This window comes from Arvicola amphibius, chromosome 10 (genome assembly GCF_903992535.2).
Source record: "Arvicola amphibius chromosome 10, mArvAmp1.2, whole genome shotgun sequence".
In the NCBI taxonomy this organism is placed as follows: domain Eukaryota; kingdom Metazoa; phylum Chordata; class Mammalia; order Rodentia; family Cricetidae; genus Arvicola; species Arvicola amphibius.
This window is the reverse complement of record NC_052056.1, coordinates 111,384,256-111,522,661: the sequence shown is the minus strand read 5'-3', so window position 1 is coordinate 111,522,661 and position 138,406 is coordinate 111,384,256. Positions and strand designations below refer to the sequence as shown.

General features: G+C 48.6%; 9 protein-coding genes across 24 annotated transcripts; 3 read left to right on the top strand and 6 right to left on the bottom strand.

The window, feature by feature from the left end:
- Window positions 1-20,865: 20,865 nt before the first annotated feature.
- Window positions 20,866-28,772, top strand: Fcer2 (Fc fragment of IgE receptor II). Its single transcript, XM_042055858.1, has 11 exons — window positions 20,866-21,085; window positions 21,545-21,673; window positions 21,900-21,953; window positions 22,881-22,943; window positions 23,106-23,168; window positions 23,344-23,406; window positions 23,515-23,577; window positions 23,687-23,776; window positions 27,069-27,220; window positions 27,345-27,451; window positions 27,842-28,772. Exons 1-11 carry the CDS (start codon window positions 20,866-20,868, stop codon window positions 28,041-28,043), a joined length of 1,206 nt encoding a protein of 401 aa, XP_041911792.1. The 3' UTR covers window positions 28,044-28,772.
- A 1,962-nt stretch (window positions 28,773-30,734) lies between these two features.
- Window positions 30,735-33,847, bottom strand: Trappc5 (trafficking protein particle complex subunit 5). The gene is made up of 2 exons (XM_038345533.2): window positions 33,713-33,847; window positions 30,735-31,349 (listed from the first exon to the last, which is right to left on the bottom strand). Exon 2 carries the CDS (start codon window positions 31,338-31,340, stop codon window positions 30,774-30,776), a length of 567 nt encoding a protein of 188 aa, XP_038201461.1. The 5' UTR covers window positions 31,341-31,349; window positions 33,713-33,847; the 3' UTR covers window positions 30,735-30,773.
- A 7,578-nt stretch (window positions 33,848-41,425) lies between these two features.
- Window positions 41,426-43,944, bottom strand: Mcemp1 (mast cell expressed membrane protein 1). Its single transcript, XM_038346804.1, has 6 exons — window positions 43,878-43,944; window positions 43,560-43,649; window positions 42,516-42,647; window positions 42,328-42,378; window positions 42,091-42,237; window positions 41,426-41,585 (listed from the first exon to the last, which is right to left on the bottom strand). The coding sequence occupies exons 1-6, from the start codon at window positions 43,930-43,932 to the stop codon at window positions 41,485-41,487; spliced, it is 576 nt and encodes a 191-aa protein (XP_038202732.1). The 5' UTR covers window positions 43,933-43,944; the 3' UTR covers window positions 41,426-41,484.
- A 6,039-nt stretch (window positions 43,945-49,983) lies between these two features.
- On the bottom strand, window positions 49,984-51,395 carry Retn (resistin). Its single transcript, XM_038346833.1, has 3 exons — window positions 51,266-51,395; window positions 50,387-50,464; window positions 49,984-50,120 (listed from the first exon to the last, which is right to left on the bottom strand). Exons 1-3 carry the CDS (start codon window positions 51,393-51,395, stop codon window positions 49,984-49,986), a joined length of 345 nt encoding a protein of 114 aa, XP_038202761.1.
- A 9,506-nt stretch (window positions 51,396-60,901) lies between these two features.
- On the bottom strand, window positions 60,902-71,258 carry Stxbp2 (syntaxin binding protein 2). Of its 4 annotated transcripts, none has more exons than XM_038345923.2 (19): window positions 71,181-71,258; window positions 70,081-70,130; window positions 69,768-69,849; window positions 68,806-68,882; window positions 68,155-68,233; window positions 67,958-68,061; window positions 67,441-67,589; window positions 66,484-66,568; window positions 66,274-66,404; window positions 66,082-66,189; window positions 65,776-65,833; window positions 65,585-65,650; window positions 65,424-65,504; window positions 64,782-64,920; window positions 63,785-63,894; window positions 62,390-62,485; window positions 61,823-61,908; window positions 61,592-61,749; window positions 60,902-61,047 (listed from the first exon to the last, which is right to left on the bottom strand). In XM_038345923.2, the coding sequence occupies exons 1-19, from the start codon at window positions 71,215-71,217 to the stop codon at window positions 60,962-60,964; spliced, it is 1,782 nt and encodes a 593-aa protein (XP_038201851.1). In that variant the 5' UTR covers window positions 71,218-71,258; the 3' UTR covers window positions 60,902-60,961. The 4 variants fall into 4 exon arrangements, with proteins under 4 accessions (XP_038201851.1, XP_038201852.1, XP_038201853.1 ...); XM_038345924.2 differs by having other exon boundaries at window positions 61,592-61,746; XM_038345925.1 differs by lacking the exon at window positions 60,902-61,047 and having other exon boundaries at window positions 61,606-61,746; window positions 62,390-62,555.
- Window positions 71,259-71,378: 120 nt separating this feature from the next.
- On the top strand, window positions 71,379-82,558 carry Pcp2 (Purkinje cell protein 2). 9 transcript variants are annotated; one of them, XM_038346292.1, is made up of 6 exons: window positions 71,811-74,172; window positions 78,147-78,279; window positions 79,758-79,894; window positions 80,817-80,931; window positions 81,102-81,226; window positions 82,371-82,558. In XM_038346292.1, exons 3-6 carry the CDS (start codon window positions 79,808-79,810, stop codon window positions 82,488-82,490), a joined length of 447 nt encoding a protein of 148 aa, XP_038202220.1. In that variant the 5' UTR covers window positions 71,811-74,172; window positions 78,147-78,279; window positions 79,758-79,807; the 3' UTR covers window positions 82,491-82,558. The 9 variants fall into 9 exon arrangements, with proteins under 9 accessions (XP_038202219.1, XP_038202224.1, XP_038202222.1 ...); XM_038346291.1 differs by lacking the exons at window positions 71,811-74,172; window positions 78,147-78,279 and adding an exon at window positions 71,379-71,762; XM_038346293.1 differs by lacking the exon at window positions 78,147-78,279.
- Window positions 82,555-84,411, bottom strand: LOC119825441 (protein PET100 homolog, mitochondrial). Of its 2 annotated transcripts, none has more exons than XM_038346298.2 (4): window positions 84,298-84,411; window positions 83,503-83,589; window positions 83,301-83,333; window positions 82,555-82,703 (listed from the first exon to the last, which is right to left on the bottom strand). In XM_038346298.2, exons 1-4 carry the CDS (start codon window positions 84,322-84,324, stop codon window positions 82,620-82,622), a joined length of 231 nt encoding a protein of 76 aa, XP_038202226.1. In that variant the 5' UTR covers window positions 84,325-84,411; the 3' UTR covers window positions 82,555-82,619. The 2 variants fall into 2 exon arrangements, with proteins under 2 accessions (XP_038202226.1, XP_038202227.1); XM_038346299.2 differs by lacking the exon at window positions 84,298-84,411 and adding an exon at window positions 83,938-84,291.
- A 117-nt stretch (window positions 84,412-84,528) lies between these two features.
- Window positions 84,529-95,443, top strand: Xab2 (XPA binding protein 2). Its single transcript, XM_038345577.2, has 19 exons — window positions 84,529-84,670; window positions 87,447-87,595; window positions 87,874-87,997; window positions 88,283-88,480; window positions 89,861-89,995; window positions 90,085-90,249; window positions 91,114-91,258; window positions 91,536-91,687; window positions 91,779-91,898; window positions 92,002-92,133; window positions 92,223-92,354; window positions 92,439-92,552; window positions 93,750-93,912; window positions 94,001-94,191; window positions 94,333-94,455; window positions 94,549-94,720; window positions 94,863-94,992; window positions 95,099-95,208; window positions 95,309-95,443. The coding sequence occupies exons 1-19, from the start codon at window positions 84,629-84,631 to the stop codon at window positions 95,368-95,370; spliced, it is 2,559 nt and encodes an 852-aa protein (XP_038201505.1). The 5' UTR covers window positions 84,529-84,628; the 3' UTR covers window positions 95,371-95,443.
- A 1,088-nt stretch (window positions 95,444-96,531) lies between these two features.
- Window positions 96,532-116,952, bottom strand: Camsap3 (calmodulin regulated spectrin associated protein family member 3). 4 transcript variants are annotated; one of them, XM_038345574.2, is made up of 18 exons: window positions 116,665-116,952; window positions 107,620-107,873; window positions 106,889-107,011; window positions 106,711-106,806; window positions 105,073-105,120; window positions 104,663-104,801; window positions 103,106-103,245; window positions 102,916-103,009; window positions 102,775-102,829; window positions 102,598-102,671; window positions 101,745-101,814; window positions 100,166-101,639; window positions 99,050-99,189; window positions 98,651-98,949; window positions 97,771-97,870; window positions 97,324-97,436; window positions 97,128-97,246; window positions 96,532-97,034 (listed from the first exon to the last, which is right to left on the bottom strand). In XM_038345574.2, the coding sequence occupies exons 1-18, from the start codon at window positions 116,810-116,812 to the stop codon at window positions 96,729-96,731; spliced, it is 3,792 nt and encodes a 1,263-aa protein (XP_038201502.1). In that variant the 5' UTR covers window positions 116,813-116,952; the 3' UTR covers window positions 96,532-96,728. The 4 variants fall into 4 exon arrangements, with proteins under 4 accessions (XP_038201502.1, XP_038201504.1, XP_038201503.1 ...); XM_038345576.2 differs by having other exon boundaries at window positions 100,166-101,588; XM_038345575.2 differs by lacking the exon at window positions 105,073-105,120.
- Window positions 116,953-138,406: the final 21,454 nt, after the last annotated feature.

Below are 138,406 nucleotides of genomic sequence, written 5' to 3'. Positions count from 1 at the left end.
TGGTAACATGTGTTTGATTGTATGTGTTTCCGTAGAATGCAATTCCTTCTGCGGTTTTGGTTTTCTTCTTTTTGCCTTTTTATTTCTACAAGACAGGGTCTTATCTAAGCCCTGGGATGGCCTCATACTAAGTAGTCCAGGCTGCCTTCAAACCCACAAATGTCCTGCCTGCCTCTGCCCATGCAGAGTAGGGGTTATGAGTGTGCACCACCATGCTGCACCCAGAGCCCCCTGGAAAGAGAGCAAAAGGTGTTAAGGACACTTAGTAGGTAACCTCTCTGCTTCTGTGAATAGAGCAGCCGTTAACGTGAATAAACATGTCTCTCTAGTAGGACACAAAGTCTTCCGGGTACATGTCCAGGAGTGGTTTCACCAGACCCTATGATAGCTTGTTCAGGTTTGTTTTCTGTTGTTGTGATTTAAAAAAAAAAAAAACTTAGCAAAAGTAACTTGAGAAAGAAAGAGTTCATTTGGCTTGCAGAATCAGTTGACCTTTAAGGGAAGTCGGGCAGGAACCCCAGCATGAGCAAAGGCCAACAGTGTGGAGGAACGTGCTTACTAGTTTGCTCGCAGGTTCATGCTCAGCTACCTATTTATACCTCCCAAGACCAGATGCCCAGCGGTGGCACCACCCAAGAAAATGCCACACAAACGTGCCCAAGGCCGACCTGATAGAGGCAATTCATCAACTGAGGTCCCCTCTTCCCAGGTGACTCTAGCTTGTCAAGTGTACAGAAGCTAACCAGCACAACGGGCCTCTTGTCTACCTGACACACAGACATAACACTGTTAAACCATAACCTTTTCTTTCTTGCTTGTTCCCAAGATCTCATGTCAATATCACAACATAAAAATTAATATAACTTTATAAAGGCCCACAGTATTTAAATTTTTTCCAACACTTTAAAAGTCCTAAGTCTCCTTTAAAACCCAAGGATTCTTGACTGTGGGACCCTGTAAAGTCCAAAATAGATTAATTACTGTCTTAGCCCAAGAGGGAAGAACCAGGTCACAGTTACACTATGATCAAAGAGGGTCAGTGACCAGTGTTTGGTAATTTTTTTTTTTTTTTTGGTTTTTCGAGACAGGGTTTCTCTGTGGCTTTGGAGCCTGTCCTGGAACTAGCTCTTGTAGACCAGGCTGGTCTCGAACTCACAGAGATCCGCCTGCCTCTGCCTCCCGAGTGCTGGGATTAAAGGCGTGCGCCACCGCCGCCCGGCTGGTAATTGTGATCATTTGGGCTCCATAGGACTTCGATTGCCTCACCTTACCAGTCCTACCGTCTGCAACCTCCACAGCTTGTCTTGTAGGCTCAGGCCAACTCTACTCCACACCTGCCACTGTCCTGGTGATGTATCCCACAGTTCTGACGTTTCCAATATGCTGGGGTTGCGCCTGGCCCAGTGGCCTTTCTGGCTCCTCACAGTGCCAAGCTCCAGCCATCTCCATGACTCCTCGTGACTGCTCTTCTACCACCAAAGCCAACATACATGAGCGATGCTTACACCTTACCAAGTTCAGCTGAGAGACAGCCCTGGCCCTGTGTGGACCACAGCTTCTGTGTGCTGACCCTGAAGAAATACTCCCCGAAGACTTCACCTCAGTGATGCTGATCTCTTATTCGTTACCCATGATTTTTCAGCCCTCGCTCACCAGCATCAAAGTAAAGCAAAGGTTTCATTTCAGTGTCTCTGGTCTCTTGTCACCAGTGGCTCCGCCCCAGCTAACCAGAAACCTCAGGCTCTTAATTCAAACTACCACACAGACAGCCCAGATAGTCTTCGAAGACTGGCAAATGTCCTAAGGCGTAAGTACCAGGCCTCCGTCGTCCACATTTTTCTCAGCAATCTTATCTTCCCGTCTCCAACAGTAAAGCCCTTTAAATTCTCAGCACGCAATGGCATTTCCAGCCCAAAGTTCAGAGTACTTCCACAATCTCCTCAGAATCACACCGTGGTCAGAGCCAATTGCAGCAAGATCCCACGTTCTGATGTCAATTTCAGTCCTTGTTTGATACCTATTGTTGTGATTTTAAAAATGCTTACCAAAAGCAACTTGGGGAGAGGATTGTTTGACTTACACATTCTGATCACGGTTGACCCGTGAGGGACTCTACTCAAGTAGGAGCCGAGGCAGGAACCGCGAAAGAATGCTGTTCCCTGGCTTGCTCTCAGGCCCAGGTTCAGCTGCCTTCCTTATACCCTTCAGGCCCACCTCCCTCTAAGGCTGGACCCTCCCACATCAATCAGCAGTCAAGAAAAATGCCACACAACGCATGCCCACAAGCCAGTCTAGAGGTAATTCGTCAACTGCGGTTCCCTCCTCCCAAGTGACTCTGGCTTGTGAGGCACTGACAAAATCTAAAGAGCACACAGATCTAATTTGAAGTTTTTCAGACACCCCCACATTGCTTTCCACAACAGCTGAACTAGATCACATTTTTTCCCCATCCTAGCAAGTGTTTGTTGTCAGAACTCTTCTTTTTGAGTTTCTTAATTACATTTATTTGTTTACTTATTTAGTAACAGGGAAGCACATGTCATAGTGCACTTGTGGAAGTCAGAGGAGAACTCGCACGAGTCACTTTTCTCCTTCAACCACGTAAGCCCTGTGGCCGGAATTCAGATCGTCATATTCAGCAGCTGAAGCTTTTGCCCGCAATGTCATTGGTAGTCTTTCTCACTTGGCTGAGATGTCAATTAACAGACGAATAGATACTGAAAATGTGATACATATACACAACAGAAATGTACTCAGCTGTAAGGAAATATAAAATCCTGAAGTTCGCAGAAAAATGGATGGTCCCGGGAAGTGTCGATAAGGTGAACCAGACTTAGACAAATACTGCATGCTCTGTCTAATGTGCAGGTCCCAGCTTGCAATGTTTATACGTATGCATATAAGCCAGGTTGAGTGAGGGTACAGGGCATGAAACAAGAATGGAAACCACGGGAGGGGGGAGGAGGTTTCCAGGAATGGGAGAGAGTAATAGGACACACGATACATAAACTAGAAAAAGAGCGGGCGGTAAGGTAGGGTACGAAGTGGGCAGTGAGACAGGAGACAAGAGAAGGGAGGAGAAGCAACAAAACCAGCTCTAGTGGGGGTGAAAACAATGGTTTTCCGGGAGCAGAAGGTGAAAACACCGCGATGAAGACAGAAACTTCGGGTGCCAGTTTTTTTAAAAAAAAAGGATGGCCTGGCGGGGGGCGGAGGGGAGATGGCTCAGCTGTTCAAGTCAGAGAATCTGAGTTTGGATCCTCAGAATCTCATGAGCACCTGGTGGGCCTAGGGGCCCGCCTGTAGCTGGGAAGGGAGTCGGAAGCCCCGCAACAAGCAGGCTGCTTGAGACCTGCAGTGTCAGGGAGATTTCCTAGGGTGCTGTTTTGTGTATTAATAAGTTTGGGTTACGTGATTCACAACTGGAAGAAATTTTGTTTGTGGGTTTCGTTCTTGGTAATTTTTTTAAACTGTCTTTATTTAACACATAAAATTTGTATTACAAGTGGTGGGGGGTGAAGATTACTAGAAATGAAGTGCTTAAGTGCTAAGGTTGCAAACGGAAACTTCTAGAAAAGTCGACTCCGTTTGCCAGCATTTCTGATTGAGAGCAGAGAGGCATTGGAGGGTGGGAAGGGAGAACAGGGTCAAGGATGTCCCTTAGGGAGAGCTGGGTCAGTTATCCCATCCCTGTACAGACAGCGACCCAACGGAAGTCCCCCGAGTACCACATGACCACCTTCTCTGGGGCTGAGTTAGTGAATCCTGGCGCCCTTGGAAGCCCAAAGGAGCTTCCTGCATGTGCCATCACACCGCTCTCCCAGAACAAGGCCTTGAGATAGGGCAGTACGACCTTCCTAGTCTCTTAGCTCCATCGTCCTGATTCCAGGAAATCCCCCTGCAGTCCAGTTTCTTCTTCCCGGGAAGGCTGAAGCACCTGGGGAAGCTCCCAGGGGGTTTCCAAGTGGGGGGCTGGCTACTCTCCTCAGGCTCTTGGTAGCCCCCTTCCCTTATGAGCCTCATCCCTCTGTCCCCCACAAAGCCCAGACTCTTGATACTTGGGAGCCCTGGCACAGAGGCCTTTCTTTGATAAATGGATTCACAGAAGCTGGAGAAAGCTGGGCATTGGGAACCTGTGCTGGCTGCTGACTCCGAGCTTGGACTCATGACTTTGCCTCTCTGGGGTTCTTTTCTCATATTTAACCAGTGAGTATAACAATAGTATTTACCTCCCCAGTGTGACCTAAAGGGTACCTACCCTCCTTCCTCCTCCCTGGAGCCTGTGAGTGCTAGCTTACCTGGCAGAAGACCTGTCAACATTCTCTGAGGATTAGTAGGCCCAGGACTTACTGGGAGAAGAGCTAATGAGGCCCTGCTCCATGGGCAGTCAGGGTTGCTCCACAGAGAGGAACCACTTTCTGTGGTGACATAGCCATTGGTAAGATGCCCACAGTCCTGGAAATAACCCTCATTAACGCTCCGGTGGGAACCCCAGTGAAAGTTACTGGGTCACCAGAAAAGGAGTGAAAGTAGATGGGGGGGGGGCTGTCTGGAAGAAGAAGGTGAAAGGGAGCAGGAGAGACGAGAGGGCCTCGGGATGGCTGTGATCAAAATACATACATACATGTATGGAAATGCAACATTATCATACAGAATTAATATCTACTCATCAAAGCCTTTTAAAGGCCTGGGGAAGTGGCTCAGTTGGTAAATGCTGTCCCAGAGTTCGCAAAGCTCTGGATTCTATCCCCAGCACCTCAGAAACCAAACATGACAGCCCACACCTCACACTAAGGAGATGGAAGCAGAAGGATTAGAAGTTTGAGGGCCAGCCTGGGCTGGGTGAGATCTCTCTTTCTTGTTGGGGGTGGGGGCAGTCATGACAGGGTTTCTCAGGAGCTATGTATGGAGCCAGTCCTGAAACTCCCTCTGTAGACCAGTTTGGCCTCGAACTCACAGAGATCCTCTGACTCTAGGGTACTAGGATTAAAGGCGTGCACCACCACTGCCAGGCTGGGTGAGATATTATCTTTTAAAAAACACTCTTAAGGGAAAACTCCATGGAACAAATTCATGAAGTACACATTTGTGTACATGTAAAATGCTTTGGATAATGTAACTTCTGTGCATCTGTCTGAATGGAATAAAAAGGAAAAAATGAGCTGAGCACCAGTCAGCCATACTCCATCTCTGCCCTGACAGTGGATACAATGTGACAGTTGCCTTAGGTTCCTGCTGCCAGGATTTCCCCACCACACATGTGCACGCATGCGTGTATGTATGTGTGTGTGTATGTGTGTGTGTGCTTACAACTGCCTGTAACTCATGTTTGTGTGTTTCTGTGTGTGTGCTCACAACTACCTGTACCTCCAGCTCCAGAGAACACAATGTCCTTCTCTGACCTCCAGAGTCACTAGCATGCACGCACACACAGAGTGTGTCTCAAGAGGTAAGTTAGGCTGAAGACAGGAATGCAGGAAGTCAGAGAAGCTTTAGGGTGATTGAAAACAAGGGGTGATGGGGAAGAGGGGCAAAATGAAGCCTACAAGCAGGGGTAAGAGTGGATTGGAACCAAAAACCCATCAACACCTTCTCCTCCAAAATAGTGCTACAGGCAGCCAGCCAAGAACACACACATTTGGGTAAGTGCTTGTCCTTGCTTGTGCATCTGTGGAGGTGATAGAATGTGTTCTGTCTGCATACCTCTGAGTTTTGTGCATGTGTTTGTGTGTGCATACACATAAAGCATGTGTGTTTATCTGTGTATGCGTTGTGTGCATGTGTCTGCCAGTACACTGCATCGGTTTGGCTGTGACAAACTACCATAGTTCTGTAATTGACCATGATTGTGCACAACTGTGTGCTTCTGCTGTGTTATGTGTGTGTGTGTGCTGTGTCTGTGTATACATGCTATGTGTGTATGTGGTTATACCTTGTGGAAGTACACTGTGTGTCTGTTATGTTGAATGAGTGTTGTGTAGACATCTGTGAATTGTGTCTGTATCTTCCTTAGTTATTGCTACAACAAGATACCTGACAAGAGCAACCTAAGGAGGGGAGGGTTCAAAGTGGCTCACAGTTTGGAGTACTGTCCTCATGGTGTGAAAGTTCCCACAGCAGGATTCCAAGCCAGTTGTCACACTGTATCCATTGTCAGAAAGTAGAGAGAGATGAACCCTGTTGTGCCACTCACTTTCTCCTTTTTCTTCAGAGTTCCAGCTTCTGAATGGTGGCACCCACACTTAGGACAGGCCTTCCTACCTCAGCTCTTAATCTAGAAAATGTCTCACAGACATGCCCAGAGCTTTGTTTCCATGATGATGTAAGCTGATAATAAAGGCAAGTATCGAAATCTGTTTATGTGCATGTATTTTTCCTGTGAGAAAAAAAAATACCCTTTTTGGCCGGGCAGTGGTGGCACATGCCTTTAATCCCAGCACTCGGGAGGCAGAGGCAGGTAAATCCCTATGAGTTCGAGGCAAGCCTGGTCTACAAGAGCTAGTTCCAGGACAGCTAGGACTGTTAAGCAGGGAAACCCTGTCTCAAAAAAAAATACCTTTTTTAGTGTGAGATGTGCTTAGCTTGGTTGGGTTGTGTTTCTGTGTATTTGCCTTTCTCTGTGTGTCTGTATATACGAGTTTTTTATCTCCAGGCTCCTGTGTGTAGATTTTTTATTGTGTGATGTCTGTGATTTGTGTTGTGTGGCCTCTGTCTTCATGTATATATCACATAAACAGGGCATGTGCCTCTCTTTGAGGTCTTATTGTGTTGTTTCAAATCTATAGTTGAATTAGATTATTTGTCTGTATCCTTGTATACATATAATGTGTCTATGGTGTGTCCTTCATGCTTTTATTGTGTGATGTCTGTGATTGTCAAATATGTCTGTGGTTTCTGCAAGTGTGTGTGTGTGTGTGTGTGTGTGTGTGTGTGTGTGTGTGTGTTTTGGAGACCCTACACTTCACGTTCCATGTTCCTTGCCCTGCTGGATCATAGCATCTCTCATGTGAGCCCCACACTAACTCTTCAGATTTTGTATTTTCCCCAGGGAACTGACTTCTCTAAGAGTTCATAAGTCTTTGGACCCTTTCTAGTTAAGCCAACTAGCACACGTGTGTAAATAGAGGAGCTCATTCATTCCTGGCTGCCCAGACCCAAAATAATCACACAGAAACTATATTAATTACAACACTGCTTGGCCAATCATTTAGGAATATTGCTAGCTAGCTCTTATATCTTAAATTAACCCATTTCTATTATTTTGTAATTTACCACAAGGCTTGTGGTTTACCGGTAAGGTTCTGGCTGGCAACTCATGTCTTTCACCTTCAGCAGCTACATGGCATCTCTCTGACTCTGCCTACTTTCTCCCAGCATTCAGTTTCGTTCTCCCACCTAGCTCTATTTTGCCCTTCCATAGTACATCTAGAAAACCTAACTAACATTACTTCAAGCTTGATTATTATAGATGACTGTCTATTAACATGTATTTCTTAATTATACATTACAGCTTTAAATGAGCTGGACAAACACAATACCGTAATCAAGAGCAGAAATATACATAAATCAAAATTGACCACAAATTTGTATCAATAAACCAAGATCCATACCAGTGCAAAGTATTCATCTCTATAGCATATCCCCCTTTTAATGTAAACAAACATTTACAAACAATATTTGGGAATTTGGGCATAGTTCTTTCCAAACTGCTTCCTGCTTTTTGTTGGGCAAAGTAATTTTTGGGGGTGTTCACAGTGACCTTTCAGGGGGGTTTAATCTATCAAACCATGTTAGTCTGGAAGGAATCCACAGGATCTCATCCTCTGTAGAAACAAAAGCAGAATCTCTTTCCCAAAGAAACATATCCTTAGACCAAAATTTTGAAGTCAAATATCTTTTAAATATATATGTCGGTTTATCTTAGCAGCCCATACAATAAAATGTCTCTCTGTACTTCTCATTCATAGTCAAAAATTCAAAGAAAACATGTTAATATACATAATCCAGACTCTCTGTGTATATTCCATGATTACATGGCTTACTTTTGTTAGTCTATTATCTTTTTTTACAAATTTAATTTTATTTTATTATCTTTACTCTTTTAATCTATGACTTTATCCTCTTTTATATTATAACTGTATCTATATTCTTTTTCCTCTCTCTCTCTCTCTCTCTCTCTCTCTCTCTCTCTCTCTCTCTCTCAAGCCTACATACATTTATCCATAACTGTGACCCATTTAGAGGTCTTTTTTCACCTGAATCTGTCTTTATTGTGTACCTGTAATCCTTTTCTGACCATGACCACTTCTTAAAATGCTACATGGCATGCTAGGACTAAGGCTGCTTTGTCTTTGGTTCTGCCCAGTACAACATGGCAAAAGTCTGTTCAGTTCCAGTTCTGTGACCCATGCTCACAGCCCCATTTTCAGGCACACAGCGGGTCTATGTTGCCATTAAGTAAGCTGTAGCACTCTGCTCACAAACCCTATTTAAGTACAGGACCTCCCGAAAGAGCCAGAGTTCATTCTTCCAGCACAAACCAGGAAGCCAGATCTTAAAGAAGCTGTGCCATTTTTTGCCACTAACACTGAGTCAGGAAGACCTCTCTTAAAGTAGCAGCAGTGCCCCTACTTGCCGCCAGCAAACAGAGTCCATCCAAAAAAGAAATGCAGCTACCAAAAGGCTGCATTTGGCTCCCATTTCTGTGGGTCTAAAAGACCTCTTTTTTGTTTTTGTTTAAACTTCTTTTAGGTCTTACATGGATCTATGTTCCACATTGGGCACCATACTTAATTATCTACAGGAAGAACTCCAGTGCTCTCCTCTCTGTGGAGACACAGGTATTAGGGGCACAGATAATGCTTGAACCACACCTGTAAGTTTGGAACAGACTACACAGCAAGTAGTTTTTGACGCAGAATATATGGTGTCAGTGGAGGTGGAAGATACCTCGCTTGTGGTGATCGGACATACCACGTCTCTTTGTTGGGGTTTCTAGTACTGTGATAAAACACCCTGATCAAAAGCAACCAAAAGGATTGATTTCAGTTTATAACTTCTGGGTCACACATCATCACTGAGGGAAGTCAGGACAGGACCTCAAGGCAGAACCTGGAGGCAGGAGCTGGAACAGAAGCTGTGAAGGAGGCTGCTTATTGGCTTGTTCCTCATGGCATGTTCAGACTGCTTTCTTATATAAGTCAGGACCCCCCTGCTTAGGGATGGTTCCACCCACAGTGCCTTCCCATATCAATCATTAATCAAGAAAATCCCTGACAAACTTGCCTGCAGGCTAGTCTTATGAAGGCATTTCCACAGTTGAGAATCCCTCTTCCACAATGACTCTAGGTTATGTCAAGTGGCATAAAGCCAGGCAGCATACCTTGGTCATGGAAATGGGAGATATCATGTTTGATGAGATTGGAAACTTCATATCCATGGAACTGAGAGGTTCCATGTTCATAGAGGTGGATGTCATGTTCATGGAAGTGGGAGATTCAATGTTAATGAACCCTTGAGGGGGTCCTATGGTGACACAAAACATTTAGGACAAGTCAGGATCCAGAGCATAATGAGTAAGGCCTCCCTTCTGTAATTCCAAACAGAAAAGGAGAACCAAAACTCCCTGATCTGGGGCGGATGTCTGTACAACTTCCTGTTTTTTCCCATACTGTTTGAGAGATTGAGTAAAATCAGAAAGGGAAGAGGTGAGGACTGTTATATGACTGGGTCCCCTTCCAAGGTTTTCTCTTCTCTGATATAAGTCTTCATAGGAACACAACTGATTATCTGATAAAGGACACTATGGAGTCAATGAACACAAGAGCGACCTTGGGTTAGGATACCTGGTCCCAAAGTGTTTGGAGAAGCTAAGACACTAAACTCCCTCTTGGTCCATCCTTGGTCAGGATTTCATCTTGTGTCGCCTCCCCACAAAGACCTATGAACTTATTCATAAGCTCCTTTTTCTTTCCTGGGTCGCCAACATTACAGTTGTGTCCCACCTGCACAGGAGTCCCTAGAATTGGACTTACAGGTGGTTATGAGCTACCATAGGGGTGCTAGAAACCAAACCTGGGTTCTCAAGAATAGCAAGCTTTCTTCAGTGCTGAGCTGTCTCTCCAGCCCTAGGGGACATGTTCTGGACAAGTCCTCTGGCTTCATTTCTGTTGCTGTAATAAAACACCTTGACAAGCCCTGAGAACTTCTCTGTGTGAGGATCCTGCCCACCACCACTCCTTTGTGCCAGATGCTGGTCCCAGAAATATTTTCTACTTAGGATCCCCAGTGACTTCACAGGACTGGGACTCAGATAAGAGATTCTCATGATGCTTCCTGCCCCCATTACACTGTGTCAACACTCACTCTTAGTCCTGATGCAGCCTGCTTATGGGAGCCCCACCCACCCAGCTCCATTCACTTGACACTCTACCTCTTGGTGCAGACCCAGGGTCCCCCTTTCATCCCTCTCTCTCCAGACTTATTCATTGTTCTACTGCAACCTACTTGCAAGAGCCTCTTCCTCGCTACTGCCCTGCCACACCCCAACCCTCTGGGAACTCTGCCACTGTAGTGATGAGGCGAGTGGGCCGTGTCCCACCACCTGGCTAGCTTTACCCAAAATAATTACACAGAAACTGTATTCATTTAAACACTGCCTGGCCCATTAGCTCTAGCCTCTTACTGTCTAACTCTCACATCTTGATTAACCCATTTCTATTAATGTGTATCTCCATTAGACTATGACTTACCAGCATGAGTCTAACCACTGTCCATCTTGGGTAGGAGAAGCATGGCGGCTACCTGACTCTGCTTTCCTTCTCCCAGCCTTCTGTTCAGTCTACTCCGCCTATCTAAGCTGTTGTCCTATCAAAAGGCCAAGGCAGTTTCTTTACTAACCAATGAGAATAACACATTGACAGATGGCCCTCCTACACCATGCCACTTGATATGGGCCCCAGTCATCCATAACCCCTCAAAGTCTTTTCTCCCAGCCAATCTCCATTCTTTTCTGCCACCCACCAACCTGAAGATACACTCTCCACCATGGACCTCACAGCCTCCATACTTGCTTAAGATTCAGAGATAGTAATAGCAAAGAAAGGAATATGCCCCTGACAATGACAAAATCCAGATATCAACACCAGAAACACCTCAATCATCATAACTTCAAATGCCTAGACACCAATGTAAAAAGACAAACATTAACAGGCTAAACAACAAGCCTCTACCAGAAGCCAACAGCCCTATTCCAGGAGCTCTTGAATAATGTAATCCAGATGAAAAATAAGATAAGAACTCCAAAACAGCAATAATAAATTTGTTCAAGGCTCTTAGAGCAGATATTAATACATACTTAATGAAAACACAAATAACAGTTGAATGAAGTAACAAAAAACAGTTAAAGACATGAAAGTAGGAATAAAATCACAAAATAAACCCAAGCTGAAAGAAAAGTGGAAAATTTAGGAATTCAAACCAAAACCTCAATGGAGTATAAGACATGCAAGAGAGAATATCAGGCTCTGAAGACAAGATAGAAGAAATAGCTACCTCAGTCAAAGAAAATGTTACATCTAAAAGAAAAGAAAATCCATGCATAAAGCATCCAGGAAATCTGGGACACTATAAAAAGATTAAATCTACAAATTATGTAGATAGAGGAAGAAAGGAAAGGAGGGAGGGAGGGAGGGAGGGAGGGAGGGAGGGAGGGAGGGAGTGAAGGAGGGGATAGAAGGAAGGAAGGAAGGAAGGAAGGAAGGAAGGAAGGAAGGAAGGAAGGAAGGAAGAAACTTCTACCTACCAATTCAGCTCTACAGAAGGTATTAAAAGGAAACCTTTACTTGGAAGAAGTTAACCATACCAAAAAAGACACAAGAAATAAATAGCCACCGAACAGTAAATCAAAAGGGGAGGTCACATCATAACAACAAAACAACAAGAATCAATAAGTACTGCTCATTAATAACTGTCAATATGTCAACATTATTGGTTTTAATTTCCCAATAAAAAGACAGAGACTGATGTGGGATGTCCTTCTGTATATGTGTTGCTCTTACTTGTTGATGAATAAAGCTGCTTTGGCCTATGGCAGGGCAGACTATAGCCAGGCTGGAAGAGATACAGAGAGAAAGTAAGCAGAGTCAAAGAGATGCCATGTAGCTGCTAAAGGAGACAGACGCCCAATCCTTACCAGCAAGCCACAGCCTTGTGCTGATACACATATTAATAGAAATGGGTTAATATGAGATGTAAGAGTTAGTTAATAAGAAGTCTGAGATAATAGGCTAAGCAGTGTTATAATTAATATAGTTTCTACGTGATTATTCAAGTCTGGGCAGCCAGGAAATGAACGAGCAGTCTCCACCTACAAAAGACTATGTCAGGCAATGGTGGTGCATGTCCCAGCACTTGAAAGGCAAAGGCAGGCAAATCTCTGAATTCAAGGCCAGCCTGACCTACTGAGGGATTTCAAGGAGAGCCAGGGTTACACAGAGAAATCCTATCTCAAAAAACAAGCCCCCCGAAAAAGAAATACAGACTAATGGATTGGATATAAAAACAGGATCCATCCTTCTTTTGCACCCAGGAAATATACCTTAACATTAGGGATAGACATCATCTCAGGGTAAAAGAATGGAAAAATATATCCCAAGCAAAGATACCGAGTAAATAAACCAGAATAGCCATTTTAATATCTGACAAAATAGACTTCAAAACAAAACTAATCAGGATAAGGAAGGATACATATCAAATGAAAAATCCATCAAGAGGATATTGAAATTCTAAACATTTGTGCCCCCAACACAAGGACACCTTTCATAAAAGAAACACTACTTCAGCTAAAATCATATATTGACCCTCACAGTGTAACAGTGTGTAACTTCAGTATCCTACCCTCACTAATGTACAGGGTCATTCAGACAAAATCTAAGCAAAAAAAATACCAGAATTAAATTATGCCATAAATCAAAGGGGCCTAGCAAATAACTACAGAACATGTCACCCAAACACAAACGATATACTGATGTGGGATTCCCCTCTGTATGCTATAAATGTGTTTTATCACCATTGGTTAATAAAGAAGCTGCTTTGGCCAATGGCTTAACAGAGTAAAGCCAGGCGGGAAATCCAAATGGAGAGAGAGAGAGAGAGAGAGAGAGAGAGAGAGTAGGCAGAGTCAGAGAGACAACATGTAGCTGCCGAAGGAGAAAGATGCTGGAAATTTACCTGTAGGCCACAATCTCATGGTGATACATAGATTAATAGAAATGGGTTAATTGAAGTTGTAGGAGTTACTTAATAAGGAACCTGAGCTAATAGGCCAAACAGTGTTGTAATTAATAAAGTTTCTGTGTGATTATTCAGGTTCGGGCAGCCAGGAACAAAAGAGCAGTCTCCGCTTACATTATACCTTCTTCTCAGCTATGCATGGACTTTCTCCAAAATTAACTACATACTCGGACACAAAACAAGTCTCAACAGACACAAGAAAACTGAGTTAACACCCTGCATCTTTTTGGACTACCATGGAGTAAAGCTGGATATCAACAACAACAGAGACAACAGAAAGTTTATGAACTCATGGAAACTGAACAATGCACTACTGAATGAAAAATGCAGGGATGGGATGCAGAGATGGCTCAGAGGTTAAGAGCACTGGCTGCTCTTCCAGAGGTCCTGAGTTCAATTCCCAGCAACCACATGGTGGCTCACAACCATCTGTAATGAGATCTGGTGCCCGCTTCTGTCATGCAGGCATACAAGCAGGCAGAACACTGTGTAAATAATAAATAAACATTTTTTTAAAAAAGCAGGGATGATGCAACATACATAAATCAGTAAACACAATCCATCGAATAAACAGACTGAATACATGATCATCTCACTACATGCACAAAACGCCTTTGGCAAAATCCAATACCCCTTCATGATAAAAGTCCTGGAGATAGTAGGGATACAAAGGACACACTTCAACTTGATAACAGCAATATAAGGCAAGCCCATCGCCAACATCAACTTAAACAGAGAGAAATTCAAAGCAATTCCACTAAAATAAGGGTAAGGCAATGTTGTCCACTTGCTCCATACCTATTCAATATTCAATATAGTACTTCAAGTCTTAGCTAGAGCATTAAGACAACTGAAAGAGATCAAGGTGATACATAGAGGAAGGGAAGAAGTTGAAGTATTTTTATTAGCAGATGATATATTTTTACTCATAAAAGACTCAGAAAAACTCCATCAAGGAAGGGAACCTATGCAACTGATAGACACTTTTAGCAAAGAGGCAGAATGCAAAATTAAAACATAAAAATCAGTAGCCCTCTTATAAATGGACTGAGAAAGAAATAATGGAGATAATATCTTTCTTAATAGCCTAAAGCAATATAAACTATATTAAGGTAACTCTAACCAAGCAAGTAGACTTGTATGGTAAAAACTTTAAGAAATTAATAAATAGACTGAAGAAGATATCAGAAAATGGAAAGATCTCTCATGCTCATGGATCAGGAAGATTGGTAATGTGAAAATGGCCATCTCACCAAAAGCAGCCTACAGATTTAAAGTAATGCCCATCAAAATCCCAACACAATTCTTTACAGATCTTGAAAGTACCATTTTCAGCTTAATAACACACACATGCACCAAAAAAACCCACAGTATTACTAAAACAATTCTGAATAATTTTTAAAAACTGCAGAAATTGGAAACAACCTAAATGCCCATCAACAAATGTATGAATAATGAAAATGTGCTACATTTACACAATAGAATATTATTCAGCTGTTAAAAAGTGAAATTTACGGGGCTGGAGAGATGGCTCAGTGGTTAAGAGCACTGACTGTTCTTCCAGAGGATCCAGGTTTAATTCCCAGCACCCACATGGCAGCTCACAACTGTCTGGAACTCCAAGATCTGACACAGACATACATGCAGGACAAACACCAATGTATATAAAATAAAAATAAATACAATTTTTTAAAAAAAATAGTGAAATTCATGAGTCAGAGAGATGGCTCAGATGTTAAGAACACCAGCTGGCTGCTCTTCCAGAGGTTCTGAGTTCAATTCCCAGCAATCACATGGTAACTCACAACCATCTATAAGAGATCTGGTGGCTTCTTCTGGCATGCGGGCATACATGCAGAACACATAATAATAAATAAATAAATAAATAAATAAATAAATAAATAAATAAATAAATAAATAAATCTTTTTTTAAAAAAAAGTGAAATTCACAGGTAAATTGATGAAGCTAGAAAAAGAAATCATCCTGAGTGAGGTAACCCAGGTCCCAAAAGACAAATACTGTATGTATTCTCTTATATGTGGATGCTAGCTGCTAAGTCTTGGATAAGCAGGTCAGACTTTGGGTAACCACAGAAGTTAGATATAGAGAAAGGGAATAGAAAGGCAGGGAGGGTCTCCCAAGGAAAGGAAAATCGAATATATTGTTATGGAGAGACAGCAGGGGAGACCTCAGTGGAAGGATTAAATCAAAAGGAGGATGGGAAAGGAAGAGAGGGAGGGATGACTGACACTAAGGGTCATTTCGAAACCTACAATAGAAGGTTATGTATATGAAAGAGATCTAAAATGGAGACACCAGGTAATGGGGCAGACAGAGCCCCAACTGAACATCTCTCATCAAGAAATGAAGCTTCCCGGATTGGGAAGAGGTTACATCCAGTTGAGTTACTGGCCAAAGGGGCCCCATGGAACCCCCCCTCCCAACAACCTAAGATTGTAATACACAACAGGACAGATGCACATAAGAATTCACGGAGACTGTGGCAGCACACACAGGGCCTGTGCAGGTTCAAGCCAGGTGGGGGGTCTCAGCACTGAGAGTGGGAAGTCTACATGGGCGCCCACCCCTAACAAAGAAGCTACTTTGATACTCACTGGCAAAGAAAAATTTGTTTTCTCCAATGGAGTCTCAATGAGTATATAACCCACACTTCAGGACAAGCCCCATACCCAGCTGACCAACACACAACAAATCTAATGGTATTTCTGTATACTTTCATCTCAGATTGCCTTGTTGGGACACTTTTTGCCTTATTAGGTTTTGCTTGCATGTTTCCCATTCTTGTGGTCTTGTGGCTTGCAAGTGTGTGGGGGGTGGTGTGTTTCAGGATAAAGAAAGAAAAGGCTTGGAGTTAGGTGGGTGAGGAGGATCTGGGAAAAGCTAGAGGATGTGAAAACCATGATTGCAACATTTTCAATTTAAAAAGTATGTTGACAAAAATAAAATAGGGCTGAGCATTGTGACACGCTCCTTTACTCCCAGCACTCAGGCAACGGCAGGCAGACCTCTGTGAGTTTGAAGTAGTGCTGGTCTATGTAGCAAGTTCCAGGACAGCCAGGGCTACAAAGAAAGGACCCTGTCTCAAAAAAGAAAAGAAAGGGATCAAATTAGGAACGAAAGGAATCATAAATTCATCACTGCAAGAAAGTCCATCAAGGCAGGAGCTTCCTGGTCACACGGCACTCACAGCCAAGAGCAGAGAGAAAATGTCAGCTACCTCTCTCCACGGCTCCACTGCTCAAGACTCTCTACCTACAGCTGATGCTGCCCACATCAAGTAATAATCAAGACAGTCCCCCAGAGAAATCCCCACAGGCCGATCTGATCTAAATAATTCCTCATTAAGACTCTCTTCCCAATTGATTCTTGATTGTGAAAAAAAAAAAAAAAACTAACTAACAATCACAGCAAGAACAACAGACCGGATGGAGTATGAGAAGTGTATGTTAGTGGGAGGCTGGGTACGAAGTACCAAGGTTAGGGATATAGGCATTCCGCCCACACTGCCTAAATTTAAATGCCAGCACTACCATCTAGGAGCTGTGAATTTCAGGCGAGTTACTTATCTCTGGACTTCCATAAGACAGCACTGATTTCCAAAGCATTGAGCTTCTGGGTAGTCGTGAAAATTTATATATGTGTGTGTGTGTGTGTGTGTGTGTATGTGTGTATGCGTGTATACATATATGCATATATATGACACTAAGAATTTTTCAGAATTTAAAATGCTTCTAAATTAAGAGGTGGCACATGGCTGTCAATATTTGAGTGTTTTATTCTTTTAACCTGGAATTTTCATTTGCTCTATGATAACTTCTTTCTGTGTAGCTCCGGTTGGCCTCATATTCACTGTGTAGCCCAGGCTAGCCTTGAACTCAGTCCTTCTGCCTCAACCTCCAAGTGCTTGGATTACAGACCTGCATAAACACACCTCTATGTGTGAGTGTGTGTGTGAGAGAGAAACAGAGAGACAGAGAGAGACAGAGAGAGAGAGTCACATCTCCTCCTCCTATCTCAGTGTCCTCATCGTCCACCCCATCCCACCCCCGCCCCATGCACTTCTATCCTTCCTCTCTCCTCTCTTTCTATCACATGCCCCTCCTCTATCCTTGTCCCTTCTCTTTTCCCTTTCTCCTGTCTCACCCCTCTCTGTGTCCTGTATATTTCTCACCTGTGTCCTCTCCCTCTCCTCCCTGTCTGCTTTCTCTTTCTTTATGTCTCCTTTGTAGCTTTCTGCCTCTCACGCTCCTCTCTTCCTCTTTCCTCCTCTGTCTTTCTCCTCTTTCTTGTTCTGTCACTCCTGTATCTCACACACACTCCTCTCTCTCTCTCTCTCTTTCTCTCTCTCTCTCTCTCTCTCTCTCCCTCCCTCCCTCCCTCCCTCTTTCCCTCCCTCCCTCTCTTATCCCTCTTCCCTCTTCCCCCTCTCTGTCTCTCTCCCCTCTCCCTCTTCCCTCTTCCCTCTTCCCTCTTCCCTCTTCCCCCTCTGTCTCTCTCCTCTCTTCCTCACATAGTGACTCAGTCCACCATAGCTTTGGTTCTAGGCTATGCCACTTCCTTCTTCTGAATTTCAAGAGTGCTGGTTGGCATCACTGAGTCTCCTACAGTTCATTTACCTGAGAAATAAAGGTAATAATAGCCCGGACTTCCCCAGGTTCTGTGGAGTACCAAAAAAGGCATTGTGCGTGCTGTGGTTGCCCAAGTGGCAAGCCCATAATTAAGTCTGTGAAAATAGAAGCCATTAGTGAGCTGCTCACAAAAGAGAAGTGTCCCCACCACACTGGATCTGCAGCCTTCTCCAAGTGGCCCACACACACCAAGAGGACGGGGACAGACTCCAAGTTCAAGTGAGTTTGTGTCTATGTGTGGGTTACGTGTGTGTGTGTGTCTGTGTGTGTGTGTGTGTGTGTGTGTGTGTGTGTGTGTGTCTGTGTGTCTGTGGTGGGGGAGGTTTGTCTCTTTGTATCAGGAACTAGCTATGGGTACTGGACAGCAAAGGATCCTTGAAAGAAACTACCTTGAATTAAGTCAAGAGTAAACAAGAGACCCAGTTGGCAATCAGGGGCAACAGCGTAGAAAGAATGAAGAGGCCTCAGCTTAGATCCTGGCTTCTCCCTGGGAGACTGAGTTTATTTATTTAAAGAGGAGTGAGCAGCAATTTGACCCTATTCATATGAGAGGGAAGAAACGTATCAGGTGCTCAGCACACCACGGACTGATGCAGGGGAGTTTAGATACTGAAATCTAACACAGTTGGGTTGAGAATACTGGTTGGTGGCTCAACTAGAAGCTGATCAGGAAAAGCTATGGGAAGCCAGAGAAAGTGGTATCCGAGGGGGCAAGACTTCTCAGATTAGAAAGTGAGAGTCTGCTACTCTGTTAGAAACCAGCTCCCTAATGAGGCCAAGTTGCCAGCGAGTGGAGCGAGTGGAGCAGCTGGGCTACAATGTTCTGTCTCATCACTGTGTGGAGTGGACAGATGACTCCCCGTCTGGTACTTCATTCTGTGAATGAGGCTAAACTCCCCAAGTATCAGTCAGTGGGGTACTAAACACCTCATCTGTGTTTTGCATACAAACAGAGTCAAATTGCTGCTCTTTTTTTTTTTTTTTTTTTTTTTTTTTTGGTAAATGAATAAACCAAGCCACTCAAATTGCTGCTCTTTTTTTTGTTTTTGTTTTTTGTTTTTTGGGGTTTTTTTTGGTAAATGAATAAACCAAGCCACTCTCCCAGGGAAAAGCCTGGTTCAGGCCCAGGTCCCGCCCCTGATCCAGCTGCCTGGAGTAGGGATACCTCTGGCCTCTTCCCCTGATGGCAGAATCAGTTTACAGTGCTGTTAGGCAGAGGATACCTGCCCCACACCATCATGCTCCTAAGGCTCAGAGAGGGCATGCAATCTGCCCATAATCACACGGCAAAGAGAGAACAGTTGTTGACAGGCAGGCTTGCATAGAAGTGTGCTTTAAATGTAAGGGCCAAAAAAAAAAAAATAGGGATTAGAGCTGAAAATGCTATCTCTGAGCCTGACACAAATGAAGCCCTTATCCAAGACTATAATCCAGCAGCATTTAGAGCGATCACGATGAAAGTTGTACACATTCAAACGGGCCTGCCGCAACCCCACAGCATTGCTAAGTGTGCTAGGCGGGGCCAGGAGGATGGCTCAGTGGGTAAAGAGCTTGCCCTGCAAGCATGAGAACCTGAGTTCAGACCCCTGGCACCCACATCAATCCAGGCCTAGTGGTGCATGCCTGGAGTCCCAAGGCCGGGAAGACGAACACAAAAAAGACCCTGGGACTCATTGGCCTTCCTGCCTCACCCAATCCACAAACTCCAGGCCACAGAGAGATCCTGTCTCAAAAATCTCCGGAGACAAGGATCAGTGGTGCATTAAGCACTCTTGCTGGGCAAGCAGCATCCAGAAATCTAGATTAGATAGATAGATAGATAGATAGATAGATAGATAGATAGATAGATAGATAGATAGATAGATAGATTAGATAGATAGGTAGGTAGGTAGGTAGGTAGGCAGGCAGGCAGACAGACAGACAGACAGACCCAGGCACAGTCATATACAAGCATGAAAGCACGCCTGTAATTTCAGCACTGGAGTTAGGGAGGATCAATGAAGTTTACTGACTGCTCCAGGCTCAGTAAGAGACCTGTCACAAGGGAAAAAAGTAGAGCGTGATAGAGCTGGTCCATGATATCTTCCTCTGGCCTCTGCACACGTGTGCACAGGTGTGTACACTAAGGCACATGCAAAAGCTTACAGCACACACGAGCCACATGTACACGCATGCAAGCACATCTGCACACACACATACCTGAAAGCATACAGACATATACACAGATGCTAAGCATCCCCTTTTTACAGATAAAAGACATTCCACATGTCTCAAGCACCTGCTGTGTGTGTGTGTGTGTGTGTGCGCGCTCGCGCGCACCTCCTGTGTGATACATTCTGGGTGCTCGACTTGTGAGACCTCTGAGACTACATAGTAGCCATATCCCCCAAGCTCACCACAACATTCAACTTCTGGACTAAACAAAATCAGCCAACTCCCCTGAGATCTCCAAGTCCCAGGTGCTGTCCTACACTCACAGAGCGTATGACACTTATCCTAATGTCCACTGAAACCAAGTTGCTTCCAGAGCTCTGACGAACTGTGCGGTGAGAGCCACCTCAGCAGGCAGTGCCCGCACCATCACTGAAAGGATCTCAGCAGGACTGCCATGGAGGACAATGAATATTCAGGTAAGTCGGTTCCCAGGAGCCAAAGCTGGCACCCATTCTGCCCGGGAGAAGTGGGGGCCTCTTCAGTCCCTCTTCAACCAAGAGGGTGCGTTTCCAAGAAAGGCCAGGAGGCAGGGTAAAGTGGGGAGATGAGCACTGCCTGATGCCAGTGGCACCCAGCCAGGTGGGACAGGGAAACTCGGGGCCCCTCCTCCTGTGACTCAACACCTTCCCAACAAAACTCAGTCCCAGCTGGGCAGCTCAGGGTCGCGTAGAGTTGAAGGCCAATTTGAACAGGAACTTGGAATTCAGAATGAGTTCTCAAAACCAGGGTAAGGAAGAGCCGGGGGCCTGCGTGGGGGACATCAAGACAGAGTTGGGGGAACTCGAGTATCAGGGTGAAGCCTGCAGAGTGTGCTATCTGGGGACTGGACTTCCATATGGGGCAAGAATTGGGATATGGTGTCTTGTAACTAGGCAAGGGGCTCAGGATTTGGGACAAACACAAGAGTATTTAGGACCTGAGGATCAAGGTATAAGCTTGGAGAGTCGGGGGTCAGAACGGACTAGAAAAAGAAGGCCCCGTCCTTTAGAAGTGAAACTGGGGAACCCAGCATTGCAAGTGGGAAGGCTTAGCAGCCCCTGGGTCTTTCTGTCTCCCTGGAAATGACCTGGACTGAAGTCAGACTTATTGCCTGCTGGAGTGTGGACAGACTCTGGCTTGACAAAGCCAAAACCCAGACAGGCAGACTCAAGAGACACACAGAGGAGAGATAGACAGACCAAGCTCAGGAGGACTGATGGACATGAGCCATACAGATAGACAACAGTGGTGGGCAGTTTGCATGTGGAGAAAATTGAGAAAGAAGGAGCCTAGGGCTCACTGGGACCCTCTGCTTCAAGTGAGGCTTTAGATAAAAACTTTGGCTATTGAGACTCTGGGAGACAGAGGTAGAGCCCACAATCCCCTGCACCTTTGACACTCTCTGCAGAACCAACAGCATACTGGGAGCCTTCTCACAAGCGTTCCTGCTGTGCAAGACGGGGGACACAGCTCATGCTGGTGGGGTTGCTGAGTACAGCAATGTGGGCGGCCGTGCTGACCCTGCTTCTTCTGTGGCGTAAGGACATCCCCAATCACTGAGACATTCTACTCCCACCCCAATGCCTGGGGAGCCCAACACCGTCTTTGGAACCTGATCTCCCCATCTTCTGTTCCATCTCAATGTCCCCCTCCCCATTGCCCAGCATCCCTGGTTCTGCTTGTACCCCCAACCCCAGCTGCCAGGTGTGGGGAGGCAACTATCCTTCTTACCTGCTCCTCTTTCCACTGACCTCCCCCCCCAGACTGGGAAACGGAGAAGAATCTGAAACTGCTGGGAGCTGCCGCCGTACAGAATGGTATGAGGGGGTCAAGGTGGGCTAGCAGAAGTGACGGTTGGGATAACCAGGGATTGCCATCTCCCTGCCCCTGATCACTGCGGGGGCTGCGTCAATGTCACCTTCTCCCTAGGAAATGGAGGACAGTCTAGAATACCTTTTCTATCCCAGGAGGAAACTTCTTCAGTCTCTGGAGAAGCCTGGTTGTCTTGTTACCTGACATCCACAAAACCACTTGTGCCTCCCAGTGCCCTTCTGTAACACAGGTGTGAAATAGGGAAATAACAAGTGCGGAAAGATCAAGGCCTCCGGGGCTGAGGATGCAGTTCAGCTGATGGAGTGTTTGCCCGGCTGCATTAACTGAGCACCACGGGGCTGCCTGCCATCCCAGCACTTGACAAACGGAGGCAAGAGAATCAGAAGTTCAAGCTCATCCTTGGCTACATACTGAGCTCCAGAGCATCCTGAGCGACGAGACCGTGTCTCAAAATAAATAAATACATACATAAATAAAAATAAAGAAAGAGAAAGGGAGGGGGAGGAAAGCCCTCAGGAAAATATGGCTACTGACTTCATATTTAATACTAGAGCGAAAGGAGGGGAGAGCACAGCTGACTGTCCCGGTTCTAGCCTGTCCCTTGTATGTTCTACTTGGTCCATCTAAACTACGAAAAAAGCTGCGGTCATTGTGAGGATGTGAAAGAGGCCCCTGCACGGAGGACTGGGCTGAAGGGCAGTGTTCCGCCTTAACTGGGTGTGGAGGCATGTTTGCCTGTGACGTCAGAAGGTTGAGGCAGGAGGACCGCAAGCGATAGAGCAATACGAGCTGCACAGGGAGAAAGGAGAAAGGGAGGGAGGGAAGAAAAGAGGGAGGGGAAGGGATGGATGGATGGAGGGTGGGTCTTTGTGGTTCTTAAAACACCTCTCTTCTTCTTCCCTTTGTCCCAGTCTCTCATGTTTCCAAGGACTTACAAAGATACCAGAGTAATCAGTTGGCCCAGAAATCCCAGGGTGAGCCAGCCACCTCCTGTCGGATTGAGATGGGGAAGGGGGGGATGGAGGCTGGGATGGCCTTGAAATCAACCACACAGGGAACAGGAGGAAAAGGCAGGGTTGGGGTAGGGGTGAGGAGTATTCAGGAACCTTTTCATCACAGTTCTTCTCTGTGGGCAGCTGCTCAGATGTCACAAAGCATGCAGGAGCTCCAAACAGAACAGAAGCAAATGAAAACTCAGGGTAAGACAGGATGAGAGGAAGCCCCACCACCACCACCCTGAGAACCACAGGGACACAGGAGGCTGGAGGCCAGGCTCAGGATGGGAAATGGGGGAAGAAAGGAAGGAAAAGAGGGCGGAGGAAGGGGCGGATGATCCATATGCAGCATCTCTGAGGCCAGCCTTACTCCTTTTAGATTCTGAACTCTCCCAGAACCTGAACAGACTCCAGGAGGATCTAACCAATATCAAATCCCAGAGTGAGACTTGGGACGGCCAGGGCAAAGGGGCAAAGTGAGTGGGAAGCGGGTGGTGCTGGGAGCTGCCAGTCAGTCTCTGAATGCTGCCCTCATCCCTATGCCTTTCAGACTCTGAACTCTCCCAGAACCTGAACAGACTCCTAGAGGATCTAATCAACATCAAATCCCAGAGTGAGTCTTGGAACAGCCAGGAGAAAGGGGCAAACTGAGTGGGAAGCGGGTGGTGCTGGGAGCTGCCGGTCAGTCTCTGAACACTGCCCTCATCCCTGGTTCCCCCAAGGCTTGAATGAGAAGCGCACAGCCTCAGATTCTCTGGAGAAACTCCAGGAAGAGGTGGCAAAGCTGAGGATAGAGATGCTAATATCAAAGGGTGAGTCTAACTTACCACCATAGTGGTGGCGTGTAACCACATCCTGGGACGTCCTGCGTGTGCGTGCATGCGTGCGTGCGTGCGTGTGTCATACGAGGAGGCTGCGCTGATGCGATTGTGTGGCATGGTGTGACTGAGGGGTCTGTGTGATGTGCACGGACCAGGACAGATGTGGACACAGAAGAACACCCTCTGCTGCTGGGGCGGAGTCCACGCTATTTTCCTCCTCCTGGGCAAGGCTAACCACCACTAGGTTTCCTCCATTCCTGGAGTCTGCCCAGCCAGGCTTAGAGGGGGATGTGGTCATCAGCAGCCTATTCCAGGTGGCAGGGACAGAAGGACAGTTCCATAGCCTGAGGAGTTTCCTTAGCCCTCTAGGGACCTCAACTCAGGTAAAACAGGGCTCTTTGTCTTTGATTCAGAGAATTCAGGACAAGCCCATGTGAAGTAGGACTGGAGTTTACCCAGAGAGATTTCAACATGGATTTTTTAAAATTATTTTTGCATTTTATTTATTTTATGTGTGTGTACATAAAGGTGGAGGAAATGCATGCCAGGGCACATCTGGAAGTCAGGGGACAACTTTCAGGAGATGATTCTCTCCTTCTACCACATTGGTTCTGGGAATTGACTGAGGTCTTCGGACCTGGCAGCAAGCCCCTTTGCCCACAGAGCCATCTCATTCGCCCTAATAGGGATTTAAGCACGAATGAGAAAGGATGCGTCCTTGGGAAGAAAAACCGGAGCTGGGTGTGGGCTTCTCAGGCAGCTGCATCTTGCTCTCTCCAGTAATCTCAGATGGGAGTAGGTTTTGAGGTTATCTTCAAAGGCCTGCCGAAGACTCTGTGTGTGGGGTGTGGGGGGGTGTGGGTGTGGCACGGGGGGGGGGGGGGCACATGTGCCGTGGTGTACTGTGGGAGTCAGAGGACTCCCCTTCCATCTCATCTGAGACAGGATCTCTTGTTAACCACAGCATAAGCCAGGCTAGCTGGCTCAGAGGCATCCAGGGGTTCTCTTGTCTCTGCCCCCCCCCCCAGCTCTAAATAGGGGCGCTGGGATTACGGGTGCACGCTGCCAGGTCCAGCTTTAATCAGTTCTGGGGATCGAAACCACGGTCCTCACGCTTGCTCAGCCCAGAGAATTTAAATGATTAGATTCCAGGGCAGTTCCCAACATGGTTAGAACTGATGAGGTGAAAGGCCACAGGGGTGCAGGAAGATAGGACATTCTTATTGTAAACAGAACCAATAGTCTTGTTTGAGAGTCCTAGAATTTAGCTGGCGGAGGAATGAAGTCCAACCTGAGATCATACACCATGATCAGACCTTGAGTTTGGCCCATCGTTTTAATAGAAAATATCCCTATATGGAAAGAATATAGAGATATCCAAGTCCGTTTCGCTACTCGGTCAGCCTTCAAAACAAATGCTAACTGTGCTGAAATGCTTGCCTCTGCGCTGTTCAGAGGCTCCTGCCAGACTTCAGCATGAGGGGCTCCTTTCCTTTTTCATGTCCCTATAATGTTCCCTCCCCCGTCCCACCTCACCCTCACCATAGCAGCCGCCATAAACTGACCCACTCAGCGCTAAGGGACTTGACACCTCCACCAGGGATGCCTCAGATCGGGGAAACGCTGGCCCCAGGAGGCCACCAAGCTTGCCCAAGAGCCACTGTAGAGCCTGTAACACAGGCTAAGAATGAGGACACGGTGCTGCACTCCTGGCCCCATCACTTCATTGCCCTTGACTTTTTCCCTTTCACTTCTGGAAAGTCCCAGGTGCCCCACAAAACAAGACAAGAGGAAGGAACTTTGCTTGGCTGGAAGGAGTTCCCATCCCTTGGGACATGTGACTCTGGGGATCCCGGCAGAAAACCCCTGTGGTTTTCTGTGGTATAAGACGAAGAGACTATGTTCACTGTTGACAGATTTCTCACCTCTTACCCTTTCTCTGAGTACACACATCATACACACCACACCTCCACATACACTGCACACTTCACACATATATGCCACATGCACAACACACATAAACACAAACACAAAACACACTTCACTTGTACACACTCATCACACTACACACACGTACCTCACATTCACACATACCATATACACTCACCACGTACACACACCTACAGATACACACCACATACACATAGACCACCTATACACACCACACACACAACCATACACACAAATACTGACCACATACACACACAACAAATATACACTGCACATACACAGGTCTCTTACATACCACACACAAACCACATACACAGATCTCTCTCTCTTTCTCTCTCTCTCTCTCTCTCTCTCTCTCTCTCTCTCTCTCTCTCTCACACACACACACACACACACACACACACACTGCTTCCCACTTCACAGGAGCACTAGAATTACAGATGTACTCATCCATAAGCCCCACACTCAGACCTCAAATCTGTTCAGTGCTTTGCCCACTGAGATATCCCATGTGCAAATGGTTCTACTTCCTGGGGCCTGAGCTCAGCTCTGGTACTGTCTGTCCCTAGGTGGGACAGTCACGAAACTTTTTCCAGTTTCAATCTCTCTCTCAGTCTCTACTTCCCTTACTTTTATTTCCTTTTAAATAAATATTCTTTTAATACTTTATTCTTAGTTACAGGAGAGGTAACATGCACGTAAGTTTAAGATGCCCACAGAGGCCAGACCCAAAGAGCTGGAGTTACAGGCAGTTGTGAGCTATCTAATGTGGGTGCTAGGAACAGAACTTAGGTCCTCTGCAAGAGCTATACATGCTCTTAATGACTCAGCCATCTCTGTTTTGACTGAGGTGTCTATAGGGGTGACACTGTGGCTGACGTGTGGGTGGTTGAGGTGTCTGTGGTTATGGTTCTGGTAATTAAAGTATTACTAACCATGGAGGTGCTAATAACTTTGGAATTGGAAATGTTTCATAATGCTGGCAGCTGAGTTGTGGTTAGCTTTGGCTGCTTGTTGCTGGTCCCAACGGTTGAGGTATTTTTGAGGTTAGTGACAATTGTCATTCTGCTAACCACTGAGGTGTCTTCAGTAATAGTGTTGGTGGCTGAGATTGCCCCATCAAAGAACTAGCCAGTTTCGGAGATCCCTTGAAGAAAGCAATCTGCAGACAGGCTGTTAGGCTCTAAGCTTGGAGGGACAGGACAATTCTTCCAGTCAAGACCCCTGAGTGACTGCAGAAGAGGAACTATGCACACGCACACTCTCTGCCCGTGGGGGTCAGGGGCAGCCCCCCACAATGCTTCTGAACCTCTTCTCTTCTGTGTGACCCCAGGAGTTGCATGCAGCACGTGTCCCAAAAACTGGCTCCATTTCCAACAGAAGTGCTACTATTTTGGCAGTGGCTCCAAGCGATGGATCCAGGCCCGATTCACCTGCAGTGACCTAAAAGGGCGGCTAGTCAGCATTCACAGCCAGGAGGAGCAGGTGGCTTGGGCTCTGTGGAGACTATGGGCAGCTGGATGGCAGCTGGATGGCAGCAGGGGTCGGGGTAGGATCCCACCATGGCCTTCTGGAACTGATGAGAAGGACCATATGCATCTCCCCCTAGGACTTCCTGATGAAACACACCAACAAGAAGGATTCCTGGATTGGCCTCCGGGATCTCAATGTGGAGGGAGAGTTCATATGGATGGATGGAAGCCCTGTGAGCTACAGGTGAGGGGGCCTGTGGGAAGTGAGATGGGAGAAACATCAAGGAGGGAGCGGCCCCTGGACGGGGACCTCATGCAGGAGTCCAGGCCTCAGGGCACCACAGGCTACAGGTGAAGGAGAGCGAGCCCTGGGTCTGGACTTCTTAGCTTTCTTAGCCATGGGGAAAGGATGAAGGGCCTGAGGAAGTGAGGAGCAGGCGCAGATTGGAAAGGTGGGTCTTGGGCTGCATGCAGAGAGGGAATACAGAAATGGGGGAGGTCCAGGTACAGATGCCCCAAACGGGGAACCTTTCCTATGAAGGGAGTGTAATGGGAGAGGGCTCAACCTCAGAGGGCCTGCAGAGAAGGGACACCTCCCTCATCATTCTGTGACTGGAGGTGTCTCTTGTTCCAGCAACTGGAGTCCCGGGGAGCCCAACAACACAGGGCAGGGTGAAGACTGCGTAATGATGCGGGGATCCGGCCAGTGGAACGATGCCTTCTGTCACAGCTTCCTGGAAGCCTGGGTGTGTGAGCAGCGGGCCACATGCGAGGATTCTGCCCCTTTAGCATCTGAGAGTCCAACAGGACCCACTACTCCAAAAGCCGAACCCTGACCAACCTCTGCCCACTCTTCTGGATTTCTCTCCCATCATGGAAAGCGCCAGGCCCTGAGGACCCCCTATCAAGGCCTGAACCCCTCTATGTGACTGAAGGACTCCATGATTATGCTCCCATCCATACTGAAGCAGCTGGTAGATGCCAGCTCCCCACAAAGCTTCTTCTGCTGACCTAAGCTGACCATCCCATTCCCTCTGCCTCCCTCGACCACAGCCCATCATGCAGCATGTATGTGGGCGGCTGAACCATCCAGGGAGCTGAGGACAGATTTCTCAGGAGGCTTCCTACCCCTCCTATCAAGTTTTCCCCTTCTTCCCACTCTCTGCAACACAGAATGGAGGTCCCTCTCCCCAGGGTCTGGGAGTGAATGCTCCCCCACCAAGCTTGAATCATCAGTGAGAAAGATCATGGCTGGTCCCCAGCATCCCTCCCCTCCTTGGAGGCTGCGTCCGGTGTGTCCAGGTGTGGCAGGTAGAAGCTGACAGTTTCAGAGACTTGATGTCCACGAGCCTCTTTGAGAATGCAGTGCACCTGACATGGAATTACACCTTGTGTATCTTGGCTGTTTCTTTTCTTACGTTACTAAAGTGACGTGCTAGGGAGGGGTGGGAGCGCGGCTCAGAAGCACAGGATCCTTAGCCAGGTGCGCTCATTACTTGCTTATAATCCAAGTAAGCTTGGAACTGTGGCTTTGGGCCAGCCTGGTCAAATCAGTGAGACCCAAATAAAGCTGAGAGGAGGGCCAGCAATAACCTGAGTTCGATGCCTGAGTCTCCTGAGTCTTGTGTAGCGGAAGGAAAGAAACAAGTCCTGAAAGCTGTCCTTCACAGTACCCCATAGAATGTGCAGTCCCACACACATACATAAACACGTATTTTAAGATGTTTAAGGTGGGGTGCAAGAGAGGAAGGCATCTCACATCTCTGACTCTACAGGCACACACAAAATAAATATAATTTTAAAAACAAGGTGGAGGAAAAAAAAATAAAATAAAAAAAAAAAAAAAAAAAAAAACAAGGTGGAGGGCTAGAGACATGCCTCAGCGGTTCCGGACACACCGCTCTTCCCCAAGACGGGAGTTCAGACTACAACACTCACATCAGATGACTCACAACCTCCTGCAACAGCTCTAGGGGACCCGATGACCCCTTCTGGCCTCCAGTCACCTGCATTCATGCTCACAAACCTACATACAAACACACACACAAATAAAAAGTCTTTAAAAAAAATAGCCGGGGGTGGTGGTGCACAACTTTTAATCTCAGCACTAGGGAGGCAGGCAGATCTCTGAGTTTGAGGCCAGCCTGGTCTACATAGTGAGTTCCAGGCCAGCCAGAACAACATGGTTGAGACTGCCTAAAATAGTAATAATGTAACGAGGCACTAAGATAAGCACCCAACCTCAGATAAGAGTCAAAAGAGTTGGGAATTCATGGTCATTCTGGAACACATAGCAAGCTCAAAGCCAGCCTAGGCTGACAGCAACCTGTCTCAGAAAAAAATTAAAAAATATTTAACCTTAAACCAGGTAGTGGTGGTGCACGCCTTTAATCCCTGTACTTGGGAGGTAGAGGTAGGTGAATCTCTGAGTTCAAGGCCAGCCTGGTCTACAAAGAGTTCCAAGACAGCCAGGACTATTACACAGAGAAACCCTATCTCAAAAAACCCAACTATATATATTACCTTTAAAGCCTTTAAATTCTCAGATGATTCTGGGCTCTTCCTCTTTAAGAGGCTAGTGTGCCATTGTTCTCAGTGGGATCCCTGGGGCACCCAGAAGCTCTCCAGAATGCACCAGAAACAAATTCTTAGGCACACCCCAAAACTGCAGAATCTGACTGAAAGGGTAGGGTCCGACCACCTGAGTTTTAGAAACTCCTCTATGTGACTCTGATGCTCTGAAGCACTGCTTCTCAAAATAAGCGACCCAGGGATACCTCTGGCAATAGGGCTAGAATACAAATTTTGGTCCAGTAAGTCTAGGATGGACCAGAGATTCTGCATGTGGGACAAAGATACTGATGCTATTGGTGCTGGTGCTACTGCTGACAGTCCACAGGCCACTTTGAAGTAGCAAAGGTCTAAAGGGAACAGTCACTCTCCATATAGATTTTAGTCCTAAGACCATGCCCTCTCCTTTAACATCTACCTTTTCTTAAGAGCAAACGTAGATTAAGGAAAAGTGAGTTTCAAGGGGAAAGTTCCCCGACTGAAACTTGTTTAAGAAAGAGTCCTGTGCTGCCAAAGCTGGTCTCAAACTTGCTAAGTAGCGGAGGATGGTCTTGAACTTCTGATCCTTCTACCTCTACCTTCCTAGTGCTGGGATGAGACAATCTGCACCACTATGCCCAGTTTATGTGGCATAAGGAATCAAACCCAAGGCACCCGACCAACTGGGCGACAGCACTGGCAGTTTGCCAGGCCCTGGTTCTTCTTAACCTCATATCCCTGCCCCCATCTCTCCAGCCTACAGGCCCCAAAGACAATTCCCAAGGTGCCCCATCTCCCCAGTACACCCAACCCTCCAACCTCATCTTAAAGTCAGAAGCTAGGTCAGTCCACTGTCAACTTCTTTACTCTCTACCTATGCCTGACACACTTGCCTCCGGACTCCCTCAGCCTGGGACTCGGGACCCGGATCAGGGTGTGGGCAGATCTGGCGCCCCTACACAAGACACAACACAAGCTTAGGAACGGGATCTGCTCATCCTTTATCTCCTGTGGGGTCAGCGTCCCTCCAGGGCCCGATCTCGGGCGATAACGGCCTCTTCAAACTTGATCATGAGTGTGGTCCCCTTGTGCCAGTGCGCTGTAACCTTGGCAGGGAAGCCACTGTGTGTGAGCACAGCCTCCACAATGCCCGCCGTGAAGCTGGCACAGTTGAGTGTGCTGTTCTCCTTCGGCACCGAGATGTAGGTGTTAATGAGCGGCTCCCTCTCAATGATGTAGAAAGTGCGGGCGTCGTCATTGGCCTGCTCCAGCTTGTCGGCCTCCTTGCCGAAGAGTGCCTTCCACACTGCGCCCTTGACGAACAACAGCGCACCCAGCACTTTGGTCTCGCGCCGGGCACCCTTTTCCCGGGCTACCAGGGCATCCAGGACGCGGGCGCCCACCTGGCGGCCTAGGGCAGCCAGGCGTGCCTGAAGCTCGGCCACAGAGAATACGCGGCTCTGACAGTGCTGCACCAGCTCGGAGAACAGAAGGGCAAAGGCGCTCAGGCTCACCTCGGTGCGTGGCCGCACCAGTGCGCGCTCCAGCAGCGCCGATTTCCCGCGCGTGAAACGAGCTTCCATACCGCCGCCCTGCAGGGAGACCAAAAGTCAGGGTGATGGATGGAGGAGGCCTGGCACCAAGCGCCAGAGGGAGAACCTGGAGAGGCTCTAGGATACCCACACAACCCAGCTGCACCAGCATTGGGCACTACAGCGCCAAACAGATAAGAAGGAAACCCGACATTCAAACTCGTGGTAAACCGCACCCCATAAGCTTTAGCAAGCAAAGCATAAACAGTGGAGGAGAGCTCTATAATCTTGCCAGCCAGTGGGAAACGAAGACAGATGAGAAGTAGAGACGATGCAGAGATGACTCAGCACTTCCGAGCATGTCCTGCTCTTGTAAGCACTTGAGTTCAGAGTTTAGTTCCCAGCACTCACTTCAGGTGGCTCACAACCACCTGTAACCCTAGCTCCAGGGAGAATCGGTGCCTCTGGCCTCTGCTGGCACTGCGCTCACATGCACAAACCCACACTCAGACACACATGCATATGCATAATGAAAAATGAAAAATTAAAAAGAAATCTTTAAAGGGGATTAACTGGGAGCAACGGAAACGACCGGAAAGCTGGAGACCCAAGAGATTTCTTATTCATGAAAAGCACTTGCAGCTGGGGACACAACTCAGCTGGTACAGAGCTCACCTAGTATGCATGAAATCCTAGGTCCAATACCCAGCACTGTATAAAGCCAGGTACAGTGACACACTTCTGCAATCCCAGGATTCAGGAGGTGGAGGCAGAGGCAGGAGGATCAGGTGTCAGAGGTCATCATCCACTACATATGGAGTCTGAGACCAACCTGGGCTATATGAGACCTTGTCTCAAAGGTGGGGGGGGGGGGAGGCTGAGCAGTTAAGAATATTTGTTGCTTTGTAGAAGGGCTGGGTTTGAATCCCGGCACCCACATGGTGAATCATGTGGACCTTCTGTAACTGATTCCAGGAGCTATTCTGCTGTTGAAGGCACCAGGCGTGTGTGTGTGCGTGTGTGTGTGTGCAGACAGAACTCCCATATACACAAAACAAGCTTCAAACAGATAGTCTTCCTAAAGAACTATCACCAGGACTGGCAAGATGGCTCAGGAGTAAAGACACTTGCCTGATAACCCAGGTTTAGCCCCCAGAACTCACATAGTAGGTGAGAACTCACTCTCAAAAGCTGTCCTCTTACCCCCATGCACGCTCACAAACACACAAACATGCACTGAATAAAAGCGTAACTTTCAAGAAGTTAGCACATGGCAGGAGAATGGCTGAAACTGAAGGTGGCATAAAGATGACATATGGCACTGGGTGCGGAGGCACACACCTGTAACCCCAGCACTCAGGCAGTACCTGAGGCAGTATGACGCTAAAACAGGTCAGCCCGAGTGAGTTCCAGGGCTACCTAGGCCACAGTGAGACCCTGCAAGATGGTTCTCCTTCACTACCTAGATTTAGAATCACCATGAAAACACACCTCTGGATTTCCAGGTAAGTTTAACTCAGGGAAGATCCACTCTGAATGTGGACATCGCCGAATAAAAAGGATGAAGTCACCTGAGCGCGTCACTCATCTCTGCTTTCTGTCGGGGGGGGGGGGGGGGGGGGAAGGTGCAAGGCGACCAGCTGCCTCAGGCCCCTGCCATGTCTTGTGGATGGTCGCATAAAGAGACCTGTCCTTCTTTTAGTCGCTTCTGTCAGAGATCTGACCACAGCAACAACGAGAAAGGCTCTAATACACCCTGCCTTTAAAGCGGACGGCTGAGGAACGGTGAGGAGACAGAGGACAGTCAGCTATGTTTTCCCTAGCTGGCGGGTGCTCCAGCCCAGACTACCCTGGAGACCTTCCTGCTCAACCCCTCCAGGAAAGCAAGTGACTGACAGAAAGAGGGTGAGTCAGGGCCAAGCCAGGAGAGTGTGTAGAAAATCCCCAGCCCTATATCCGGGGCGGGGGGCGGCACAGAAGGTGTCTATGTGTCTCCACGTTGACCCTTAACTATAGATTTCCCATTGGGAGGTCGCATCGCACAAACTCTCTAGAAGGCTGCACGGATGGTGGGGAAACTAGTGGAGGAGCCAGAAGGAGGCGCTGGGAGCCTCGGGGCCTCCCGTGCCTTCAGTGGGGGGGGGGGGGGGGGCAGCAGTGAATGGAGACTCCGCCGAGGAGCTGGACCCCGGCGCGTCTCCAGGTGAAACCTTCGTCACTTCTGGGGGGATGGACCGGAGCCGGAGGCCCGCCCTTACAAAGCACATCCTAGGGACCCGGTCCTGGGAGATCAGGACGGACCATCCTGCCACCCAGCTGGGGAGCAGACAGTGCAGAGCGCGCCACAAGGCTGTTCCGCTGAGCTTTTCAAGGGCCGGGACCCCAAAACCCGCATTACCTCCCAAAACCCAAAACAGACTCACCCGGGAACGCTTGCTCGGGACGCACAGAGAAAAGACGAGCCCCTTGCGTGCAGTAGAGTGTTAGGCCGGGAAAGGTCTGAACCGGAACCGGGCTGCCGTAGGTTCAGCGGAACTTCTTGACGGCGTCGTAAAAAAAAAAAAAAAAAAAAAAGCCCGAGTGCGCAGGCGCATGTGGGCTAAACTGAGCTCACGGAGGGGCGGGGTGATGCGGTGACAAAGAAGGGTCGCTAGGGGGCGCGCGCGTCCTTCCCAGGCCAGCGGCCCAGACTTCCAGCCTGCTCTGGACTAGGAGAGCCAGCTTGGCCTTTGAGCAGGAGCACAGACATGCCCTGGGGTACATGTTTTCTTATGACTATCGTGAAGTGTAGGTGTGACGTATTTTCTCGCGGTTTACCCAGACGTGTGATGAAGGACACTATGGATGAAGGACACTTTAATCCGGGGATGTTTTTCCATCTTCCACGAAAGGTGTGGCTCCAATGCTTTAGTAACAGTGGTAGGGTTACATGTATTTATTTGTTGTGTATTTCTATGGGTCAGGAGTGAAAGTGGTAGGACAACTTGCAGAAATGGATTCTCCTCATCCATCAGGATCAAACCCAGGCCATCATCCTGAGCAGCAGGCGGTTTTACCTGCGGAGCCCTCTGACCACTAATATTTCCTCTTTGTCTGTGTCTCGTGTGCCCACCTTCCTGTGAGGAGAGGCCAGAGGTTGACACTGAGTGGATATCTCTATTGCTCTGGGACTTATTTTTAAGACAGGGTCTATCTTACTGAACCTGGGGTAACCATTTCTGCTAGCTGGCAGCATCTCAGGAAATCCTATCTGCCCTACAAACACATCTCTGGCAGCTGTTCTGGGGTCATAGGTGTGCACCAACACCCCCATCTTCCTCTCTCTCTCTCTCTCTCTCTCTCTCTCTCTCTCTCTCTCTCTCTCTCTCTCTCTCTGGAACTGGGAATCAAACTCAAGTCTTCATGCTTGTACTTTACCCATGGAGACTCCTCCCCAGCCCCTTAATCGTTTTTGTGCTGTTCATTGGTTGGTTGTTGGTTGTTTGAACGAGCCTTGCTATGTAGCCCACGCTGGCCACAAAATCAAGATGCCTTGGCATCCTGGACACTGGGATGACATGTGTGCCCAGCTCTTCCTGTGTTTAGCTGACCTTGATAAGAGGAAATGCAAAAGGCAGAAAGAACGTAGGTCACTTTTTCCTGAAGTCCATTCATATCTCCAACAGGCATATGACAGCTGCATGATGAATTGATTTATTTTACAGTGCTGGAAGTGAAACCTAGGGCCCCACACATGCTAAGCAAGTGCTTTCCAGCCGCACCATGTCCTGGCACCACATCTTCAATTAAAACATCCTAGCAGCCACATTTGAAATGGTATAAAACAGTAACCGGAATTGTTTGGTTTTTCTGTGCTAAGTGTGGGACTCAGGGCCACACATGTGCTGAGCAAGTGTTCTACTGATAGGCGGCATCCTCAACTCTAAGCTCATTTTAATATTGTGTGTGTGGTGTGCTTGTGTGTGTGCGTGCTCATGCATGCAGAAATGTGCATGTAACCAGGCATAGGGGAGCACACACCCTTAATAATTACCAGCATTCAATAGGCGGAGAGGCAGGTAGATTTCTATGAGTTGAGGGCAGCCTGATCTACACAGGGAGTTCCGGACCAGTCAGGGCTAGCTACATAATGAGATCCTGTCTCAAATGGGAAGAGGAGAAGGAAGAGGAGGAGGCCCTGTGCCTGTGGAGGCTAGAGGTCAACCTTGGGTGTTTAGACCAGGCTGGCATCAAACACAGAGCTCTGATTGCCTCTGCCTCCTGATTGCTGGGATTAAGGGCATGCAGCACCACACCTGGCTTTGGTTTCCTTTTTGAAACAGAGTCTCTGGCTGGGACTTAGAGTTCCCCAATTCAGCCAGGGTGGCTGACCATGAGCCCCATGGATCCCCCTGGCTCTGTCTCCTCAGCACTGGGATTACAGTTGTGCACCAACATATGTGACCTTTCACATGGGTTCTGGCAATGAGGTGAGCTCTCTAAAGAATTATTATTCCTGGAGGGACCCTTGTACTGGTGGGTGCTCCTCTAGGACCCTGGATTAGGTACAGACCACACCCAAACACCAATTTCCAAGCACAAATCAAACACAAAGAGATCCTTTATTAAGTAAGGTGAAAAGACCAGGTGACTGAATCTTAATCAAGCAGAAACAGCAGCAAACAGCTTTGCAAGCATTACTTTCAAGAGAAGTTTGTGCCTGGCGGTGGTGGCACACGCCTTTAATCCCAGCACTCGGGAGGCAGAGGCAGGCAGATCTCTGTGAGTGTGAGACCAGCCTGGTCTACAAGAGCTAGCTCCTGGACAGGCTCTAAAGCTGCAGAGAAACCCTGTCTCGAAAAAAAACAAGAGAGAGAGAGAGAGAGAGAGAGGAGAGAGAGAGAGAGAGGAGAGAGAGAGAGAGAGAGAGAGGTTTGTGTTTGAATGAGGCAGGATGTGTTGTTGAGTTCTGATTGGGTACTTAGTAATACCCAATAATAGTCAAAATAATAATTTTGATCGCTGGACCTTGATGCTTTGATAGCTGGACCTTGGTGATCAGCCTCAGGAATGAGTCAGTGGCCAAATAAGAGAACAGACATTGAGGGCTAGCTTCAGGGGTGTAATCTAATGGCTTAGGGGAGAGGGAAAAACCTGCAGATACCATGTTTGCCATGCTCGGGCCTGCTAAAGCCCTCCAATCCCCTGACCTGTTGGGACCAATGGGAGTCCTGGCCTTCAGCTGCTCTTCCCTGTCTAGAGCCTTCTAATTGAAGTTGCTAAAAGCTGTGCTTTGCCTAGAGGATCAGAGGATGGGATTTTCACCTGTTGGCCATTGACTGCAAGGATATTTAAGCCTCCATGGTGCTATTAAAGAAGGGATTTTGGTACCAGTGTTGGAAGGTCTGTGTGTCGGTCTGTCTCTGCGTGTGTATTCTCAACCTCCAGCCCCTTGCCCGAAGCTCGCAAACTGGGGTCTAGCGCATAGAGCACAGACGGGGGCTGCGGTGCACGACACTGACCCAAAATACTATTTTTTAAATGTTTTGCTACAATTTGAGAACTAGAGAAAAGGCTCAGTTGCTAAGAGTGAAGGGGGCTCTTTTCTAGACCCCAATTAGGCACAAACCACACCCAGATACCTGTTTTCACACAGAGCTCCTTCAAGCAGGGAAGAAAAGTTAAAGTGGCTGCTTTCTGTCAGGCAGGAAAACAGCAGCCAGTGGCCTTGTGGGTGTCATTCTTAAGAGAAAAGGGGAATTCTGTGTTAGAATGGGCTAGGATGCCGTGATAAAAAAGATAGAGGATGAGGGAGAAGGGGAAGGGGACAAGGGAAAGGGAGAAGGGTATTCGTCTCAGAGGGACAAAGGACTGACTGCCTCTGCATAGAAGGGAGACAGACACGGCACACAGGCAAATGGTTTATATAGGTAAAGGGGGAAATTCCTTGTTAGGATGAGGTGTTCAGTTTTAATTTGGTGAGCCAAAGGGGGCTTCTGATTTCTGGACTTTGGAAGTGGCCAAATAAGGGAATAGACCTTGGTGGATAGCTTTAGGAATGAAATCTCATGGTTTTTAGCAAGGCAGAGGGGACAGGGAGAAGGACAAGACCTGCCAGAGCCACATGCTCAAGTGGGCTAGTGTCCCTTCAGAGAGTACTAGTTGCTCTTGCAGAGGACCACGGTTCAAAACGCCAGCACCCACATGGTGGTTCGCAACCATTCCAGGGATTCAGCGATGTCTTCTGACCTCTACGAGCATGAGGCATGCATGTGGTACATATATACATGCATGAGGCATGCATGTGGTACATATATACATGCAGTCATATATGCACTCGAAGCGCCCATACCATAAAATGGACAAATCTAATTTTTAATTTTTAATAGATTTATTACATTTTTATTAATTTCATGTGCATGTGTGTATGCTTGCATGTGTGTGCGCCATAGCATGAGTAGAGGTCAGAGGACAACTTTTGTGAGCCATTTGTCTTCTTCCACCATTTGAATCCTTGGGGCTGACAGCCCCAATACTGCTTTTAATTAGTATAATACCTCCCATATTGTCCTGGTGGGCTTTTGTTAATTTGAGAAAATGCCTCCAGCATCTGGGAGGTAGAGGCAAGAGCATCAGGAGTTCAAGATCATCCTTGGCTTCACAGGTCAATCTTGGAAGTAAATGAATATTAATATTTTTTTCATTTGCCCAATTTCTATCAGTGAACATTTCTACTGGTCTAAAATCAAACAAATAATAAAACAACAAAAACAGTAATATAACTGAGTATGGTGCTGAATGCACCAGCTCCTGTGGTGTAATGGTTAACGCTCTGGACTCTGTATCCAGCGATCTGAGTTCATATATTGGTGGAACCTGTTCCTTGAGGAAAAGACCTGGTCAGTCGTTCTCGTCAACTGAGACCATGAAACCCAGTGTAAACAGGCTGCCCGTGCATGCTTCAGCACTGCAAGGGGTGTGTTTCACTTTCTTTTCAAGGTGCTGCATGCCTATAACCGCCGCACACTAGAGGCTGTGAACGAAGGAATTGGACCTTATATGGACCCTTCTGCAAGACTGAACCACCTCTTAGAGATTCGGTGATGGTGGAGAGGCTGGAATGTTGCAGGTCCAGAACCTAACTACAATGTATGCTTGGTTCTCATTGTCTGACCTTTTGGAATGTATCTACTAGCAGAACACTAGGAGGTAATATCTGAGACCGGTAGCAGCGATTTCTCCGCTTTGTTGCCTGCCTAGTTAATGCTTCTGCCATTGTATTTGACAAGCATTTTGCATCCGCCACTATCTAATAACCCCCCAAATTTTATATATATATCAAATTTATATCCTGATATATATCTCAGGATGGTTTTGAACTTACAGCAATCCTCCTGCCTCTGCCCTATCAACACAACTCTCACTTCAATAGTGATAAGAGATAGTTTATTCTGGAGGTAAATTATCAATGGCTGTGGCCCAGGGAACACAGATTTATGTCACCCCTAAATTCTATGCTATGCTGTGATTAAAAAGTCTATGAAGTCTTCCTAGCGCCAGAACAAAAGGAAATCAACACACTCGGGCGGGAAGAGCTGACCCAAATGAAATCGTTAGGGCAATTTATTCGACTTTAAAATGAAAAGCCCATGGCGGGCAAACTGTAGGTGAGGGCAAGGCAAGCAAGGTGCCCAGAGGAGAACGAAGACAATAAGCTGCCATGGAGATTAATCACACTTGACGGGGACTTGGAGCTTTAGAAAAAAAAGACTAAGGAAGCCCAAGCCAATTCGTTACGGAGCTTAAAACCGTACTCAGATAGGGGCCATCATCCGAAAAGAAGGGAAAAGAAAGAAAAGAAAAGAAAAGAAAGAAAAGAAAAGAAAAGAAAAGAAAAGAGAAAAGGGGCGAGGGGTGGTGCTTATAGGCTGAGCTAAACCTAATTAGCCCAATCTGTACTGAGGAAGGAGAATTACATCATCTGAAACTGAAGCCGCCTCCCAACGGGTGGTCCTTACCAGGACCCTGACCCACCCCATTGCATTAACCCTTTGGGGAGGAGATAAGGGCCCTGGAGAAGACTATCGCCACAGCAGATCAAGAAGCCGGCGGCCTTGGGTAGCGCAAGGTTCCAGAAAAGGATCTCGGAGGCGAAGTGGGGCCCCGGATGCTTCTCCCGATAAAGCAACGACAGACACTCTTGTGGAATGGGGTAGAAGTCAAGAGTCCTACCCCACTATGCATGCACCAGGACCCGGGTTTGTAGGGATGGGGTTGGGCGGTACTGCACGCCAGCCAGGAAGGGGATTGTGCAGAATACGTGGGAGATCCCTCTGCCTGTATGCTCTGAGAGGCTGAGCCGGGCTGCTCCAGGACTGGTGCCTCAAGACCTCCCGGTCAACTCCCCCACCACACTCCGCCCCAAGAACAATCCAAAGCAGATAGAGTGAGATCCACAGAGAAAGGAAGAGGCCGATGCGGGAAGAGCTGGGTCTCACCGAAACTGCACCGGGCTGTTTGCAAGCGCTTTGAGTCATTAAAAGGGTACCATGCGGGCTCAAGTACGGGGAGGGGCGGAAAATGCACACCCAGGCTGTGCGGGAGAGCAACCGCAAGGGGGCGCGCATGTCTACCCGACTCAGCAGCCTATCTGAAATCTACCCTGAGCATTTTTCTATTTTGAATTAGCTACTTAATGACATTTTCATACGTATCTAGTTTGGGTTGACTCTTCCCGCAACTCTCCGCTCTTCCATCTTCCTGGCCCCCAATCCCAATAGGACCCTACCGCCCCAGTATCCTTTCTACTTTCTTTCAACATATGTGTGTGTATGTTCTGTGTATACATACATATACATATACATATGCATGTGTGTATGAAGTTAGACTCCACATTTAAGAGGCAACATATAGTCTTTGTCTTTCTCAGTCTGGCTGATTTCACTTAACACAATGATTTCCAGTTCCATCCATCTTCCTGCAGATTTAATTTTTCTTTTGTGCTGAATAAATTCCATCGTGTATATGTGCACCACATCTTCATGGCCATCAGTTGATGGACAGCTATGCTGTTTCCATTTCCTGGCTATTGTGAACAGAGCAGCAATAAGCTCTGTTACATCATCCATTGCACGGATGAGCAAAGTGTCTCTGTGGTAGGATGTAGATTCCTGTGGGTATTTTTAAATTTTATTTTTATTTTAGTATTTGTATGTGCATGTGCTGTGGTATGCATGTGCAGGTCAGAAGTGGCTCTCTTGTCCCATTGTGTGGATCCCAGGGATGGAACTCGGGTAAGACGATGCCAAGTACCTTTTACATTCTGAGTCAGCTCACTACCCACCCAAACTCATCTTTTATAGCCAGAGCTGGCCTTGGACTCATGATCCTCCCACATCAGCCCCCCCAAGTGATGGACTTACAGTTCAGCTGCATCATGCCTGGCTTACAGCAATGAGTGTTCTGTTCCATCCCCAAATCCAAGCCCTAAATCTAGTCTCCCCACCAGTCCTGAACTTCTGCCCACAGACAACCCAGTAACAGCTCGAGGGCCGTTATCATTGCTCTTGGCATTTATCTTCATGACTTCATAAAATACAAGCACAGAAATTAATGGGTGCATTTGTGTGCACACTCTGAACCCACAAGGTGACACAGCCAAGCACACTAGGAATGGCACGCAACGTAGTACATCCCCAGACTGGACATTGCTCACCACTGCGATGACACACACAAAGTAGCCAGATGCACACGTACACACTCAAGCTAATGGGGAGGCATATCCCACATATCACCTACACCCACACGCACAATGACACACTTTGGGGGCTTCACAGGGACAACTATCCATCAGGACATGCCTATTCTCATATATGTCAGGCCATACATGACCTCTTTATGTGGCCCATAAAGAGTAACACATGCTGTGACTTCCATGTACTCTTTCCCCCGTAACACCTTCTCCTTGGATACATGGAAACTCCATATGCCACAAAATGTCCCCTTACGTGCACACTCTTCAACAGTCATTCCGCCAGACGGATAATTTTCTCTACGAGGATGAATGGCAGACTCACACTCAAGCCGGGTACCCCATTTGCCATCTTCACTAGCAGGTGTAATCCCAAGTCCTTCCAGGTATGGCTGTGATGTCCTCTTATTTACTTAGAAGTGGGCGCTGTCAGAGAGGAGAAAGCTGAGGTCAGGCAGACCGGCACTAGGTCTGGAACTCCACCCCAATGCACCTCCCTAGCCCCGGCTTACGAGCGAGTGCTTTCTTCTCTAGCTCCTGAAGGGTTTTCTTGATGTCAGTTATATCTGGTGGGAGGAGAGGAGACAGGCAAATCTGGGGTAGGGTTGCAAATAAAGCCCTAATATCATTAGCAGTTTTCAGTTTGAGTGAAGCAGATTCGGATATTGGTTCGCGGTAGTGAAATGATGTGTGTGCGATTTGTGCATGTGTATATGTTCACAGTATTTGCACTTGTGTGTGCAAATATGTGAAGAAGTCAGAAGCTGGCACAAACTAGCTGTTTTCCTTTATGACTATCTACCTTATTTTTGGAAACATGGTCTCTCACTGAACCTGGGGATTTGGCTAGACTGGTTGACCAGTAAGCCACATATATCTGCCTATCTCTACCACCACCACCCTTGCCCAACTGCTGGGGTTACAGAGCTGTGCCACCATGCCCAGTTCTTACGTGAGTCCTGGGGATCTAAACTCAGGTCCTCATGATGTAGCTTACTGGCTGTGTCACCTTCACAGCCCCACCAGTGTTCTAAGTGCCCAAACAAAGAGAGCAGGCCTGTGAAGGAATACCCGCTGACACCGTCTTCAGCTTGTCATTTCCACTCTGCACTTTGCTCGAGACTGTAGCAATGTTACTCTTGGCCTCCTGGATGCCCGTCTGGACAGCTTTCCAATGATTGTTTTGCTGATCCTGGCACTGCAGCACCAGGCTTGAAACTAAGGGCACAGAGTTTGAGATGTTCAGATGGCCGCCCGTCTCCTGTCCCACCAGCACCACTGTGGGCCTCCTCTGCACCTCCCACTCACCATTCAGAAGCTCCGCTCTCAAGCTCCACAACTCCCTGGACATTTCAGAATCTGTTTAGGAGAGGATAGAAAAGCTTTTAAGACCCCATCCTCCTTTTAGCCTTCTTGGAAATGGAGTTGGGGGAAGAGAGAGGTAGCAGAGGAAATTCCACAATCCCACCCCTCTCCCAGCTCCCAAGATCACTTGCTTTTGACCAGGACCAAGGTCGACAGGATGATGCAAAACGAAAAGATGAGAGCGAGAAGGATATACAAGATCATGATGGTTCTGTGCAACCAGGGGGGGATCTGGGGTGTGTCCGATAATGGCCTGACCTGGGCTGGGACAGAAACACAGGGCATGTGAATTGCAGAGCCCAGCCCCACCAGCCAGGCCATCATTACTGTCTGTAACATCTATCATCAGCACCGAGGACCACCGAGGACATCCCCAGTCAGTGAGCATCAGTACTACTACCTTGTATTCCTTATATTGTGACCCTCACATTCCTCTCAACAAATTCTGTCACCCAAAGACGAAAAGCACAGCCAACAGCACTGCCTGAAGCATTTCCAGAAACCCTGCTTCCATCGTCTCAGCTATAAAGCTACTCCCACCAGACTACATAACAGTAGTGTGTGTGTGTGTGTGTGTGTGTGTGTGTGTGTGTGTGTGTGTGTGTGTCAGGGACCATTGGGTATCCTCTGTCACTCTCTACCTATTTCTTTGAGGCAGAGACTATCTTGTTTATTCAGCACAACCCTCTTGTCTCCACCCCTTGGTGCTGGGGTTACAGGCATGCACGGGACACTTGGTTTATTCTGTGGGTACTGGAATCTGAACTCTGGCCCTTATCCTTGTGCAGCATCACTTTTAACCACTGAGTTATCCACCTCCCCAGTCCCTCCCCAGTCTAGTTAGTTAGTTAGTTAGTTAGTTAGTTAGTTAGTTAGTTAGTTAAGGTTTCCCATATCCCAGGCGAGCCTCCAACTCTGTGTAGCCTACAATGACCTTTAATTTCTGCTTTGAGCTCCCAAATGTTAGAATAATAGGTGTGCACCCACGCCCAGTTTATACAGAACTGGGGATTGAACCCAGGGCATTGTGCATGCTGGGCAGGTTGTCTCCAACTGAACCACAACCACAACTGCATCGCCATCTTTAATGCCACCAACCCCACACTCTCCAGCACTCACCCCTCCGCATACTCCTTAAGGTTAGGGTGGGGGTGGGCAAGCCGGTATCTGCTCACCTTGTTTCTTGGGTGCTGATTGATGGAGTTTGAGCTCTTCCTTGTTTCTGAAGGCCAAGGTTATATTCTCATAGTCAGGATGGTGAGTGCCTGTATATGATTTGATGAGAGAGACGCTGAGACTCATCCAGATATTTGGGGAGTTGGTGGGGAAGCTCAATCTAGGGGATTATACTAAAGCAGGCATGAAGGACCAAAATCAGCTTTGTGACTAAGCAGTGCAGATGTTGTGAGCCCCTCAAAGAAAGGAGCTCCTCTGTCCTGACCGCTCTTACCTCAGGCTTCTTCATTTCCCCTCCCCATCCCAAGTGTCCTGACCTTCATTATGGCCTGGCTTCCTCCGGTTCTTATCCTGGGAGGCTGATGCCTGCATTCTGCTTGGTTGATTGAAATAGATTACCACAGCCTTGAGCCCTGGACCTCCCAAGTGTCCACATATCCCCACCTACCGGAAGGCGTCAAGACAGATGAGGAAATCTGAGGGTGGAGGAGAGGGAAGAAGGCTTCATCTCCTCTTTTCAGGGATCCACACCAGATCTCCTGCTCAGAGGCATCTCCAGTTTCCACAACACTCTAAACGACTCCTTTAGAGTGACAGAAGTCTCGTGGATGGCCAAGAAGGGATCCTAGTTGTTAGGACAGAAGAGAGATTTTGAGGAAGCCAGAGAGTCTGGGTGGAAGACACACACATGGTTTTTTGTTTGTTTGTTTTGGTTTTTGGTTTTTCGAGATAGGGGTTTTCTGTGGCTTTGGAGCCTGTCCTGGAACTAGCTCTTGTAGATCAGGCTGGTCTTGAACTCACAGAGATCCGCCTGCCTCTGCCTCCCAAGTGCTGGGATTAAAGGCGTGCGCCACCACCGCCCGGAAGACACACACATGGAACATGGAACAGACAGATGGAATGGGCCTGACTGCATCTCCCTGACTTTTGTGGGGGCGGGCAGAGGACAACCCCAGCTTTTGATCCTCAGGCAATGGCACCTTGTGTTTAAGGCAGCATCTCTCAGTAGCCTGGAGCTCACCAAGTACGCAAGGCTAGCTGGGCAACAAGCCCTAAGGCTCCCTCTTTCCACCTCCCCAGCTGGGATTACAGTTGTGCCTCGCATGACCAGTTTTTCTTCTATGCTTTCTGTTTCCACGAAAAAAAAGTTGTATCAACTCAGAATCTGACTTTTAAAACAACTGCTGAGTTCCCTCTCCCCAAAACACCTTCCTTTTCCAGCCCCACTCCATAGCTCAGCCCCGCCCCATCCAAGTTCTACTTTTCATATAAGTATCACATGTTAACCGATTGCACCATGGGAGCAAAACGGATGTGAGGCAAGGAGAGAAAACCACTTTGACACCACACCTACATCTAAACTGAGGGCAGACCCAGGTCCATAACAATTGCCCTGGTGGCATCCTCAAGGTATTCTCTTCCCACATGGACACACCAGAAGAAAAAAAAGGCACTCACTCCATCTATCTGTTCCCCTACCTGATTCACACACATGCATGCACATACATGCACATTCAAACCTCCAAATGCCTTCAGTCACAGCTCATGTATGTATGCCACAAGCTTATTTGTGTACTTTTGTAACTATGACATGTCCACATGAATATGCATGCATGTTTGCATATTCTGAGTGTCTATATTCTCAGTGATGTCTTAAAATTTTTTAAGACTTTTTATTTAAAGAACTGCTGGAGGCATCACCATCACTGGCCTCAAATTGTTGTTCTACAGAGCTATAGTAATAAAAACAGGATGATATTGACACAAAAACCAATGTATTGCTCAATAGAAATGAAGACCCAGACATAAATCCGCATGTCTATGGACACCTGATCTTTGACAAAAAAAGTGAAAAATACAAACTGGGAAAAAATAGCACCTTCAACAAGTAGTGCTGGTCAGACTGGATGGTTGCATGAAGTAGAATGCAAATAGATCCATATTCATCACCCAGAATAAAACTGAACTACAAATGGATCGAGAACCTCAACGTAAGGCCGGATACACTGAATCTGATAGAAAACGAACATGGGAACAGCCTTGAACTCATGGGCTAGGAAAGGACTTTCTGAACAGAGCATTGATAACACAAGCACTAAGATCAACAATTAATAAGTGGGACCTCATGAAACTGAAAAGCTTCCGTAAGGCAAATGTCACTGGCAGTCAGACAAAGCAGCAGCCTACAGAGTGGGAAAAGATTTTTACCAACTACACATCCAACAGAGGGGCTAATATCCAAAATATATTTTTTAAAAAAAACTTGAAAACTGGACATCAAGAAAACAAATGATCCAATTTAAAATGGGATACGGAACTAACATAGAATTCTCAAAAGTGGGGGCTGGAGAGATGGTTCAGTGATTAAGAGCACTGGCTGCTCTTCCAGAGGACCTGAGTTCAATTCCCAGCACCCATAGAGCAGCTCATAAAAGTCCGTAATCCAGCTCAAAGTGATTTGACACTCTCATACAGACATGAAATGCAGGAGAGCCACCAATGTTCATAAAATTAAAAAAATATTTAAAAAAGAATTCTCAAGACAGAAAACACAAATGGCTCAAAAGCACCTAAAGATATGTTCAACACCCTTAGCCATCAGGGAAATGTAAATTAAAACCACTTTGATATTCTATCTTACACCTATCAGAACAATCAAGATCAATAAAACAAATGACAGCTCATGCTGGGAAAGGGGAACCCTCATTCATTGCTGGTGGGACGGCAAACTCGTGTAACCACTATGGGAATCAGTGTGGCCGTTCCTTGGGAAACTGGGACTAGATTTACCAAAAGCACCAGCTATACCACACTTGATCATGTAACCAAAGGACCAGTAGAGCCTAGATGTCTATCAACCAATGAATAACCAATATCTGGTACATTCACACCATGGAATATTATTCAGCTATCTAAAAAAAAAGGAAATTCATCAGGTGATGGTGGCACACACCTTTAATCCTAGCACTCGGGAGGCAGAGGCAGGTGGATCTCTGTGAGTTTGAGGCCAGCCTGGTCTACAAGAGCTAATTCCAGGACAGGCTCCAAAGCTACAGAGAAACCCTGTCTTAAAAAACAAAACAAAACAAAACAAAAGAACCACCCACTTTTGGTCTACTGAATAAGTAGATGGCTGGTACCAAGAGGGGAGAAAAGAAAGGAAATTATGCCAGGCAGTGGTGGCAAAAGCCTTTAATCCCAGCACTTGGGAGGCAGAGGCAGGCAGATCTCTGTGAGTCTGAAGCCAGCCTGGTGTACAGAAAGAATTCCAGGACAGCAAGGGCTACACAGAGAAACACTGTCTTGAAAAACCATTGTAAAAAAAAAATGAAGTCATGAAATTCGCAAGTAAATGGATGGAGCTAGAAAAACATCATCCTGAATGAGATAACCCAGCCCACAAAAGACAGGTATGGTATGTATTCTCTTATGTGTATATGTTAGCCTTTAAGCCTTCAGTATATATACTACAATCTGCAAAACCACAGAGGGTAGGTATAGAGTAAGAGACTGGGCATGGGGACAATCTTCTAGGAAAAAGAAATAGAATAAGTAGTTATGGGGAGATTGGAGTGGGAGGATTAAATGGGAAGGTGGAGGAAAGAGAGGGTAAGGGAGGGAATACAGGGAGGAACAGATAACAATAAGTGCCATTTGAGGGGCCATATACAAACCTATTCCTATTGATGTTTCCGTATATATATGTGCATACATATGTGCATATATATGTATGTGTGTGAATGAAAGAAATGTAAATGAAGTCACAAAATAACAGGGCAACAACGCCCCAAGTAGACTAGACATCTTCCCCCACCAAGTGAACCCTCCAGTGCCAGGAATCTGTTATATCTACTTGAATTGTTGGCCAAAAGGACCCCCGTGAAAACCCCCAAACAACTCCAACTACTCATGTACATATGAACCTGTGTGCCTCCAAGGCAGATGGAGTCTCAACTATTAGTATAAACTGATAGTAAGGCCCTATTTGTTGAAGACAGCACCTACATAACTCATTAAACATGGAGAAGTAGAATTGGTGTCTACCTAGAATCCTCACCCCTACTGACTAGTGTTCATGGTACTGGAAGGTACTCTGCCTGCTACCATCTACAAGCCCTGTAGCCCACAACAGTGACTTTCCTGAAAGAAACGCTGATGCAATAGTGTCACAAGCATTGTGTGAGTAACCAAGCACTCTCTGGCTGGATTTGAGGCCCACTCCATAAGATGGTACCCTTGTCTGACACTGCCACGATGGCCAAGATCCCGAGATTGGATTGGCCATGGGTCTAGGGGAAAACCAAAGACTATTGTTACACTAAAGGAACATAGCAAAAAAAATGTCTCCAAACAACATTCTGCAATACCCAGTGATCAGTATCTTGCTCAGCCATTATCAGAGACGCTTCTTCTTGTAGTAGTTGGGAGCTAACAAAGAGACCCCAAACTGGACAGTGTGCAGAGTGAGAAAAATTGGAACACTCGGTCCTAAATTGTAGCACGATTAATAAAAATCCAGAGACAGATATTGGGGTTCAACCTGAAAGTCAGAAAAGCAAAACAGCCATAAAACTCCAGTCTTATATTCCTTTCTAGTGCTGGGAACAAAGGCGTGCACCACTACCGCCTGGTTTCTATGGCAAACTAGTGTGACCACTGAGAATAAAGACGTATGGTCACCACTGAGTGGTCTGTAAATCTGACCAAGGTGGCTGTTTTACTTTCTGATCTTCAGGCAAGCTTTATTTATTAAAATACACATGAACTATCACTACATTGTGTTCATCAAATCCTTCCCCGTCAGGACTCAGGGAGCTACGCAGGAGAGGAGAGAAAAGACAGTAAGAACGAGAGGGAATGGATGACACCACGGGAACAGTGTCTTCCGGGCCAGATAGGACTCATGGACATATGAACCTGTGTACAGGTCCAAGGCAGACGGAGTCCCAAGACAGAGAGAGAGGGGAGTGGACATGAACTTCCACCCCGACCAAGAAGCCATCTTCACCTGACCATTGCTTGCAAAGGAAGATCTGTTTCTCTCAAATGGAGTCTCACGGGCTCATGAACCATACTTAGGGGAAGGCACCATGAGACGGTAGCCTTGTCTGACACTACCACGAAGGCCAAGATCCCAAGAGTGGATTGGCCATGGGTCTAGGCACGGGAAGAACTCATGGTGTTTTGTAGGCTTTTTGTCTTATACTTTTTATCTTATGGGCCTTGTGCTTGTACATTATTCTTTTCAATATTGTGTTTTCATGGATTTGGGGTTTATGAATTTTTTGTTCTTTGATTTTGGTTTGGTTTGGTTTTGGTGTGTGCGTGTGTGTGGGGGGGGGGGGTGAATGCATGTGTCTGGGCACATGAATCAGAGGTGGTTGTTAGCTGCTCATCACAGGTGCTGGGAAACCGACTGGGGTCCTCTGAGGGAGCAGCAAGTGCTCTTAACCTCTGAACTCTCTTCAGCTCCCACTTTCTCCTCTCTGTGCAACCAGGATGTTCAACAGTGACAGGGCACCACCTTCATTCAGGGTTTTCCCCATCAATGAACCCAATTTACCAACCCCCTCACAGGCATGCCCGGATGTGTGTCTTCTAGGTTACCCTCCATCCTGCCAAGTTGACAATCAACATTAACCATCATAGAGTTATTAATTCGACAAACATTGTATTGCATTTATTTATTATTTGTTTATTCTGTGCGTGCACATGGCACACAGGTACCTCAGTGCACGTGGAAGTGAGAGGACAACTTGCAGGAGTCAGCGCCCTTCTTCCACCAATGCAGGTTCCAGGAATCTATCTCAGATCACCAGCCTTGGCAGCAAGCACACTCCCCACTGAGTCATCTCACTGCCCCTCATTCAGTAGACACTCACTAGCACCCGCAGGCCATGCTTTATTCTGAGCTCAAGATACAAGGAAAAAATTATCCTCTGCCCTGGGCTTTTCTATTCTAGGGTTCCTGGGGCGGGGAGGGGCAGAGTAGGTGCCCTGGATGCCTCTGATTATAAGTAGGTATTTGGCACTGCATCCACAGAGGTGGAAAATGGACTTGAGAACTATGGATCCCCCGTGCTGCCAAGGTCCAGTCTCATCTGTGATGGTGAGTATTGTTTAAGGCTAGCCTGGATTACATGAGACCCCGTTGAAAAGGTGGGATAGGAGGAAGGAAAAGAAAAAAGAAACAGAAAGGGGGATAGAGAGGAAAAAGCTTCCATGTGGTACAACAATTCCCACACACCTCCTTCTCCACTAAAGAAACCACACGAGGCTCATGGCCACTTCACCATTCACCTTTATCATCGCCACCAGCAGCAACACCATCGTCACCTCTTCCTCTGTTTCCAGCCCCTCATCTTGGACTTGCCCCCTGCCCTCTGCCCCAGCACATGGCAGACCAGCTCAACTCTCAAGACCTCAGGCACCAACCCTCAGGGCACAGCAACGGGCTGCCGTCCAATCTATGCCTGCACACTGGCAGTGACACGTTGTTTCCTCTCGAACATCCCACGAGCCACAGGCAGAGCCACAGGAGCAGCTGGTGACTGCTAAGCCTGCAAAGAGAGAAGGCCCTGAGAAGCTGGGAAACTGCAGGAGTGAGCGGGGGAGATGGGCTGAGGAGGCTGGAGGCTGTTGCCCAGGAAGTAGAGGGTAAAATGACCGGATTGGGGAGGGCTAATGGAGACCTGGAGCTGGGCTGGGAGCAAGAAGACTGGAGGGTGGGACAGAGTCCTAACGAAGTAGATATTGAGGACAGAGATGAGGAAGCAAAGGAGTCTCAGGGGACGTCCAGAAAGTCTGAACAACAGTTTGCACTCACCTTCTGGGCAGGAGGCCAAGTCCCCTCTGGAAGAGACTGTCCGGCATTGGATGCCACTGCTTATTACTGCTTCTGACCCTGCAGAAAGGAGGGCGGAAGGGGTGGTAAAACGAGGCTGTCCCAACTGCATCCTTGCACGGGGAGACCACTGGGTTTGGCACCAGCAAAGGAGTCAAACCCTTCCCAGCAGAGTGGGGAAATAGCTCAGTGGGTAAAGAGTTTGACTCACAAGTGCAAGGACCAGAGCTCAGATTCCCTGAACCCACCTCAGGCAGGCATGCGTGGGGCCACCTATAAACCCAGCATCCAGGAGACAGACAGACATGGGGTCCTCAGAACAAGCTGGCTAGACTCTCCCAAGCCAACAAGCCCTGGGTTCAACTGAGGGACTCCACCTCAACAACGTAGAGAGTAATCAGGGATGATGGCACTACATCAGCCTCATGCATCCACATGCCAAGGCACACACATGTACCTTCACACATGTGCACCACATATATACACATACACACACATGTGCAGTACACATGTGTATAGTAAAATATTTTGTCCCCAGAGAGGATAGAATGGTGGCTCACACCTGTACTCCAAACACTCAGGAGACTGAGGCAAGAGCAACAGGGGCTGGAAGACTCCTTGAACTGCAAATTGAAGCCTTTTGGGGGTGAGGGGAGGTTTGGGAGTGATGGTGGGAAGAAGTTAGGTTGTGGGTTGGAGCTGTGGTTCAAGGTAGGGCAGGGTGGGGTTGGGTTGGAACCCACAGACTGGGTGAGTTTGAGGCTGACGTTAGCCTTGCAGCTGGGTGGGTCTGTGATGAGACTCACGGGGATGAGATAAGTCTGTGAGGCCCTCAGCAAAGTTGGGTGGGGGGCTCCTCACATAGGGAGCTGAAGCTTTGCTTGATCTTCTTGTCAATGGCTTTATCCATGGAACACAGTGACCTGCCAGAGTCCAGCAACCCCGGGACAGGGAAGAGGAGGAAGAGGAGGAGAAACGAGAGGTTTTTCATCCTGTAAGTACTGCAAGAGACAACCAAGAGCCCCACCTTAGATCAGACCCTTCCCATGCTGGAGAGAGCCAGACCACAATGTCCTTTGGTACCTGTGGGACACAGGAATGGACATTCAGTGGCCCTAGGTACCCTACATCAGAGCTCCTACTAGGGAAGGGCTGTTACTTACTGTGGCAGTGGACTCAGCGGGACACAAAACAGGTCTGGCCGTGAGCTCCTGTCCCACAGCTCCTTTATGTAGACCTCTGGATGGGGCCCATCCTGCCTTGGGTAATAAGTCCCTTGGCCCCTTGGCCCTTGCCCTCCATTGCCACATCTGGGCCAAGAGAAGCAGACTCTAGAGACCCCAGAGGAGGTACTTCTCTCCTGCACAGCCCCTCCTGCATCAGGTACTGCTCAGGAGGTGATGTCTGCGGATAACTCCAGGGACCAGAGTGGGAGAGGCAGGAGTAGGAGTCAAGGCTTTACCTTCAGGGAGGGGCTGGACATGCACACTGAGACAATGTCCCTGTGGGACCACAGCTGCTGTGTATGTTTCTTTGTTTGGTTGCAGACATACTCTGTAGTTGAGTCCCACCACCTAAAATCTAGACAAGTGCTCAGTTGCTGAGTCACACCCCCAGCTCCTCACTAGGGGATTCTAGGCAGGCCCCTAACTCTGAACCATGTCCCCAGCCACCCAGCAGAAGAGTCTCAGTGGGTGCTTTCCGTCTGTGCTACACCTCCAGCCCCTCAGGGCTGTACCCTACTCAGATAGTCTACCATGGAGCTCCAGCCCCAGCCTCTCACCGCACGAGTGTAAGCAGGAGCTCTATGATGGATTCAAGCCCCCAGCCCTTCTTGGAAGGTTCCAGGAGTCACTCTAGCTGTCAGTCATCACCTGAAGCTCCTCACTGGGGGATTCTAGGCAAGAGCTCTATGTTCTGGTTCAGGGAGCAAGGGGTCCAACCCTCTGGGTCCTTTGGAAATTCCTCTTTCTCACATGTAATTTAAATGATAACCACTGGGTGGTCATAGTTCTGGTCCGAATACAGAATACTCATGTGTATAAATGACTCCGTGGAACTGGTTCAAAAATATTATTTAGAAAAAAATTATTATTTAGTTGTTATTGCATGTGTGTGATTGTGTGTGTGTGTGTGTGTGCTCATGCGTGCACACCATGCCTAGGTGGAGGTCGGAGGATGACTGAAATCGGGCTGTTAGGCTTGCGGACTGTTGGACTTGGACTTGTTGCACTGGCCTCTCCCCATCTCCCCCCCCCCCCCACACACACACCAGACAGGGTTTCTCTGTGTACAGCCCTACTATCCTGGAACTTGATTGACAGATCAGATTGGCCTTGAACTCACAGAGATCTACCCTCCTCTGCCTCCCAAGTGCTGGAATTAAAGGTGTATGCCACCACCATCCGGCTCTCCATCTTTTAATGAGACAGTACCTGATGCAAAGTTGAGATGGGCAGAGACAATTATAAATTGGACAAGTGAAAAGACTTTAATATGCTGGCTGTGATGGATAATATTCAGGAGTTGGTTATCTCCTACCATGTGGGTCCCAGGGACTAAACTCAGATCCTCAGGCTTGGAAGCAAGTTCCTTCACCCAATGAGCAATCTCATCAGCCCCAGTACAGTATTATTAAGCAGGGCAAGGCACACGCTTGTAATCATAACACTTGAGAAAGAGTTAGAAGCCCAAGGCTTGGGAGTTTAAGATCATCCTTGGCTACATAATGAGTTCCTGGCTTGCCTGAGCTACATGAGACCCTGTCTCAAAGGCCTGATACCAGAATTAGAGCATTATGACCAGAGCTGGGTTTTTTTTTTTTAGTGAGGACTGCTACCACCATCACTACGATGCAGCTCAGAAAACAAACAAACAAAAAAAAAAAACCTTAACTGGAGTCAGAGAGCTGGCTCAGCCATTAAGAGGGTCTACTGCTCTGGTGGAATTTAGTTCCAGCATCCACATCAGGTAGCTCACGAACACCTATAAACTCCTGTACCAGGAGATCTAACGCCCCCTTCTGGCCTCTGTGGGCACCTGCACTCACATGCACATATATGCACACAAAGACATAAATGGAAAAGAAAAATCCTCAACTGGTAAGCCTAGAGGCTGAGCCCAGTGACACCATCGTGTCAAAAGCAAAGATCCAAAGCAAGAACAGGATCTCCCCAGCCCAAACCAGCACAAGTTGATCTTTGTCAGCAAGAAGCTAGAGGATGGCCATGCCCAGGGGAAATCTACCCTGTGCCTGCTTCATCTCAGAGGTGGGGTGCATATTCTTGTAAAGCCCGTCACTCTGGAGGGGAGCCCAGTGACACCACTGAGCACATAGAAGGGCAGAAAGATGGACACATCATTCTCAATATACCCAGAAAGTCCTCTGGCCTGGAGAGAGGGTATCTTCTTTTTCCCTCTTTTAAGTATTTGACAAATTTCATTCATTATACTTGAAATAAAAAGCTTGCACTAGCCAGGCAGTAATGGTGCACGCCCTTTTAATCCCAGCACTTGGGAGGCAGAGGCAGGTAGATCTCTGCGAGTTCAAGGCCACTCCACAGAGTGAGTGCCAGGATGTAGAAGGAGCAGCAGGCTGCGTTCCAGCCCGGCTCCTGCACGCCTGGCTAGCTTATGCCCCAAAATAATTACGTGGAAACTGTATTCATTTAAACACTGCCTGGCCCATTAGTTTCAGCCTCTTATTGGCTAATTATCATATCTTGCTTTAACCCATATTTAGTAATCTGTGTAGCACCACGAGGTGGTGTCTTACTGGGAAGGATCTTAGCCTGCATCCATCTCGGAGAGGAGAGCTATGGCGTCTGCCTGAGGCATCTGCCTGACTCTGCTTTCTTTCTCCCACAATTCTGTTCTGTCTACTCTGCCTACCTAATTTTCTGTCCTGTTAAAGGGCCAAGGCAGTTTCTTTATTAACCAATGAAAGTAACACATAGACAGATGACCCTCCTCCATCACCAGGACAGGCTCCAAAGCTACACACAGAAACTCTGTCTCAAAAAACAAAACAAAACAAAAAAAGTTTGTGCTCCCCTCGCATCTGTATTATTACCTATAGCCCTCGTGTTGCTGTTGGTTTTAAAGAATCATCTTTAATAATGAAAGGCAAAAAGAAAGATTTTTCTGGTGTGGCCAGTGTTGTTTCTGCTTTTAACTTCTAAACTTCTAGTTGTGTGTATGTATCTGCTACACAAGCGCCATGCCCATGGGAGCCAGAAGAGAGTACTGGGTTCCTTGGAGCTGGAGTTACAGGTGGTTGTGAGCCACCATGTAGCTATTGGGAACCATACATTGGTCTTCTGCAATTAAGGCCAGTATCTGTGTTGGTTTTTTTGATTGTTTGTGTGTTTGCTTGTTTGTTTTCACAGGTCTCAAGCATCCAAACCTGGCCTTGACTCCCCATGTAGCCAAGGGTACGAAAAGAGTAACCTTCTTTAGATTTTTTGTTACATGTATTTATAGTTTATTTATGTGTATAGGGCGTTGTGACCCTCATAGAGCCAGAAGTGGGTGTCAGACGTGGGTGCTGGGACCCAAACACAGGTCTTTGAGAACTGCAAGCATTCTTAACCATTGAGCTATCTCTCCAGCCCCAACCTTGAACTTGTGATCTTGCTGCTTTCACCTCTCCAATGCTAGGATTCCAGGCTCCTTCCGCCAAGCTCCATCTATGTTGGACTGTGTTACGCCTGATACCTTGTATTCTCCAAGCTACAGCTCCACTTCCTCTTCACCTTGATTTAACAAAGCATCCCAGTGTTAAAAGGAACCCCTAAACAAACAACTTAAAAAAAAACACTTACTTAAATTGATCTTGTGTGTGTGTGTTGTATGTACAGGACTGTGTGTGATGTATATGCCTGTGTGCATATACAGGCACATAGATGCAGAAGACAGAGAAGGACGCCAGGTGCCCAGTCCATCACCCCAGCCTGATCTCTCACTGAACCTGAACCTAGACCGATAGTCAGCGAGCCCTGCAGAACTCCTGTCTCGGCCACGCTTACTGCTGGGGCTAGAGGCAAGCACACAACTAACTGTAGCTTTTCACATGGGTGTGAGAGATGCACACTCAGGTCCTTATCCTTGAGCAGCACTAGCTCCCACCCACTGGGCCATCTCCCCAGCTACCATCCTTGCATTTCTACTGCCAGGAGTAACTAAAAAAAAAATGGGTTGTGGATTTATGGAGCAACTTAAAACTTCCTCCAAAAGAAGAAGTGTTGAGGGAGGGAGGGAGTGGGGCCAGGACCATCTGGTTACCGTTTCCTGGAAGTTGAGCCATCCTACTTCCAACTCCCTCCTCCCATCTCTTCAGCCTCTACCATTAACCCCAATGACTACACATGTACTGCAACGCTCCCTCTCAACTCTTGCAAGAGTTGCAATTTTACAGATGGCACAACTGATGTCACGTGAGGTGGACGCACATTCAAAAGGCTACTGGGACAGCTGGGGAGGTGGCTCAGTCAGAAAAATGCTTGTTCTGCAAGTGTAAGGATCTAAAGTTAACTTCTCAGCATCCACATTTAAAAAAAAAAACCTGTATATCTATAATCCCAGTGATGGGGAGGCAGAAACAGGAGGATCCCTAGGGCTGGACAGCATGAATCAGCAAACTCCAAGTTCAATTTTTAAAAAATTACCCTGCCTCAAAAAATAAAGGTGGAGAGTTAGGACTATGGCTCAGGGGAAGAGCCCCTGCCAAGAATCCCTCAGTGGGTGGCTGGGAATGGCTCAGTGGTAGAGTTCCTGCCTAGAACACCCCAATGAGGAGTTAGGTTGTGGTTCAGGGAAAGAGCCCCTGCCTAGAATTCCCCTTTGAGGGGCTGGTGTGTGGCTCAGGGGAAAAGCAGCTACCTAGAATACCCCATGAGGGGCTAGGGCGTGGCTCAGGGGAAGAGTCCCTGCCTAGAATCCCTCAGTGGGGGGCTGGAGTATGGCTCAGGGGAAGAGCCCTTGCCTAGAATTCCCCAGTGAGGGACTGGGGTGTGGCTCAGGGGAAGAGCTCTTGCCTAGAATCCCTCAATGAGGGGCTGGTGCTTGGCTCAAGGGTATGCCAAGACCTCGGGTTCTATCGCAAGCACCATGCACAAATACAAGATAGAACTGTGTACAGCCAATCACCATGTGTTGCTAACCTTACACCCAGAGGACATCACCCTTGCCTCAGAAAGGACAGCCTTTCCCCTACCGGGCCATTCCCTCACCCCAGACACATTTTCACAATGTTCTTGGCAGCACGGAGTCGTTGGTCAACTTGTGTTGCCAGAGTTGAGCAACTTCAACAACACTAATACGTTCTGGGTAGAGAGCTTGATGGCTACTTTTTCTCTCTTTCTTTCTTTTTTTTAATTTGTGCAGGAGTGAGGATTAACTCTAGGGCCTTAACCATGCTGAGCCAATGCTATATTGCTGAGGCACGCTCCCACCCTCACTATTGGGTTCTAAGCAGGGGCTGTACCTCTGAGCCATGTCCCCAGTTCCTTTCTGGGAAACTTTAGGCAAGCACTCTACTGCTAAGTCATGCATATAGCCCCACCTAACACCTTACCTGGAGAATTACTGAGCGCTAGGGACATCCCCTAAGAGCACAGCATAGGCCCCTTGATGTGAGGCAACAGGAAGGATCCAGCAAGCACAGCATTTTTCTGGCTACTAATCACAGAATCAAATTAAAACGGATGCTGTTTGTTTACGGAAGACAGGAAGCAGGGGTGGGAGCCCATAGTTGCTGGGGGACCCATTATGGAAGGTGCCAAGGAAGCCAGCAATCAATTCCAGAGTGTGGGACACTCCACAGGCCAGGAAAAAAAAACATGTAGCAAGTAATGCTTAGCACTTGAGCTAAGGGGAGATAGCAGAAGGAGAGCTGCAGGCACAAAGTCCTCTGGGACAGGAACAAAGTGTCACTGGTTAGAGGAAGGTCAGCAAGTTCCTCCTGAGGGGTCTACCCATGTAACACAGGAAGCAAGAGCAGACATTTTATTCTCATAGAGATTCTTTGTAATCTGGAAGGTGTGCCAAGATATCAGATGATGACATTAACCATGGGGGACAATAAATACTTGCAAATCAAGATTTGTGTTTGGTACAGACACTGTACTGGCTAGTTTTATGTCAAATTGATACAAGCTAGAATCATCAGAGGAGGGAGGCTCAACAGAGAAAATACTTCTATTGGGCTGTAGGCAAGCCTGTAGGACATTTTCTTAGTCAGAGATTAATATGGAAGGGCCCATCCCATTCATTGTGGGTGGTGCCACCCCTGGGCTGGTGGCCCTGGGTTCTATGAGAAAGCAGGCTAAGCAAGCCATGAGGAGCAAGCCAGTAAGCATCACCCCTTCATGGCCTCTGCATCAGCTGCTGCCTCCCGGATCCTGCCCTGTGTGAGTCCCTGCCCTCACTGCTTTTGATGGTGAACTGTTATATGGAACTGTGAGTGAAATAAACACTTTCCTCCCCAAATTGCTTTTGGTCATATTTTATCACAGCAGTAGTAAAAGACACACACATTGCTTCGAGTATCATTAGAAGTTAAGGATAACTTGGGAGGCAGAGGAAGGTAGGTCTCTGTGAGTATGAAGCCAGACTGGTGTACAGAGCAAGTTCCAGGATAGGCTCCAAAGCTACACAGAGAAACCCTGTCTTGGGGCAAAAAGAAAAAAAAAAAGAAGAAGAAGAAGTAAAAGTAGGCAGGGGCAGTGGATCTACCCCTGCCTTTTAATCCCAGCACTGCCCCCACCCCCACCCTGGTCGACATTGTCTCACAGTCAAAACAACAGTGTGATGAGATTTAAAAAAAAAAAGTGAGAGTAGTTTGAGCAACAGAGAGTTTTGCTTCTGTTGAGCACCACGGAATAATCCTCAATCCATTTAAAATCACTCAAATCCTGATTACAAGCTGGAATGAGCAAAGAAACTGGAAAATTGAGCTGCAGCGTCCCCTGGCGCTGGTCTTGCTTAACTACACAATTAGATTCTGGGAAAGAAACCGCAGTTTTCCACCAGGGATCGTAGAGCTTACATTTTAACCTTTAGAATTACCTCCCATGCCAGAAAACCCCAGCACTTCCGAGTCTGAGGCAAGGGGATAGCGAGTTCCAGGGCAGCCTGAGCTACAGAGCAGGAAAAACACCCTTCATCTTCCTCCACATAACACCGACTCCTTCCGCACTAAATCTAGGACAGCTGGTCTCACAGGGTGGGGGTGGGGTAGGTCTGCGACGACCCACTTCCTCCCACGCAATTATTATTCATCCCACAAATTTCATGATCTTTCTGTCCCGAGTTGGGGCGCTCAGAACAATCCGGTTAGAATCCCAGGGGCTCGTGTTCTCAACCGTTCTGGGAAATGTCTTTAGATTCCCTAGACTTAGATGAACTCGCAATCAAAAGGAGCCTTCTTGCTGTCTGCAACTCTTCGTAAGCATAGTTCACAGGCCCAGGAGACCCAAGAGAAGTAAACATCGCACCGCCAAGGGGCACCACGTTTGGTTCCAGCCCAGTCCACAACCATGGTGTCCATTTATCAGTAACCAAAAATCTTTGACAAGCCTAAAAGGGCCCATGTAGTTCTCACCTTATTCTAAGGTTAGGGATGGAACCCGGGACTTCCGGTAACGCCAGGTAAGCTCTAGAGTCCCAGTATCAATGGTCAACACTCTACTTCCTTCCACGTCTTCAGCTTTGCAGCCTTGGGTCCCATACCCTTCTACTCACATCATCCCCTCCAGACGAAACACATTGGGGTGCCTTCCATCCCTGCAGCCACTTGGCCTGCGACCCCTGTCTGGCTGTGTCCCCACAGAGATGGACCCTTCTCTGAATTATTCACAGTGAAACACATGTCCTGTCACCTAAATGTTGTGGGCTAAATTATATCTGTTCCCCAGAGTTAAATGCTCATGTCCCAACCCTTAGTATCTCAAGATGACTGATTATTTTTCTATATTTAGAAACAAGGTCTTTTAAAAGATAATTATAAAAAACAAAATGAGGCCACAGGGTGGGCTCTAATCCAATATGTGATGTCATAAGAGGAAACTGGGGCACCTGTGAAGAGCTATGTGAGGACACAGGGAAATGGCCAACCTGGGAGCTGGAGATGTGGCTCAGATGGAAGAGAGCTTGCCTAGCACGCTTGAAGAACTGTGTTCATCCCCAGCACTGCATAAACGGCATGGTGGTGCTTGGCTGTAACCCCAGGAGTAAGGCAGGAGAACCAGGAATTCAAAGACATCCTTGGCTATTTAACAAGGCCAGCCTGGGGCTACAGGATACCCTTCCTTGAAACAAAACAAAAGATGGTCATCTACAAACCAACCAAGCCAACACCCTGGTTAAAGACCAAGCTTTCAGAGCCATGGGACAATAAATTCCTGTTAAGTCATGCAGAGGGATATGCTTTTATTTATTTGTATGTGTGCATGTGTGTGTGCGCACGCACGCGTGTATCTGGGTTCACACTGAGGCCATGATCAAACACTGCAGAGCAGTGAACAATCCCTTCTCCAACTTTCTAAATTTGACAAAATAAGTTTCTCTAGAACACACTGAGGCCATGAGAGAGCACTGAATCCCTGGAGCTGGAGCTACAGACAGTTGTGAGCCACCTAGGGTAGGTGTTGGGAACCAAATTCTAGTCCTCCGTAAGCAGCAAGCACTCTTAACCTCTGAGCCGTTCAGGCCCTGGGGATACTTTTTAAGTTGACCCTAAGGAACAAATATATCTCTACTAAAAGCTCTGAGAAGACTTGCAATTCAAGTCTACAGGCATACCTTGGGGTTGGGCCGGTGGGGATGTGTTTGTCGTGTTTTAAATGTTTGCTCCGATTTCTGGAATTGTGGCTGCCAGTTAACTTGCAGTAGCTTCTGGAAGGTTGCAGGGAAATCAGGATTCAGGCTTATTCTGCCTGCTTCTATTTCTGGGGCTGGAGAGAGGCCTGTGATCAAGAGCACTGCTACTCTTGTAGAGGACCCGGATTTGATTCTTAGAGCCCACATGGCAACTACAACCATCTATAACTCTGGTTCCCAGGATCCAACACCCTACTCAGACCCCTGCAGGCATTTCATGCATATGCACAGACATGCATGCAAGCAAAACATTCATACACATAAAATAAAAAGAAACGCTAGAAACTGTTCTATAAGTCTAAAGAACTCTAGTTACAATAGGGTCCCAGACCGGCCATCCCGATCTGCACCTTTCTGCAATCTGTCTGCTAAAGTCGGACCCTAGGTATTGGATGGGGTTCCCAGCAAGATAGCCAGGGCCTTATTAACTTGCAGCCGATACAGAACCTACAGCCCAGGTTCTCAAACTTCACGACAGCTGACAATGGTGCTGGGGGCCAGGGAAATGCTGGAGGCCAGGGAAATGTTGGGAGCAGGACAGGAAAGAATGGGAGGTTTGCAGCGCAGGACTGGCTCAGTACAGCCCCCTCAGGGAAGCAAATGAGGTGAACCCTGAGGGAAAGACCAAGGGAGGAGTTTATTTCTCTGGAACCGGAGAGCATGGAGACAGGGGCTGAGTCAAGGCAGGGCCACGTCCTCCAGCTTCTGATCCAGGGTCTTGAGGTCATCAAGGAAGCGGGTTGGAGTAAGGATGTGAGAAGATCCTGGGCAGGAAGACAAGGTTGGGGAGGTACAAGTCCTGCCTGGGAGTCTGTTCCTCCTGGCTAGTGTCCTGGCTGGTGAGAGCAATTTCCTGCCCCTCCACAAACCAATGCCCTGTCTTCTCAATGATTCTGGAGTCCTGAAGCTTAGGAACATGGGTGTCCCAATCCCAAGTGCTTAGTCCCCTGGGGACCCAAGCCCCAGCCCCTTAGAGACCCCAGACTCCTTCCCAAGCCCCAAAACTTCAGAGTCTAATCCTAGGCCTTTAGGGACTCTTGAGTTCAGCCCCAGACCCCAAGGGGCCTAGAGTCTAGTCCTAAATTCCAAAAGACTCCAGAATCCAGCCCTGGGCTTTTAGGGACCCAGAATCTAGCCCCAGGCTTCAAGAAAGCTCAAATCCATCCCCAAATCTTTAATGGTCCCCATGTCTTAGGCTTTTTGGGATACCAAATCTAATTAAAAACTCCAAGGGACCCCCAAGTACAGCCCTGGACCCCAAGAGTCTCCAGAGTCAAGTTCCCAAGGACTCCAGTTCTGGTTACTCACCTATAAGAACTTCCCACTTGCCTTCAGTAGCCCTGGTCACTTCATAGGCAGCCCTCATTTCAGACATGGCCACACCACCCACAATGTACACGATGAGCCTCGGCCCAGCCCGAGCCTCGATGCCAGCCTTTTTATGCCAGTGGCCAAAGCGGGCACTGCTGGAGTGATGGGTAGAGGTCAGTCCAGGTTGGTATTCCCAGTCCCCACCCCAGGCCTCTTCAGGACCCTCACCTGACAGCTGCCTGGGAGCTAGGCACAGGGGTAGGGTCAGACACAAAGGGCCACAGCTTTCGGTCCAGCCGGTCCTCCACCACATCCTGGGAGGTCAGACAGGAAGGGTTAAAGAATCCCAGCCAGTAGAGCCCAGGAACTGAAATGGCCTGGGCCACAGCACCACTGTCTATACTTCCTTATCTCTGGGGACCAGGAGTCCAGGAAGCCAAGGTGCAAGGTTGCTAAGCCCCCAAGCAGGAGGTACCAGGACCTTCCAAAGACTGGAACACAGACCCCAATATACTACTATTTGATGTTGAAGCTTAGGGGTACCAGGGTGGCCAGAGGCCAGCATAAGAAAGGCTTTTCTAGCAAGGCGTTCCTTTGAGGTCCCAATTGCTGGGGTGCAGTTTTGCATGCCACCCTCCCCTCCCCACAGAGCAGATAGGGTGCCAGGGGTATGCTAATAGTGAAGGATTTTCCACTAAGCCCCAAGGCTTAGCACTGAGAGCCTGGGTGGGCGGAGGGGAAGGCTTAGTGGGTAATGGGATCAGTAGAGAGGAACAGGGCCCCCAGCATGTGTACCTCCATCACATCTTTGATGACTGGGGACCAGCGGGACAGCTGGTAGGTGGGCTCCATGCGCTCCCTTCTCTCCAGCCGGCTGGAGGTCCCCGAACCCTACAGATGGGGTCAGGTGGGGACGGAATGGGGTTGGGAAGGGAAGGAGCCCATCACAGATGGGAAGGGGCTAGAGGTGCACAGAAAGATGGAGCAGACAAAGACAGAGAAGCAGCAGCAAAAAGACAGAAAAACAGAGATAGAGAGACAGAGACACAAAAAAGCAGAGAAAAGAGAGACAGAATTTGAGAGATACAGACAGGCAGAGGCAGAAACAGAGGTAGACAGAGACAAGATACACAGAGAAAGATAGGAAGATAGAGAGATGGGAGATAGATACAGAAAGACACAAATGCAAGAGACAGATAAAAAAGACAAAGAGACAGATATAGAAAGAGGCATGCAGACATATATATGCAGAGATATAGAGATGGACACAGGGGCAGAGACAGAGAGTAGGAATGCAAAGGGAGACAAAAGAAATAGAATGGGAAGGGAAAAACAGAACAAAGAAAAATAAGGAAGATGGAAGTCAGGTGAAGGATACAGAAACAGCAAGAGGCAAGGGACGAGCCAGGCATGCCAGGTCACATCTATAATCCCAGGTACTTAGGAGGCTAATGCAAGGGGATGGCCGTGAATTTGAGGCCAGTCTGAGTTATGGAGTGAGTTTAAGAGCAGCCTTAGCAGTCAAGTGGTGGTAACTCATGCCTTTAATCCCAGCACTAGGGAGGCAGAGGCAGGTGAATGTCTATGAGTTCAAGGCCAGCCTGGTCTTCAACATGAGTTCTAGGACAACCTGTGTACACAGAGAAACCCTGTCTTGGGGGGGAAAAATCAGCCATAGTTTAGTTGCGGAGTGAATTCAAGGCCAACCTGAGCTACATAGTTAAAGCTGCCTCAAAATAAAAAGAATGTGTGAGAGACAGACAGACAGACAAGAGACAGGGGAGGACAAGGGACAATGTCACAGGTCTGTGGTACAGCAGAATCAAGCAAAGCTGGACACATAGGTCAGGGAGAGACAGACCTCAGAGTAGAACATAGGAAACCATCATGTGTGTTGAGTGGGGGAAGAGGCTTACTGTGGCCCCCAAAAGCTCCAGTTTAACCCTGTCTCCCATTAATGGTGACTCACTCTCCCACTTGCCCTAGGAGGCTCAGGTCACACACCCCTACTGTACCAGCACCTAGGGGGCTCATTTAGCTCTGCTGCCCATCATGTTAGGAAACTGGGGAAGGCCTTGGTACTCTTGGTCCTCAAAAAGCCATGCCATGCTTATACACCCAGGCTGGACATGCATTATCCCTAATCCTAATGGCCAAGCTCCATGGCTCATCAGCTAGCTCCCCACATACCGCAGAGTTAGTGACAGTGCCCCCTAGCTGCTCCAGATTCCGGATGAGGTTGCTGTGGTCCTGCACATTAGCATGCTGAATCAGTTTGGCCAGGTTTTCCTCAGTCACACCTGGGGAGAGCAACAGGGTAATAAATAGTAAGTGACTGGTGGCATCCTATGTGAAGAGATTTTTAAAGAGATTCTCACAGCTAGGACATCTCCAGAATCCAGAAGCTTCTAGTGTTCATAGAAATGAGGAATTGTAGATAGCTATCTCTGAAAAGGTAGAATAGGTGAATCTTCCAGAACTAGTTGAAGAAAGCTGGAGAGATGGTTGAGTGGGTTAGAGTGTTCGCAGCACAAGCATGAGACCCTGAGTTCAAATCCACAATGCCCATGTAAAAAGCTGGGCATGGCCACAGAAGCAGGAAGATCACTGGGTATTTCTAGACCCCAGCCTAGGTCAGGTTCAGGGAGAGACCCTGTCGCCGAGACTTGAGACTTGAGGCCTGACCTGATGAGGGGCAGTGAGGAATGAAAACAGAGACACTAAAGAAATCAGGCACATGTACAGGTCAGATGGCTGTGCACACTCGTATGGAGTGGTACAGTTGCAAGTTTTTGCCCACATTGGTCAATCGTTTGAAAACACTCATGTTGTACTTGGTTCAGGGGAAGGCTTTGCCATTCCAAACCTGATCCAAGGAAGGTTTTGCCACCCCGTGGATCTGAAGTATTGGGTCGTTGACATGGCTCTGCCCATATCAACAATACACATCCACTCATGACTTCCTCAGCTTCCTCACACCCTGTCTCAAGGGAATAAGGCAGAGAATGATACTGGTATTCAGCAGGACACCCAATGTCATACCCTGATCTTCCCACATGCACACAAAAAGACCTGAATTCAACACCCAGTGGTCATATGCACCTGCAACCCAGTGCTTCAGGGATGGGGACTTGAGGCTGCAATGTTTCTAGGACTTGCGACTGTCCTTGGCCACCCCCTCACCCACCGTTCCGAAGAAGGATGTAGAGCAGCAGCACCCGGATCTTGTCGTAGGGTGGCACCGAGGCATCTAGCAGCACCGGGACAATCAGCTTCATGGCGTCCTTGATCTTCTCACCCTCGGCGTCAGAGCCCATGGCCAGGTCCTGCATGGCATGAGAGTCAACTGTCTAGCCAGCTGCTGGGGAGGCGGGGGGAGGGCGGCAGAGCAGGGGCAAATCAGGGACTTTGGAAAGATGTTCCCACCCCATCTCCTCCTAGAAACAGGTCTCCTAAACCTCATCTAACTGAGCACAGACCATGCCCTCCCCGTCATCTCCAACTCTCACCCAGTTCTTGTCTCTAAGCACAACTCTACCCACGTATCCAAGACCTTCACCAGGGCCCACAGCTCACCAAGATGCCTCCTTCCCAATCCCGCCCCTCCGCAAGCTGACTAAAACCCTATCTGAGGCCCTGCCCTTCCCTAAGTTCTCCCTCCCAGAGGGCCCCAGTCCTTGTGTGAGCACCCCCTTGCTACCCAAGATTTGCCCCATGGAGGGCCCTGGCCACCTCTTTCAGGCTTCACTCCTCCCCAAGCTCCACCTTGTGGGGAGCCCCACTCCTCCCTAGGTTCTGCCTCCTGGAGGGCACCCCTCTGAGGCCCCACCTGTTCCACACTGCACAGCTTCTCCACGGAGCCTTTGAAACGCTTCATGCAGTCGTCTGCTAAGTGCAGGTGTGTAGAATACTGCAGGGTAGAGACTGGGTTAAGAGACACAATCGAGTCAGACATCCAGACTGAGCCAGGGCTCGACTGTTCAAGCTTACCTTGTTCAGTTCCTTCTGATACTGAGGCATCTTTTTCAGGATGTGAGACAGGTCTTTGATATTGGCCTGAAATAGGGGTAGGAGAGGGTAGAGAGAGTAGGGGTGATGCAAAACCCCTGCCCTACACCAGGGGAGGTTCCACTCTGGGCTGAGGACACAGGCTGAGGCTCTGTCCCACCATGGACCGCTACCTTGTCTGTGGTCAGCCGCTTGCTCTCGCAGAATGTCTTCAGGAGCTCCGTGACCTTCCTAGCCATGAGCAAGGGCAGGGGAAGAGAAAGGGTGCTGAGACAGTGGAGGAGGGCCTCTTTCTGCCAACTGATGGAGGACACCTAGATGCCTGTACCAGTTCCCGCCGTGGGTGTGTGTGCACTAGGGTGAAGTGCAGTTAGAAGCAGGGCAGGGGTCCCCCTGAAGAATGTAACTTATGGGGGACAATCAGAAAGGAGGGCTGGACGCCCGGAGTGCTCCCTCTAGCACCCATGGTACACTCTCACTTGGAAACGTCCGCTATGTGCATGTGTCGAAGCTCCACCCACAGGTCATCATCTTCGTCCAGCAGCACCGCCTTCTCCCGGGACTCACTCAGTCCTGTGGTCTCATACCTGGAGGGACAGGACATGCTGGAGGACGAGAGGGCCTAAGCTGACAGAGGAAGAGGTGGAAGGCATCTTCCTGGATTTGTCTACCTGTATGTGTCCTGTTCAATGTCTAGAAGATCATAGGCCATGGCTTGGAATGTGAGTTCATGTAAGAGCGGAGACACGGGGTCTGCTGCCCGGTCCATTATGAGGAGCTGTGAGCGTGTTTTCTCTGGACCCTGGGCAAGGAGAGAGGAGGAAGACACTGACTGTGACCCTACAAAGCCTCCCTGGCATCCCCCTCAGCATCCCCCTTACCTCGCCCAGACTGGGAGTGTCTGCCTTGAAGGCATTCAGCTTGGCCAGGACAGCATGGGCCAGCTGGGCGGTGTCTTCTGGACCCCTGGAAGTAAGACACAGGGGCATCAGGATATGGGGGCTGGGACGACTGGGCACAGATAGGGGACATCCAGGGTAGAAATGAGGATAGAAGGTAGGGGACTAGGTGAAGATCAAGTTAAAGACTGGACACAGGAGCCAGGGAGACGGCTAAGCTGGTAAAATGACTGTCATGCTAGCATGAGGGTCGATTTCAATCCCCCAGGACCCACGTTTTAAAACTGTGCTTGAATTTGTAGCTCTGGGGAGGTGGAGACAGGGGGTCCTTGGGCCTGGCCTGCTAGTCCAGGCAAATGCAGAAGCCCTGAGCCCAGGGAGGAACCTTGTCTCAAAAACATAGCTAAGTGGTTAAAGGCTCAAACTGCTCTTCCAGAGGACCTGAGCTCTGCTCCCAGCACCCACACCCAGAGGCTTACAGCCACCTGTAACTCTAGCCCAGGAGGTCGAGCACCTTCTTCTGGACTACATAACAAACTTCACATACACAAACATAAACATAGACATAATTTTGTTTGCTTGTTGTTTGTTTTGAGACAGGGTTTCTCTGTATAACAGCTCTAGCTGTCCTGGAACTAGCTCTGTAGACCAGGCTAGCTTTGAACTGCCTCTGCCTCTGCCTCCTGAGTGCTGGCATTAAAGGCGTGTGCTACCACTGCCCGGTTTTGTTTTGTTTTGTTTTTTGTTTTTTTGAATCTTTAAAAAAAAATAAAGGTGGATGGTGACTGAGGAAGACACCTGAGGTTGACTTCTGACCTCCATACATACACACATGTGCACACACATGAAAACATGCACACACAGAGAGAAGAAATGGACACAGAATGAGAGTGAAGGTAAAAAGGTAGCACTGGAGTTGGGGAGGGGATGGGTCCCCACTTGCGGTAGCGAATGGATGGGTATTCCTGAAGGGTGGCACATAGTGTGGCTATCTGCTGGGCCAATGCATCAAGCTGCCGTGCCCGCTCCCCTGCCCGGAATGGGCAGTAAAGGTTGTAGGTGCTGTGTGGGGCATCCAGAGAGAACACCTGGGGAGGACAGAAGTGTCATGGCCACACCACAGGGGATACCCCCAACCCAACTTCCAGCTGCTGTCCCTGTACCTCCCAAGGGCCTTCGCTATCTTATGGAACCTGTTTCATCAGCTTTGAAACAGGCTAGGGTAGCAGCTATGTTGAAAGGGAACAAAGGCAGCTCTTTGTTCGCTCCCGCTTTGGGGAATGAGACAATTCTGCCCTGTACTCCAGGCTGCCTGTTTGGGATACCCAAAGGGTTAGCACTCCAGGCAAGGACTTGCTAATTGTTCACTCCTTGTTGGTGCTGTCTGTGCTAGAGGGAGCTGGCCCATTTGGTCGAGGACAGTCCATCCCTTCCCCACCACAAGCCGGGGCTCTACCTGGGCCTCATAGGGGAGGAAGGCCAGGTGGATCTCTTTCAGTGTTTTCACCACCTTCGCCAGGCGAGAGCGGCCCAGTTCGCTGAACAAGGGCTCAGGGCATGCTGGGGTTGAGAGAGGGACCATCAGACCAATGTTCCGTCACTATAACCCCCACCTCATCACAGCACCCAACACCCCTGGTTCCCCTCACTCACTGTCAGTGAAGAAGACATGGGCTGCTTTGTAGGTGAAGGTCGGTGTCCCCCGGAAGTCTGCAATCAGGGCCTGAACCGACTGAGGAATGCAGATTTCTGTTGGAATCAGACCCTGCACCCCAGACCTATCTTCTGCATGGAGTCCTCAACTGATGCTCATCCCCCACTATGTACAATTGTGGAGAGGGGGGCTCACATACACACATACATTGACACATGCATGCATTCTGACATGTACACTCATGCATACATACACACATATACATTCTGACATGTGAATACACAAATGCCTACAATCTGATATGTGTACACATACAAACACACAAATTCTGGCATGTGCACACACATATATGCACAAATACATTCTGGTGTGTACACACTGACATGTTCATACATGCACATATGCATTCTGTCATGTACATATACATATGCAACATATATATATATATATACACTGGCTCAGGTATACATACATGCACATATACATTGGCATATGAATACACATTGCATTGTGACATGTGTATATGCATGCATCACATATGCACACACATGCATAATGGCATGGTATGCACACTCAGATACATGCATTGACATGTGCACATTGCAAGCACACACAAACCCATGCACATGGAAGCTAACTCCTATAGGCACCTTCTCCGTGGGGCTCAGTAAATAAATGGCCTCCAAGCTGGGAATGGGTTCTCGCCGCTTGTTGATGTCTTCCACAACTAAAAGCAATGGAGGAAAAGACACACACAGGTGGTATGGGGAAAGAGAAAGGGGGAGTCTTAGGTTTGGGGAACTGGACCCATGGTGGGGTGCTTTAAAGGGTTATACTACTCCATTGGATTCCTAAACAGAAATAAAGACCTTAGGTTCCCCCACTTAAAGAGCTACAGAGTCAGGGCTCTTTCTGCATATTTGGAGTAACACAGCCATACTCTTGGAGTCTATATACTCTTGAGAACCCAGAGTTGCTGGGCAGTGGCGGTGCACACCTTTAATCTCAGCACTCAGGAAGCAGAGGCAGGTGGATCTTTGTGAGTTCCGGGACAGCCAAGGAAACCATGTCTCAAAACAAAATAAATATAAATAAATAAGCAAAATAAGAGAGAGAGAGGCCAGAGTCCACCCACACTTCTTACAGGAACACCTGTAGGGGGTGGACAATCATTGCTTTATTTGTTTATTTGAGACAGGGTCTCATGTAGCCCAGGGTGGTCTTGAACTCACTAGCTAACTTAACTTCTGATCCTCCTGAGTGCTGGGATTATAGACATTTGATACCATGCCCATTTTATATGGTGCTGGAGACCGAACTCAGGGTTTTGTTCATTCTAGGCAAGCACTCTGCCAATGAAGCTACATTCTCACCTAGGAGATTGAGCTGGTTTACAGTCAATGAGGCTGACCCTTAGGGGTTACAGTCAAGAAGTCCAACGTGGACTTCCGTGCTTGGAGGAGGCACTTGACCATATGCTCTGGGTTATGCAGGGAGAACTATAAACTGAACCAATCTGAAGGGATCCCATACTCAAGGGCTATACCCAGAGGTCCCAAAGCTCCCACACTCAGGTTCTATCTGGGGAACACAGGGGCAGGCATCCACTCACTGGTGATGCCCTCCGCCAGGATGTCTGACATTTTACAACAGGATGACAAGATCCTCATGCTTGGATGGTCCATGATGAGCACCTGTCCAGATGGATGGACACACAGACATAGAAAGGTGAGCCAGACAAAAAAGCCTATAGCTGGTCTTACGAGGATCAGAGGCAGTAGAGCACCCATCTACCCAGCCCAAACCCTGGGGATCAACATCTTCTTCGAGGAATTCTTGAGGGGACTGTCACATTCTGGGGTCCCTGCACAGACTTAGGTAAAAGACTCCCTCTGGGTATCCAGGCATTCTGCCTCGGCCCCTACCTTCCACTCGCCATCCTTCTTAACGCTCCGGATGACTCCACTGAGAATCTCTACAGGGAAGGAAGAAGGGGAGAAGAGGGCTTGGGACACTCATCTTCTGGGCTGGACCCCAACCCAGATCCTGAGCGGCAGCTCCTAACATCACCCCCAATTTACAGCTAGTCAGATTGAGGTTCTGTGAGGTCGGGTAACTTAGCCAAGCATCTTCATGTCTAGACGGTATAATGCTCAGAACACAGGTCCATCTTAGAGAACTGAGTGAATGGAAGTGAGGGTCTCCTGGTTCCCTTGGACTAGAACGCTTGGTTCCCAGCTCTGCGGGTTCTTATCGACCTCCAAGCTTCTTTTCCCCACCTCCCACTAACGCTTATGCAGGGGAGGTTCCTTTCTCACACTGAGGTACTACTGGGCCCTTCCATGAAACCTGTTCTGCCCAGAGGCAGGAGTAGGGGAAAGGGGAAAAAGAAAGGTAGCCTTGCCCAGAGCTTGGCCAGTGCACTAGAGTGTCAGTATGTCAGTCCACTCTTATCAGGACGGAAGAAGCAGCTGAGGCCGGAACTACTGGAGGTGGGGGAGGGGATCCTCAAACCCTCTTTCACCCCACCAAGAACCTGAGCCTGAAAGGCGAGAAAGCCAATCCTCAAATTGCAAGGAGCTCCTAAGCACGACGCAAAAGGGAGGGCGTCCCCTTCTCCACCTCCATGGGGAATGTGCACACCACCTGTGAACTCATACACTACTTGGGGTCACTGACCAAGGCACTGTAGGACCTCCGGAGTCCAGTCCCTGAACTTTCCAGGTTAAGACACTCGACAGCCTATAGCTGGGGCAGACCCAGAGGTCTAGACTCGAGCCTGTGTCTCTCTTTCCTTGATCCTTTGAGTCCTTCGCGTCCCAACTTTGCTCCTCCGGCTGCATTTGAGGAGTGGGCAGCCCAGCTGGGCCCAAGTCCCCCGCCCGTCCCCTCAAGAGTCAGGTGCTCTCCCCACCGTCAGGATCCTGGGATCCCAGAATCCGTGCACCGCCCCTCTCCCGAGGCCTCCAGCCCCCCAAGGGACAGCCAAGGGAACACCAGAGCCCCGCCCTGGGGTGACACTCACTTTCCCCCACCACCGCCTTCAGCCCCAAGGGCGCCATCTTCCCCCAAGGAGTACGGCCGCTTCCGGGTCGGTCCCAAGGTGGGGGCGTGGCCCCGCCCGTCATCCATGTGGGCCCCACCCCGCGGGTTCGGGTCACGCCCCCTGCGCACCTGGTCCCGCCCCGTGGTCATCTGGTCTCTCCCTGCCTCCAGGAAGTTGGGTTCCAGCAGCAGCAGTTTGAGGGCGGGTGCACTGACAGGGGCTCAGATGGACAATCCCCTGTTCGTGTGCTCCCTCGAGGAGCCCCTTCATGGGAGTCTAAGTGCTCTCTTGTTCACATACATTGAGATCAGTTTGCTCTGCGCAATGGCAGAGCAGTAAAATACCCATCTCACCTGGGTACCACTACCACCCTGTCCAGAAAGAAGCTCCTTCGTCCGTGATATAGTGTGCCCACTGAAAGGACAATGTGACCTTCTAGATCTGGAACTGTTACGACAACTGCTGCTATAATCCAAAGACTAGCAGCAAAGATTGGACAACAGTCGGTAGACTCCGGAGACCTGGAGACTCCAGAGACCTGGAGACTCCACAGCGTACTAGGTACTTTTTCTACAGTTTTTTCACAGCCTTAACATTCTGTGGGAGACCCGTGCTGAAACAGAAACATAGACTTAAGGTCTGTGACCATATATCTATGCCTGCTCATGAAGAAATGCGTCCCAGTCTTTTTTATTAGCGTATATTAATTGCACATGATAGTGAGTTTCACTACGATATTTTCATATATGCATATAATGTATGTTGATCATAGTTACCCTCATTCCCCCTTATGCCCCATTCTGGATGAACCCTTTCCCCTTCCTAACTAGTCCCTGAAGGAGACCCCCCCCCCAGCACAGTAGGGGCTTCCTCCCAGGCCCTGGATTAGCACAAACCACATCCAAACACCTGCTTTCACAGAGAGATCCTTTATTAAGCAGGGAAAAAAAAGTTAAAGTGGCTGCTTTCAGTCTCAGGCAGAAAAAACAGCAGCCAATGACCTTGCCCGTGTAACTTTTCAGAGGAGAAAAGGGGGAGGTCTTTTAGAATCTGCTAGAATGCAGTGGCATATTTTGATTGGGCGTGTTAATTAGGTGAACCAAAGGGGGCTTTTGATTGCTGGACTTTGGTACTCATCTCAGCAAAGAGCCTGGCACAGGAAAGTGTCCAAATAAGGAAACAGACCTTGGTGGCTAGTTTTAGGGATGTAATCTAATGATTTTTAGCAAGGCAGGGGAAAAGGGGGAGAAGGGCAAGGCCAGACAGAGCCACATGCTCGAGTGGGCTAGCGTCCCTTCAGTCACCTCTACCTGCATATGTATGTGTGTCCTGATGAGTTTTAACTGGGGTTGCTTACAGGAGCATCAGCAACTTACCAGTGGCTACATCGCTGAAAAAAAGTCTCACTCTCCTTCAGTTCCAATGGCTCAGAAAAGAATGAGGCTTTCTGAGCCTGTAACAATCATATCCACCCCAGATTCCTCCTTCCACTCCCCCAGATACCTCCCAATACATAACCCTCTTCACTTCACGTCTTCTCTTGCTTGTTTGTTTTGTAACCCACTGTGTCCAGTTAGTGCTGCTTACTGGAATTTTGACAGATAGTGTTGGTGTGATCTTGTGCAGGGAACACCATAAGTGCAGGGAGTGCACGAATATAACAGCCATGTCATGCCTGTGTTGTGCCCAGACTTCTTGCCTCCCCCCCCCCAAGAGACCACTGGGGAACCGGAACTTGGATGCAAAAGCAAAGTTTATTCCAAACGAGACTACACACGAACTCTTCCTTTCACATGTATCTTGCTCTTCAGTTAAACCTTGTAATTTAAGAGTCACCCAGATAAAAGACTAAAGGGATCACAGGGAACAGCTGAGACCAGAGTCCCAAAGAAAGAACATTGAAAGAATAGGCCTTAACAGTTTTAGAAACCTTGCTTTTGCATCCAAGTCCTGGCTCCCTGGTGGTCCCTTTGGAGGGCAAGAAGTCTGGAAGCAGCATTTCTCAGCACTACCTCTTCCTTTCACATTTGCCACTCTCTCTTCCACAATTCTTCCTGAGCTTTGAGGAGGTTCCTAGTTTTGGGGGGGGGGTTTGCTTTTTTTTTAAGAAGGGTTTTGGGGGTCATGGCGACAGAGGATCAAACCCCGGATCTCATATGTACTAGGCAAGCACCTTACCACTGAGCAACAATTCTAGCTGTTTGTCACAATATTATCTCAAGAACCACACACACAGGGTGACAATTGCATCCGTGTGCTGATATGTCCATGTGCAGATTCAACGCTACACTACACACACACACACATACTCGGGGGAGCAGGGGGGGGGGGGATTAAATTAATCTCAGAATGTCAGAGTGGAGCCTGCTTCCGTCTTTTATCTAGAGAGGAGCTGACATCCCGTGACAGAGAGTGCATCACCCATAGACATGAGGTTGCAAATCAAACAAGTGATAGTTGTGGATGCGGACTTGCTAGTCTGAAGTAGTTTTTGACCTGTAAATCTTCCAGGTGGGGCTGCGAATGGAGCTCGGTTGGTAGAGCACTTGCCTATCATGCACAAAGTTCAGGGTTCCAACCCCAGCACCACTTAAACCAAGCATGGTGGCCTACACATATAATCCCAGCAACGTCTAGAGGCAGGAGGATCAGGAATTCAAGTCCATACTTGGCTACGTAACTGGTTAGTGAACAGGCTGGGCATCATGACATCCCGTATCAAAATAAACAAATAAATAAATGATCTATAGGGACCGGAGGAGGGTAAGGGTGTGAGCTGCAAGTAAATGTGAGAATGACTGACAGGAACGGGAAGTGACAGGAGCCGGAAGTGGCTGGCAGGAGTGGATAGTGGGTAGCAGGAGTGGGAGATGACCAATAGAGGCCAGGAGTGCTTACAGAAGCAGCAAGGGGCAGTGGCCAGACTTCTTAGGTCAAACTTGAGTGAGGATGAGGACTTGATCGCTCCAAGGTATGGCTGAGAAGGATTTTATTGTAGGTATGAGTGAGGGTACAGCCAGAAGCCTCTAGAAGAGTCCAGGGCAGAAAGAGAAAGTAGTAGACTAGGCATGACCAGTAGACTGAATCAGACCATGAGGTGAGAGACAGGAAGAGCAAAAGAGGAAGAGAAGAGAGAAAGAGAGAGACAGAAGCAATCAGACCAAGAGAGCTTAGGACTCCAAAGCTGGGGGAGGGAAGTGAAGCCCCTGGGCTGGAGAGGTTTAGGGTAGGGGGTGAGGTGAGAAGAACAGAGAGGACTCAAGGATACTGAGTAAGTTTGGCAGCCAGAGTGTGCTTTGGTGTACTAACAGGCACCTCAGTTGACCGGTTTGGGACCTAACACTGAGTTTCTTTGAGACCAAACAAAACTAAGCCATCCCTCTTTAGTGGATTTCTCAGGTCACAAACCAAGATTTACAGTGAGAAATCTCTCTCTCCCTCTCCTTCTCCCTCCCTCCTCCCTCTCCCTCTCCCTTCCTCCTCCTCCCTCCCCTCCCCCCCCCCCCTCTCTCTCTCTCTCTCTCTCTCTCCTAAAGGACTCAGCAATATCTCCAGTCCTCTTTTTCATTTGAAACGGGGTCTCATTTAATCGCCAGGCTGGCCTTGAATTTGAAATACTGCTGTTGTAGCCTTCTGAGTAACTGGGATCTGACATGTACAGATGAACAAGGATGGCCAGCCACCCTATGTGGGACTTGGGACCCTTCCTTTTTTTCTTTTTCTTCCTCCTGTCTCCTTTTTAACAGCTTTGCTGAAAAGTCATTCACTGGACCAGTGAGATGGTTTGTCAAGGAAAGGCGATTTCTACCAAGGCTGACAACCCCAGTTCAACCCAGGGACCCACATGCTGGAAGGAGAGATCTGGCTCCTGAAAGCTGTCCTCTGACCTCCGCATATGCGCCATGTATACAAATTAACGGCTTTTGGCATATTAAAGGGTATACATCTACTGCCACAATCCATTTGTTTGTTATTGTGTTAAACCCGAGAATTAGAAGGAGAAAAAACAAGTCCACAATTGTCTGTGTTAGGTTTCAACCCTGGGACAAATGACTGAGGAGCCTATTTTGCAAATCAAAGTGGACCTGGCCAGCAGGTTCTCCCCGCATCCTTCAGCCCCTACCTGTTCCTGGGCCCTCCCAGATGACGTACCCTACCTCCTACCCTGAACTCTCCAGCCGGACTGCCCTTCCCTATATAATCCAACCATTTCAATTACCTGCCCTCTTTGGACCTTTGGGCCTCCTGACTACCTCCTCTCCCCCTTCCCCTCCACCTTCTCCTCAAATGGCAGAGCTCAGTCTGGTCATGTCCACTCTGGACTCTCCCAGATGTCCCTGACCCTGGCTATGCTGTCCCCCATATCTACAATAAACCTTCTCCTCCATTATACATAGGAGCAGTCGGCTTTCCCTTCTTTTCCTTTTTATTTCTTTTTTTCATTCGGTCTGATTAAAGCAAGCTGTATTTGGGGGTGCACCAGGGGCTGGCCCATCCAGCTGCTCCTCCCTAAATTGGGATTTAAGAGAGCAGCCCCTGCCTTCCTTTGAAGCCCCTTTTACGGGAGAGATAAGGTATCCACAAGGGGTGAGAGAGTGGGCTGTTACACATTGTTAGAAAGATACTATGAAAGGGAAGGAATTTGGCAAGGATGTACATCATGTGAATAGGGTCACAAGTTGAGTGTAAGTTTAGAAAACGTGTTTTGCAGAAACAGGAACTTATTCTTAATTATAAATAGGAACTAACTTTCAAGGACCTAAACAGAGGACAAACAGGCACTTATTCTTTAACTACGAACAGAAACCGTAACCTGCACAGGACAAACTCATTCTTTTTTTTTTTTTTTTAAATATTTATTTATTTATTATGTATACAATAGTCTGTCTGTGTGTATGCCTGCAGGCCAGAAGAGGGCAGCAGACCCCATTACAGATGGTTGTGAGCTACCATGTGGTTGCTGGGAATTGAACTCACGACCTTTGGAAGAGCAGGCAATGCTCTTAACCTCTGAGCCATTTCTCCAGCCCAACAAACTCATTCTTAATTGTCTTAACTGCAAACAGAACCTTTCACCTGCAAGCTATATTTTCCCTGGTTTGGTTTCACATTAACTTTCAAGGTATATTCCTGTTTCAGTCTCACAGTTGTTTGAAACTGGGTGTCCTCCTGTAACTCCAGCTGACCTGGAGCTTCCTATGTAGTCCAAATTGGCCTTGAAATTGAGATCTTCCTGACTCGGCTTCCTAAGTGCTGGGTTTACAAATGTATGTCTCAAAGGAAGTGGACAGTGTTTGTGAGAATGACCAGGGGATTGTCCTCTGGCCTGCACACTCTTGTATACACAAATGCACCTGTAGACATATGAATATGTGCACACGCAGTTTTTTAGAATGGCCTTAGTCAGGTGGTGGTGGTGCACGCCTTTAATCCCAGCACTCAGGAGGCAGAGGCAGGCGGATCTGTAGCGCAAATTCTAATTGGTCTTAATAGCAAAAACCTGAGTCAGATATCGGGAAATGCTGTAAGAACAGAAAAGTAAAGGAGTCAGCCACTAGAGTTGGTTTTTTTTGTTGTTGTTGTTGTGGGTTTTTTTTTTTTTTTTTTTTTTTTTTTCCTCTATCGAATTCTCAGACCGAAGGGGGCAAAATTCTGTCTCCACAAATCCTCAGACTGAATCCTCAGACTGAATGCCGGGCTCCTGTCTCCTCCCACCTTATATTCCTCTCTCTGCTCAGCCGGTTCACTTACAGCCTCCATCTCCCCAGTGCTGGGATGAAAGCTGTGAGCCACCGCTGCTTGGCTCTGTTTCTCGTTTAGACTGATTCAATCTTGTGGTGGTCTTGAACTCACAGAGATCCATCTGTCTCTGTCTCTCAAGTGCTGGAATTAAAGGTGTGTGCCACCACTGCCTGGCCTCTACAGCTTAACTAGTGTGGCTAGCTCCACACTCTGATCTTCGGGCGAGCTTTAGTTGTTAAAGCACAAACAAAATATCACCACACGGGTCTCTGAGTTTGAGGCCAGCCTAGTCTACAGAGTGAGTTCCATGACAGCCAGGACTAAGTCTAACAACCTGTGTGAGCTCCTTAGAATCCCCGTGAAGGTGGAAGAAGAGAACTGATACTAGGAAGTTGTCCTCTGGCATATACATTCACCCCCACACAGCAATAAATAAATAAAACTTCAGGGCTGGAGAGATGGCTCCGTGGTTAAGGGCATTGCCTGCCCTTCCAAAGGTCATGAGTTCAATTCCCGGCAACCACATGGTGGCTCACAACCATCTGTAATGAGGTCTGCTGCCCTCTTTTGGCCTGCAGGCAAACACAGACAGAATATTGTATACATAATAAATAAATAAATAAATAAATAATAAAAAATTTTTAGGGAGACTTTTACAAATAAATAAATAAATAAATAAATAAAACTTTAGATGGCCTTATAGCCACTGGACATGGTGGCACATTCAGGAAGCAGAGACTGGGGTGTCAGTGAAAGCTCAAGGTCGGCCTGATCAACAAGTTCTAGGCCAACTATTTATCTATCTATCTATCTATCTATCTATCTATCTATCTATCTATCTATCTATCATCTATCTATCATCTACCTATATATCATCTAGCTATCATCTATCTATCTATCTATCTATCATCTATCTATCTGTCTATCTATCTATCTATCTATCTATCTATCTATCTATCTATCTATCTATCTATCTAGCCTATCCTATCTCAAACAAACAAAAACCCAAGCTGGTAGCTTATAAAGATATGGACAGACAGAGTGCCATGTGTCTACACAGGCAGGGACCCAAGTGTAGAAGCTGCCAGCTAAGGAACCCCAAGACTGAAGGCATGGAGAGGCAAGGCAGAATGCCCAGACTCCTGGGTTTCAAAAGGAATATGGCCTCCCTGACACCTTTATTGATATGATAAATTTCTGCAGCTTTAAACCACCTTATGAGAGACACTCTGACCCAGCAGCCCTTAGGAAATGCATATATGCTACAGAGAACAGGACACCATACTGTGTACTGAGAATTGGGGCCCGGATGGCCACATGAGAGCTGGGGCAGGTGGTAAGAGTGCTGGTTCAATAACTTCAGGAGGGTGTGGGGACTAGTCTTGGCTGTTGACACACGTGGGAAAAGGGAACTTCAGTTGAGAATTGCCTTCCATCAGATTGGCTGTGGCCATGTCTGTGGGGCCATTTTCTTGATTACTATGGATGTGGAGTGTTCCGCTCACTGTGGGAGGTGCTATCCTTGAGGAGGTGGACCTGGACTGTGAAAGAAAAAACTGGGCTCTGGTAGCATCAGAAGGAAGACAGAGTTGTGAATTCACGGCAGCCTGGTCTACACAGTGAGTTCCAGGACAGCCAGGACCACGTTTTAATATTTCAAAAAGGAGGAGGACAGAGAGAGAGAGAGAGAGAGAGAGAGAGAGAGAGAGAGAGAGAGAGAGAGAGAGAGAGAGAGAGAGAGAGAGAGAGAGAGAGAATGAAAGATAGCTGAGGGCTGGAGAGATGGCTCAGTGGTTAAGAGTACTTGCTCCTCTTCTACAGAACCAGGTTCAATTGCCAGCACACATATGGTGTCTCATAACCATTCATAGTTCAAGTTCCAAGTGATTCACTGTCCTCTTCTGACCTCCATGGGCACATCATACATGTGGTGCAACAACATACATTCAGGCAAAACACCCATACGCATAAAATAAATATAAAAATAAATTTAAAGCCAGGATGCTCAATGCCCAGCCAGCCCAGCCAAACCCAGCAGCTTGAGGTTTAATTTTTCATACTGTGTCTCAAAGGAAGGTAAAGAGCAATAGAGGGAGATAGATAGCTGATGCTGACCTCTGGTATTCACATGAGCATGCATGCACCACATGTGCACACACACATGCACACACATACTCTATATATACAAACCCCACACCACACACCCCCAAAAGAAAAAAAATTAAGCTTTTAACTTTATTTATTTAAACTTTTAAAAATGTTTATTTTATGTGTATGGATGTTTTGCCTGTATGTATCTCTGTACACTGTGAGCGTGCCTGGTGCCCAGAAGGCCAGAAGAGAGCATTACATTCCCCTAGAACTGGAGTTACAGATGGTTGTTAGCTGCCATGTGGGTGCTGGGAATTGAACCTAGTACTCTGGCAAAGCAGCCAGTGCTCTTACCCAGGAACCATCTCTCCAGCCCTGGAAAAGAAGCTTGTCTGGTTTCCTGAAAGGCATCTTGAAGACAAGATCAGGCTCTCAGAGCATGTTCAGAAAGCCACAGCTGTTTGCTGGGGTGGACAGGAATTTCCTCTCCTGTTCCATGTGGGAATGAGAGACTGAAGACACTCAGCTTGGCCTTTGAGGGGCAGATGGACAGGAGATCCAGTGTTTCTTTCAGGGTGGCCCCAGGGTAGGCACTACAGAACCTCAGGAGTGGTGAGTAGTGGGCGCCAGGTTGGCTTGTGTGTTTGTGGAGGGTGCAGGGATTTGAAGAGGAGTACCGGACCCCAGCTCCCTCCTTGGCCCTCCTTGGCTATCCCCCTGCAGATGCCATCTGCCCTGCAGAGGGATGAACCTGTAGACAGGAACTGTATGGCATGCCTGGGGACATCCTCCATCCTCCTGTTGGTCTTCAACATTGCACTGGCTTCTTCTTGGCCCCAATTGAGAGTCCTCAGGGCCCCGTGAGTATGACTGGGTCCAGTGAGGTCCAAACCTGGACTTCCCTGCCCCCTCCACCCACACCCACCTCAGCATCAGTCTGGATAACAATTACCTAGAGATCATCTTTCTGGGACTTAAGCGTGGGTGGGAGCAGATGGGATATGAGCTGGGGATTTGGGGATGGAGAAAGGTATCTGCTCCCCTTCCCCCACATCCTGGCCCTTTAAAAGGCCCTCTCAGGTGTGGGGACCCTGTCACAGGCCAGGAGGAAAGTGTGGGAAAAACAAATGATGGATCAGGAAGAAGAAAGGGGCGAGGGGGGCTCAGGCCGTCTGGTCAAGGTAAGAGGGCTCTGCCTGATTCCACCAGCAGCTTCCTGAGGTCTCAGTACCCATGACTGACAGGATTAACTCATTTGTAGGGCATCTAATTAGCAAGCAAGTCTCTGGGGTCCCCTGACCCAGTTACCAAAACGCATGGGGGCATGGAGGGTATATTAGGAGGGTATAAGTGCCCCTCCCCCTGCCCAGGGCAAATGGTTGGATTCCTAGTACTGTTCCCCCCAAGAGATGATAGGTGCTGTGATTTAGGGGCACTTCTGAGCCCCATTTCTCTGGTAAGTGTCCCAGCCCCCAAACCAACCCCAGTATGGTCTTCATCTAGGACAGTGGTGGAATACTGTCCCTAGAGGCGGGACCTTGTGAAGTTGTGCTGCAGGCTGGGGCCCCAGGCTGGGAGGTGGGAGGTAGGGGGTGGGGGGTGGAGGTGGGGGTGGGGACAGTTCAGGGAAGGAGACTCACGTTTCATTTTGAGAAACTCTACAGACCTGTGAGGACTATGGTGAGAGCAGAGATGGGAAGGCAGGTTCTGGCTCAGGTGGGCGCTGGATGGAAGACAGGAACGGTACAGTACCCAGCTAAACCAAGCATGTCTGTCCCCAAGGCAGGTTCACCAGACCAAGAAGGCTTCTTCAACCTGCTGAGCCACGTGCAGGGCGATCGGATGGAGGAGCAGCGCTGTTCCTTGCAGGCTGGTCCAGGCCAGACCCCAGAAAGCCGTGAGCTGGGCATGATGCAGGGCTGGGGTCAGGGCTGGGGTGGGTACTGTCTGAGAAGCAAATGCAGCAGAGGTGCAGGGGTCCTGGGGTCTTGTGGCTATTTGGACTCAGGCTGGAAAGCACCATGTGACCTCCTTTGGATTTGTGTTCATGACCTGTCTCTGATCCAGAGGGTGGCCCTGCTCCTGAGATGGACAATCTCATGGATATGCTGGCCGACACCCAGGGCCGCCGCATGGACGACCAGCGTGTAACAGTCAATTCCCTGCCTGGCTTCCAACCTATTGGTCCCAAGGTAGGTGATGTCTAAATAGCCTGTGGAGTGAAGCAGTATAGCTCTCTAGATCTATGCCCATCTCCAGCCAAGATAGGACGGGACCCTGTCTCTAACTCTGGAAAAGGCAGATGGATGTGGATGTCAGGGGGCTTAAGATCATGCAGGACTCGTGCTGGTATCAGAATGATGGCTGGAAGTTACAACTCCTGCCACAACATCTGTGTACCTGGGAGAGACCTCAGGGAGAAAACAGACAGTTTTCCTACAGTGATGCTCCTGGGAGAAGGGCAGATGAGCTCACACACCCATGCATTAACAAAGAGCATGGGTTCTGTTTGAGGGTATTTTTGTTTTTGAGATAGTGTTTTGTGTAGCTCCGGTTGGCCTCAAACCCACCAGCTAATGATGACTTTAGACTTCTAATTTTCCTACATGTATCTCCTTAGTGCTGGGATTACAGGGGTGAGCCACCAGGAGTGGTCTGTGTGGTTGGAGCGAGCGGTCTGTGTGGTTAGGGATGGAATCCGGAGCTTTGGTGCATTCTGTCAACTGGGCTATACCCCCAGCTCTGTGTCTGAGTACAGTAGCAGACATGTTAGAGGTCCATGTGCACGTGTGCAGGCGGGGGCCGGAAGTTAACTTCTGATACTGTTCCTCGGTCGCCATCACCATTTCACGGCCCTGGAACTCACCAAGTAGACCAGGCTCGCTGGCCAGGAAGCCTTAGGGCTTCTCCTGACTCTACTCAAGCCCTGAAATTACAAGTGAATAAGACCACATCTGTCTTTTCATTTTGATGTTGGGGATTAAACTCAGGTCTTCCAAGTGCACACAGCAAGGATTTTAATGACTACGTTATCTTCTCAGCCCATTTATTTGTTTGTTTTTGAGACAGGGTTGAGAGCCTGGAACTTTTTATGTAGACCAGGTTGGCTTTGAACTTGAGATAATTCTCCTGCCTCTGTCTCTTGAGTGCTAGGATTAAAGATGTAAACCAACAGCTCAGGTTCTGATCAAGACCCCACTGAGAGTTGACTGTCTCATACCAAATACCACACTGATTGGCAGATGAAGGCAGACAAAAAGAAGTGTTGTCTGAAGGTTCCTCTGGCTTGCATTTTCCTTGGTCTCCTCCCTCTGTCTGACCCTTCTTCATCCGCAGGATGGAATGCAGAAACGACCTGGGACCCTCAGCCCTCAACCCCTGCTCACCCCTCAGGACCCTGCTGCACTCAGCTTCCGCAGGAACAGCAGCCCCCAACCCCAGACACAAGCTCCTTGAGAGTTCTAGCCATCCCGGGCCCCTCACTGGCCCCTGAAAACAACAATAAAACGCTTGGCACTAGTAACAAAGAATTGAGTGTGTGTTATTTCCTGGGTGGAGGGGCCGGGACTTCAATACTTGAAGGTCTCAGGAGCTCTGCTGAGCAGCTTGAAGAAGTCTCTCTTCCCTCTGCTTCCGGATCTTCTGTTTGAATTCTTCTAGCTCCTGGCGCTGGAATGAAAAGGGTGTGGTGGAAAGGAAGGAGGGGCACACACTGCAGGGCCTGGACTTACTCCCACTACCCTCCCTTTGGCTTGACAGTTCATTTAGTATCCATCCTGGGACCCCATGCCAATCACAACCACCATACCAGTGAGTTCAGCTTGAGCCTTCAGGGAGAAGGTAATATATGAAACCATTTGTGCCCTTCCCACTTTTTAAGACAGGGTCTCACATACTGCAGGCTAGCCTTGAGCTCATTATGCAGGAGAGAATACCCAGAATTCTCGATCCTCCTGCATCTACCTCCTAAGCACTGGAATGCTGGAATTACAGCCCCCTCTCCCTGCTCCCTCTCTCTAGCCCTATGCAGTCCAGGCTGACTCAATCTGATAATCCTCCTACCGCTATTTCCAAGTAACCACGGGTATAACCCATCTCTAACAGTAAGAAACTTGTATGGAAACAAGGTCTCTAGCCCAGGATAGCCTGGAACTCCTACTTGTTTTTCTGTTTCCAATTTTCTATCTATGGCTGATGGTGGAATTTATTCCAAGTCCACCCAGGGTAAGGTGACCCAGCCCCTTGGAAGAAGAACGGGCTCCTTACCTGAGCCTCCTTCTCTGGTGGCCACAGCTCCCTCTGTGGAACAAGGTCACAGGTGAGAAAACAGCCAGGAGAAGCCAGAGTCCCACATTCAGAGCAGAGTTGCACATGAGAGGCACGTTATGGTCCCCAGCAACAAGTCAGTGCCTCATACCCTGCCTTCCCCATCCCCAGGAATGACCCAGCAAACTCTCCTGGTACCCACCTTGCGCTGGACAACATAGTTCTCAAACCACTCTGCCTGATTGGAGATCCAAAACATAACCACGGGGAAAGTGAGGTAGAGTGACATCTGCAAAAGCAAGGGGTGGATGGACAGAGCCCAGAACTACCATCACCCAGTACAGGGAGATTGTAGGAAAGCCCAGAAGACAGATCTATCCTCCTACACAGGCCAGGAACCTGGCCTCGTGGCTTCCCCAAGGAACCCCAGAAATCCTATCAGGAGAACATAAATTCGGCACCTTAAAGCCTGGTCTTCCTGATCCAGCAGGCTTTATTCGTAACAGTCCTGTCCAAGCCTCACTCTCAAACACACACACACACACACACACACACACACACACAAGACGCACGGTGGTGGTGGTGGGGACAGTCCAACAGCTCCTACTACAAAGATATATCCTTGAGATGTTATTACCTCCCAATCAGATCCCCGTAGCATTTTAAATAGAGAGGCCTCATTTTTTCAATTATACTCTTCTACATACAGGAGTCCGCCTACTGAGACCTATTAGGATTCCGGGACGTCCCTTCTGGAAAGCCCGCTCTGGATCTGAAGACTCCTTTCATTCCTCTCTGAGACGCTTCCTCAGACCAAACCCAGACTCTCCATTTTAAACCCCCACATCTAGAGCTCATTCCGCTGAGTTTCAATACAAATCTCAGATACTTTCTCCCTGGAACTCCCCGCTCTACCCTTCTCTCTCTTCCAATAACTATTCTCAAATTCTGAAAGATGCCAGGTTCAAACGTCCAACCCACTCCTGAGCTCACTGACCCGAAACACCTCCAGCTTCACCCCCATCTCGCTTCTCCGGTTCTGTGAAGCCACTTCCGCCCAAAGGCGACTCTCCAGCAATATAAAATCTCATTGGTGTATCTGAGAAGCGATAGTAAAGCTGAGTGGCCAATAACTCGTACGGTGGCGTCATCTTCCGGCGCCGCTTTTCTGCTTCCGGTCACAGCCTTGAGGATACAAAATTCGACAGAGCAGGCCCTGCAGAGAAAGTGACGTGCAGCCAATAGAGAAAGTCTGGCTGGAGAGGGCGGGCCTTCTGTGAGTGACGCCACCAGAGCACGACTCTCGTCTGTACCTGGGATCCAGGAAGATGGTGGTGATGGCGCGTCCCGAGCGGCCGGATCTGGTTTTTGTAAGTCTGCGGCGAGACCAAGGGTGATCCGTGAGGGAAGATCCGAAGCTAGATTCCTCCTCGGCTTGGAATCTGGCTATCGGGGGGGGTTAAGCCCAGACTGTGCATGCCCAGTCCATGGGGATCCTAACGAGCCAAAGGCGACATGTCAAAACACTGACCAGGCCGGGAATAAAGAACCGGGTCCTTCAAGGCCTCAGTGAAGCGAGGAGCTTAAGGTCTTGATGTCTCGGGCCCGGAGAAGTGACGTCCAGAGCGGGAATGGGATAGGGAAAAAGCATGATCTTGATAGGCATAGTGACCAGGTTTGAGTTCTGGGACTACAAGAACCTTGAAGTATGAAGAAAAGACTAGTGATGTTGATGGCCCCTGAGATCCTAAAAAGGTGAAAATTTGGTGGCTGAAACAGAGGCTCCATATTTAAACTGCGTTTATAGTGTTCTGGGTTAAGGGCCATAACTGGTATGTGGGTTTGGAGTTACTGGGGTTTAACCAAGGGGCTTGAGCATGCTAAGCAAGCACTCTACAATTGATCTATATCCCCCCCACAAATATGTATGTACCCCAACTCCGGAGATTAAAAACCCTTTAGCTTTCAGTTTCTGGGGTAGCGTTGAGCTAAAGTACAGGGTAATGAGATCCTGAAGGGCCAGAAGTTTGATGGACCAGGTGACTGAAGTAAAGATTTAGTCACTTGGGGCTGCGGAGGTGGCTCATTTGGTAAAGTGCTTGCTGTACAAGCATAGGCCCGCAATTCAGAACCCTAGCACCCATAAAGTGCTAGTGAGAAACCCTGTCACAAAAGGCAGAGAGCAATTGAGGAGGACCTCTGGCTTCTTCCAGCGTCAGCTTCCACATGTGCATATATGAATGTATACACCTACAAAAAGTAGTATTTTTGTTTTGTTTGAGATAGGATCTCACTATGTAACTCTGGCTGGCCTGGAACTTACTGTAGACCAGCCTGCCCTTGAACTCATAGAAATCCATCTGTATCTGCCTCCCGAGAAGAGGCTGGAAGGAAGAAAAAAAATGAAAAACTTTAAAATTTTGAGGTAGGTGTGGTAGCACATACCTTTGAGTCCAGTACTTGGGAAGCAGAAGCAGGTAGATCTCTGTGAGTTTGAAGTCAGTGAGGTCTACATAGTGAGTTCCAGGACAGCCAGAGCAAATAGTGAGACCCTGTCTTGGGGCGGGGGGGCGGGGGGGAATCTTTAAACTTTCATTGTCTGGGCCTGGCATGAAGATAGGCCTGGTGCTGACAGTATGAGCATGTCTGGGAAGAAGTGTTGTGAGTAGATACAACCTATTGACAGTGGTAGAGGCCTGGCACCCGGACCTGTGTGTGCACCAGTGTTATGAAAGTCTAGAGATTATGGGGAAGACATGGGAGTGGAAAGTGGATGGTGAAAACGTCCAAAAATCACTGTGTATATGTATGAAATTGCCAAAGAATTTTTTAGAGTGGGGGAATTGGGACCAGGAAGTGGGCAGTGGGATTTACTAACCAAAGCTGATACTCGGGCAAGGGTCTCCTTAACCACTAGCAGCTGAGAAGTGTCCTTGGGCAGTTGAGCTCTGAGGGTCAGAGGTCAGCACTGACACGCCAGCACAGTGGTTCTCAACCTTCCTAACGCTGTGTCCGCATGTTGTGACCCCAACCATAAGATTATTTTCATTGCTACTTCATGACTGTAGTTTTGCTACTGTAATGAACCACAGTGTAAATATCGGTGTCTTCCAGTGGTCTCAGCTGACCTCTGTGAAAAGGTTTTTCATCCCCCAAAGGGGATGTGACCCACAGGCTGAGAACTACTGCTGTAGCATCTGAGTGACTCATGATCCTGTTTCAACAGAGGAAGAAACCATGCCTGGGACCTTGTTGTGTTGTGTTTGTTTGCTTGTTAAAGATGTATTTTTAAAATCGTGTTTGTGTATGTATTTTGTATGGTTATATGCATGTCAATCAGGTGTCCATAGAGGCCAGAGACGGGATTTATAGGTGGTTATGAGCTGCCTGACGTGAGTGCAGGGTACTGAGTTCGAGTCCTCTACAAGAGCAGTACATGCTCTTAACTGCTTGCTGAGCCATGTCTCTAGCCCTGTTTGTTTTTAAGTATGGTGTGTATGTAGTGCTTGAGTGTGTATGTGTATTGGCCAGAAATAGATGTTAGCTGTATTCCTCAGTTGCTCTCCATCTTTTTGAGACAGACTCTTCTCTCTCAACCTGAAGCTCGCCGGCTAGCTAAATGGCTGGCTAATGAGCTCCAGGGATCTACCCCTGTCTGGTTGCCCCGCATTTGAGATTATAGGTAGACACTGCCATGCCTGGCATTTACATGAGTGTTGGGGATCTGAACTCAGGGAATCATGCGTGTACATACTGACTGGGCCATCTTTCCATTCCTTTTTGGTTTTTGTTTTTGTTTTTCTTTTTTTTTTTTCATTTTAGCATGTACAAGAGGTAAGTCATGTGTGTGCATGTGGAAAATAGAGGACAGCTTAAGGAACTGAGTCTCTCCAACAATGTGGATCGAACTCAGGTCTCAGGCTCAGTGGTGGGTGCCTCTACCCACTGGGCTTCTCCCCAAAGTTGCATTTATTTTATTCTTTGAGGCCTTTTCGTTCTGAAGTGATGGAAGTGCAGGCTTGCACCACCGCCTTTTGTTGGGGCATGGAATTTTAGTCGAAGCCTAGAGTTTGATGTTAAGACCCATTATAGGATGTGACTCCACTGAGACTAACAACTGGCCTCTCTTCTCCCCTTCCCTGGCAGGAAGAAGAGGACCTTCCCTATGAGGAAGAAATTATGAGGAATCAGTTCTCCGTCAAATGCTGGCTCCGCTACATCGAGTTCAAACAGGGGGCCCCCAAACCCCGGCTCAATCAGTTGTACGAGCGGGCGCTCAAACTGCTTCCCTGCAGGTGAAAATGGCCCTTCCTGTGCTACCCTCCTCACCAGCCCCACCCCTCCGCATGCATCACAACCAAACAGCAGTGTGTCCCAGGTTTCTGCTGTTGTCCCTTCCTGAACCACAGCCCCCAAGGGTCACACCTCTCCCTTCCTGAAGCACAGCCCCCATGGGTCACACCTCTCGTGTCCCAGTCTTTCCCTTCCTCATGAGCTCTCTCACCCGTCCTCAGAGCAAAGGAAGGATTCTGGGGTTTCATGAGCCATCGTGTCTGTCTTTCCCGCTCTCTAGCTACAAACTCTGGTACCGCTATCTGAAGGCACGCCGGGCACAGGTGAAGCATCGCTGCGTGACTGATCCTGCCTATGAAGATGTCAACAACTGCCATGAGAGGGCCTTTGTGTTCATGCACAAGGTGGGGAGCTGGAGAGGGGCTGTGCGGTGGGAACTATTTCCCCAGGGATATGTAAACAGATGTCTACCCCCTCCTTACAGTGCTCCAACAAAACAAAGTATAGGTCCACCTAAATGTTCCACTGACTTGAGGAACTAACGAGTTTATTGGGCTCATTTACAGAGCCTCAGTGAGGGGTAATGAGGCCTCTTGCCTCCCTGCTGCCCTTATGCCCTAGATATGCATGGCAAGCAAGCCATGGAGCCTGTGGCTCAGACCTGGACCATCACTCTTCGTTATTTCCAGATGCCACGTCTGTGGCTAGACTACTGCCAGTTCCTCATGGACCAGGGCCGAGTAACACACACCCGCCGCACCTTTGATCGTGCCCTCCGGGCCCTACCCATCACACAGCACTCTCGCATCTGGCCCCTGTACCTCCGCTTCCTACGCTCCCACCCACTGCCTGAGACCGCTGTGAGAGGCTACCGTCGCTTCCTCAAGGTAAGCAGCACTGAACAGTCCAATTGCCAGGTCGGGTACCAAACCTTGGCTCACTGGGATAAGGGCCCTCATGCAACAGAGAGGCTGCAGGAAGAGGCTCCTATGAATAGAAACAGCTTATTTGTGACTTTTTTTTTTTATGTGTGTGGGTGTGTGGCATGTAAAGGCTCAAAGTTGACCCTGGATATCTTCCTCAGTTACTCTGCACTTTATTGAGGTAGGATCTCTTACTGAGCCGAGAGCGTACCAGCTAGAACTCTAGCCCCAGGGAGCCGCTCCAGTGTTGCCATGGCTACCCAACGTTTATGTGGGTTCTAAAGATTCAAGCTCCAGCCCTCACGTTTGCAAGGCAAATGTTTTATACACTGAGCTTTCTTGCCAGCCCCTGTGGTTTATTATGTTTGGTTTTTAAGTAGTTAGCTTTTAGCTTGTACCTGTTCCACAGCAGGCATAGAGATGAGAGCTAGGGAGAGCATGCATAAGGCAGTCACCAGCACCTGCACCGGACTTTCAGACTAACTGGTAGACACATGCATGAACCAGTTACGTGAAACAGAAGGAAACCCTGGCCATGGGAAGAGGTGAGAGTAAGAGACACATGCAGTGGGCAGCATAGCAGGCAGAGCATGTGTGCTCAGGCTTGTGATAACTATTGTCGTCAGTTCCCTAGCACGCTACGCTTGGGTGGCAGCTTGTGACAGAAGCAGGTCCTTTCCTGACCATTGGAGTCTAAGTTGGACTGCTTAGAAGTAGTTGAACAGGGTGGTGGCTGGGGGAGGTGTCAAGGCTGGACCACTCAGGGCTGAGGCTGAAGGCCCAGGCTAGATTACTGCCTCGATCCTCTTCCTCTGGCTGTGACAAAACACCCTAAATCAATATAAGGGAGAAGGGTTTGCTTTGGCTCACGGTTCAGGGGAGCATAGACGAGAAGAAGCTAGTAGTCACATCACATCCAAGATCAGAAAACAGCATGCATGCATGCTTGTGTGCTGCTCACCGTGTCTGCATTATACAGGATCCTTGCCCAGGAAGTGATCCCATCCATAAGGAACGTGAGCGTTCTCATATAAATTAACATAGTCCAGATAACCTTTCACACACATGTTGTAACTACAGACCCATCTCTGAGATGATTCTAGAGTCTGCCGGGTTGATAGTTAACATTGACCAGCATAAGTACTGTAGCCAAGCTAGACCCATGGGATCAAGACTGAACTGTTGAGCTCAGACTACACCCACCAGAGACCTGAGGCTGGCTGAGTTGAGCTGGCTGTTTGCTAAAAGACTTGTAAATGGGGTTGGGAGGCCTTGAGTCACTTAGTCAGGAGAGAAATGTCATCTCCTGCAGCCCCGTTCACCAGTGGGGTGGGTCTTCTCCAGCTCAGTCCTGAGAGTGCTGAGGAATACATTGAGTACCTGAAATCCAGTGACCGGCTGGATGAGGCTGCACAACGCCTGGCCACCGTGGTGAACGACGAGCGCTTTGTGTCCAAGGCGGGCAAGTCCAACTACCAGGTGGGTCTGGTGGAATATGGAGGCTGGGTGAGAGGTGCCCTCCCTCCTGGACCAAGACTGAGGTGTCCCCAACACCCTGTGTCCTGCAGCTGTGGCACGAGCTCTGCGACCTTATCTCCCAGAATCCGGACAAGGTACAGTCCCTCAATGTCGATGCCATAATCCGTGGTGGACTCACCCGCTTCACCGACCAGCTGGGCAAGCTATGGTGCTCCCTGGCTGACTACTACATCCGCAGTGGCCACTTCGAGAAGGTATGTGGGTACCTAGGCCTCCGCTGTGAGGTGGGTCTCTGGAGGACACTCAGAGTGCATGGCCAGGAAACAACCACATGCTATGTGTGACACATCACATAGTCCACATATTTCCATCCCAGCAGTAAGGATGGGTGCAGAGCCCTGTACAGAGGCTAACCTTCAGGACAGGCTGACTCAGGGTCTGCTTCTCTTACCTCCTCGTCATGTGGTCTGGGACCTCATATGTGTGAGTGTCCTGTTTGAGAGCTTGTTTGGAGGGGTCTTGTGAATCTTGCAAGTTTAATTTATTTTCTGAGCCTTAGGAGCCTCCTTCCTCCTCCTGAAGGGAGTGTTGCAATTAGGAAAAAATAGCTTTGTAGCAAGCTGAGCTCAGAGTTCTGTGGGAGCTGAAGCGTCGCTGATCACTTGTTCCTTTGGTTGGTTGGTTGGTTGGTTGGTTGGTTGGTTGGTTGGTTGGTTGGTTGGTTGACTGGTTGGTTTTTCAGGACAGGGTTTTTCTGTGCAGCTCTGGCTATCCTAGAACTCGCTTTGTAGACCAGGCTGGCCTCAAACTCATAGAGATCCACCTGCCCCAGCCTCACGAGTACTAGGATTAAAGGTGTGTGCCACCACCGCCTGGCACTCACCTGTTCTTTCAAAGCCAGTGTTTTATTGCTTACATGTGTCTCATGTAAGTCTTGAGATGGTGCTGCACAGGGGACTACCCAGCTTACAAAGGAGACCCTGCAGTTCCAGGCTGTCACGCAGTGCAGGGCAGGAACGGGCCAGCGGGGCTCCACTCTGTGCTCGGCACTTGTTAGCCCTCAGTTGCTGGCGGTGGGTCCTTGTGGGTGGGCTCTCACACTGTGTCTGAACCCACAGGCTCGGGACGTGTACGAGGAGGCTGTCCGCACTGTGATGACTGTGCGGGACTTCACCCAGGTGTTCGACAGCTATGCCCAGTTCGAGGAGAGCATGATTGCAGCAAAGATGGAAACTTCCTCTGAACTGGGGCGTGAGGAAGAGGGTACGGTGTGGGATAGTGGACTTGGGGGGAGAAGGTTGAATTCCAGCCATTGTGGTGGAACAGGCAGGCAAACAGAGAGGCTGGGTGGACACCGAGGTCAGGGTATCCTGGAGTAGCCATAATTGTGTACAGGCGTGGCAGGAGGGCTGGGGCTAGGTACAGGGTAGTCAGCTTGGCTCTTTAGGGTCTACAACACTGGGCTTAGAGACAGAGGTAGCCAAGGGCCTGTGCTGTCACCTCCAACCTTCCTAGCTTCATGAACGTGTTTGGCTCCCAGATGACGTGGACCTGGAGTTGCGCCTGGCCCGCTTCGAGCAGCTTATTAGCCGGCGGCCCCTACTCCTCAACAGTGTTCTGCTGCGCCAGAACCCACACCATGTCCATGAGTGGCACAAGCGTGTGGCCCTGCATCAGGGCCGCCCCCGTGAGGTGCGTGATGGTCCACCAGCCCATGTTGCCCTGCCTCTTAGAGCTGCCATGGCCAAACTCTGCCCTTACCTATCTGATCCTCCTGTTCCAGATTATCAACACATACACGGAGGCTGTGCAGACAGTGGACCCTTTCAAGGCCACAGGCAAGCCCCACACGCTGTGGGTTGCATTTGCCAAGTTTTATGAAGACAACGGACAGCTGGATGATGTGAGTTACATTTGTGCATGCATCTGCGTACAGGTCTTTTCACCATGGGACTTAGGGGTGGCCAAGTGGCAGGGTCTCACTCAGTCTCTGCCCATCACCATAGGCCCGTGTCATCCTAGAGAAGGCCACCAAGGTAAACTTTAAGCAAGTGGATGACTTGGCAAGTGTGTGGTGCCAGTGTGGGGAGCTGGAGCTCCGGCATGAGAATTACGATGAGGCCTTGAAGCTGCTGCGGGTAAGGATGTGAAGACCAGCCAGGGGTGGGTACTGGGGCCCAGGACAACCTCTCAGTGTCTCATTGCCTCTGCTACTGTCTCTCCACAGAAAGCCACAGCATTGCCTGCCCGCAGGGCTGAGTACTTTGATGGTTCAGAGCCAGTGCAGAACCGTGTATACAAGTCGCTGAAGGTGTGGTCCATGCTTGCTGACTTGGAGGAAAGTCTAGGCACCTTCCAGGTCAGCTGCCATGGACAGGGGTGAGGCAGAGCTGGTTGCCAGCCCCAGAGTGGAGCATTCCCTGACCTGTTTCTGTCCCCACAGTCAACCAAAGCCGTATATGACCGAATCCTGGACCTGCGCATAGCCACACCGCAGATCGTCATCAACTATGCCATGTTCCTGGAGGAGCACAAGTACTTTGAGGAGAGCTTCAAGGTGAGCCATGCACTAAGACTGCAAGTCAAGGCCAGGGCACAGTAAGGGGTTCCTCGTGGTCTGCAGATGTTCTCTCTCTAGCACTGTCTATATGCCTGTATTTAGACACATCAGGACCATGGGATAGGGGCTTGGCTTAGTTATTCTCGCTGTTGTCAGGACGGAACGTCTGACAAAGGCAAGCTAAGGCAGGAAGAGTTTATTCTGGCTCACATTTAGAGGATTTATTGCATCATGGCAGGCAAGGCATGGCAATGGAAACATCCTATGGCTATTCCTGATGCACCTGCAGTCAGAAAGCAGAGAGGGGCAAATGTCGGCGATTGGCTCAGTTTCTCCTTTTATGTAGTCTAGGATTGCAGCCCATGGGATGGTACCTTCCCCCCCTCCCCCGACACACACACACATTTAGGATGGATCTTCCTGCCTCAGTTAACATAAGTAAGACATTAAAATTTGTCCTTAGGTCATTCTAGAATCCTGTTAATCTGACCCTAGAATCCTGGTAAGCTGACAACAGTAACTATCATGGGTCTGTTTTTATTCCTTTTAACAGTGCTATGTATGGGACCCAGGACTTTGGGTGTTTGAAGCAGGGGCTCTTACCACTGAGCAACATCTTGGTCCTTGATCTCTTGTAAAGCCACCAGTCATTACTGGTTAGGCTTACCCTAATAATATCATTTAAGTCTATTTCCTCTTTTTCAAATAAAATGCTTCCATGGTAAAACACTGGGCATCAGGACCTGGGTGCATGGATGCTGTGGGATATGGGCACTTCCCCTATAGCCTGGTACTGAGTCTTTCTCCAGGTACTTGTGTGAAATAGAATAAATGTCCGTGCCATGTGTGCAGCTCCCGTTGGTTTTTATTCAGGTGATAGGGTGTAGGTGGATACAGTGGTGGGTGGTTGGGTTTATGTTTGTGATGGCCATAGGCAGATACACAGGTAGGAGATTGCATTTATTCACATGTCCCCGATCCTGCCTAGGAATGTGAACCCTTTCCTAGAATATTGGGTGCCCGTGTTTGTAGAGGTCAGGAGCTACCTCACCCATGAAGTTTAACAGGTCCCTGTTGTGCCAATACCTTAGGCCCTTGTAGTTGGTGAGAGACAAGGGGTCCAGCGCAGGCTTATGGAAGACATGAACCAAGGGCATCTGGGTGCTGACACCTCCATATCTCCCTTGGAAACAGGCATATGAGCGTGGCATATCACTGTTCAAATGGCCCAACGTGTCAGACATCTGGAGCACCTACCTGACCAAATTCATTGCCCGCTACGGGGGCCGCAAGCTGGAACGCGCACGGGATCTCTTTGAGCAGGCACTAGATGGCTGCCCGCCCAAATATGCCAAGAGTGAGAAATCTGGGCTGTCACGGGACATTGGGATGGGCGGCGTGGGCTGAGCTTTGAAGTGCTAACTGGACCCTCTTGTCCTGTGCAGCGCTGTACCTGCTCTATGCACAGCTGGAGGAGGAGTGGGGCCTTGCCCGTCATGCCATGGCTGTGTATGATCGCGCTACCAGAGCAGTGGAGCCAGCCCAACAGTATGATATGTTCAACATCTACATCAAGCGGGCTGCCGAGATCTATGGTGTCACCCACACTCGTGGCATCTACCAGAAGGCCATTGAGGTACCTACTGCTAGTGTATGGGGTTGGGGGTCAGGCAGACAGAAAGATCGCAGAAAGCCTGCCTGTGTAGAGGAGGGGGCAAAAGGCCTTCCTGAAGCCAGGTACTGACTACCCCCACTCTCCCTAACCGCACGGTGCCAGGTGCTGTCTGATGAGCATGCCCGTGAGATGTGCCTACGGTTTGCAGACATGGAGTGCAAGCTTGGTGAAATTGACCGCGCCCGGGCCATCTACAGTTTCTGCTCCCAGATCTGTGATCCTAGGGTAGGGCTGGGTCTGGGTTCGGGGAGGTATGGGTGGGCAATGGGGATCTGCACCAAGCACCTGGATCACCCACATGCCTGTACCCCACCACAGACAACTGGGGCATTCTGGCAAACATGGAAGGACTTTGAGGTTCGGCACGGCAATGAGGACACCATCAGGGAGATGCTGAGGATACGTCGGAGTGTGCAGGCCACATACAATACTCAGGTCAACTTCATGGCCTCACAGATGCTCAAGGTGTCCGGCAGTGCCACAGGCACCGGTGAGCTGCTCCCTTTCCTAATCATGACCAGGCCACAAGGGGCAGTGTCTTCCCCATCTCAGAGCCTTGGCCGCCTAGGACTGGCAGCCCCAGGAGTCAGTCCTGGGCATCTCAGCCTGAACTGGTCCAATGCACCCCACAGTGTCTGACCTGGCTCCTGGGCAGAGCGGCATGGATGACATGAAGTTGCTAGAACAGCGGGCAGAGCAGCTAGCAGCTGAGGCAGAGCGGGACCAGCCCCCTAGGGCCCAGAGCAAGATCTTCTTTGTAAGGTGAGGACAGGAGGGTGCATGGTCCAGTCCTTCTTAGGGAAGGGGCGTTCAGGGAGGCTGTGGGGGAGGGAGTACCACTGAGACCACCTTCCCTCCCCAACTCTAGGAGTGATGCATCCAGGGAGGAGCTGGCAGAGCTGGCTCAGCAGGCCAATCCCGAGGAGATCCAGCTGGGCGAGGAAGAGGACGAGGATGAGATGGACCTGGAACCCAATGGTCAGTGGCCGGCCTGCCCGGGGTCAAGGGTAGTAGAGGTGGGCCACTCTCCATCCTACCCCCAGAGGAGTAACCACCTCAACCCTACCTTCCCCCACAGAAGTCCGACTGGAACAGCAGAGCGTGCCAGCTGCTGTATTTGGGAGCCTGAAGGAAGACTGACACCCTCCACACTGTTTTTTCTCGCCATCGTCCCTCCCCCATACCCACCTCTGTAATACAGCCCCTCTTTGTACATCACTGTCTCAGCCTCCTTCCTGCTGCCCAGGTGCCTCAGGGCATGCTACCTCAGAGCTGCCTGGCTCTGAGCCCTGATTGGCTGGGATGGGAGGTGGGGTAGTCAGGAGCCCTGGCAAGTGGACAGTCTGCCCTCACCCTGTAGAGCCAGTTCCGGACGCTGCAGGGCCAGTTCCCCTGCCCCACCCCAGGCTTCTTGTCAGGCTTGCCCAGTAAGACGGCTCCTTGAGGCTCAAGCTGAGGGGCACCTGGCCCCACTTGTGTGGGTGTCATAGCTCCAGGACTTGACAAACCCACGAACCCCACGTAGTCAGCAGGCCCTGTGAACCTACCAGTAAGGCACTTGAACCACTGGCTAGAAGCCAGGAACCAGTCCCTGTGCACAGGCCACATTCTGGGTGGAGGCCTTACTGCTTAAGCTCTGGGAAGGAAGCCATTAGTTGCCTCTAGACCATTAAGGGGCTTTTGGCATCAGGGGACATAATCAGATTTGAGTTCTGAGCAGGTCACGCAGGCTGCCATGTGAACGGGGCAGTGGAGACAGCTGTTGGTTTGGATCATGGGATAGTCACAGAGGGGTGGCTTTAGGAGGTGAGCTGTATGTGATTTCGGCAGTGTCTGGGAAGCCAGGCTGTAGTGAGCCTTACACCTGAGTCCTGCACCTACAGTGGCAACTGGATCCTTAGATATGGGGCTCCGAAGAGGAACACAGAATCCTAAGCTCAGAGACTGTAACTGAGCCCTGAAATGAAGGCAGGCTGGCACGAAGAAATGGAGATCGAGTTAGAAGTTGGCTGCACACCAAATGCCAGGAAAGATGAGTAACAGCCACATGGAGGAGGAAAATTAGCAGGTGGGGGTGGGGAAGGCCCAGGAGAGGATAGCTGCTCTGGAACCTCCTGCCAGGTCAGTTCAGAGGTGGCTGAGAACGTCTCAGGGGAGGGAGTGTCAACAGGAAGGTCACCACAGACCTTGGCAGAAGTTACCTCAGGGCCAGCAAGAGGCAATGAGACGGCTGAAGCTGGTGAGAGAGAACTCGAGATGTGAACTCAGTCCAGCTCAGGGAGGAGACACCAATGTCTCAGCTTCTCTTTTCAGTTATTTTATTCAAGAAAGTGGAGGACGGACAAGGGGACTGAACTGAGCCCTGAGTCCCTGAAGCTCCCAGCTCAGCCCCGCACAGCATGACCAGACAGGATCCAGGAATATCCAATACACTGTCCTCCAAGAGCGCAGTGGCCCAAACACAACAGACCCAGCCTGTGCATTGGCCAAGGTGGGCGCTATTTGGGGGTGCCGCCACCCTTCTTGGGCGTGGTAGGCTTCTTGCTTTGCCAAAGGTGTCCCTGGATAGTGAAGGCATCCACACTCATAGACATGGTCTTGGCAGGGATCTGGGTAAAGCGTTTGCGGTCTGAGTTGTACTTATAGATGCCCTCGACCATGGCTGGGGTGACAGTACGAGGCCCATAGCCTGCCAGCCTCGACAGCTCCTCCGTCTCCCCAGAAAGAGTGTAGAGCGCCCGAAACTGGCAGCTTGAGTCCCGGAAGAGAATCAGGAAGTGGTTGGCCTTGCTTTTCTCGATTTCCTGAGGGATGGTGTTAAGAAGCCGGTCAGCTGGTCAGGCAGGACCACTGACCCACCCACCAGCCCCACGTATCCAGGCAGGTGCAGGGCTCACCTCGAGAATTCGGTTCTTCTGGGGCTCGTTCACCTTGCCTGCCAGGCAGCAGTGTGACAAGGCATTGTGGATGATAAACTTGTTAGACTTGGCGCTGGGTTCTTTGTACAGCCGGGGACCTAGACAGCAGTCAGTCAGCAGGGATGGGACAGGTAGAGAACCTGCGGCTGCTCACATTATCCAAAGCCTCACTTACCTGTGTATTCAGGCACTGATGCTGGTGAAGAAGCATTGCTTCCGTTCTCCCAGTCACGCTCTCGACTGCCAGGCAGGCGGCTTGGAGACATGAGACCTGATGGAGAAGGGGCCCTATAGAGGAGGGCAAGGATGGAAGTGGGGTCAGTAGTGTGTGAAGCATACCCCCCCTCCAGTGTACAGTGAGATCAGTACGCTGCAGAAGAGAGGTACATGGATGCTGCATACTCCTACAAGTCCATGTGATACCTTTCCAAACACTCAGCCCCTCTGATACACCAACATTGCATGGGGGTGAGTTCTCCGGACCTTTCCATCAGGTCCCAAATCCTATCTGCGTATACACGCGCTTCCTTCCATCTATACAGTTCATCCAGATCCCACTCTTGACTCCAGAGATGTCTATAGATGATGGTGAGCTCTGAGAGCCCTGCCTACCCGGACTCACCGAGATGTGGATCTCTTCACACCAAGATTATTAGTAGCCTCATTGGCCACAGTAGACAGGGACAATGTGGACTGGGAATAGATCTTGCTGAGTCGTGAGCCTAGGATGAGACCAGACCAGTCAGCCCCACCTAAGGCCCCTTTACCTCCATTAACGCCCAAGGGTCCAGGGTCTGACCTTCCCAAAACCCTTCCAGCCTTTTGCAGCCCAGCTCCATTTTTGTGCTTGCTTCATTGGCTTTTTTTTTCTTTTTTATAAACAGGGTCTTCTGTAGCCCTGGCTGGCCTCAAACTCCCTATTTGCTAAGGATGACCTTGAATTCCCGATTCTTCTGTCTACTTCCTGAGTGCTGAGTTAGGCCTATACCCCCATACCTGGTTAATGCTGGGGATAGAAGAAACAAGAGCTTCCTGTATGCTAGGCAAGACCTCTCTCTACCAAATGGGCCACTACCATTACTCTGAACTTTTTTCCCTTACGCAGTTGGCCGGGAACCTGCTCAGTAGCCCAGACTGGGATCAAAATCAAAATCCTCCTGCTTCAGCCTCCTGAGTATTATAATGACAGGCATGTGCCACCACGCCTGGCTTAATATGGCAAGGAAATCTTTTTCTAGTGCTGGGGAATGAACCAAGGGCATCTCATAGTCCGAACACTCCAGCCCTACGCTTCACACTCCCATCCACATACCTACAGAGAAGGGAGTATTACTTAGTAACATCCTCAGACATTCAGCCAAGGAGAGAAGGCCCCCTCCCCACAATGAAAATTCTGTTCACCCTAAATACCTGCCCCATACTACACTGCAGATGCTCCCTTTTCTCCACAACCATAGAGCCTCTCCCAGCCACAAGGTAGGCCCTTCCCACAGGGTCCTCACCCAGCAGGCCGCGGGCTGGGCTTCTTGCCAGGGCCGAGTCATCACAGCAACCAGAGCGTGGCCGGGTGGCCCTGCGCCCGCCCCGCCCTGGTCCCCCGGTCCCTGAGGCCCGGGGCCGTAGCACCTTATCAAGGTCATCCATCAGCTTCAGTTGTGCCCGGCGCTCATACTCAAGCCTGGTGAAGTCCCCTCTCCGGGGGCCCACCTCCTCCTCAGCTGGGACCGCAGCTCTGGTAGCAGGGGCTGCAGGGGCTGCAGTGGCTGCAGGGGCCAAGCCTAGGCCTTCCTCCTGAGCCAGCCTGCATATTAAACAGAAGGGGAACAAGCAGAATAGAATATGGGGGCACTGAGGCAGCAATATCAAAAGCCAGGGCCCCCTCATTCCAGCTATAGCCTCACCTTGCCGCCTCCTCCCGTTTCTGTTCCTTTTCAGCCTCCTGCCACTGTTTACGCCGCCGAGCCTCCTCTACCCGTCTCTGCTGCCTCTCAAGCAGGCTGGCTCGCTTCTGAGCCATCTCATCCTCAGGTTTGTCTTCGTCCTGCAGGATGACATCAGAATCCAGGTATAGCTGAAGTCTGATTTTTTTCCCACTGACCCAACTGTGGTTTCACCTGACCTTTCTAAAAGTCTTCAGAGTATTTAGTTGGTGCCTACTTTATGCACGGACTTACAGACCAGGGAGCTGCATACATAAAGCATTTGACCCAAAGGGGAAGATAATTAAGTGATAACACAGACCTATAATGCTCTACCTATGCTTGGAGTGCTGCCAGACTGGACTAAAGCCTATACTATTCTGGGGGCACCAAGCGAGCCTTTCCTGAAGCACCCCTGAGGCATAATGAAAGGGACTTACTTAACTGGGGAGAAGTGAGGGGAACTTTCCAGACAGATGGAATAGAAAGTTCAAAGGGAGGCCTTGAGGCCAGAACAAACCAGTATGTCTGGAACATGAGCTGGGGAGAATGATATAAGTCAAAGTCAGAAGGGAGCAGAGCCCAAAGAGTGGACAGGATTTTTGTCCTCAGGGGAAAAGGGGGTTTAGACCAGCAGGAACTGAGTATGCCTTCTTTAGTTATGTCCAGTTAGTACACTATGGTGGCCCAGGCTTCAGGAGGCATGAAGATGGAGGATAACTGAACAGGGCCGGTCAGGAAAGAGGAACTCTAGGATCACCCTAGCCCTGTTTGTCCATCTGTCCAACAACTATTTGTCTACCAATCAACCTCCCTCTGTCTGCTTACCCACATACCAATTCACCTCCTATCCCTACCTAACCATCACCTTCCCGCTCTAGCCTATCCCCCTACCCATGCATCCACCCTCCCTCTAACCCATCCACTACCTCCCATGCCCCTTTCTAGTCCCCTAGGACACCTCCGCTTCCCACCCACCATCTATCCACTACCTGCCATCCTCCTTACTAGCCCCCCACAGGACATCCCCACTTCCACCATTCACACATCCACCTATTAGCTCACCTTTTTCCTTTCTCACCTGCCCAGGTGACTCACCTTATAAAAGAATCCAAGCCCAGACCGGGGCTCTCCCTCAGAAGATGCCTCTTCCTCTAATGAATCCTCAGCCCCAGGGGGGCTCCCATCTCCCTCCTCATCAGCAGTAGGCTCTCCCAGGCTGGCTAGGGGGATCTCAATGAGGGCAGGCTTGGTGGCGGACTCCTCAGGAGGCGTCCCCTCCGACAGAAGGATAGAAGAGCGAGTCTGTACAGGCACCTGGCTGGGTGAGAACTTGCGTAGGTGAGGGAGGCTGTCTACATCATGGGGTGGTGTGAGCACCCTTGTTAGGGGTGCAAGCTTCAGCTCTGCCGGCCTTGCATGTTTTGGACTACGGGGTGTTGGGTTGGGGCCTGGCCCTGGGCTGCGCCTGGCAGCTGGGGCTCGACGGGCAGGACTAGGGGATGCCGCTTTAGGCCCAGTGGTGGGTCCGGGGATGACCCAGGCTGCAGGTGGTGGGGCAGGTCCAGGGGCCTCTGGAGGGGCCAGAAGCCGCTGTTGCTGATCTGTGAGCCTCTGCATGTCCCGTTGCAGAGAGCTCAGAGCGGCACTCAGCTTACTGACTGCTCGATTGTAATCCCCCAGTCCCTCTGGGGGCACTGGGCCCAGATCTGGAGAGAAGGTAACTGACTTAGGCCGTGAAGATGGCTCACCCTGGCCCTCACCTGCTGGTCGTTCCCCACCAGGAACTGAGCCCAGCTCAGCCTCCTCCTCAGCCTCCCCTGCAGCCTCCCGAGGCTGCACCTGCAGGAAAGCACTCTTGCCCAGTCTCTGCCTGTGCTTGGCAAAGATGGCCTCAATGCGTCGCTTCTGAGCCTCTATGGCTCGGCGCTTTTCCTCCAGTCGGGCTCCCAGCTCGCTCATCTCTGAGCTCAAGGCCTCAGGTGCTGCGGGAGTAGATGTTGGAGACCCCATTCCTGATTCGGCCTCAGCCTTCACCAGCTGTTTCTTGCGTTCAGCAAAACTGGTCATCTTCACTTCTGAGTTATTGGCTGCGGGGGATGAAGCCACAGCTTTTGGGGACCCCTCAGATGGGGGCGGTGGTTTCAATACCTCCCCTGTTGGGCAGGGAGATGGTTTTGAAGGGGTCTCAGGGTGGGATATATAGATGGGCGCTTTGTTGAGCCCATCGGACAGTGGCTTTGAGGCTCCTTCAGGAGGGTAAGGAGAGGCCAGCGGTGGTTTGGAGAGGCCCTCAGGAGAATGGAGGTAGAAGCTGCCGTCGGCAGCCCCATCAGGGAGCAACCGGGGCTCAGCACTGTGGATGATCTGCAGGGCCTCTTCAATTGTGGGTAGGTCTCCAGATTCTGGGGTTGGCTGAGCAGGATTCCGGGATGATGACGACACAGGACGTGGGGGACCCAGACTGTCTGAGCTGACGGAGCGGAGCAGGACAGGATCTCCCATGACCACGTCTACATCGCTGTCCAGGCCAAAGGGAGTGCTGAACGATACAGCCTGGGAAAGGGGACGGCTGGGTGGCCAGAGGGTGGGGTCAGCCCTTGGGACAGGCCTCTGCCCTGCCCTGATTAGCCCAATCTCTCCTCCAAGGCTACGGGGCCCCTTAAAATGCACTCACCTAAGCTGGCGGTTCCAGGCCTTGCCAAGAGCCTCCATGTGAGACATGGACGGAGATGACTTCAAGGAGCCTGGGGAGGGAGAGTGAATGGTCACTGTGGAGGGGGAGGTCACTCATGTAGGGGTTGGCTAGTGTATGAGGCAACCTCTGCAGAATCACAAGGTGGGTCACTGATGGGTCATTATGTGTCTGGTTGTACTACGTTTCCAAAAGTGGCTGGCTGGAACATCTGGCATGGCTCAATAATACAATAGTTGCCTAGCAGGTATAAGGCCTTGGATACAATCTCTAGTACTGCAAAGTCCAGATAGCAGTTTCTTTTGGGCTGATGAGATAGCTCAGCAGATAAGAACACTTGTCTCCAAGCCTGATGAACTGAGTTCAATATTGGGGACCTACATGGTGGCCAGAGAGAATCAACTTCGGCAAGTTGTCCTCTCTGAACCTCGACACATGTATTGAGGCACCTGTTCACCCCCACACATATACAACTATAATTTAAAAATTAAAATGAAACAACCAAATATTGACAGTTGGGGCTATTTGGTGTCATGCAAGGAGTCTTCTCTGTTTTGTTGAGATGGGATCTCACTGTGTAATCCTGGCTGGACTGGAACACTCTATGTAGACCAGACTGGCTGCCAACTCACAGAGATCCACCTATCTCTACCTCCTCAGTGCTGGAATTAAAGATATGAGCTACCACGCCCGGCTGATGCAAAGGGTCTTGAAACTAGCCACAAAGGAAGCCAGAAAGACCCAACGAGGGCCTTTGGAGGACTCAACATGAAGTCATCTGGGGGATTCTTGTGGTTGAAGTTTCCTAGTAATAGAAGCCATATTCTCTCTTCACCTGTGGATCCTCGGAGTGGGGACTGGGGGCCACCAGGTGACAGTAGCGGGTGACGGAAGTTGAACACAGGAGAACTGCCAAACAGATACACATCATCCTTCAGTCACCTCCTACAGGTGTCCCCAGTCTTGCCCCAGCATCCAGGTGGGCAGGAAGAACCCCAATGAGGACCCATACCTGCTCCCGCTGTTGTTCTGAGATGGTAAAGTCTCAGTACCCCGGGGGGAGACAGCTATTGGATGCACAAAGAAAGAGGTAAGGCAGGGCTCCTTTACCCTCTTCCAGACCCCGAGGCAAACCCAAGACCCCAGGGCTCACCGTGTCCATCAGGCAAGTCTTTTGCCTGCACAAAATCAGGCTTCAGAACCTCAAAGCACATATACATCTCAGCCAACAGCACCACCAGATTGACCTGCAGGCCAGAGGGAGGTCAGCTGACTGGTGGAAGAGGCCTGGATGTGGACCTCAGGCCCTGAGCCTCACCCCCACCCTCTCAAGAAGACCTTACCTTGAGGGGTGGTGGGACGTACAACAAGTCCTCGAGGGACAGGGGGCAGCCGCGAGGAAGACGGGAGGCACAGAAGTCTTGCACCAGCTGCAGGTTGTACAGGCTGTCTGCCACGGACATGGGGTCCTTGAGGCACACCTCTGTGGGGAAGGAAGACGGGAGCCCCCAGGAAGCCCTCCTGTGAGCCAGGTCTTCTACCTTCTGCAAGTGCACACTATAAAGTGCTGACACCCTAAAATTAACTCAAGGGCTTTTTTTTTCTTGTCCTCTGTATGTGTGTGCGCACACTGTGTACAAGCCTGCAGGCTAGACGTTAACAGCGAGTCCCTGGAATCCTCCTGTTTCCACCTCTCTGGCACTGGACTATAGAACTCACTGCCATACAGCGATCCTTACGTGGGTACTGAGAACCCAAACCCAGGTCTTTGTGTTTTTGCAGCTGATCAACTGAGCCATCACCCATCCCTCCTCAAAATATGTTTTCTGGAGAGATGGCTTGCAGGTAAAAGCATGTACTGCTCTTGCAGAGGACCTGACTTTAGTTCCCAACACCCCATCAGAAGGGTGTAGCTACAGGAGATCCAACACCCTTTTCTAGACTCCAGGGCTACCTGAATTCACATGTACACAGACCCACACACATATACATATAATTTAAAACCAAAATAAATCTTAAAAACAAAAAAACAGCTTCCCAAGGGCTGGGAATACAGGACAGTTAGAAAAGTGCTTGCTTTGAATATACAAAGCCTGGCTTCCACCCCCAGCATCCCATAAATTTGGCCTGGGGGATACATGTCTATCATCCTAATACTTGGAAGATAGAGGCGGGGTATCAGGAGTTCAGGGCTATCCTTGGCTATTTAGTGAGCTTGAGGCCAGTCTGGGCTATAAGGGACTCTTGTTTCAATAAAAACAAAACAAATCACTTTTTCCCAGGGAGATATAGTAGCACATACCTATAATCCCAGCACATGGGAGGCCTCAGGCAGGAAGAGAGAAAGCTTGAGACTTCTGTCTCCAAACAGTAACAAGTTTCTTTTTCTTAGCCAACCATTGCCCTTTAGGCACCACATTTGACCCAAAAGACTTTTAGATGACTTTATTATCTCTTTTCCCCAATCAGAACGTCCAGGAAGTCAAGAGTGTGCCTCTATTTTGGAGTACCTAAACTGGGGTCTGGAACATGGCCTTCAGCAAGTATGAACTCCTTAAAGCCTGAGAAATTTAGACTCCTATATGGGGTCACAGAGCTAACTAAGGGAAGAGAAAGAGATGCCAACCCAGACTTTAGGGTCTGGGGATGTGGCTGAGCTGGTAGAGTGCTCGCCTAGTGTGCATGAAGCACTGGATTCCATCCCCAGCACTGCATGAACCGGGCAAGGTGTGCACACTGTCATCCCAGCACTCAGGAGGTGAAGGCAGGAAGATGAGAAATTCAAAGCGAGGTCAAGGCTACTCTAGGCTGTGTAAGACCTTGGCTCGGTAGTGAAACATACTGGCCTTGCAGACTGGAGAAGCCTTCCCAGGATCGGGGCTGCATTATCTATTACTCACCCTCAAGCCGCAATAGCTGGGGACAATAGCAGTGGATTGTAGCTGCCAGTGCTGCCCCACTGGCCAGGTCTTGAAGGGTGGTCACATTTGGAAAGCAGGGGGCCCGTCGGGCAATGGCACGGTCCTTGCGGTATCGAATCTGTGGACAGGAGCAGAATGAGGTTAGCAATCAGTCTGGTCCTCCCCAGGTTGGCAGTCATGCAGGCTGGAACAGGGAAGATGGGGATTTCTGCCATGAAGGGGTGGGAAGCTCGGGATCCCCAGAGCCAGAACGGGAGGGGAGGGAGGGCCAGCCTGGAGCAAGGGAAGGACAGCAGCGAGAGGCAGAAGACTTGTCTGCGAGCAGCCAGGCCAGCAGCAGGGGCTAGGGACAGGGCCTCCTGAGACCCCGGGGAAGGGGGATACATTACCATAGGGGGTTTGTTCCCCGACTCCTTCAAACAGAAGGCAATTGCGTGCTGGGGGGGGAAGGAGCGGCCGTCAGCAAGGCCTGCTGAGCCCCCAAAGCCTCCTCTGGGGAAAGGAGGAGTGCTGACCCCTGTCCTGAGCCTTGGCCATCTAACTCCCTAATCATACTCTGGCCAGCTTCGGGGACCCCAACTCCTCCCAGCCCTGAGGAACCCCACAAAAGCAGCCTCCCAAGACAAGCCCAGGCCCCGGCTTAGGAAGAAGATGCAGAGGAAGCAGGTAGGCAGAAGAAATAATCAACCCCCCAACCTAGACCCCAGGGTAGGGAGAAGCAGTGAGCAAAGGTGGGGATCCCATCCAGCCTCCACTTTCCTGTTATTTATATACTGCAATAAATTTTACTAAGCAAGGAGAGGTTTAGACCATTGTGTGAGATCACACAGCTAGTTAGTGGAAGAGAGAGAGAACTTAAAAACCTCAGCTCCTTCCCCCTAGGAAAGCTGAAGATCTTCCTCTTGGCTAGGAAGATTCCCTCCATGTATCTATCTGCAATTTGTGGTCATTGTCTATGAATCTGGTAGGCGAAGGGGCCCTGCTCCTCAAGCTAAGGACAGGTGCAGGGAGTCTTGCACTTTTAGTTAATGGAATGCTCGTCCACTTGGGTTTTTTATTTTGTTTTAGATTTACTTTTATTTATGTGTGTATTTGTGTGTCTGTGTGTTGGTATGTGCATGTGTATGTAGTGCACATGGAAGCCAGAAGAGGGTGTTGGATTCCCAAGAGTTGGAGTTACATGCATCTCTCCAGCTTCAACCTCTGTCTGTAGTTTTTTTTCTTCCTTCCTTCCTTTCTTTTCTTTTTTTTTTTTTTTGGTTTTTTTTTGTTTGTTTGTTTGTTTTTGTTTTTGTTTCTCAAGACAGGGTTTCTCTGGGTAGCCCTAGCTGTCCTGGAACTAACTTTGTAGACCAGACTAGCCTTGAACTCACAGAGACCCACCTGCCTCTGCCTTCTGAGTGCTGGGATTAAAGGTGTGTACCACCACCAACAGGGCTGTTTGTGGTTTTTGTTTTAAAGACATGGTCTCCAGATATACCCTAGGCTGGACTAAAATTTGTAATACTCCTGCCTCAATTTCCCAGGGGCTGGGATTATAAACATACAAAAGCATGCCCACCTCTACCTTTGCTAATGACAGAGATCCCCCCCACAAGTCTTGGGTCCCAAAGAGTTCTCTCAGTCCGCAGGGCCAGGGTGCTACCTCCATTGCTCACCGCTGGGGCTGGGGGAGGATGCAGGCCATCAGGCAGAAACAGACACAGACAAGACAGAAACAAGCAGGACAGGCAGACAAGACCAACAGACAGCCCCACTTACAGGAACCAGCTTCCAGTACCAGCGTGTGGGGCACTATTGCCAGAGGGACAGAGAAGGGGACAGCAGGGGCCGGTGCAAGAGGTGCAGAGAGAAAGAGGAAAAGGGAGTCACCTCCAGGCCCACCCCCAACCTCAGCAACGGCCAGGAGGTGCAGCCCATCCCTTCCCACCCAGCTCACAATCATCCATCCATCCATCCATCCATCCATCCATCCATCCACTCATCCACCCATCCGTCCATGCATGCATCCATCGTCCTAGCCTCACCGAGGGCTGGGTAGGAGCAGCCCCATCCAAAGGAGCTGCAGGAGATGCACGCTGGGATGCTTCTTGTTCTGTCTTTTCCTGTAGCCGCCGAACGGTCTAGGGGTCAGAGAGAAGTCAGTGCCTGACCACTTGGCCAATGCTACTATCTCCACTCCTGGCCTGGCCTGACCCTACTTACTGTGTCTACCCAGAAAAGGAGTTTGTGCTCCAAGCTGCTCAGAGCCAAGGGACCAGGCAGTGTCTTTGTCCACTCAAAGGAGAAGGCAACCATGAGGGCGTCGATGACAGCTAGGTGGGCTCCCTGTAGGGGCAAAGTCTGGAAGATGAGGCCAGAAGGCAGGGCAGGGGGCTACCTTTCCCCTTCTAGTTCCAAAGAAGAGGAAAAACCTGAAAGTAGGATTGGTGACGGGGCTAGGGGTAGGCAGGTGGGACCTTGAGGGCTAGTTATAGAAGAGGCACACAGGGCGGGCTAGGCTTTGAAGCTAGACACCAGGATTTACAATAGAGTGGTCCATGTAGGGAAAGCAAGGGCAGAACCAGCCTGGGTTGGAGGAGATTGAGGAGTGGAAGGCTATAGGAACTTGAGGGAGGAGCCATGCATGAAAGGCAGAACTGAGTGTGATGTGATGCCCTTAGCTTGGTGAGAGAGGCTAGGCTTGGAAAATGAAGATAGGTTTGACAGGAGCTAAGTTTGTGGGAGAAGCTATATCTAATGGGATGCGCATGGGGGTGTGGCTAGAGAAGAAAAAGTCTGGCAGAGGAAACCAGGATTAGCGGGTGGAAATTGAAAGGAGGTTCAGGAAAGACACTGGAAACTTTGGAGGAAGGTGAACTCTGGACGGTTAGGGTGGCTAAGGGGAGGAGCCAAGACTGGTAGGCGGGGCCTCACAGGCCAGGAGCAGAGCCTACCATGAGAATCGGCTGGTGTCTGAGGTCAGCCTCTCGCACTGGGTGCTCGGGCAGGGAGGGCACGGTGCCCCTCCTAGCCAGCAAGGCCAGCAGCGCGGAGGGGCTGGGGGGTGGCTCGAGCTGCGGTAGTGCCTGGTGCCAGGCCCGGCAGTAGAGCTCCGCAGAGAGCAGCAGGCGTGTCACCGGGGGCTTCACGTGCTCCTGTGCATACTGGTCCGTGTAGAACGGTTCCCACAGCTCCGGGGGTACGTGCTCTGCAGTGGGGAGGGGCACAGCAGGTCAGATCAACACATACCCCACCTACTCACCCCCTTTCAAAGACATAATCCCCAGGAAGGGAGGGTCTGGCCTAGGAAGGGACTGTCTATAGGGCCAGACACACAAGTACAAGTCATTTGCCAGGGCTACCACAGGGGGTTCCAGGCCACCTGAGTTGGGAAGGGAGTGAGAATTCTGCGTGTTGAGGGTGGTATCAGTCAGACTCTCATCAGAAGCTAGTTACAGGTAGTAGTGAGCCACCAGACATGGACGCTGGGGAATGAACTAGGGTTAGCGTCCTCTAGGACAGCAGCAAGAGCTCTTGACAGCTGAGCGTATCTCCAGCCTCGACAGAGTCTCTCCTTGAACCTGGAGTCTCACTGAACCTGGGCGTGGCCATTCCAGCTGAACTAGCTGGCCAGTGAGCCCTCTACGACCCACTGTCTCCATCTCTCCAGAGCTGAGGTTACAGTACGTCCAGCCCTTTTTCCTGTGGCGGCTGGGGATCTGAACGCAAGTTCCCAGGAAGACACTTTCCCCACTAAACCATCTCCTCAGTCCTTATTTGTCTAGATTTTAGAGGTTGAATTTCATGTACCCCGAGCTGGCTTCAAAACTGCTAAGTGGCTAAGAATGACTTGAACTTCTGATCTTCCCATCTTCTCTCCCAAAGTCCTATGATTACAGGCATGCACCACCACACCCCGTCTGTGCCCTGCTGGGGACGGAACGAAGGGCTTCCCACATACCCCTCAAGCACTCTACCCAGCAAGTAGCCCTGCAAACTTCCATCCACAGCCCTGGAAACTTCATAGACGGCAACAGCTTTACAGAGAAGGCTCGGGGAAGGAAAGTGACTGGCCTCAGGCTACATGGGTCTCCAGTGCCAGGACTGAGACTCAAACGCAGGCCTTAAGCAAACCTTATACCCTATACCATCTTGGTGGCTGGGGTGGTTGTGAGGCTGCCTACAGGATATACGTGCCAAAGGCAGGCAGAGAGCAGATTCCTCAAGGAAACAGCGGGCATTAAATTGGGAAACTAAAGAAAAAGAGGAGAGAGGGGAAGATGACCAGGGCCCCAAAGGGCAGTGAACAGAAACAGGTGAGACAAGAGGCAAGGGTAAAGCTGGGTATGCCAGGCCTTGGGGACACCGAAAAGCAGAAAAGTTTAGGGCCCAGTGTGCACAGCTATACCCCTAGCCCTGGGAAACTGAGAAAGGCTATGAAACAGTAACAAGCCCGTTTGTGCTATGACACCTTGCCTCCAAGAGCCCACCGAGTATGGTGGCCCATGTCTGTAACTGCAGCACTTGAGAGGCAAGCAGACTGAGATCAAGGCCAGTTGGAGCCAAAGTGAGAGCCTGTCTTAAAAAAAAAAAAAAAAAAAAAAAAAAAAAAAAAAAAAAAAAAAAAAAAAACTGATCAGTAATATGGCTAATATGGCTCAACATTGCCACAAAGCCTGGTCACCTAAGTTCCATCCACAAGACCCACATGGTGGAAGGAGAGAACCAACTCCCACAAGTTGCCCTCTGACCTTCATATATACATCTATCCACACACATATCCACATAAATAAAAAATCAAAAGCGAGGGCAAAGGGATGGCTAAGCGGGCAAAGGTGCTTGCTGATAAAGTAACAACAGCAAGGTCACTCTCCAGATCCCACAGGAAGGCGGCGAGAACTAACTCCTCAGTGTTATCTTCTGACCTCCACGCATCCCCCTCCCCCAACACACACACAGTGATAAAATTAAGGCAGGAAAAAGAGTGAGGTGTGGCAGGTAACACCTCTAATCTCAGCACTCAAGAGGCTGAGGCAGGAAAACTGCTACAAGCTCTAGGCCAGCATGGGGTACATTAACTTCCAGGCCAACCTGTCCTACAAAGAGAGGCCCTATCTTAACAACAACAAAAATCAAACAGGGAGAGTCAGGGAGGGGAGTTGACGACAGTGGACAGGATAAAAATACACTGTATACATATGTATGTCTTTGAAACTATCAAAGAACAAAGTATATTTTAAAAAGAGGAGAGCAGGGCAATGATGGCACACGCTTTAATCCCAGTACTCGGAAAGCAGAGGTAGGTGGATCGCTGTAAGTTCGAGGTCAGCCTGGTCTACAGAGCGAGTTCCAGTACAGTCTCCAAAAACCAAAACCAAACCAACAATAGCAAAAAAAAAAAAAAAAAAAAAAAAAAAAAAAAAAAAAAAAAAAAAAAAGAAAAGAAAAAAAAAGAAAGAAAGAAAGAAAGAAAGAGAAAAAAAAGAAAAAGAAAGGTGAAGGATATGCTGCCTAGAAACCCCAGTGAGAGCCTGGGAATGTGGCTCAGGGGTAGAGCCCTGCCTAGAACCCCCAAGTGAGGAGCTGGGGAAGTGGCTCAACATCCAGAAGGGGGGAAAAGCTTATTTAAAGAAACTGTAAGCCTTTTGTACTTCACAAGTGAACAATGTGAACGAGATACAGCAGACCAGACCATTCATTCTTCAAAGCCAGGCTCCCATGAGACCACTTGACATAAGGACCTGGCATCATTGACAGAAACCCCGTCTTGCCACATCTCCTTCCATACCCCCTGAAACCACACTTGACCTTCCCAGTGAGGGCTGTACTCCTATGGAGAGTCAAGCGCACCTCCCTGTCCTTAGCTTTGCTCCTTGAAAGATGAGGGATTTCAGGTTGGCTAGATGGCCCAGTAGGTAGGGGTACTTGTTGTCCAGACTCAAAACCTGAGTCTGATGCCCAGGAGCACGTAATGGAAGGGGAGAACCAACTTCCAAAAGTTGTCCTCTAACCTTCACATGTGTGCCACAAAAGAGGCTCGTCCATATACATTTTTTAAATGTAATTTTTAAACTTTTAAAGAAAGATGAAGAATTTGAAGGTTCAATGCCTGCCCCTGCCCCTACTGCTCTATCACTGGCCTTGCCTCAACCTCCCTATCCTGGCTTCCATCCTAGACCCAGCTTCTGTTCTCCTGTTCCTGGTCTCCCCAAGGCCAACAGCAGCCAGCCAAACATACACCCACAGGCCCATAATGCACCCAGGCTCTGTGCCCAGTACCTCCTTCCGGAACCCTTCCTCCTGCTATCTTATTCCAGAGGGACAAGCCCCACCCCATCTTGTGTAGGCTTGTGTGGCCATCTGATTGCCACCTGCTGCAGACCAGGATGTGTCTCTACCCTGGCATCTCCCACCCCACCCCCCAGGCTACCCAGTGATAAATCACCACCCTGCCTTTACCTGCCTATGCTGCATCTACCTCCTGACATCACACAAATCCTGATCCCCCATCTCCCCAGTCCCCCCTCCAACCCCCCCCCCACCCGCTGAGCACTTCCTGTTCCCAAGAGCAAAATGTAAAGACTTTCCCTGAGGAAGAAAAGTGGCCTGTCACTGACTCTAGCTTCATTTTGTTTTGAGACACAAATTTGCTATGTAGCCAAGGACGAACTCCACTTCCAGTCTTCCTGCTTCCACCTTACCAGTGCCCGGAGTGCAACTATCCAAGGGCAACCACGCCTACTTTATGCCTTGCTGGGGACTGAACTCAGGACGCTGAGCATGCTAGGTAAGCACTCTATCTACTAGGCTACACCTACAGCCTTCGTCTCGGATGTATTATCAAGCACTCATTCTACACTAGTGTCCTTCCACATGACTGCCATTTGGGGTGAGGGGACACACGGTAGTATTGTATGAGGTTTTGCAAAATCCCTGGTCAATATTCATGACTGTACCCTTGTCCTCCAATGTAGAGATAGCCAGCAGGACATGGTGCCACACTTGGGAAGCAGAGACAAGAGGGTCATGAGTTCAAGGCCATCCTGGACTACATAGCAAAACTGTTTCAAAAAGACAAAACCACCAGATGTTTTGTTTCCACTCAAGCCTGCAACCCCAACACTTGGAAGGTTGAGGCAGGAGGATGAGTTCAAGGCCAAGTTGGGCTGCACAGTGAGCTGAGGTGCCCGAAATATAGAGTATAACACTATCTGAACAAAACAAAACAAAACAAAACAAAAAGGACCAGCAAAATGGCTCAGAGGGTAAAAGGCACTTGTCGCTAAACGTAACAACTTGAGTTTAATCTCTGGTTTCCACATGGTGGAAGCAGAGAACTGACAACTACTTCCAAAGTAGTTGTCCCCTGACCCTGCAACACACACCATGGCATGCACACATTCCCCCGCTACACACACACACTAAATAAACATGACTAAAAATTCTAGTTAAAAAATTAAATAGTGAGAAAATACTAAAAATAGAAAGTTAAAAAGTAGAAACAAAGACCATTAATCTGGTATTAGCCCAATACACATTCAAACACCACTTCAATACATACTGAGTATCAAAACATTAACAGGATATTTGATTTTTGGTTTTGAGATAGGGTCTTGTAACCCAGGTTGGCCTCAAACTCAGCTGAACCTTGAACTTGTGATCCTTCTGCCTCACCTCCCAAAAGCTGGAACGACAGGCCTGCCCCACCATGCCCAGTTTTGTGCGGGATTTGAGCGTGTAACTCAGGGTTTCCTGCATGCTAAGTGAAGCATTCTATCAGCTAAGCCACATCCCCACATTCTGGGTTTTGTTTTTGTTGTTGTTGGCTTTTTGTTTTGTTTTGTTTTGTTGTTTTTTCAAGAAAGGGATTCACTGTATAGCACTAGCTGTTCTGGAACTCGCTCTGTAGACCAGGCTGGCCTCGAAGTCACAGAGATTGGACTGCCTCTCTGCTGGGATTAAAGGCGTGCACCACCACATCTAGATTATGCTAGCCACATTTCAGGTGCTCAATAACCACATGGGGGCAGAACATTCCTCTAACATGACAAGTATTATCCATTCCATGACCTTTTGTGTGTTTAATCCTAAAACACACTTTTGTTGCTATCTTGGCGAATAAGGTCTTGTTTTGTGTATGATTGAGCTCCATCCCTAACCCCTGAGGCATTTATTCTAAGACCATATACAGATAAGAAAACCAGGGTTCAGAGAACTAAGCTAACTTGCCCAAGATCACACAGTCTGTAAACAGAGGAGCCCAGATGGAAGCAGTTTCCCTCACAGACCTCTCTCATACTCTCCAGGCCTCAGGAATGGCATTTGGAGTTTCTCAGACTTACATGGAACCTTTTACCTCCAAATTTGTCTCCTCTGAGCCCACCAACCTGCATACCTCACAAGCACGCCTTGGAAGCCACCAGAACTACCTCTCCTCAAGCCTTAGTTCACTGCCTGTCTGATCTTGTTGGTCCTCAGACACCTTCTGTGACTCCCCCGTGCCCTCAGATCTTGGTCTGAGAGGCCTTCCTTCTGGAGCACACACTATCTTTCTGCCCTGACCTCCAGCCACCACAAAGAGCTTCAAGTTCTTCTCTAAGAAGTTCTTTGCATACACAGGCTCCTGCCCTTGGCGGCCTTCAAGACTGCTTCTCAGGGGAGCACCCCTTCACCTGTCTCTCTGAAAGATCTTGGAAATTTTCTCCTGCAGGCCCAGCTGCTTGGTCCACACCAGGTCTTACCACCACTGATATCCAGGATCTAATTCGGTGCCTATCCCCAGTGTCCTGGATCTCTCCCAGCTTCTCCTCCACACCCTAAGCACCCAACAATGGCCTGCCTCTTGAAAGGCATTTGTAGTGAATCCCAAGTCTGTAGAGCCTGGTGGCAAAAGCCTACTATCCTAGCAAACCAGGAGGCTGAGGCAGGAGGTGCAAAGTTGGGGTCCACTGAGATGGCTCAGCAGGAAAATGTGCTTAACATTGTAAGCCTGCCTGGTGACCCTAGTTCTATGCCCAGAAGCCACACAAAGATGGAGAGAATCAACTTCTGAGAGCTGTCCTCTGACCTCCACATGCCTTCTGTGGTAGACATGTATACATACACAAGAATAAATCATTTCTTTTTATCAGAAAAGAAAGTCCAAAGCCTGCCTGAGCTACAGAGTGAGAGAGTATAGGTCAACCTGGGCAACTTAGTAATACTCTATCTCAAAAGAAGTAAAAAGAGGCCTGAGACTGTGGCTTACCAGAAAACACAAGACCAGAGGTCACCATGGAGGAGCTGGAAGTGTGGCTCAGAGGTACAGGGCCTCCGCAGAATCCCCCAACGAGGGGCTGGGGTCATAGTTCAGCTAGAGAGCCCTTGCTAGCATGCTGGCCCTAGGTTTCAACCCAAGTGCTGGTAATTAAAAAAAAAAAAATCAAACCAAAACAAACACCAGGAAGAGAGAGATGGTTCGGCTGGTAAAGACGCTTGCCTGACAGTCTGAGTTCACCCGACATCTACACCCCCAAATCATGTTCTGACCTTCATATACATCCAGTGGCACCCAATAAACAAACAAATAAATAAATGAAATATTTTTAAAAATTGATATAGTTCTGTTCCTCATCATTTCCTCCAGCCCCCTCCACCCTTGTTTGGGAGACAGGTAGATGACAACTTGAATTTGATCCCCAGGGCAGCTGCAGCCACTGAAGGAAGAGAAATGGTTAATCTGAGCTTGAGGAGTTCCCTCGAGGGGCTTTTCTTCCCTTGTGTAAAATGATACAGTGATTTCTGCACTATCCTCCGGCTAAGGGACAGTGAGGGGCAGTAGTAAAGTACTCCCACCAGTCACAGCAGCAGACACTGGGAGCACCCATCAAGCTGGGTGTCACATAAGACAAGGAATTCACCTCTCAGCAAATTGGCCCCAAAAGTATTGGGAGTCTTAAGCTAGCAAGATGGCTCAGCACATAAAGGTTCTTGCCACCAAGTCTGACGATCTGAGTTTGATCCCCAGAGCCCATGTTGTTCTCTGACCTCCACATATGTGTCCCCCCCCACAAATATAATAAATGTAATTTAAAAAAAAAAAGGACTGGGGTCAATGGGCTTTGGTGGTGCACGCTTTTAATCCCAGCACTAGGGAGGCAGAGGCAGAAGGATCTCTGTGAGCTCAAGGCCAGTTTGTTCTACAGAGTGAGCTCCAGGACAGCCAGGAATACACAAAGAAACCCTGTCTTGAGAAGAAGAAGAAGAAAAAAAGTACTGGGGTGGAAAACCATGGCATGCCTTACACGGAAGCAGCTTCTATGTGTTTTCAGGCATGGATACATAACTGGACAAACACCTTTTTTTGTTAATTCAAAGGAAAAACCCAAAGTTCAAAGAATCTGAATTATTTCTCCACACTGTAGAAGGGCTGGGACTCAAACTCATTACAACCTAGCCAAACTGTGCTGTTGGGCTGGCAGGACTGCTCAGTGGGTAGAGGTGCATAGTGCCAAAGTCAGCCGACCTCAGTCAGGTGTCCAGAACTCAGAGAGGTGGAAGGAGAAAACTGACTTTACTGTGTTATCCTCTGACTTTCCGCAGACACGCTGGGGTGCACACCCACACTTCTATACACACACAGTAAAAAATTAAAATGAAAAGCCTACAAAGCGAGCCTTTCTAATCTAATTATTTCAGCATGTGAGGGTCTGGGACATAGGTCCCAACTCCCAAATCTTTTCTTTATCTAGCAAATCCCTGGGGGTGGGCAGGTGTCGGAGCTAGGGAAGGGTGCAGAAAGAGAGACTAAGAAAAAGTGGGAAAGACAGGATTGGGCAGAAGCAACTGACTGACAACTGTCACAGGAGACCCACACCCAGAACAGGTTGATCTGGGAAGGCAACAGAGTCGGGGGAGGGGCTGCACCCGTTAGTGCCAAAATCAGTAGGAGGGCAGGGCATCACCCACCACACACACACACACACACACAGAGAGAGAGAGAGAGAGAGAGAGAGAGAGAGAGAGAGAGAGAGAGAGAGAGAGAGAGAGAGAGTTGTTGCTGCTCCTAGGAAGGCCTAGACCTTAATTAACCCCTGTTTTTCCTAAGAGCAGGCTTGGCCTCCCAGCTCTGGCCTGCGGTGGCTGAAGCTGCCCAAAGCCAGGGCTTGGGGAGCCTTCCCCGGTCTAACAATCCACCCTCATTCTCCCCAGTAGGATGCCCTAGTCCCTCAGGCCTGTGAGCATGGAGAAAAGGGCAGAGAAGGGTCAGCTTCAATAAGGGAAGGCCTGCCAGCCGGGGCTGCCACCCCAGGACACCTGGTGGATAAGCCATTTATGCCCGCCTGAATCCTCAGGAAAATGGGGCCATAAGTCACAGCTGCCATCCTGTGGCAAGAGTCATCGAGACGAAAGGGGGGGATTTACCAGAGTCCCCCAACACTGGCCACCGCAACGCAGACAGAGCCAATGCAGGGTGTGTGTCCCAGTCAAAGAGCTGTAGATCTGTAGATCTGAGCTCTTAAAACGCTCCTTGGGGAATCCAAGCCACGGTGTGTGTTGTGGGGTGGGTGGGTATTAGGGTGGGGTAGGGGAAATCCTGATATGTTTCTGATGTGTGTAAAAGGGGAGTTGGCCATGCAGTCAGGCCCTGGGGTCTGAGAAGTGGGGTGGAGGCGGGAAGCAGAGGACTGTAGCAGGAGCCCCTTCCCCCACATACCCAAAATTTGTCTGCAGACCCCGCCCCTGCTCACCTGGGGGCTCTAATCCCAGGCTCCCCCTGCGCACAGCTGCTTGGCGGGCCCCACCCCCCACTGCGTTCCAGCGACCCGGGCGGGCAAAGTCCAAGAGCCCGGGCCGAGCAGGAAGCTTGGAGGCCCAGCTTAGCAGAGACCGAGAGCTCGGGGGACCCTGGGCAGCCCCGATGCTATTGTTCCCACGGCCCCGGCTTGGCGCCCCGCCCCCCGCACCTGCCGCGCCCCAGCCTGGCGCCCCTGTCCCTTCCCCAAAGGCCTTCGGGTTACCTGCTCCCCCGAATGCGGCCCGCAGCACCCACGCCAGACTCGCCGCCGCCTTGGCCCGAGAGAAATCGTACTGGTCCAATGACTTGATCTCGGGGACCAGGAAAGTCCTCCGCAGTGGCCCGGATCCCGCGGGCGCCGCTTCCACCATGGCGGCGCCGGGGCTACAGCCGCCCGGATCGGCGCGCTCCGATGGGCTGGGCTGCGCTGCTGCGGGGCCGCCGCCACCACGGTCCCCGCTGCCGCGGCGGCTGCTGCTGCTGTTGCTGCTAACGCTGCTGAGGCGCCGCTGAACCAGGTGCGGCCGATCGCGCTGGCGACGCTGCGTCGACCCCGCCCCGGGGCGGAGCCCAGGTGCACCCCGCCTCCTGGGTTGGCCTCAGTCCTCTCGGATACCCTAGGTCCCCACGGGTGCCCACCGACCACACTAACGCTTCTGTGTGTCTTCCTGATGCAAAGGGCTTCGGTGATGGCGGAGGAGGGAAGGGCTGCAGAGGAACGCATGTGCGTGCGCGTGTGTGTTCGTGTGTGTGTGTGTGTGTGTGTGTGTATGGTGTGTTTTGCTCACGCCTGGACCCTGGAGGGCTTAGGTAGCCTTTATCGTGGTTGTTCATGCAGGCTTGTGTCCACATTCAGGTCGCTGAGTGAGCACCTGTGTGGGTTTGTACTGCTTGGCCCAGTCAGGAGCCGAGTGTGTGTATGCACCTGTTCTGTTTCTGATTGTGTGGGTGTAGGAATGGTGATTGGGAGTGATGAAGGCGTGGTTCAGTAGGTAAATAAACTTGCTGACAAGTCTGAAGACTTGAATTCAATCCCTGGTGTCCTGGTGGTGGGACGCAAAAACCGGCTCCAGCAAGTTGTCCTATGACCTCCACACCATCTCTTCCATTAATAATGATTTTTAAATTAAATAAAATTTGATGTAAAAGACTGTAAAAGAAAAACAATGGTGGCAAACCTTATTGATCCCTCACATAAGCAGATGGATCTCAATGAGTTTGAGCTATTCAGTGAGCTCTAGGCCAACCAGGGCTACAGAGCAAGACCCTGTCTTGGTTTAAAAAAAAAAAAAAGAATGTCTTTGTATCCATGTGTCTGAGAGCGCCTGTGAATGGATTCAAACGACAGTCTCTGTTCATAGGTATCTAGCTATGCGATGTCATCTGTGTGTAAAGGTGTCTGTTTCACACATGCTGTATATACAAGATTTGCAATACAGGGCTGTGTCTATACTCCAGTGCTTGCCTAGCATGCACAAAGCCCTGGGTTCATCCCCAGCACCACATAAACTAGGCATGGTAGTCACAGCACTTGGGAGGTGGAGAGAAGAGAATTTTTGTGAGTTCAAGGTCAGCCTGGGCTGCATGAGATCAGTAAATGAGTAATATCAAAGATTCGCATTATAGAAGTTTCTGTTTTCAAAGATTGAAACTGGCGTGTGTGTGTGTGTGTGTGTGTGAGAGAGAGAGAGAGAGAGAGAGAGAGAGAGAGAGAGAGATTCCAAACATGTTTGTCTATCATATAAGGGTGTGATTATTGATTCTGTCAAGGCAGGAAGATGGTGGAGATAGTGAGTGGGTGTATTTAGGCAGGAGAAAGGCTGTGTGTGTAGGTAAGAGTGGTTCTCGGTTTGTTACTAGGTGTTTTTGCAGTGTCCTCATGTACACTTTTGATATCTGCAGTATTTGCTGAGGGAGGGCTCTACTGGATGTAGGTAAGGATAGGCTGGGTCTGAGTGGGTTCGTATGTGAGTCTGTGGGTGTGGTTGTATATACATGGGGCTTTGTGCATATGAGTAATAACTCCTAGGTGTATCATTTTTGCACACACAGTCTGTCTTTTGTGTTTTCAGTTTCAGCAGCCATGGTTGCAATTAATTGCAGATTGGAAATAACTGGTCAGCACGCGGAGGATAAGTGACTGTCCAGTGCTCAGCCCTAAATAATAGACCATCTATCTGTGTCGTGCACACACACACACACACACACACACACGCACCAAAATTTGGGGACCATCATGGAATAAAAGATAGAAAGACTGTAAGAGCTGGAGGCTGGGGAGGAGCGCCATGAAAACAGTCTCTGGACAGGAAGGACATGGCCGATGGACTCAGGAACTCACAGCAGGTGTGGTTACTTGCATTAGACCTGCTCAAGACCAAGCCAGCATGGTCAGTCAGTATTCCAGCAGGTAGAACTAATTAGACTCAGTGGGCTACAAAAAAAATGGTATGAAGATGAAAGGGAGACATGTTTTTGGGGGAGTGCCAGGTGAATGGAGGCATTGGAGGGGATATGATCAAACACACACACACACACACATATATATATATATATATACATATATATATATATATATATATGAACTTGTCAAAGAATAAATGATTCAAAAGAAAGAAAAAAAGATAAAGTATTTAGAAAAATCATGGAGTCCAGCTGTGTATGGTGGCTTCCTTCTATCATTTCAGCATTCAGGAGGCTGAGGCAGTATAGTCCACGAGTTCAAGACCAGCCTTGAATGTAGATGGGTCTCTGTCTCAAAAATAAGGCAGCAGATGGGTGTGGTCGTGTACGCCTTGAATCCCAGCACTCTGGAGGTAGAGGCAGGTGAGTTCTAAGCCAGCCAGTGCTACACAGTGAAACTGTCTCAAAATAACAACAAAAGACCAACCACCCAACCAACAGAAAACAAAACAGATGCTGTCTAAAACTCAGGTGTTGCGTTACCCTTATCACTCAGGAGTGGAGTCAGGAGGATCAGGAATTTAAGGTTATAAAAGGCTTTTTGGTTTTGTTTTGGGGGGATTTATTTCTTTTCTTTTCTTTTTTTTTTCTTTTTCTTTTTTTGGTTTTTTGAGACAGGATTTCTCTGTAGCTTTGGAGCCTGTCCTGGAACTTGCTCTGCAGACCAGGCTGGCCTCGAACTCACAGAGATCCACCTGCCTCTGTCCCCCGAGTGCTGGGATTAAAGGCATGTGCCACCACTGCCTGGCATACAAAAGTATTTCTTAACAATTTATTTTGTGTGGTGTGTGTGTGTGTGTGCGCGCGTGCGTGTGAGTTTGAGTGTGTGTGTTTGATTTGAATGTGTGTGCACACATGTGTGCATGTGCACAGGGAAGCCAGAAGAGGGCATCAAATCCTCTGGATCTAGAATCTCTGGTGTTTGTGAGCTTCTCAATATGAACGATGGGAATTAAATTCCAGTCCTCTGCAAGAGCAGCACAAACTCTTCTGAGTCATCTCTCAAGCTCTCAGATTTGAGTCTTAACTAAACAATAAATATAAACTTTAAAAAATTATTCTCCAAGTAATACAAAATGCTGACAGAGCTGGGGTTGGCGGTGCAAGCGTTTAATGCCAGCACTCAAAAATGAAGAGGCAGACAGATCTCTGTAAATTCCAGGTCAGCCTGGGTGACACAGTGAGATCCTATCTCAAAATAAACTAACAAATAAATAAGCAAAACAAACAATAACATGACAATATGCATAGCATATATATAATGAGTATGAATCATGTCATGTAGAGATAATTGGAAGTATGTGAGGGCTAGGGTTGTAGCTCTGTTGACTGAGCTCTTTCCCACCATGTATGGAGACGTGAGTTTGATCCTCAGCATCATACATACTGGTACACACTTCTAATCCCAGTACTTAGGAGGTGGGGATAGGAGGATCAGTAGTTTAAAGCCAGCCTGAGCTATGTGGAACTCATCTGAAGAGTCTGTACCCACACTTGGTACTTGGGTGTGCCTTACTTTCTGCAACTCTTCAAGAAGTCCACACCCATGCCCTCGTGTGTGTCTTCTTCTGAATTCCTCTCTTTCTCTTAACTCTCTGATTAAGCCTATGCTAAAATATCCTTATTAAGCGCCAACACCGCTTCATTAAAAAAAGAAGACAGTACATGTAGACTTGAAATCCTCATACTCAGAAATCTGAAACAGAAGAATTGCTGCGAGTTTAAGGCAAAGCCTATTTGGACTTGATAATGGAACCCTCTCTATGTCTCTGTGTCTCTGTCTGTCACTGGAGAGATGGTTCAGTAGGATAAAAACATTTGCTGTAGGCTGGAGAGATGGCTCAGCCGTTAAAGGCTAGGCTTACAACCAAAAATATAAGAGTTCGGTTCCCAGTGCCCACAGCTGTCTCTCCAGCCACAATAAATAAATAGATAGATAGATAGATAGATAGATAGATAGATAGATAGATAGATAGATAGATAGATAGATAAACAAACGGACAAACAAATAAATATTTGCTGTGCATGTAGGAAGATCTGAGTTCAAATCCCCAGAACCCTCCTGAAAAGACAGATATGACTTCCTATACCTATAATCCCGGCATCAAGAGTCAGAGCCAGGCAGATCCGGGGAGCCCCTTAGCTGTCCAGCCTAGCTGAAATGGTGAGATTTCCATTCTGTCAAGAGATCATGTCTTAAGGGAACAAGACAAAGACATCCTTGGTGGGGAAAGACATCCAACATCTTCTGGCTTCCAAATGCTGGAACACACACATATCCGTGTGCATGCACCACACACTCGTGTGCACACATGCATACAATATAATTGTGAAAATATTGCGTAAGTTTAATACAAATATTATTCTATTTTCTTTAAAACAATTTATTTGTCTGTTGTTTGTTTTATTTTTTGGTTTTTCGAGACAGGGTTTTTCTGTGTGTGTAACAGCTCTGGTTGTCTTGGAACTGACTCTGTAGACTAGGCTGGCCTTGAACTCCAAACTCTGCCTCGCAAGTGCTGGAATTAAAGGCATATGTTACTACTGCCCAGTTAGATTTATTTATTTTTATTTGCATGTGTATGAATGTTTTAACTGCATGTATGTGTGTGCACCATGCTCTTGCCTGGAGCCAGTAGAAACTGGAAAAGGGCATTGAATCACCTGGATCTGGAATATTCTTCTTCTTCTTCTTTTTATTATTATTATTATTATTATTGTTGTTGTTATTATTGTTATTGTTATTATTATTGTTATTATTATTATTATTATTATTATTATTATTATATGCAGGTCCTCAAGCTCCCCAACCCCAGGGCTGACTCTTTGTTGAAAGTTCAATGTCCTGATGCACATCACACACACCTACTTAGGCATAGGTCTCACGGTGGAGAGCAGAGCATGTGACTGGGCAGAGGGATGGGTGTGCCCAAGGGAGGGGAGCTGGGGCATGTGTCCTCCTGTCTGGATGTGCCTAAGCAGGAGTGGGTGTGGGTGCACAAAGCGGCCAGTGTGCGTAGTGTGTTGGCGCACACGTGCACCTTTGCATCACTACGTCTCCTGCCTTGGCTCCTGGCCCAGGCTCTTAAAGCATGCATACCAGGTGACTTCTGCACTGAGCCTTGGTTTCCTTATCTGCTGTATTCACGGGGTTGGGAACACTGGAAGAGACTCCCCGGCAAAGAAGGGTGTTCCCTTTACTACCCTACACTACTATGAGCCTGGCATGTTCTACCGGGCTCACCCACTTGTTTGCTTTCCCTGAGAAGGTTCTCATGACCCCTGTGGACCTCTAAGGACAAGCTCAAGTGAGCCATAGAACCTGCAGCTTGCTGCAAACACTCAGGAGACACCCAGTGAACGTGTAGGCACTTGTTTTCCATCCCAGGAGAGGGCTGCAGGCTCTCATTCACACTGGTCTGGAAGGGCAGGGGGCATCTAAAAATGTCCTAGCAGAAGCCAGGCTGAATGCCCTAACCCCAGGGCCTTGGGGGGGGGACGACCGCATGGGGCCCAGCCCCCACACCTGGCAGACCTGTAAGCCTGGCTGGGCTAGGCTGCCCCACCCACACACTGGCCAGGCAGGCAGGAATGGAGGGCCCACCTGCCCCTGGGGGCCTGTTCCTGCAGCCAGGGCAGCCTCAGACACACTGGTTCTTCTGTGTACGCAGGCAGCCCCCAACCCGCAGCCTCCCTCCCGCTCCCGGCAAATTCCTGCCTCCTTCCTCCTCCCTCACCTGGATCCTTATTCTCTCTCACGCCTCCTGTCTCATGAGACAGAAAGGCCCTGGTTATTAAGCTTGGGGGTGGAGATGACTTAGAAGGTTTATAGGTCAGGGGTGTTCAGGATTAAGTTTGGGGGTGCCAGAGAATTCCCATAAAAGTCATCTGCAAGATTTTTGCTTGACTGTGCATTTTTTCTCATTTAATCCTCCCTCAAAATCTTAGCATAATAATTTAACCCTTGAATCAAGCTACTGGGATGATATCCCCCCTTGAGATGCAAGGTCTCTGGCCGGGGAATATGGCTCAATGGGTAGAGGGCTTGCCTACGAAGCCCTGCATTCTCTCATCAATACCCCATAAACTGGGTCTGGTAGGGCACACCTGTCATCCCAGATCTTGGAAGGTAGAGGCGGGAGGGTCACAAGTTCAAGGTCATCTTTGGCTATATAAATTTGTAGAGAGCTGGAGAGATGGCTCAGCAGTTGAGAGCATTGGTCGTTCTTACAAAAGGACCTGATTCAATTCCCAGTTCCTTTGAGGCAGTTCACAATTGTCTGTAATTCCAGTTCCAGGGGATCTGACACCCTTACATGGTCATACATGCGGGTAGAACACCAAAGTACATAAAAAAAATTAAAAAAAATATGTCCAGCTTGGACTCTGTGAAACCCTGCCTCACAAACAAAACCACGCTAGGTGGTGGTGCACACCTTTAATCCCAGTACTCAGGCTCTGCAGGCAAAGGCAGATAGATTTCTTTGAATTCCAAGCTGGCCTGGTCAACAACACAGAGAGTTCCAGACCAGCCAATAACAAGACCCTATCTCCAAATCAAAACAAAACTAAACTAAACGTGGAGCTGCTTAGGTGACCCAGTGCCTAGAATGAAGTTGTCACTAAGTCTGACAGCTTGTGCTTGGTACCCAGAACCCACATAGTAAAGCTGTCTTCCTATCTCTACACACGAAATGGCACAAGTGTGTAACACAAGTACACATACACAATCAATAAACAAAATGTAGTTTAAAACACTTTTTGTTTTCTTTATTTTTAATTGTGTGTGTGTGCACGCATGCAGGTGCCCACAGGACTCGAACCCAGGTCTTCTGCAAGAAAGCATATATACTGACTGGAGAAGGTTACCTCTGCTATAACACTGTCAGGGGAAGGCTTCCTGGAGGAATGGGGGTAGAGTCGATGCTGGAATGATGGATGCTAGGAGACAGCTTCACAAAGAACATTCCAAACAGAGGGACCTATAAGGGCTGAGCCCGGGGGCAGGAATGAGCAGGGATGCATGTGCCCTGTTGAATAAGGAATTTGAAAGGAGCTCCAACACCAGGTGCATGCCTTTAATCCCAGCACTTGGGAGACAGAGGTAGGTGGATCTCTGAGTCTGAGACCAGCCTGGTCTATGGAGTGAGTTCCAGGACAGCCAGGGGCTATGCAGAGAAAGCCTGATTCAAACTTCCCCTTCCCCAAACAGGGGCTCCTACATTTGCTCTCTCTGTGATAATCTCACTCTCTTGGTGCCTGGCTCAGTCTCTCTCCAACCCATAAAACATCTGCCAGGGACAGTAGGGGATCACTTGAGGCAAGAGTTCCAGACAAGCTTGGGCAACATAATGACACCTGTCTGGAAAAAAAAGTGAAAAAAAAATCTAGGTGACTAGGTGTGGTATATACCAGTAATCCCAACCTAGGGTAGTTGAGGCAGGAGTATTGCTAAGAATTGGTAACTAGTCTGAGGTGCATACTGATATTCTGTCTCAAGAAAAAGAGAGAGGTGGGGGGAAAGAGAGAGATGAAAAGGATGATATATATGAAAGAAAGAGAAAGAGGAGAGAGAATTTGCCTGCCATTAGGGAATCCCTGGATCCCATCCCAGCCACCACTGGGGTGTGGTGGTGGGATAGAGGCAAGAGGGTCTGGGGTTCAAGGTCATCCTTGGTTACATAGTATACTGGAGGGCAACTTTTGAGAAATGATATCCTGTCAAGAGGAAGGAGGAAGAGGAAGAAGAGGCAGGAGAGAGAGAGAGAGAGAGAGAGAGAGAGAGAGAGAGAGAGAGAGAGAGAGAGAGAGAGGAGAGAGCGGGAGAGAGAGACAAAGAGAGAGACAGAGAGAAAGAGACAGACAGACAGACGACAGAAGGGTTCTGCAACACACCCTAGCCTTCCTCCAATCCACCGCTGAGAGCACCAGACACAAAGAGTGTCTGAGAAACTGTCCCAGTCAAAAAGAATCGGAGGAAATGTGATAACTACGTGACATGTGGGCCTGTGAGTGTGGCTCAGAGAACTGGCCTAGCATGTTGTGGCCCTGGGTTTCGCCCAAACAACACCAAAACTGGCGTCATCCAAGGTGGGCCCTGAAGTAGAAAACGGGCATTTTGGGAAATTGAGGAGATCAAAGCAATTAGGGGACTTGAGTTAAAAATTAAAATGCTTCCTTAATTTTTAAAATGTATGTTTTTATTTGTTTAGCATGTGTATGTCTCGAAGGACAATTTGGAGAAGTCAGTTCTCTCCTTCCAACATGTGGCTTCTGGGGGAATCAAAAAGAAGTCATCAGGATTAGGGACAAATTCTGCAAGCTGACCTCTTACCTCCTCTGACCTATACACCTAGGTAGCAGCTTACACACCCACCTGCTCTCAAGAATACGAGCACTTTAACAAGAAATAAAAATCTTTTAAAAGGTAGTCTATAGTGCAAGGGGTGTGCTTTGTTGGGAGAGACTCGAAACTGTCAGTGAGGAACTGGGGTGGAGTTCAGAATCCACCAGTGAGATACTGGGGGTGGGGATCAGTCGTGGGAAGCTGGCCTAGCACGTATGAGGCCCTTGGTTCAATCCTTTAGTACGAGGGAGGAGGACAGGGAACGGGAGGGGGGTTGACGAAGCATGTATGCAGGTAACAGAGCCTAACTGAACATCTGGTCCAGGACTGCTCATATCCATGTGTGAGCTTCAAATTGGCCCCGAGGGACCCACCATCTCTAAGACATTCCTACTGGTACCCAGTGGACCACACAAGCTCCGTTAAGGAGGCCAACCTTAGGGTGTGGTTTCAGGGCCAGGAAGAATGTAGGGACTCAGAACATGTTTTGGAGATAGAATTGACAGAACTTGCCAAGGAATCCTACACAGGAGGGCAGTAGTGGAAAGGTAGGGGTGGGGCCTTGAAAATGCTCAGATCTCTCTGCCTTTCTCAGCCTGGAAGCTGATGCTCCCAGGTACAAAGATGGGGACATTTGATGAGGGGCTGGATGAGAATGGCTAGTGTTGCTTTGCGTGGATTCAGTTTCAGGTCCCCAAGGGATATGAAGGAGGCCAGAACTTTGTAACGTACAGATGCAGTGACTGGTAAACCACCAGAGTCTGGGTCCTGTTCGGATTTTTTTTTTTTTGTTGCTGTTATTTGTTCGTTTGTGTTTTAAAGACAGGGTCCCCCTACATAACCATGACGTCCTGACACTCTCTGTAGATCAGACTGGCCTCAAACTCAGAGATCCGCCTGCCTCTGCCTCCAGAGTGCTGAGATTAAAGGCATGTACCACTGCCACTCAGCTCATTTATATATTTTTGAGACAGGGTCTTACAGTGTTGCTCTTGCTGTCCTAGAACTCACTGTGTAGATCAGGCTGGCCTCAGACGTATAGAGATACACCTGCTTCTGCTGCCCAAGTGCTGGGATGTGTCACCATGCCCAGCAAAATTTATTATAATGTTTTAGGTGTGTGTTTTGTCTGTATGTCTGTACACCACCTGTATGCAGTGCCTATGGAGGTGAGAAGACGATGTTGGATCCCCTGGATCTAGAGTTACACGTAGTTGTAAGCTTCCCTTTGGGTGCTGGGAACCAAACCCCAGTCCTCCAAAGAGCAGCCAGTGCTCTTAATTGTCGAACCATCTCTCCAGCCCCCTCTTCCCTCTTGCTGTTTGTCTTAGAGTTTCTATTGCTGCAATGAAACACCCCAACCAAAAAGCAAGTTGGGAAGGAAAGGGTTGTTCTGCCTTACACTTCCATATTGCAGTCCATCAGTGAAGAAAGCCAGGACAGGAACACAAACAGGGCTGGGGCCTGGAGGTCGGAGCTGATGCAGAGGCCATGGAAGGATGCTGCTTACTCTAGATGATTTCTTTCTTTGGACAGGGTTTCTCTGTGTAGCCTTGTCTGTCCTGAAACTCTGTAGACCAGGCTGGCCTTGAACTCAACAGAGACCCACCTGTTCTGCCTTCCAAGTGCTAGGATTAAAGGCATGGGCCACCACTCCCCGGCTGTAGATGATTTCTTAATGGGATGCAAACAGATGTTCAGCTGTGTTTGGAAAAGAGCGATTACAAGGAGAAAAATCTGCACATGCTCAGGACAGCATCAGTGGAATCCATGGCCACAGGGGTCATCCATAAAGGGGAAGAAGGCAGTAGGAAGTGCTGTTTTCTCTGGTTGGGATGAGTCCAGCTGGTAGACTCCTTGTCCTGCATGCCCAAAGAACCAGATTCTGTGTCCAACACCATATAACACAGGCATGGTGGCTGCATGTGTGTCATCCTAAAACTCAGTAAGTGGAGGCAGAATAATTAGAGTTTAAAGTCATTCTCAGATACACAGGAAATTCTAGAACAGCCGAGGCTATGCAAGACTCTATTTTGACATAATAAGAGAGCTGGAGGGATGGCCTTGTGGGAAAAGTGCTTGCTATAGAAGCATGAGGACTTCAGTTTGAGTCCCAGAGCCCACGTAAAGAAGGCAGGTGTGTTGACATGTGCTTCTAACCTCAATATTCAGAGACATAAACAAGAAGATGGGTAGGGCTTGTTGGTCAGCCAGTGTAACCTAACTGGCAAGTTCCAGGCCAGTAAGAGAGCGTCTCAAAACCCAAGACAGGGCAGGCAACGTGGCTCAGGGGGTAAAAGTGCTTGCCACCAAGACTCCCCATCTGAGTTTGATGCCTGGGACTCACATGGTAGAAGGAGAAAACCGACCTCTAACTTGTAGTCTAACCTCCAGACATGCACACATATAAATCAATAAACTGTAATACAAAGATTAAAAACAAGGAAGATGGAGTGCTGATGAATGGCACCCGAAGTTGCCCTCATCTGTGTGTATATGCACATACACACACTTACACACACAAATACATAAAATAAGCATGTATGTCGTGGGCATACTACTGAAATACTATCTACCAACACATCCTTATTTATCAATATGCCCAATAATTTCACTTGGTTTCTTTCATGGGCATAAATACCCATGTGCCCCTGGGCACACACATATGCTTGCACACACCCACACTCACACACATGTATACTGTATGTCATGTGTCATGCCCGTATATACTGTCAGCATTGGAGCAGCTCAGGGTAGAGCACTCCCCTGGTGTGTCCTTGGTCCTTTGTATGTCCTTGATGAGAAGAAACATTTTGTCCACTCCATTGCTTTCTTCAGTTCCATTCCTCTGGTGGGAGGAGGTGCCTGGGCAGACTGAAGCAAGCAGTGATTTAGTAACTATGAAAAGCAAGGTCAAGGGCCGTGGATGTGGCTCAGTTAGAGGAGCACTGTCTAGCCCCACACGAAGCCCTGGGTTCCACCACCAGAGCTACGTACAGAGTTCCATTACCAGCTTGGGGTGGTGCACACCCGTCACCAGGAACACTAGAAATTCAAGGTCACCCTCCAGTGCCTAGCAAGTTCGAGGTTAGCCTGAGGTTCATGAGGAGAGCATAAAGTTCCCCTGAAGTCTGCCCCCCAGCCCCCTCATCTTCTCCCCAGTACATTAGCTCACTACTTTTTTTTTTCCCACTCATCCGTTTTCTCCAGCAGCTTTGTCTTTTGACCTTTTACATCCCCCATCTTTCCCCAAACCAAATTTCATCTGGGTCATTTTTTAAAAATATATTTACTTTACATGTATATGTATTGCCTAAGTGTCTATGTGTGCATGTTGCATGTGTATGGGAGCCTATGGGGGTGAGAGGAGTCATGGAATTCCCTGGAACTGGAGGTACAGACAGTTGTAAGCAGCCATGTAGGTGCTCTGGAGGAGCAGCAGGCCCCTAACTACTGAACTGCCTCTCCAGCCCTCTGCTGGAATCAAATATTCTTAAGGAAAAAGGAAGCTTCAACACCAGAGAGTACAAAGCCTTACCCAGAGCTCAGAGCCTGTTCTGTCTTTGGTTTCTTCCATGAACAGGAAACTCACTACTTAGAGACACAATCTGTTTGGAGTCTGTCAGCTACAAAGTTCTATCTTTAGCAGAATTATGAGTAGAATGACTGATGTTTGTGGAGACTGTTTCCTAACTGTGGTGGATGGCTTTAACTGTCAGTTTGGCACAATCTAAAATCACATGATCTACTGGCTGTGACGTCTCTTCAAACCCTCCTCCATCAATGTGAAAAGCTAGAGTTATCTCAGAGGAGTTTTCTCATAATTGAGGAAATTCTTGCATAAGACTGGCCTGTAGGCAAGCCTGTGGGCACATTTTCATAATGATCCATGTGAGTGGACCCAGCACACAGACATACGTGTGTGTGTGTGTGTGTGTGTGTGTGTGTGAGAGAGAGAGAGAGAGAGAGAGAGAGAGAGAGGGAGGGAGGGAGAGAGAGAGAGAGAGGTGGTCCTGAGTTGTATAAGAACACAGGTTGAGCAAGCCATGAGGGCCAAACCAATAAGCTGCAATCCTCCATGACTTCTGCTTCAGTTCCTGACTCCAGGTTTCTACCTTGAGCTGCTGGCCTGACTTCCTTCGGTGATGGACTGTGATGTAGAAATTGAAGATGAAATACATTCTTTGCTCCCTGTGACATTGTTTTTGGTCATGATGTTTTATCACAGCAATAGAAACCCTAACTAAGACACCTGGGCATAGTCTCAGAAAGAGGTTATCTAGATTAGGTTGGCCTTTCATCATGTCAACGAGGGACTATTTTGACTTCATTAATTCATGTAGAGGACCAGTCCTTTGTAGGTGACACCATTGCTTGGGGTTCTAGAAAAATCTTTTCTCTCATAGGTTGCTTTTTTGTCAGTTTTTTCTTTAATATTTGTTTAATTTGTTTTATGTCTATTATGTATGTGTGTGCCTGTGTGTGTAATTATGTGTTCACATATGTGCTAGTGTTCATGGAGGACAGAAGAGGATACCAGATCCCCTGGAAATAGACTTACAGGCAGCTGCGGGCTGCAGTGTGGGAGCTGGGAAGTGAATCTGGGTCCTCCGAAGAGTAGCAAACACACCTAATGTCTCTCTAGTCCCCTCAGTCTTTGATCATAGAAACAGAAATAAAAAATGAGACCCACCAGCTTTCCCAGGGATTTCTGGTCTCCCATTATCCCAGCTTCATTGCCCTGGCCTCACTTCTCAGTGTCTTGATTAAGTGCTGTTGAGCTAAGCGTGAATACAATGAACACAGCACGGAATAAACTGAAGATCATAGGCTTGCTCTGTAGAGATGGTTCAATAGGCAAAGTGTCCCGTGCATAGACATGATAACCTGCGTTTTGTATCCTGTCTTAATATTGCCGTGATAAACACCATGACTGAAGCAACGTGGGAAGCAAAGGGTTTATTTGGCTTACATTTCCACATCTCTATTCGTCACTGAAGAAGTTATTATAGGAACTCATGTAGGACAGGAACCTGAAGGCAGGAACTGATGAAAAAGAGACCATGGAGAAGTGTTCGTTACTGACTTGCTCCTCCTGGCTACTTGTTCCTCCTGGCTTGCTCAGACTCTCTCTCTCTCTCTCTCTCTCTCTCTCTCTCTCTCTCTCCTCTCTCTCTCTCTCTCTCTCAACTAGCTCAGTGGGTAGAGCATGGTACTCTTAATCCTAGGTTGTGGGTTCAAGCTCCACATTGGGTGCCATTTGTAGACAGAGACTGCGCTTTTGTTTCCCAGCCACCCAGACCCAAATAATCATACAGAAACTATATTAATTACAATACTGTTTGGCAGCCGGGCGGTGGTGGCGCACGCCTTTAATCCCAGCACTCGGGAGGCAGAGGCAGGCGGATCTCTGTGAGTTCGAGGCCAGCCTGGTCTACAAGAGCTAGTTCCAGGACAGGCTCTAAAAAAGCTGCAGAGAAACCCTGTCTCGAAAAACCAGAAAAAGAAAAAAGAAAAAAAAAGAAAAAAAAAACAATACTGTTTGGCCAATGACTCAGGCGTATTCTTAGCTAGCTCCTACAACTTAAATTAATCCATTTCTATTAGTCTATGTATTGTCACGTGGCTGTGGCATTACTTCATTTTCCTTGGTGGCTGACTGGCATTTGCTTGACTCTGCCTACTCTCTCTGTATATCTCTGTTCAGATTTCCCACCTGGCTTTACTCTGGTAAGCCACTGGCCAAAACAGCTTTATTCATCAACCAATAAAAGCAGCACATATACAGAAGGACCTCCCACATCACTCTCTCTTTCCTTCCTTCTTTTCTTCTTTGTTCCTTCTTTCTTTCCTTTCTTTCTTCTTTCCGTCCTTTCTTCCTTTTTTGTTTCTGTTTGTTGTTGTTTTGTTTTGAGGCAGGGTTTCACTGTATAACCCTGGCTGTCCTGGAACCCACACTGTAGATCAGACTGACCTCAAACTCAGAGATCCTCCTGGCTCTGCCTCCTCAGTTCTGAGATTAAAGGTGTGTGCCATCACTGCCCACCTTCAGACTGCTTCTTTATAGAACTCAGGACTACCAGCCCAGGGATGGCTCCACATACAAGAATTGGGCCATCCCCCATCAATAACCAATTATGAAAATGCCCTACAGGCTTTCCTCCAGCCAGATCTTATGGAGATAATTTCTCAGTTGAGGTTTCCTCCTCTCCTATGACTCTTGCTTGTGTCAAGTTGACATAAAACTAGACAGCATAGATTCCTAGCACCCACATAAAAACTGGGCTCAGTCATGGGCATCTAGAATCTCAACAGTACAAGGTAAGAAGACAGATGAATCCTGGGAGCTCATTGGTCAGCAAGTCTAGCCAAAGTTCAGTCAAGGACCCTGCCTCAAAGAATAAGGTAGAGGGACTGTAGAGATGGCTCAGTGGTTAAGAGCATTGCCTGCTCTTCCAAAGGTCCTGAGTTCAATTCCCAGCAACCACATGGTGGCTCACAACCATCTGTAATGAGGTCTGGTGCCCTCTTCTGGCCTGCAGGCATACATGTAGACAGAATATTGTATACATAATAAACAAACAAACAAATAAACAAATAAATAAATATTTTTTAAAAAGAATAAGGTAGAGTTGGGCTGGTGAGATGGCTTAGCATGTAAAAATGCTTATGAGTGAGGTTGAAGACCTGAGTTCAGTTCCCAGATCCCGCAGCAGAGAGATCCAACTTTTGCAAGTTGTTCCCTAATTTCCACAAGTGTACCATGACAAGTGTGTGCCACATTCATACACACATCACATGCACACAATAATAAACAAAAGTCATACTTTATTTTTGTTTTTTCCGAGACAGGGTTTCTCTGTAGCTTTGGAGCCTGTCCTGGAACTTGCTCTTGGAGACCAAGCTGGCCTCAAACTCACAGAGATCCTCCTGCCTCTGCCTCCCGAGTGCTGGAATTAAAGGCGTGAGCCACCACCACCCAGCTAAAATTATACTTTAAAAATAAAATTGTAGAAGGAACGGTGGGGCTGCAATCCCGCCACCCAGCTGGCTTTACACATGAAATAATTACACGGAAACTGTATTCTTTTAAACACTGCCTGGCCCATTAGTTTCAGCCTCTTATTGGCTAACTCTCCCATCTTGACTAACCCATATTTAGTAATCTGTGTAGCACCACGAGGTGGTGGCTTACCAGGAGAGATTTTAACCTGCGTCTGACTCAGAGAGGAGAGGCATGGCGACTGCCTGAGGCATCTGCTTGACTCTGCTTTCTTTCTCCCACAATTCTGTTCTGTCTACTCCGCCTACCTAATTTTCTGTCCTATTAAAGGGCCAAGGCAGTTTCTTTATTAACCAATGAAAGTAACACATAGACATATGACCCTCCTCCATCATAAAATGGAGGGATTAGAGAAATGCTCAGTATTTAAGAGCACACACTACTCTTGCAGAAATCACAAGTTCAATTTCTAGCACACATATCAGGTGGCTCACAACCCTCTAACTACAGCTCTGAAGGATTCAGATACCCTCTTCTGGCCTTTTTGCATACTGCACACAAGCACACAAGCACACATACCCACATACTAACATACAACTAAGAATAAAAAATAAATAATCTTTAAAAATTAGGTACAAGCCATGAAGTGGTGGCTCATGCCTTTAATTCCAGCACTTGGGAGGCAGAGGCAGGCGGATCTCTGTGAGTTCGAGGCCAGCCTGGTCTATAAGAGCTAGTTCCAGGACAGGCTCCAAAGCTACAGAGAAACCCTGTCTCAAAAAAAATTAAATACAAATAAATTTTGAAAATAAGGTGGAGAGGGTCTCTCTATGTAGACCTGGCTGTCCTAGAACTCTCTCTATAGACAAGACTGGCTTTGATTTCACAGAGATCTTCCTTTCTCTGCCTCCCAAATGCTGGGATTAAAGGCATGTACCACTATGACAGGCTCAGCTTCTACCTCTTACTTGCACACATGCATATCACACACATGCATATCATACACATACACGCACACAAGAGTTATAGATTTTAGGTCTGGAGATGTAGGCTAATGGTAAAACATTTACTTAACATCTATGAGGTTCTTGGTTTCATTCAACAAGCAAAAACGTCTCGAGTGTGTGTCATGGTTTGAATCTGACACATACTCACATACTCAGGTTTTGAATACTTGCTTCCCAGGTGATTAGCTATATTGTGAGAGGCTGGGGAACCTTTAAGAGATGGGACATGGCTGGCAGAAGTAGGTCACCAGGAGTATTTTGTTGTTGTTGTTTGTTTTGTTTTTGAGATAGAGTCTTACAGTGTATCCTTAGCTGGCCTGGAACTCACTGTGTAGATCAGGCTGCCTTCAAACTCACAGAGATGGGTCTGACTCTGCGACTCTGCTTCCCAAGAGCTGAAATTAAAGGCACCACCACACTACTATGAGGGTTTTTGAAGGTGGTACTCACCCTTTGGTCTACACTCCTAACATGTGAAAAGTATATACTTACAATGATGAATTTGACCGCTTTACCACACTTCCCTCAGCATAACAAGCCAACACCCTTTGAAACCATGACCAAATTCCCTGTGTTACTTAATTCTCCCTTCACTATTAAAAAAGTACGTGAAATCAAAATACCAATGAGATGGTTCGGTGGGTAAAAGCACTTGCCACAGTCTAAGGGTCTGAGTTCAATTCCCTGGACCCACATGGTAGAAAGAGAGAACCAACACCTGTGAATTGTTCTCTGTCATGCATAGGTGTGTTGTCACACACACAGAGACACATATACACACAGGCACGTACACACATATACACACACAGGCACATACACACATATACACACAGAGATACATACACACACAGGCACATACACACATACACACAGGAACATACACACATATACACATAGACACATACACACACAGACACATATACACACAGGCACATACACACATATACACACACAGATATACAAAGACACTTACACACAGACACATCCTTAGATGTGACTGGGACACTTCACTGCAGTGTTCCTGACTAAAGAAGGCAATATAAATGTTAGTGAGCTAATTAAACGGCTGGGTGCATGCTTAGTACACTGTCTGGCACATTGCTAGTTCTTTTTACAGATTTAATAAATAAATTCCTTCACTCAGTCAACTTATAATGCATGTATCCTATAGTAACCGTTTCTACATTTGGAGAAAGGAAGGAAGGGGAATGCTTCTATTTTTCCCTCCAGGATTGAATAGGAAATTTCCTCTTGTCTTTAAGTTATGCTCAGATACAGAACACATACACAGACATAAACACACACACAAACAGATACATACAGACAGACACACATATACACACACACAGAGAGACATATACAAGACACATACACACTGACACATATATAAACACCGACATATACACCCAGACACATATACACATACAGACACAGACACATGCACACACAAACAGACACATACATACAGACACACACACACACACACTAAAGCATAATGAATAATAATACAGTACCTGGCAAAAAGCAACTAAAGGAAGGGAAGATTTATTTGGATTCACAATTTAGGAGCACAGTCAATTGTTGCAGAGAAAGGGGATGACAGGAGTGTGAGGCAGCTGGTCATATTCCATCCATGTTGGTGTTTAGCTCCGTTTCTCCTTTTCCTTCAGCCAGGGACCCTAGCCCATGGGACAGTGCCGTCTATATTCAGAGTGGATCTTCACACCCCAGCTAACTCAGTCTAGAAACACCCTTACTGACAAGCCCAGAGATCTTTATCTCCTAGCTGCTTCTCACCCCTGTCAAATTGACAGTGTTAACCATCACACTCCCTTCAGTGTTTCTGCCCAGTATTTTGTCACAGTGACTGAAAGGAACGATCGTTACTGTTTACTTCTGTGGAGGGGCAGGGGTATGACACAGAGCGTTGTGTGAGGTGCTGAGCTCAGGCTGTAGACTCTACCTGCTGATCCAGCTCACCAACCCCACTGTGTGGAGTCAGAGAGCAGGGACTACATCCTGGGAGGCAAGGCTATAACGTAGGTAAAGACAGACAAGAAGGCAGATCCCATCATCGTGGGACCTGGATTCTGGGGACACAGTCACAATCATTCCAGTGTTAGGAAGAGAAGTGGACTTAAGAATAGCCAGGTAGTCCATAAAACACAGAGATCTTGAGCTGGGTATGGTAGTGCACAGCTGTAACCCCAGATGCTTGCACAGCTGAAGCAAGAGGATGGTGAATTTGGGGCCAGCCTGAACTGCATAGTAAGAGAGCCTGTCTCAAAGGAAGAAATAAGAAAATGCACCTTAAGCTAGGAAAGTGGCCCAATCAGTTAAGTGCTGTTAAAGAAGTATAATAAACAAATTGGATCCTCAGCACCCATATAGAAACCCACTGCTAGCTGGGGTTGGGGGTGTGCTTTGACCCCAGCACTTGGGAGGCAGAGACAGGAAGATCACTGTGAGTTCAAGGCCAGCCTGGTCTACAGAGTGAGTTCCATACCAGCTAGAGAGAGGTACATAGTGAGACCCTGCCTAAAAAACAGAGAGAGAGAGTGTGTCAAATGGCTGAATGGGCAAAGGAGATATTTGCTGCTAAGGCTGGCAAGCTGAGTTCAATCCCTGGGATTCACATGGTGGAAGGAAAGAACTGATTCTCACAAGTTCTCTTTGGACCTCCACTGATGTGCAGTGGTATGTGCCATGTGCACCCTCCCATAAAATAAGTAAATAAATATAATAAAAAAATAAAAGCTGGAGAGATCATAAAGTAGATAAGCACTCACTCATGGCCGGCCGCCGCCCCTCATGGGACCAACTTCAGTCCCCCATGTGTTTATAAATGATGACAAACACAGGTTCAGTTCCCAGCACCCACATTGGGCAGCTCATAACCATCGGTAACTCCAGTTCCAGGGAATTCAACACCTTCTTTTAGTCTTTCCAGGTCTCGCTGTGTGTGGGCTGCTCATATACAAAATGAGACCCATAAAGATGCACATAAAATAAATTATTTTAAAGAATTTGGGGGTGGATGGTGGTGGTGCATGCCTTTAATCCCAGCACTCAGGAGGCAGGCAGATCTCTGTGAGTTCGAGGGCAGCCTGATCTACAGAACGAGTTCCACAACAGCCAAAGCTACACAGAGAAACCCTGTCTTGAAAAACTAAAAAAAAGAAAAAAGAAAATTTAAGCAACAACAAGGGGTGGCTCCTGAGGAACTATATCTAAGATTGATCTTGGGTCTCCACACACACACACACACACACACACACATACACACACACGCATGCACATGCATGCACGCTCAATACTCTCGTATGTGGGTAAATAAGCCAGTCATGCAAAATCAGTACTTACAAATATGAACAAACATAAACTTATTGCACGGAGTATCACATGATAGATTACTGCTGTAATGATTGCCCAGTATGGCTGCATCTCTGAGTGTCCACACCTTGGAAAGCATTTGTATACGAGGTAAGACATTAAAGTGAGGTGGGGGTTGGAGGCGGCAGGATGACTCAGTCAGAGAAAACAAAACAAAACAAAAAAGGCTGGCAACCAAGCCTGATCATCTGATAGCTTGGTCCCTGGGATCCACATGGTAGAGGAGAGAAATGGCTCCTGCGAGTTGTCCTCTGAACTCTGCATGCACATACAGACACACGCACACAAACAAGGACTAAATAAAGGTTATGAAATAATACAAAAAAACGAATTGCACTCATTAACTTTTTCTTTTTCTTTCTTTTTTTTTTTTTTCTGTGACAGGATCTCACTGTGTAGCCCTGGCTGTCTTGGACCTTGCTATATAAACCAGGCTAGCATTCAATTGATAGAGATCTACCTGCTTCGTAAAGTGCTAATAATACAGTCTAAGGGTCTTTATCGGGTTCCTTTCCCTGCCAATTAAAGAATTAAAAGACAGAAAAATCTGTGGCAGTGGGGAAATCTCCAGGGCAGCAAACAGCAGCAGACAAGAATCAGCAGTGTAAACACAAGGAGAGAAAAGCAGAGAGACCCAGAAAGCCAGTCTCTTCCGGGATGACTGGGATTAAAACTCTCTGAAGGGTCTTCCTCCCTACTTTAGGGTTGGTCAGTTTGAAGAAAGACAGGATGGCCGATTGGCCCACAACTGCTGTGTACATTTCCTGAGCAGGCCTTGAATTTTTTGACCCAGCCCAGCAGCAGCAGCAGGGTCCTGCTGGCAGGAGACAAAAGCCTGAAAGGCCTTTGTTTTAAACCTCCAGGCTTTTGTCTCTGGTCAGTAGGGTGAGAAAGAAGGTTGCCACCTTTATTACCTAGCCCTAGACCCTCTATCTGTCTGACAGGGAATCTATCTAAATCCTAGTCTTTCTCTAGGATTAAAAGGTGGTCGAACCACACCCACACCCAGACCCATTATTTTTTTAAAGTCAAAGAAAGATTTTTTGGGAGTGGGGCGCGGGTTTCAATACAGGGTTTCTCTGTGCATCCCTGGCTGTCCTGGAACTCACAGACTGGCCTCGAACTCACAGAGATCTACCTGCTTCTATCTCATAAATGTTGGGATTAAAGAGAATGCCACCATGTTTGGCAAGGGAATAGTTTTTATTTTAGTGTTTTCATGTGTGAATGCAGACGTGCACATGCTATGGTCTCTCCCCCCCCCCCCCCCCCGTGTGTGTGTGTGTGTGTGTGTGTGTGTGTGTGTAGGTCAGATGATAATTTGTGGAGTCCATTCTCTCCTACCCTGGGTTCTAGGGATCTGAACTCAGGTCCTCACACTTAGGTGACAAACGCTTTACCCACTCAACCATCTCTTCAGCCCTAATTTTTTTCTGTGGGTGCGGGGGAGGTGGGCAAGTACTCACATAGCCTAGGCTGGCCTCGAACTCACTAAGAGTGACCTTCAATTTCTCACCCTCCTGCTTCCACCTCCTGAGTGCTGTGCCGCGTCACCAGGTTTATAGTATGTGGTTGTCCTATCAGTGAGGGGCAAGGTGCTTGTGGTGGAAGCCAGCACCTAGCACATCCTAAACACATTCTGTGCCTCCAGTAGCACTCCCAGCTCCTGTCTAATGGTTTCCAACTGCGCTGTGGGACGACCTTCCCCCACTGCTGGTGACAGTAAACATTTTCCATCTTTTTCCAGAGCACC

What these genes read in the sequence shown, in the direction of transcription:
- Fcer2 (XM_042055858.1), top strand. Translation starts at nt 20,866, where the DNA reads ATGAGTTCTCAAAACCAGGGTAAGGAAGAGCCGGGGGCCTGCGTGGGG. An exon ending in AATCAACATCAAATCCCAGA is followed by an intron (nt 23,578 to 23,686) that starts GTGAGTCTTGGA and finishes GGTTCCCCCAAG; the next exon opens with GCTTGAATGAGAAGCGCACA. An exon ending in GGAAGCCCTGTGAGCTACAG is followed by an intron (nt 27,452 to 27,841) that starts GTGAGGGGGCCT and finishes CTCTTGTTCCAG; the next exon opens with CAACTGGAGTCCCGGGGAGC.
- Trappc5 (XM_038345533.2), bottom strand. Translation starts at nt 31,340, where the DNA reads ATGGAAGCTCGTTTCACGCGCGGGAAATCGGCGCTGCTGGAGCGCGCA.
- Mcemp1 (XM_038346804.1), bottom strand. Translation starts at nt 43,932, where the DNA reads ATGCAGGCATCAGCCTCCCAGGATAAGAACCGGAGGAAGCCAGGCCAT. An exon ending in GACCTTGGTCCTGGTCAAAA is followed by an intron (nt 42,379 to 42,515) that starts GCAAGTGATCTT and finishes TCTCCTAAACAG; the next exon opens with ATTCTGAAATGTCCAGGGAG. An exon ending in GCTGAAGACGGTGTCAGCGG is followed by an intron (nt 41,586 to 42,090) that starts GTATTCCTTCAC and finishes TCCTCCCACCAG; the next exon opens with ATATAACTGACATCAAGAAA.
- Retn (XM_038346833.1), bottom strand. Translation starts at nt 51,395, where the DNA reads ATGAAAAACCTCTCGTTTCTCCTCCTCTTCCTCCTCTTCCCTGTCCCG. An exon ending in GCAAAGCTTCAGCTCCCTAT is followed by an intron (nt 50,465 to 51,265) that starts GTGAGGAGCCCC and finishes TCCTTTCTGCAG; the next exon opens with GGTCAGAAGCAGTAATAAGC. An exon ending in CTTGGCCTCCTGCCCAGAAG is followed by an intron (nt 50,121 to 50,386) that starts GTGAGTGCAAAC and finishes CTCTCTTTGCAG; the next exon opens with GCTTAGCAGTCACCAGCTGC.
- Stxbp2 (XM_038345923.2), bottom strand. Translation starts at nt 71,217, where the DNA reads ATGGCGCCCTTGGGGCTGAAGGCGGTGGTGGGGGAAA. An exon ending in ACACTCCCAGTCTGGGCGAG is followed by an intron (nt 66,405 to 66,483) that starts GTAAGGGGGATG and finishes CTCCTTGCCCAG; the next exon opens with GGTCCAGAGAAAACACGCTC. An exon ending in TCATCAAAGATGTGATGGAG is followed by an intron (nt 61,909 to 62,389) that starts GTACACATGCTG and finishes CTGACCTCCCAG; the next exon opens with GATGTGGTGGAGGACCGGCT.
- Pcp2 (XM_038346290.1), top strand. Translation starts at nt 80,712, where the DNA reads ATGGTGAGAGCAGAGATGGGAAGGCAGGTTCTGGCTCAGGTGGGCGCT. An exon ending in AGGCCAGACCCCAGAAAGCC is followed by an intron (nt 80,932 to 81,101) that starts GTGAGCTGGGCA and finishes TCTCTGATCCAG; the next exon opens with AGGGTGGCCCTGCTCCTGAG. An exon ending in TCCAACCTATTGGTCCCAAG is followed by an intron (nt 81,227 to 82,370) that starts GTAGGTGATGTC and finishes CTTCATCCGCAG; the next exon opens with GATGGAATGCAGAAACGACC.
- LOC119825441 (XM_038346298.2), bottom strand. Translation starts at nt 84,324, where the DNA reads ATGGGGGTGAAGCTGGAGGTGTTTCGG. An exon ending in TGAAGCTGGAGGTGTTTCGG is followed by an intron (nt 83,590 to 84,297) that starts GTCAGTGAGCTC and finishes TTGCTTTTGCAG; the next exon opens with ATGTCACTCTACCTCACTTT. An exon ending in ACTATGTTGTCCAGCGCAAG is followed by an intron (nt 83,334 to 83,502) that starts GTGGGTACCAGG and finishes CTTGTTCCACAG; the next exon opens with AGGGAGCTGTGGCCACCAGA.
- Xab2 (XM_038345577.2), top strand. Translation starts at nt 84,629, where the DNA reads ATGGTGGTGATGGCGCGTCCCGAGCGGCCGGATCTGGTTTTT. An exon ending in CTCAAACTGCTTCCCTGCAG is followed by an intron (nt 87,596 to 87,873) that starts GTGAAAATGGCC and finishes CCCGCTCTCTAG; the next exon opens with CTACAAACTCTGGTACCGCT. An exon ending in ACTTTGAGGAGAGCTTCAAG is followed by an intron (nt 92,553 to 93,749) that starts GTGAGCCATGCA and finishes CCTTGGAAACAG; the next exon opens with GCATATGAGCGTGGCATATC.
- Camsap3 (XM_038345574.2), bottom strand. Translation starts at nt 116,812, where the DNA reads ATGGTGGAAGCGGCGCCCGCGGGATCCGGGCCACTGCGGAGGACTTTC. An exon ending in TCCTTTTCTGGGTAGACACA is followed by an intron (nt 106,807 to 106,888) that starts GTAAGTAGGGTC and finishes TCTGACCCCTAG; the next exon opens with ACCGTTCGGCGGCTACAGGA. An exon ending in CAGAACAACAGCGGGAGCAG is followed by an intron (nt 102,672 to 102,774) that starts GTATGGGTCCTC and finishes TCTGTTTGGCAG; the next exon opens with TTCTCCTGTGTTCAACTTCC.